This window comes from Gadus morhua, chromosome 22 (assembly GCF_902167405.1).
Source record: "Gadus morhua chromosome 22, gadMor3.0, whole genome shotgun sequence".
Taxonomy (NCBI): Eukaryota; Metazoa; Chordata; class Actinopteri; order Gadiformes; family Gadidae; genus Gadus; species Gadus morhua.
In genome coordinates this window covers 19,162,281-19,291,406 of record NC_044069.1, presented here as the reverse complement: position 1 = coordinate 19,291,406, position 129,126 = coordinate 19,162,281, and the positions used below count along the sequence as shown (strand labels likewise).

Below are 129,126 nucleotides of genomic sequence, written 5' to 3'. Positions count from 1 at the left end.
GGAACTAATATATGATTATTGAGCTCTGGTTTTCATTCAATTTCGTTTAAATAAATGTGTTTATTGTATAAATAGTAAAATAACAATTAAAATGTTCATGATATTAATAATTTCAATCAAATCAATAATAAGATATCACCAGAGTATATAATAATAATATATGTCATCAATAACCCCACACATAAAACAGTCAGACACCATTTCAACCTTCAAGTCACAACAACGTCTAACTGTTCACTGTTTTGATTTTTTTTATTTTTTTATTTCTTATTGCTTATGTTTATTTATTTATTTATTTATTTATTTTTTCCTCAATGTCTTGCTTTTTAAAAAATGTATGATGACTATATGCTCTGTAAGGTGACCTTGGGTGTCTTGAAAGGCGCCTCTAAATTAAATGTATTATTATTATTATTATAAATGCGTTTACTTGCTACTAATCCCCTGTGTTTGGTCCGCTTCCTCTGTCTCCAGTCTCACCCTTTAATCACATCAACCACATAAGGTTTACATCGTCCACAGCTCAGCATTGTTTGAGCAGTAGATTTGAGGAACATCCAAACAACAAACACTTGATATGGATCATTTGCTTGGCGAGTCTGACTTAAAAAATGTATTTGCACTCATTTAAAGTTTTTCAGTTACTGTTAAGACAGCATCCTCAGAATTAATGGATATTAACGGCAGGAGAGGAAGAATTGTTTTGGTCTATCCAGAGCCGAATAACAGAGTTCAGGTAAAGAAAGGTGTCACTTCTCTATGTAGGCCTACTCAAGAACAGAGAGTTCAGGTAAAGAAAGTGGTTTCAATCAGGTTGGTCTTCCTCTTTATAGTGCCATATAATGTGACTAATATTAATATAATGTTACATGACCAAGCCAAGTAAGTTCAACTGTTGCTTGTTCATGAATAACAAAAACTGACACTAATAAATCAAAAAGACCCTTCATGAAGATTGGGCAAACCAAACTGTCAAATGAGCTGTTCATTAGACAATTACTTCACATTATATTTTTTTTGCTTGGTTGACATTTTACTATTTTCTATAAATAGATAATATATACATTTTTACAAATGCTAGTTTCAACTATGTTGATCGAATATGGTCTAAATCAAACCTACCGAGTCAGCCCAGTGGATAACACTATCCAAGATCAAGTCTGAAATCCAACTTTTGGAAGAATTGCCACTCTCCACTATTGTTCTTTAGTTTTATTCTTTCTTTCTTCTTCTGTATTATTCTATACGTATATGTAGACACAGAATTTCGATATAATTTATACTTTTTTAAGAATCACAGTTAATTTCATACCGTATATTTCCAGTTGGTCTCAAGGACGTTGAGGCTCGAGCGTGAGCAGTTCTGGAGATGACAGCCAAGGTGACAGGGCGGCTAGTTAGCGATAGCCCATGGTGGCTATGAGAGCTAACCATTGCGGACGTCGTGGAGCCTAAAACAACGTCAACCTAGAAACATAATGTGAAGCTTAAACGGTTCTGTGTTTCGTGTTACACTTGCGATAAAATGATGAATTGATTGGAAATATGATTGTTAGAAATCTGCCGTTTGTCTGTGGAGAGCCCCGTTTATATTGCTAAAGGCTAGGCGCTTGCTACATATCCGGGTGTACGTCCACCGGTAGAAGATAAATGCTAAAATCAATGCTTGCCTGTCCAATAGTAATTAGGGGCGAGGGAGGGCTTTCAGACCTGTCACTCAAACCACCGCGCCAGTAGAGATTTGATTCGCGAAGCATTTGCGGCGCTGCCGGTGGCTGAACATTAGTTCTCCGGTTGATGTTCTTTAAGTTCTTGTAAGAATATTTCAAGTTCAATTTCTACATAAATGTAAGATCATTTTATGCGTGATTATTTTGAGGGTTGTTTTAATATTAGCTAATTTACCAAACATGTTAAATTAGCGTGTCCCTGCACACTGAGCGCGCGTGTGTGTTTGTGTGTAACGTAAAAGTTATTAGGTAAATTACGTCGCATTCAGGTGTTAATTTTGCTCACAATTTGACTTATATGTGCCTATTTTGTGCGTTGTGGATGTCATCGAAGACCCATTTTCTACTGCTATCAGAGTGTTCTTTACGCAGACCTTGTGAGTAGGCCTATGTGTGTGTGTGTGTGTGTGTGTGTGTGTGTGTGTGTGTGTGTGTGTGTGTGTGTGTGTGTGTGTGTGTGTGTGTGTGTGTGTGTGTGTGTGTGTGTGTGTGTTAGCGATGGATGAGAGGTCCCTTGTATACCACATAACGTCATAGATAATAAGGTTGCGTTTCGGTGTGTATTCGTGTGTTTGCCATTGCAGAAGTATACGATTTATCGGTTTTCTGGCAATATACGTTTTTAGCTGGTTTTTGGTTGATTGGGTGTTTTTTAGTCCATAATTGGGCTGGTAATTGCCAATCCGATCTGGCAACACATGCCTATATCTACACAAACGATACGCGATATAAAAGCTGAGACTCAAAGGAGACCAACGGGATCCTCATTTTGTGAGCTTATTTCGATTAACTAAATGTGAAGTAATAAGGTCAATGCTATATATTTTCCAAGTCTCAAACAAATACCCACAACGTACTCAAATATATTCAAACTCGGTCACATTAGCTCTTTTTTTAACCCACTTTATTTGTTTTCGAACCATTTGACAACACTATTTTCAAATCCTTTCGCTTGATTTAAAGCCATTTAACATTTCTTTACGTCTTAAACTATGTGGTTTTACTTATGAAACATGTTTTCAACCTCAGTTTGCACTACAGCACTCACCGCATTTTCTGCAGGAAATGCATTTTCTAGTTTCTAATTTGTTAAGATTATGTGGATAGACTTTGATTTAGCATGGCCTAACATGCTTGATGGACAGATATGGTTAGCAATAATTATACAATATGAAGCATAATAATAGCGATAGGCTAGCACCAATCAATTTTTATTCATTTTAAATGCTAAATGTGACGGGATGAGACGTAATGTGGACATCCATCACATTACCACATAAGGCTTGTTTTGAGAGGTAGGCCTACTTATATTGTAATTAGGTGAGTGCTGCATGCAGCTCTCAATTGTTGTTCTTCAGTTGTATTCCTTCTTCTTCATTATTCTATACAAACTTTTTAGAGACAGAATTTCATCAATCCCTTTTGATTAATTTTAAATGCTAAATGGGAGGGGATGAGACGCTGATGTTGACATCCATTACATTACCATATAAGGCTTGTTTTGAGAGGTTCTGAGATCCATGGTCTCCTTGACGACAGCATCACTGCCTCATTCAAGCGAGACGCCACGCGGACTGACTCACGCACGCTGCACGAAGTTGTCTTTGCTAGTTGTTGCTAATTGTTGCTAATTAATCGTGGGTTGATCATTATATCTACTTGACTGTACTTGTCGAAGAGGAAAGCAAACATGGGTGGCTGTTGCTCCAGACAGGTACAATTACATCTTAATCATGACTCTTAAATGTTACACCTTGCAATCTTTCCTTGAGGTTGCGATGGAAACCTTTCATCAAATTGTGAAACGTAATCAATATAATTATTGATCATGCATTTATGTAATAATCCCTATAAGTAACCCGATATTTACGGCCAACACTGAAACCTTATTTTAATAAATATTTTTTTAAAAACACATCTGGCCGCCAGCTTCTTATTTGTTGTTCTTTGAACACGTGTTAACGACCTGAACGTTCTGATGGCCGCAGGCTACATTGACCCGTTCTAATCGACCCCAAACTTTTCAACGGTAGTGTGTGTGTGTGTGTGTGTGTGTGTATATCTATCTATCTATCTATAGATAGATAGATATATCATACAGTACCGTTAAAAAGTCTAAATACATATATACATGTATGATAACTTCTTGTGTTTCTTTCATTCATTCATTTTTGATACAATCATTTATAATAAATTTTCCCATCATCATTTAAATATCGTAATATTATAACTAATTCTCACGCCCCTTTCTTCAAACAGCCTGCCATGGAGGAAGATGGAGGAGAACCTGACCACCGCCCGGCCCCTTCTGTGGTTGCATCGCTGCCTCAGAAGAAACCCTCTTTTTTCCCCACTTTCCCATCCCTCCCCTCTTCTCGTTTCAACCCCACTGCATCTCTACCCTCTTCTCGTTTCTCCCCCACTGCATGCCTCCCCTCTTCTTGTGTCTCCCCCACTACATCTCTCCTCTCTTCTCGTTTCTCCCCCACTACATCCCTCCCGTATTCTTGTGTCTCCACCACTACATGCCTTCCAACTTCTCGCGTCTCCCCGACTACATCTTCCCCCTCTTCTCGTTTCACCCCCACTACATGTCTCCCCTCTTCTTGTGTCTCCCCTAATACATGCCTCCCCTCTTCTTGTGTCTCCCCCGCTACATGTCTCCCCTCTTCTTGTGTCTCCCCCAATACATGCCTCCCCCCTTCTTGTGTCTCCCCCACTACATGCCTCCCCTCTTCTTGTGTCTCCCCAACTACATGTTTCCCCACTTCTTGTGTCTCCCCCACTACATCCATCTCCTCTTCTCGTGTCTCCCCCACTACATGTCTCCCCTCTTCTTGTGTCTCCCCCACTAAATGCCTCCCCTCTTCTTGTGTCTCCCCAACTACATGTTTCCCCACTTCTTGTGTCTCCCCCACTACATCCATCTCCTCTTCTCGTGTCTCCCCCACTACATGTCTCCCCTCTTCTTGTGTCTCCCCCACTACATGCCTCCCCTCTTCTTGTGTCTTCCCGACTACAGCTCTCCCCTATTCTTGTGTCTCCCCCACTACATCCCTCCCTGTTTCTCATCACCCCGCCTCTCTCTTCTCGTCCCCATCCTCCCCTGTTCCGTTCCTCACTGTTCTTCTGTCCTCTGGTATCTCCCCAATAACTGTGTCTCTTTCTCCCTCCCCCCCCTCCTCTCTCTCTCCAACAGGAATCCTGGACCTTCCAGATGTCATCACCCCCAGCAGCAGAGATGTCTCCTCCCCACCAGGACGGTCATCAGATGTCGGTGAGCAGAGCAGCAAAGGGACCTCAGAGGACACCACCCTGCCTGATGAGGATGTACTGGGGAATCAAATGTAGGTAACAAGTAGCATTAAGTTCACCGCCGGTGAAATTATGCCAAAAATGACTCATCCATGTTTCTAACTTTTCAATTTGCATTCCTGCTTTTTATTTGTCCTTAAAACATCAGCCCCCATCCTCAGTTGACCTTGATGAATGTGTGCGTTTCAGGGTACCTGCAGTAGCTGGGAGTGAGCTCAATGAGGTGGACCCCACTGGGCCTCCTGCCCAGACAACAGGTACTTTGAAGCAGTCCTCCATTGAGTAGACAGCATGTCCCACAGATCAACTATTATTGTCTTAACCGTGGTGGTGGTCGGTCCTCAGAGTTCTCCCGGCCTCGTCGCTTCTCATCTCTGCAGTGGTATGACAGCAGGAGCCAACCTTTGCTGATTGCATCAGGGAGATCCATCAGCACAGGATTGGACATCAGATAGAAATCGATGAATGAATGAGTCCGTTTTGCTTATACGTGACGTGACTATCCTCCTCATTGCTGTGTTTCCCTCTCTGTTCCCCTCGTCCCTGTGTGTTGCAGTCAGCCTCAGAGGGACGAGGTCAGCCGGCTGCGGGCCTCCTCTGGTAGGAGCAAGACCCAGCAACACCAGGAGGCCCTTGGGTAAGAGACAGGAAAGACATCTCTTGAGCTGGTTCTTTAGAGAATAAACATGAATACAACCAGCCTGTTTGGGGCCGCTGATGCCTTCACCCCCTTATAGTCCATAGTTTAAGGAGTTCTGGTTATATTTGTAGAGATTTACACTTTCCCAAACATTGGTTGTCTCTTCTTTAAAACCTAATCATCACGACTATATACTCCGGGCTGGTACATTGACTAATGATGTGTATGTGTTTTCTTCAGCTTGCCCAACATTGGAAACAGCTGCTTCCTGAACGCGTCCCTGCAGTGTCTCTACAGCCTGCCCTGCTTCTGCAGTGACATCACGGGGCAGGAGGACCTCTGGAGCCCCCGGAGAAGAACCAAGCTGAAGCTGCTGAGGTCCAGTAGAGATCCAGACCCTTAGCCCTCACACTAGAGAACCAGACCCTAAGCCCTCACACTAGAGGAGAACCAGACCCTTAGCCCTCACACCAGAGGAGAACCAGACCCTTAGCCCTCACACCAGAGGAGAACCAGACCCTTAGCCCTCACACTAGAGGAGAACCAGACCCTTAGCCCTCACACTAGAGGAGAACCAGAACCATAGCCCTCACAAACTACAGTACAGCTTGGACGATTTACTGACAAAGTGAATGCTCCACTGTACAATATTAAGTACAGTAGGTATACTAAATGCACTTGGTTTTTTTCTGATGCTGTTCTCCAGGTACTTGGGGGAGCTATATAAATCCCGGCAGGGTGAGGGCTCCTACAAAGGCAAGCGCCGGCTCCTTTGGTCCATCAAGAGCAGTCTGGCAGAGTTCAACGAGGAGTACGAGCATATCACTGAGCAGGTACAGCTGATGAGTCCTTATCTCTTGGCTTATGCGCTTGTTGAGGATTAAACACATGTCAACTGAACTTCTGGTTTCTGACAGGATGCTCATGAGTTCCTGCTCCTCCTCTTCATGAAGATGAAGATGGAAGGTGAGACACTGCAGGAGATCTCCACGTCACCCAGCTATATCTGCCCCGTCCAGAACTTTGAGTTCAGACTGCAGTGTGTACGCACCTGCACCAGGTAACGCTTGACTTCATCGAACGTATTATTGTTGTCGCATAATACTGCTATAGTTCCTCCATCATTGAATGATGGAAATCAGAGTCAATCAATGTTACGCCAACACTTTTGGCATCATGATCTGGTCTGCTGTGTTCAAATGGTGATTTTCTGTTCTCTGCCCGTCTTAAAAGCTGCGGTGACAAGGTCTTCCAGGAGGAGGAGCAGAACCACTTGTCCTTGGACCTCCACCCGTCGTTGATAGCTGGCCTCCAATTCTACTTCAAAGTCAGTACACCGTTGTGTTGGTGTGTCCGATTACGCTGGTCCACTGATACTCACAGAGCACTTTCCCTCAGCCTTCAGAGTTGGAGTGCACCTGCCGGCAGTGCTCTGGATGCCAGGCAACAGCGGTTCGGCATTTCCTCACTCTGCCCAGGTGAGCCATGAACTTGAGTCTGTTGTCTCCAATGTTGCCTTGAAGCAGACTTTTCATACGTACGGGCGCGTGTGTGCATGCAGCGATCGGACGATGAACCGTTTGTGTCCACAGAGTGTTACTCCTTCACATGAAGCGCTTCCACCACGACGGGGCACGGTTGAGGAAGGTGACCGATGCTGTCAGCGTTCCTCCATGGCTGTCTCTGGCCTCCCTCGTTGGAGAGCAGGGTGCTGCAGCTGGGATAGACCCACTGAGGTAAGAGATAAGGAAACAGACTACGACGGTAGGCAGTGCGTTGTGCTTCATGGAAACAGATTGGGCGGGTTGGGAGTGGTGGGCGTCATTGAAACAGAGTCAGATGAATCTAGATTGGTAATCCGGCCATAAGCTCCCCTGCCTCTTATAGAGGACCTCACGCAACCATTTTAGTGTTTAATTTACGATCCTCAATATGATTAATCATTATGTATGGAATGTGTTGTAGATCAAGTTATGGAGAGGGGGAAATCGCATCTGGAGCAAAACCAAGTGCAAACATGGGTAAGAAAAAAGTGATGGATTCCTATCTCATGCCCAACCGCTTGAGTTTTTCAGTTGTGTACAAAACAGGATTGTTGGTGTGTTTCTCAGCAGCAGTGGATCATCTTGACAGTGCAGGAGACAGGGACAGAGGTCTTCAGGAAGTTCATGGGGTGAGAGGGGCCAGGGAGAGAGCTGTAGTACACAGTGGGACAGAATATGGACAGATTCAAGTGATGATGCAACAGAGAAGCCCCAAGTGTTTTTTACACTGGCACTATGCCCGTCTTATTTGAAACTTTTTCCCGGCATTGGCGTTTTTGCACTTGTAAACAGTTAATGGGGTTTGTAGCCTACATTCAGACGCAGTCTACTCATTCTTGCGTGCGAGTGGCTTAAATAAAATTAAAACATTCCGAGTATGCAAATTATTCTAAAGATGTCTACGTGCGTAGCCCCGCCTGCTCCAATGAACAAGAAAGCCGGCTCTTTGAAGGCTTTACACAGGCAGGACAGTGAAACTAACATCTGCCAAGCAGCGACCGTACCTGCTTGGCAGTGTAAAAATGCTTAGGGTTAGGGTTAGGTTCTCTGACAAATGAATCCTGTTTCTCTACAGAAGGATCACAGCAACCAGAGCACCTACCGTCTGTCGGGGATGGTCTCTCACCTCGGGGAGAGCATCAACACCGGTAACTAAAGCTTTTATAGTAAAGAATGTACATCTGTACCTGACACACGCGTCAGACACTAGACCCGTCCCACGCTGGGGGACAGTAAGGTAATGGATGTCTTGTGTCCCCCAGGCCACTACGTCAGTGACGTAGCTCGAGAGGACGGCGCCGGATGGTTGACCCTCAACGACGCCCGTGTGACGCCCGCGGAGACGCCGGTCCTGAGGACCAGAGAGAAGACCGCCTACATGTTGTTTTACGTCCTAAGGTGATACTTTAAACGTTACTCTCTACAACAGCCAATGCTTCTTTTAGACTCAGACTGTTTTACTCACTGAACTTACTGAAACACTGACTCCTGCTCGTCTTCTTCCACCAGTGGAGCAGAAGAGGGAAGCCATGTCCCACTGGCTCAGAACCAGGAGCCATCTGGAGCTGAGAGGGACTGACACCTGTGAGGCCCAGGAGAGCGCTTGATTGGTGGCAGAGTTCCCGTTGTCCGGTAATTACCGGTCTTTGACCGGAAAAAAATGAGGAGGACCGAAAATCCTAAATGTCTCCGGTCAGAATGACCGATTGGAAATAAGGCCCCGTCCACACGGAGCCGAAACGGGCGAAAACGATCCGGTTTCGTTTTATGCTTAATGTTCAAGGTGCTGGTTCTCCACAGAAAAAAGTGGAGCGCATCAACCCTGCGCTCATACAGCATGGGCGCTGTATACAAACATTCAGTCACGAGGAGATTCAACCATTGAGCAGAACAAAATTGAGCAGGTCCTATGTTCCCGGTTTTCCCCAAAAAGGGTCCTATGTTCCCCTGTAGCCATACATACCGGGGAACATAGGACCCTTTTCCCAGAAAAGGGTCCTATGTTCCCCGCAATCTATCAATCTTTAAAAATATTTAAACTTTGACGCGGCATTCGCGTAATGACAGCCAATCGTCGTTCAACAGAGTGACATGTCTAACGTAACAGCCAATCAGCGTTCAACCGGCCAACTCAGTGCAGTGCAGTCCGGGGTGAACTGCAGCAAGGAGGAGAAAGTGATTGTTGCCGTTTGCGACTCCCGGAGCTCTTTATATAATAGTATATAATATAATTGTATAATAATATCACGGCCAAAAGCTCTGTGCGCCTCCGGATGGCCGTAACGCGGGAAGCTCTCGTGGGGATTGGGCTTCTCGGGGTTTGTTTACCGGCGTATGAATATACTGCGTCAGGTTCTCCGACGTCTCTCCCTCTTCCACAAAAGGTAAAGACATGCAATGGTAGTTATCTCGGCCGGAATTTGGCAGTAATGGTGGAAAAAGTAACAGACCGGGGAACATAGAACCCCTTTTTAAAAAAAGGGTCCTATGTTCCCCGGTCACATACATATCGGGGAACATAGGACCCTTTTTTGGGAAAAGCAGGGAACATAGGACCCTTTTTGAAAAAAAGGGTCCTATGTTCCCCAGTCTCATACAAAGAGGGGAACATAGGACTCGGGGAACATAGACACGCTCCCCTATAGACTACCGTAGGTTTATGAACTAAACGGCGGCAAGCTAGCAAAAGCCGGCGGCAAGCTTTGCGGAGTACCGGTATTTAACAACAATGGCGAATCAAAATATGATCACACACTTCTTCTTTATATAGCCTGCCTATCATTTTTTTTAAGTGCAATAAACACGGACAATATCCGACCGTTTTTTTCCCAATTTGACCGGTAAAATTAAACCTTCCCGGTCACATGACCGGCACCAATTTCTTCTAGCGGAAACACTGATTGGTGGTGCCTCTACAGCCCGCTCTGGGGGCCACACCCTGCAGCCCCCCTCTACAGCTGAGGCCCACCTTTAAACGCCCCCCTAGGGGCCACACCCTGAAGCCCCCCTCTACATCCCCCCCTAGGGGCCACACCCTGAAGCCCCCCTCTACATCCCCCCTAGGGGCCACACCCTGAAGCCCCCCTCTACATCCCCCCTAGGGGCCACACCCTGATGCCCCCCTCTAGGGGACCTGAGGCCCCTCTCTACACCCCCCTCTGGGGGCCACACCCTGCGTCCCCCTTCTACAGCCCCCTCTAGGGGCTAACCAACCCCCTCTACACCCCCCTCTCGGGGCCCTGCGGCCCACCTCTTTGGACTTTAAGGCTGATCATAATGAGGATCACTTTATTTTTATTTTGTATCATAATAATGAGGAGCATATTCATATTATGTATAATAATAATGCTGAGGATCATCTTATTATGAATAATAATGTCATTATGTGATCCTTTTTATTATTATGCATGTATAATAACAATAATGAGGATAACATTATTATGTACAATAATAATGCTGAGGATCAAATTATGTGTATAATAATAATATGATAATTATGTATAATATATAATATAATAGCACTATATATAATGTAACTATAAAAATAAGATCCCTGTGGAACTAATATATGATTATTGAGCTCTGGTTTTCATTCAATTTCGTTTAAATAAATGTGTTTATTGTATAAATAGTAAAATAACAATTAAAATGTTCATGATATTAATAATTTCAATCAAATCAATAATAAGATATCACCAGAGTATATAATAATAATATATGTCATCAATAACCCCACACATAAAACAGTCAGACACCATTTCAACCTTCAAGTCACAACAACGTCTAACTGTTCACTGTTTTGATTTTTTTTATTTTTTTATTTCTTATTGCTTATGTTTATTTATTTATTTATTTATTTATTTTTTCCACAATGTCTTGCTTTTTAAAAAATGTATGATGACTATATGCTCTGTAAGGTGACCTTGGGTGTCTTGAAAGGCGCCTCTAAATTAAATGTATTATTATTATTATTATAAATGCGTTTACTTGCTACTAATCCCCTGTGTTTGGTCCGCTTCCTCTGTCTCCAGTCTCACCCTTTAATCACATCAACCACATAAGGTTTACATCGTCCACAGCTCAGCATTGTTTGAGCAGTAGATTTGAGGAACATCCAAACAACAAACACTTGATATGGATCATTTGCTTGGCGAGTCTGACTTAAAAAATGTATTTGCACTCATTTAAAGTTTTTCAGTTACTGTTAAGACAGCATCCTCAGAATTAATGGATATTAACGGCAGGAGAGGAAGAATTGTTTTGGTCTATCCAGAGCCGAATAACAGAGTTCAGGTAAAGAAAGGTGTCACTTCTCTATGTAGTCCTACTCAAGAACAGAGAGTTCAGGTAAAGAAAGTGGTTTCAATCAGGTTGGTCTTCCTCTTTATAGTGCCATATAATGTGACTAATATTAATATAATGTTACATGACCAAGCCAAGTAAGTTCAACTGTTGCTTGTTCATGAATAACAAAAACTGACACTAATAAATCAAAAAGACCCTTCATGAAGATTGGGCAAACCAAACTGTCAAATGAGCTGTTCATTAGACAATTACTTCACATTATATTTTTTTTGCTTGGTTGACATTTTACTATTTTCTATAAATAGATAATATATACATTTTTACAAATGCTAGTTTCAACTATGTTGATCGAATATGGTCTAAATCAAACCTACCGAGTCAGCCCAGTGGATAACACTATCCAAGATCAAGTCTGAAATCCAACTTTTGGAAGAATTGCCACTCTCCACTATTGTTCTTTAGTTTTATTCTTTCTTTCTTCTTCTGTATTATTCTATACGTATATGTAGACACAGAATTTCGATATAATTTATACTTTTTTAAGAATCACAGTTAATTTCATACCGTATATTTCCAGTTGGTCTCAAGGACGTTGAGGCTCGAGCGTGAGCAGTTCTGGAGATGACAGCCAAGGTGACAGGGCGGCTAGTTAGCGATAGCCCATGGTGGCTATGAGAGCTAACCATTGCGGACGTCGTGGAGCCTAAAACAACGTCAACCTAGAAACATAATGTGAAGCTTAAACGGTTCTGTGTTTCGTGTTACACTTGCGATAAAATGATGAATCGATTGGAAATATGATTGTTAGAAATCTGCCGTTTGTCTGTGGAGAGCCCCGTTTATATTGCTAAAGGCTAGGCGCTTGCTACATATCCGGGTGTACGTCCACCGGTAGAAGATAAATGCTAAAATCAATGCTTGCCTGTCCAATAGTAATTAGGGGCGAGGGAGGGCTTTCAGACCTGTCACTCAAACCACCGCGCCAGTAGAGATTTGATTCGCGAAGCATTTGCGGCGCTGCCGGTGGCTGAACATTAGTTCTCCGGTTGATGTTCTTTAAGTTCTTGTAAGAATATTTCAAGTTCAATTTCTACATAAATGTAAGATCATTTTATGCGTGATTATTTTGAGGGTTGTTTTAATATTAGCTAATTTACCAAACATGTTAAATCAGCGTGTCCCTGCACACTGAGCGCGCGCCCGTGTGTGTGTTTGTGTGTAACGTAAAAGTTATTAGGTAAATTACGTCGCATTCAGGTGTTAATTTTGCTCACAATTTGACTTATATGTGCCTATTTTGTGCGTTGTGGATGTCATCGAAGACCCATTTTCTACTGCTATCAGTGTGTTCTTTACGCAGACCTTGTGAGTAGGCCTATATGTGTGTGTGTGTGTGTGTGTGTGTGTGTGTGTGTGTGTGTGTGTGTGTGTGTGTGTGCGCGCGCGCGCGCGTGTGTGTGTGTGTGTGTGTGTGTGTGTGTGTGTGTGTGTGTGTGTGTGTGTGTGTGTGTGTGTGTGTGTTAGCGATGGATGAGAGGTCCCTTGTATACCACATAACGTCATAGATAATAAGGTTGCGTTTCGGTGTGTATTCGTGTGTTTGCCATTGCAGAAGTATACGATTTATCGGTTTTCTGGCAATATACGTTTTTAGCTGGTTTTTGGTTGATGTGTTTTTTAGTCCATAATTGGGCTGGTAATTGCCAATCCGATCTGGCAACACATGCCTATATCTACACAAACGATACGCGATATAAAAGCTGAGACTCAAAGGAGACCAACGGGATCCTCATTTTGTGAGCTTATTTCGATTAACTAAATGTGAAGTAATAAGGTCAATAATATGTATTTTCCAAGTCTCAAACAAATAGGCCTACCCACAACGTACTCAAATATATTCAAACTCGGTCACATTAGCTCTTTTTTTAACCCACTTTATTTGTTTTCGAACCATTTGACAACACTATTTTCAAATCCTTTCGCTTGATTTAAAGCCATTTAACATTTCTTTACGTCTTAAACTAGGTGGTTTTACTTATGAAACATGTTTTCAACCTCAGTTTGCACTACAGCACTCACCGCATTTTCTGCAGGAAATGCATTTTCTAGTTTCTAATTTGTTAAGATTATGTGGATAGACTTTGATTTAGCATGGCCTAACATGCTTGATGGACAGATATGGTTAGCGATAATTATACAATATGAAGCATAATAATAGCGATAGGCTAGCACCAATCAATTTTTATTCATTTTAAATGCTAAATGTGACGGGATGAGACGGTAATGTGGACATCCATCACATTACCACATAAGGCTTGTTTTGAGAGGTAGGCCTACTTATATTGTAATTAGGTGAGTGCTGCATGCAGCTCTCAATTGTTGTTCTTCAGTTGTATTCCTTCTTCTTCATTATTCTATACAAACTTTTTAGAGACAGAATTTCATCAATCCCTTTTGATTAATTTTAAATGCTAAATGGGAGGGGATGAGACGCTGATGTTGACATCCATTACATTACCATATAAGGCTTGTTTGGAGAGGTTCTGAGATCCAAGGTCTCCTTGACGACAGCATCACTGCCTCATTCAAGCGAGACGCCACGCGGACTGACTCACGCACGCTGCACGAAGTTGTCTTTGCTAGTTGTTGCTAATTGTTGCTAATTAATCGTGGGTTGATCATTATATCTACTTGACTGTACTTGTCGAAGAGGAAAGCAAACATGGGTGGCTGTTGCTCCAGACAGGTACAATTACATCTTAATCATGACTCTTGAATGTTACACCTTGCAATCTTTCCTTGAGGTTGCGATGGAAACCTTTCATCAAATTGTGAAACGTAATCAATATAATTATTGATCATGCATTTATGTAATAATCCCTATAAGTAACCCGATATTTACGGCCAACACTGAAACCTTATTTTAATAAATATTTTTTTAAAAACACATCTGGCCGCCAGCTTCTTATTTGTTGTTCTTTGAACACGTGTTAGCGACCTGAACGTTCTGATGGCCGCAGGCTACATTGACCCGTTCTAATCGACCCCAAACTTTTCAACGGTAGTGTGTGTGTGTGTGTGTGTGTGTGTGTGTGTGTGTGTGTGTGTGTGTGTATATCTATCTATCTATATATATATATCATACAGTACCGTTAAAAAGTCTAAATACATATATACATGTATGATAACTTCTTGTGTTTCTTTCATTCATTCATTTTTGATACAATCATTTATAATACATTTTCCCATCATCATTTAAATATCGTAATATTATAATTAATTCTCACGCCCCTTTCTTCAAACAGCCTGCCATGGAGGAAGATGGAGGAGAACCTGACCACCGCCCGGCCCCTTCTGTGGTTGCATCGCTGCCTCAGAAGAAACCCTCTTTTTTCCCCACTTTCCCATCCCTCCCTTCTTCTCGTTTCAACCCCACTGCATCTCTACCCTCTTCTCGTTTCTCCCCCACTGCATGCCTCCCCTCTTCTTGTGTCTCCCCCACTACATCTCTCCTCTCTTCTCGTTTCTCCCCCACTGCATGCCTCCCCTCTTCTTGTGTCTCCCCCACTACATCTCTCCTCTCTTCTCGTTTCTCCCCCACTACATCCCTCCCGTATTCTTGTGTCTCCACCACTACATGCCTTCCAACTTCTCGTTTCACCCCCACTACATGTCTCCCCTCTTCTTGTGTCTCCCCTAATACATGCCTCCCCTCTTCTTGTGTCTCCCCCGCTACATGTCTCCCCTCTTCTAGTGTCTCCCCCAATACATGCCTCCCCTCTTCTTGTGTCTCCCCCACTACATGCCTCCCCTCTTCTTGTGTCTCCCCAACTACATGTTTCCCCACTTCTTGTGTCTCCCCCACTACATCCATCTCCTCTTCTCGTGTCTCCCCCACTACATGTCTCCCCTCTTCTTGTGTCTCCCCCACTAAATGCCTCCCCTCTTCTTGTGTCTCCCCAACTACATGTTTCCCCACTTCTTGTGTCTCCCCCACTACATCCATCTCCTCTTCTCGTGTCTCCCCCACTACATGTCTCCCCTCTTCTTGTGTGTCCCCCACTACATGCCTCCCCTCTTCTTGTGTCTTCCCGACTACAGCTCTCCCCTATTCTTGTGTCTCCCCCACTACATCCCTCCCTGTTTCTCATCACCCCGCCTCTCTCTTCTCGTCCCCATCCTCCCCTGTTCCGTTCCCTGTTCCTGTTCTTCTGTCCTCTGGTATCTCCCCAATAACTGTGTCTCTTTCTCCCTCCCCCCCCTCCTCTCTCTCTCCAACAGGAATCCTGGACCTTCCAGATGTCATCACCCCCAGCAGCAGAGATGTCTCCTCCCCACCAGGACGGTCATCAGATGTCGGTGAGCAGAGCAGCAAAGGGACCTCAGAGGACACCACCCTGCCTGATGAGGATGTACTGGGGAATCAAATGTAGGTAACAAGTAGCATTAAGTTCACCGCCGGTGAAATTATGCCAAAAATGACTCATCCATGTTTGTAACTTTTCAATTTGCATTCCTGCTTTTTATTTGTCCTTAAAACATCAGCCCCCATCCTCAGTTGACCTTGATGAATGTGTGCGTTTCAGGGTACCTGCAGTAGCTGGGAGTGAGCTCAATGAGGTGGACCCCACTGGGCCTCCTGCCCAGACAACAGGTAATTTGAAGCAGTCCTCCATTGAGTAGACAGCATGTCCCACCGATCAACTATTATTGTCTTAACCGTGGTGGTGGTCGGTCCTCAGAGTTCTCCCGGCCTCGTCGCTTCTCATCTCTGCAGTGGTATGACAGCAGGAGCCAACCTTTGCTGATTGCATCAGGGAGATCCATCAGCACAGGATTGGACATCATATAGAAATCGATGAATGAATGAGTCCGTTTTGCTTATACGTGACGTGACTATCCTCCTCATTGCTGTGTGTCCCTCTCTGTTCCCCTCGTCCCTGTGTGTTGCAGTCAGCCTCAGAGGGACGAGGTCAGCCGGCTGCGGGCCTCCTCTGGTAGGAGCAAGACCCAGCAACACCAGGAGGCCCTTGGGTAAGAGACAGGAAAGACATCTCTTGAGCTGGTTCTTTAGAGAATAAACATGAATACAAGCAGCCTGTTTGGGGCCGCTGATGCCTTCACCCCCTTATAGTCCATAGTTTAAGGAGTTTTGGTTATATTTGTAGAGATTTACACTTTCCCAAACATTGGTTGTCTCTTCTTTAAAACCTAATCATCACGACTATATACTCCGGGCTGGTACATTGACTAATGATGTGTATGTGTTTTCTTCAGCTTGCCCAACATTGGAAACAGCTGCTTCCTGAACGCGTCCCTGCAGTGTCTCTACAGCCTGCCCTGCTTCTGCAGTGACATCACGGGGCAGGAGGACCTCTGGAGCCCCCGGAGAAGAACCAAGCTGAAGCTGCTGAGGTCCAGTGGAGATCCAGACCCTTAGCCCTCAAACTAGAGGAGAACCAGACCCTAAGCCCTCACACTAGAGGAGAACCAGACCCTTAGCCCTCACACCAGAGGAGAACCAGACCCTTAGCCCTCACACCAGAGGAGAACCAGACCCTTAGCCCTCACACTAGAGGAGAACCAGACCCTTAGCCCTCACACTAGAGGAGAACCAGAACCATAGCCCTCACAAACTACAGTACAGCTTGGACGATTTACGGACAAAGTGAATGCTCCACTGTACAATATTAAGTACAGTAGGTATACTAAATGCACTTGGTTTTTTTCTGATGCTGTTCTCCAGGTACTTGGGGGAGCTATATAAATCCCGGCAGGGTGAGGGCTCCTACAAAGGCAAGCGCCGGCTCCTTTGGTCCATCAAGAGCAGTCTGGCAGAGTTCAACGAGGAGTACGAGCATATCACTGAGCAGGTACAGCTGATGAGTCCTTATCTCTTGGCTTATGCGCTTGTTGAGGATTAAACACATGTCAACTGAACTTCTGGTTTCTGACAGGATGCTCATGAGTTCCTGCTCCTCCTCTTCATGAAGATGAAGATGGAAGGTGAGACACTGCAGGAGATCTCCAAGTCACCCAGCTATATCTGCCCCGTCCAGAACTTTGAGTTCAGACTGCAGTGTGTACGCACCTGCACCAGGTAACGCTTGACTTCATCGAACGTATTATTGTTGTCGCATAATACTACTATATTTCCTCCATCATTGAATGATGGAAATCAGAGTCAATCAATGTTACGCCAACACTTTTGGCATCATGATCTGGTCTGCTGTGTTCAAATGGTGATTTTCTGTTCTCTGCCCGTCTTAAAAGCTGCGGTGACAAGGTCTTCCAGGAGGAGGAGCAGAACCACTTGTCCTTGGACCTCCACCCGTCGTTGATAGCTGGCCTCCAATTCTACTTCAAAGTCAGTACACCGTTGTGTTGGTGTGTCCGATTACGCTGGTCCACTGATACTCACAGAGCACTTTCCCTCAGCCTTCAGAGTTGGAGTGCACCTGCCGGCAGTGCTCTGGATGCCAGGCAACAGCGGTTCGGCATTTCCTCACTCTGCCCAGGTGAGCCATGAACTTGAGTCTGTTGTCTCCAATGTTGCCTTGAAGCAGCCTTTTCATACGTACGGGCGCGTGTGTGCATGCAGCGATCGGACGATGAACCGTTTGTGTCCACAGAGTGTTACTCCTTCACATGAAGCGCTTCCACCACGACGGGGCACGGTTGAGGAAGGTGACCGATGCTGTCAGCGTTCCTCCATGGCTGTCTCTGGCCTCCCTCGTTGGAGAGCAGGGTGCTGCAGCTAGGATAGACCCACTGAGGTAAGAGATAAGGAAACAGACTACGACGGTAGGCAGTGCGTTGTGCTTCATGGAAACAGATTGGGCGGGTTGGGAGTGGTGGGCGTCATTGAAACAGAGTCAGATGAATCTAGATTGGTAATCCGGCCATAAGCTCCCCTGCCTCTTATAGAGGACCTCACGCAACCATTTTAGTGTTTAATTTACGATCCTCAATATGATTAATCATTATGTATGGAATGTGTTGTAGATCAAGTTATGGAGAGGGGGACATCGCATCTGGAGCAAAACCAAGTGCAAACATGGGTAAGAAAAAAGTGATGGATTCCTATCTCATGCCCAACCGCTTGAGTTTTTCAGTTGTGTACAAAACAGGATTGTTGGTGTGTTTCTCAGCAGCAGTGGATCATCTTGACAGTGCAGGAGACAGGGACAGAGGTCTTCAGGAAGTTCATGGGGTGAGAGGGGCCAGGGAGAGAGCTGTAGTACACAGTCGGACAGAATATGGACAGATTCAAGTGATGATGCAACAGAGAAGCCCCAAGTGTTTTTTACACTGGCACTATGCCCGTCTTATTTGAAACTTTTTCCCGGCATTGGCGTTTTTGCACTTGTAAATAGTTAATGGGGTTTGTAGCCTACATTCAGACGCAGTCTACTCATTCTTGCGTGCGAGTGGCTTAAATAAAATTAAAACATTCCGAGTATGCAAATTATTCTAAAGATGTCTACGTGCGTAGCCCCGCCTGCTCCAATGAACAAGAAAGCCGGCTCTTTGAAGGCTTTACACAGGCAGGACAGTGAAACTGTAACATCTGCCAAGCAGCGACCGTACCTGCTTGGCAGTGTAAAAATGCTTAGGGTTAGGGTTAGGTTCTCTGACAAATGAATCCTGTTTCCCTACAGAAGGATCACAGCAACCAGAGCACCTACCGTCTGTCGGGGATGGTCTCTCACCTCGGGGAGAGCATCAACACCGGTAACTAAAGCTTTTATAGTAAAGAATGTACATCTGTACCTGACACACGCGTCAGACACTAGACCCGTCCCACGCTGGGGGACAGTAAGGTAATGGAAGTCTTGTGTCCCCCAGGCCACTACGTCAGTGACGTAGCTCGAGAGGACGGCGCCGGATGGTTGACCCTCAACGACGCCCGTGTGACGCCCGCGGAGACGCCGGTCCTGAGGACCAGAGAGAAGACCGCCTACATGTTGTTTTACGTCCTAAGGTGATACTTTAAACGTTACTCTCTACAACAGCCAATGCTTCTTTTAGACTCAGTCTGTTTTACTCACTGAACTTACTGAAACACTGACTCCTGCTCGTCTTCTTCCACCAGTGGAGCAGAAGAGGGAAGCCATGTCCCACTGGCTCAGAACCAGGAGCCATCTGGAGCTGAGAGGGACTGACACCTGTGAGGCCCAGGAGAGCGCTTGATTGGTGGTACCTCTACAGCCCGCTCTGGGGGCCACACCCTGCAGCCCCCCTCTACAGCTGAGGCCCACCTTTAAACGCCCCCCTAGGGGCCACACCCTGAAGCCCCCCTCTACATCCCCCCCTAGGGGCCACACCCTGAAGCCCCCCTCTACATCCCCCCTAGGGGCCACACCCTGAAGCCCCCCTCTACATCCCCCCTAGGGGCCACACCCTGATGCCCCCCTCTAGGGGACCTGAGGCCCCTCTCTACACCCCCCTCTGGGGGCCACACCCTGCGGCCCCCTTCTACAGCCCCCTCTAGGGGCTAACCAACCCCCTCTACACCCCCCTCTCGGGGCCCTGCGGCCCACCTCTTTGGACGTTAAGGCTGATCATAATGAGGATCACTTTATTTTTATTTTGTATCATAATAATGAGGAGCATATTCATATTATGTATAATAATAATGCTGAGGATCATCTTATTATGAATAATAATGTCATTATGTGATCCTTTTTATTATTATGCATGTATAATAATAATAATAATGAGGATAACATTATTATGTATAATAATAATGCTGAGGATCAAATTATGTATATAATAATAATATGATAATTATGTATAATATATAATGTGAATATATAATATAATAGCACTATATATAATGTAACTATAAAAATAAGATCCCCTGTGGAACTAATATATGATAATTGAGCTCTGGTTTTCATTCAATTTCGTTTAAATAAATGTGTTTATTGTATAAATAGTAAAATAACAATTAAAATGTTCATGATATTAATAATTTCAATCAAATCAATAATAAAATATCACCAGAGTATATAATAATAATATATGTCATCAATAACCCCACACATAAAACAGTCAGACACCATTTCAACCTTCAAGTCACAACTCAAAACTCACTTGTTCAAACTCGCACACAACGTCTAACTGATCACTGTTTTGATTGTTTCTTTGTTTTTTATTTCTTATTGCTTATGTTTGTTTATTTATTTATTTGTTTATTTATTTATTTATTTTTTCCACAATGTCTTGCTTTTTAAAAAATGTATGATGACTATATGCTCTGTAAGGTGACCTTGGGTGTCTTGAAAGGCGCCTCTAAATTAAATGTATTATTATTATTATTATAAATGCGTTTACTTGCTACCAATCTCCTGTGTTTGGTCCGCTTCCTCAGTCTCCAGTCTCACCCTTTAATCACATCAACCACATAAGGTTTACATCGTCCACAGCTCAGCATTGTTTGAGCAGTAGATTTGAGGAACATCCAAACAACAAACACTTGATATAGATCATTTGCTTGGCGAGTCTGACTTAAAAAATGTATTTGCACTCATTTAAAGTTTTTCAGTTACTGTTAAGACAGCATCCTCAGAATTAATGGATATTAACGGCAGGAGAGGAAGAATTGTTTTGGTCTATCCAGAGCCGAATAACAGAGTTCAGGTAAAGAAAGGTGTCACTTCTCTATGTAGGCCTACTCAAGAACAGAGAGTTCAGGTGAAGAAAGTGGTTTCAATCAGGTTGGTCTTCCTCTTTATAGTGCCATATAATGTGACTAATATTAATATAATGTTACATGACCAAGCCAAGTAAGTTCAACTGTTGCTTGTTCATGAATAACAAAAACTGACACTAATAAATCAAGAAGACCCTTCATGAAGATTGGGCAAACCAAACTGTCAAATGAGCTGTTCATTAGACAATTACTTCACATTATATTTTTTTTGCTTGGTTGACATTTTACTATTTTCTATAAATAGATAATATATACATTTTTACAAATGCTAGTTTCAACTACGTTGATCGAATATGGACTAAATCAAACCTACCGAGTCAGCCCAGTGGATAACACTATCCAAGATCAAGTCTGAAATCCAACTTTTGGAAGAATTGCCACTCTCCACTATTGTTCTTCTTTAGTTTTATTCTTTCTTTCTTCTTCTGTATTATTCTATACGTATATGTAGACACAGAATTTCGATATAATTTATACTTTTTTAAGAATCACAGTTAATTTCATCAAGTATATTTCCAGTTGGTCTCAAGGACGTTGAGGCTCGAGCGTGAGCAGTTCTGGAGATGACAGCCAAGGTGACAGGGCGGCTAGTTAGCGATAGCCCATGGTGGCTATGAGAGCTAACCATTGCGGACGTCGTGGAGCCTAAAACAACGTCAACCTAGAAACATAATGTGAAGCTTAAACGGTTCTGTGTTTCGTGTTACACTTGCGATAAAATGATGAATCGATTGGAAATATGATTGTTAGAAATCTGCCGTTTGTCTGTGGAGAGCCCCGTTTATATTGCTAAAGGCTAGGCGCTTGCTACATATCCGGGTGTACGTCCACCGGTAGAAGATAAATGCTAAAATCAATGCTTGCCTGTCCAATAGTAATTAGGGGCGAGGGAGGGCTTTCAGACCTGTCACTCAAACCACCGCGCCAGTAGAGATTTGATTCGCGAAGCATTTGCGGCGCTGCCGGTGGCTGAACATTAGTTCTCCGGTTGATGTTCTTTAAGTTCTTGTAAGAATATTTCAAGTTCAATTTCTACATAAATGTAAGATCATTTTATGCGTGATTATTTTGAGGGTTGTTTTAATATTAGCTAATTTACCAAACATGTTAAATTAGCGTGTCCCTGCACACTGAGCGCGCGCCCGTGTGTGTGTTTGTGTGTCACGTAAAAGTTATTAGGTAAATTACGTCGCATTCAGGTGTTAATTTTGCTCACAATTTGACTTTTATGTGCCTATTTTGTGCGTTGTGGACGTCATCGAAGACCCATTTTCTACTGCTATCAGTGTGTTCTTTACGCAGACCTTGTGAGTAGGCCTATGTGTGTGTGTGTGTGTGTGTGTGTGTGTGTGTGTGTGTGTGTGTGTGTGTGTGTGTGTGTGTGTGTGTGTGTGTGTGTGTGTGTGTGTGTGTGTGTGTGTGTGTGTGTGTGTGTGTGTGTGTGTGTGTGTGTTAGCGATGGACGAGAGGTCCCTTGTATACCACATAACGTCATAGATAATAAGGTTGCGTTTCGGTGTGTATTCGTGTGTTTGCCATTGCAGAAGTATACGATTTATCGGTTTTCTGGCAATATACGTTTTTAGCTGGTTTTTGGTTGATGTGTTTTTTAGGCCATAATTGGGCTGGTAATTGCCAATCCGATCTGGCAACACATGCCTATATCTACACAAACGATACGCGATATAAAAGCTGAGACTCAAAGGAGACCAACGGGATCCTCATTTTGTGAGCTTATTTCGATTAACTAAATGTGAAGTAATAAGGTCAATAATATTTATTTTCCGAGTCTCAAACAAATAGGCCTACCCACAACGTACTCAAATATATTCAAACTCGGTCACATTAGCTCTTTTTTTAACCCACTTTATTTGTTTTCGAACCATTTGACAACACTATTTTCAAATCCTTTCGCTTGATTTAAAGCCATTTAACATTTCTTTACGTCTTAAACTAGGTGGTTTTACTTATGAAACATGTTTTCAACCTCAGTTTGCACTACAGCACTCACCGCATTTTCTGCAGGAAATGCATTTTCTAGTTTCTAATTTGTTAAGATTATGTGGATAGACTTTGATTTAGCATGGCCTAACATGCTTGATGGACAGATATGGTTAGCGATAATTATACAATATGAAGCATAATAATAGCGATAGGCTAGCACCAATAAATTTTTATTCATTTTAAATGCTAAATGTGACGGGATGAGACGGTAATGTGGACATCCATCACATTACCACATAAGGCTTGTTTTGAGAGGTAGGCCTACTTATATTGTAATTAGGTGAGTGCTGCATGCAGCTCTCAATTGTTGTTCTTCAGTTGTATTCCTTCTTCTTCATTATTCTATACAAACTTTTTAGAGACAGAATTTCATCAATCCCTTTTGATTAATTTTAAATGCTAAATGGGAGGGGATGAGACGGTGATGTTGACATCCATTACATTACCATATAAGGCTTGTTTTGAGAGGTTCTGAGATCCATGGTCTCCTTGACGACAGCATCACTGCCTCATTCAAGCGAGACGCCACGCGGACTGACTCACGCACGCTGCACGAAGTTGTCTTTGCTAGTTGTTGCTAATTGTTGCTAATTAATCGTGGGTTGATCATTATATCTACTTGACTGTACTTGTCGAAGAGGAAAGCAAACATGGGTGGCTGTTGCTCCAGACAGGTACAAATACATCTTAATCATGACTCTTGAATGTTACACCTTGCAATCTTTCCTTGAGGTTGCGATGGAAACCTTTCATCAAATTGTGAAACGTAATCAATATAATTATTGATCATGCATTTATGTAATAATCCCTATAAGTAACCCGATATTTACGGCCAACACTGAAACCTTATTTTAATAAATATTTTTTTAAAAACACATCTGGCCGCCAGCTTCTTATTTGTTGTTCTTTGAACACGTGTTAGCGACCTGAACGTTCTGATGGCCGCAGGCTACATTGACCCTTTCTAATCGACCCCAAACTTTTCAACGGTAGTGTGTGTGTGTGTGTGTGTATATCTATCTATCTATATATATATATCATACAGTACCGTTAAAAAGTCTAAATACATATATACATGTATGATAACTTCTTGTGTTTCTTTCATTCATTCATTTTTGATACAATCATTTATAATACATTTTCCGATCATCATTTAAATATCGTAATATTATAATTAATTCTCACGCCCCTTTCTTCAAACAGCCTGCCATGGAGGAAGATGGAGGAGAACCTGACCACCGCCCGGCCCCTTCTGTGGTTGCATCGCTGCCTCAGAAGAAACCCTCTTTTTTCCCCACTTTCCCATCCCTCCCCTCTTCTCGTTTCAACCCCACTGCATCTCTACCCTCTTCTCGTTCCTCCCCCACTGCATGCCTCCCCTCTTCTTGTGTCTCCCCCACTACATCTCTCCTCTCTTCTCGTTTCTCCCCCACTACATCCCTCCCGTATTCTTGTGTCTCCACCACTACATGCCTTCCAACTTCTCGCGTCTCCCCGACTACATCTTCCCCCTCTTCTCGTTTCACCCCCACTACATGTCTCCCCTCTTCTTGTGTCTCCCCTAATACTTGCCTCCCCTCTTCTTGTGTCTCCCCCGCTACATGTCTCCCCTCTTCTTGTGTCTCCCCCAATACATGCCTCCCCTCTTCTTGTGTCTCCCCCACTACATGCCTCCCCTCTTCTTGTGTCTCCCCAACTACATGTTTCCCCACTTCTTGTGTCTCCCCCACTGCATCCATCTCCTCTTCTCGTGTCTCCCCCACTACATGTCTCCCCTCTTCTTGTGTCTCCCCCACTAAATGCCTCCCCTCTTCTTGTGTCTCCCCAACTACATGTTTCCCCACTTCTTGTGTCTCCCCCACTACATCCATCTCCTCTTCTCGTGTCTCCCCCACTACATGCCTCCCCTCTTCTTGTGTGTCCCCCACTACATGCCTCCCCTCTTCTTGTGTCTTCCCGACTACAGCTCTCCCCTATTCTTGTGTCTCCCCCACTACATCCCTCCCTGTTTCTCATCACCCCGCCTCTCTCTTCTCGTCCCCATCCTCCCCTGTTCCGTTCCCTGTTCCTGTTCTTCTGTCCTCTGGTATCTCCCCAATAACTGTGTCTCTTTCTCCCTCCCCCCCCTCCTCTCTCTCTCCAACAGGAATCCTGGACCTTCCAGATGTCATCACCCCCAGCAGCAGAGATGTCTCCTCCCCACCAGGACGGTCATCAGATGTCGGTGAGCAGAGCAGCAAAGGGACCTCAGAGGACACCACCCTGCCTGATGAGGATGTACTGGGGAATCAAATGTAGGTAACAAGTAGCATTAAGTTCACCGCCGGTGAAATTATGCCAAAAATGACTCATCCATGTTTGTAACTTTTCAATTTGCATTCCTGCTTTTTATTTGTCCTTAAAACATCAGCCCCCATCCTCAGTTGACCTTGATGAATGTGTGCGTTTCAGGGTACCTGCAGTAGCTGGGAGTGAGCTCAATGAGGTGGACCCCACTGGGCCTCCTGCCCAGACAACAGGTACTTTGAAGCAGTCCTCCATTGAGTAGACAGCATGTCCCACAGATCAACTATTATTGTCTTAACCGTGGTGGTGGTCGGTCCTCAGAGTTCTCCCGGCCTCGTCGCTTCTCATCTCTGCAGTGGTATGACAGCAGGAGCCAACCTTTGCTGATTGCATCAGGGAGATCCATCAGCACAGGATTGGACATCAGATAGAAATCGATGAATGAATGAGTCCGTTTTGCTTATACGTGACGTGACTATCCTCCTCATTGCTGTGTTTCCCTCTCTGTTCCCCTCGTCCCTGTGTGTTGCAGTCAGCCTCAGAGGGACGAGGTCAGCCGGCTGCGGGCCTCCTCTGGTAGGAGCAAGACCCAGCAACACCAGGAGGCCCTTGGGTAAGAGACAGGAAAGACATCTCTTGAGCTGGTTCTTTAGAGAATAAACATGAATACAAGCAGCCTGTTTGGGGCCGCTGATGCCTTCACCCCCTTATAGTCCATAGTTTAAGGAGTTCTGGTTATATTTGTAGAGATTTACACTTTCCCAAACATTGGTTGTCTCTTCTTTAAAACCTAATCATCACGACTATATACTCCGGGCTGGTACATTGACTAATGATGTGTATGTGTTTTCTTCAGCTTGCCCAACATTGGAAACAGCTGCTTCCTGAACGCGTCCCTGCAGTGTCTCTACAGCCTGCCCTGCTTCTGCAGTGACATCACGGGGCAGGAGGACCTCTGGAGCCCCCGGAGAAGAACCAAGCTGAAGCTGCTGAGGTCCAGTAGAGATCCAGACCCTTAGCCCTCACACTAGAGGAGAACCAGACCCTAAGCCCTCACACTAGAGGAGAACCAGACCCTTAGCCCTCACACCAGAGGAGAACCAGACCCTTAGCCCTCACACCAGAGGAGAACCAGACCCTTAGCCCTCACACTAGAGGAGAACCAGACCCTTAGCCCTCACACTAGAGGAGAACCAGAACCATAGCCCTCACAAACTACAGTACAGCTTGGACGATTTACTGACAAAGTGAATGCTCCACTGTACAATATTAAGTACAGTAGGTATACTAAATGCACTTGGTTTTTTTCTGATGCTGTTCTCCAGGTACTTGGGGGAGCTATATAAATCCCGGCAGGGTGAGGGCTCCTACAAAGGCAAGCGCCGGCTCCTTTGGTCCATCAAGAGCAGTCTGGCAGAGTTCAACGAGGAGTACGAGCATATCACTGAGCAGGTACAGCTGATGAGTCCTTATCTCTTGGCTTATGCGCTTGTTGAGGATTAAACACATGTCAACTGAACTTCTGGTTTCTGACAGGATGCTCATGAGTTCCTGCTCCTCCTCTTCATGAAGATGAAGATGGAAGGTGAGACACTGCAGGAGATCTCCACGTCACCCAGCTATATCTGCCCCGTCCAGAACTTTGAGTTCAGACTGCAGTGTGTACGCACCTGCACCAGGTAACGCTTGACTTCATCGAACGTATTATTGTTGTCGCATAATACTACTATAGTTCCTCCATCATTGAATGATGGAAATCAGAGTCAATCAATGTTACGCCAACACTTTTGGCATCATGATCTGGTCTGCTGTGTTCAAATGGTGATTTTCTGTTCTCTGCCCGTCTTAAAAGCTGCGGTGACAAGGTCTTCCAGGAGGAGGAGCAGAACCACTTGTCCTTGGACCTCCACCCGTCGTTGATAGCTGGCCTCCAATTCTACTTCAAAGTCAGTACACCGTTGTGTTGGTGTGTCCGATTACGCTGGTCCACTGATACTCACAGAGCACTTTCCCTCAGCCTTCAGAGTTGGAGTGCACCTGCCGGCAGTGCTCTGGATGTCAGACAACAGCGGTTCGGCATTTCCTCACTCTGCCCAGGTGAGCCATGAACTTGAGTCTGTTGTCTCCAATGTTGCCTTGAAGCAGCCTTTTCATACGTACGGGCGCGTGTGTGCATGCAGCGATCGGACGATGAACCGTTTGTGTCCACAGAGTGTTACTCCTTCACATGAAGCGCTTCCACCACGACGGGGCACGGTTGAGGAAGGTGACCGATGCTGTCAGCGTTCCTCCATGGCTGTCTCTGGCCTCCCTCGTTGGAGAGCAGGGTGCTGCAGCTGGGATAGACCCACTGAGGTAAGAGATAAGGAAACAGACTACGACGGTAGGCAGTGCGTTGTGCTTCATGGAAACAGATTGGGCGGGTTGGGAGTGGTGGGCGTCATTGAAACAGAGTCAGATGAATCTAGATTGGTAATCCGGCCATAAGCTCCCCTGCCTCTTATAGAGGACCTCACGCAACCATTTTAGTGTTTAATTTACGATCCTCAATATGATTAATCATTATGTATGGAATGTGTTGTAGATCAAGTTATGGAGAGGGGGAAATCGCATCTGGAGCAAAACCAAGTGCAAACATGGGTAAGAAAAAAGTGATGGATTCCTATCTCATGCCCAACCGCTTGAGTTTTTCAGTTGTGTACAAAACAGGATTGTTGGTGTGTTTCTCAGCAGCAGTGGATCATCTTGACAGTGCAGGAGACAGGGACAGAGGTCTTCAGGAAGTTCATGGGGTGAGAGGGGCCAGGGAGAGAGCTGTAGTACACAGTGGGACAGAATATGGACAGATTCAAGTGATGATGCAACAGAGAAGCCCCAAGTGTTTTTTACACTGGCACTATGCCCGTCTTATTTGAAACTTTTTCCCGGCATTGGCGTTTTTGCACTTGTAAATAGTTAATGGGGTTTGTAGCCTACATTCAGACGCAGTCTACTCATTCTTCCGTGCGAGTGGCTTAAATAAAATTAAAACATTCCGAGTATGCAAATTATTCTAAAGATGTCTACGTGCGTAGCCCCGCCTGCTCCAATGAACAAGAAAGCCGGCTCTTTGAAGGCTTTACACAGGCAGGACAATGAAACTGTAACATCTGCCAAGCAGCGACCGTACCTGCTTGGCAGTGTAAAAATGCTTAGGGTTAGGGTTAGGTTCTCTGACAAATGAATCCTGTTTCTCTACAGAAGGATCACAGCAACCAGAGCACCTACCGTCTGTCGGGGATGGTCTCTCACCTCGGGGAGAGCATCAACACCGGTAACTAAAGCTTTTATAGTAAAGAATGTACATCTGTACCTGACACACGCGTCAGACACTAGACCCGTCCCACGCTGGGGGACAGTAAGGTAATGGATGTCTTGTGTCCCCCAGGCCACTACGTCAGTGACGTAGCTCGAGAGGACGGCGCCGGATGGTTGACCCTCAACGACGCCCGTGTGACGCCCGCGGAGACGCCGGTCCTGAGGACCAGAGAGAAGACCGCCTACATGTTGTTTTACGTCCTAAGGTGATACTTTAAACGTTACTCTCTACAACAGCCAATGCTTCTTTTAGACTCAGACTGTTTTACTCACTGAACTTACTGAAACACTGACTCCTGCTCGTCTTCTTCCACCAGTGGAGCAGAAGAGGGAAGCCATGTCCCACTGGCTCAGAACCAGGAGCCATCTGGAGCTGAGAGGGACTGACACCTGTGAGGCCCAGGAGAGCGCTTGATTGGTGGTGCCTCTACAGCCCGCTCTGGGGGCCACACCCTGCAGCCCCCCTCTACAGCTGAGGCCCACCTTTAAACGCCCCCCTAGGGGCCACACCCTGAAGCCCCCCTCTACATCCCCCCCTAGGGGCCACACCCTGAAGCCCCCCTCTACATCCCCCCTAGGGGCCACACCCTGAAGCCCCCCTCTACATCCCCCCTAGGGGCCACACCCTGATGCCCCCCTCTAGGGGACCTGAGGCCCCTCTCTACACCCCCCTCTGGGGGCCACACCCTGCGTCCCCCTTCTACAGCCCCCTCTAGGGGCTAACCAACCCCCTCTACACCCCCCTCTCGGGGCCCTGCGGCCCACCTCTTTGGACGTTAAGGCTGATCATAATGAGGATCACTTTATTTTTATTTTGTATCATAATAATGAGGAGCATATTCATATTATGTATAATAATAATGCTGAGGATCATCTTATTATGAATAATAATGTCATTATGTGATCCTTTTTATTATTATGCATGTATAATAATAATAATAATGAGGATAACATTATTATGTACAATAATAATGCTGAGGATCAAATTATGTGTATAATAATAATATGATAATTATGTATAATATATAATGTGAATATATAATATAATAGCACTATATATAATGTAACTATAAAAATAAGATCCCTGTGGAACTAATATATGATTATTGAGCTCTGGTTTTCATTCAATTTCGTTTAAATAAATGTGTTTATTGTATAAATAGTAAAATAACAATTAAAATGTTCATGATATTAATAATTTCAATCAAATCAATAATAAGATATCACCAGAGTATATAATAATAATATATGTCATCAATAACCCCACACATAAAACAGTGAGACACCATTTCAACCTTCAAGTCACAACAACGTCTAACTGATCACTGTTTTGATTTTTTATTTTTTATTTTTTTTTTATTTCTTATTGCTTATTGTGAGGGACCGGCGTGGTCGCCCCACGTATCTGGGATACGGCCAACTGGGAATTCCGAGTGTGAGCAAAAAATGAGGGCAATGGACTGAGGACTAAGAAAAAGTGAAGTTTTAATGTCTCCAAAACATTCACAAAAAATAGAGCAACGTTTCAAATGAAAAGGAAATGACTGCATCCGTCAGCAAACATAAACTAAGAAAATATAACATAGCATAGCCTAACATGAATCTAGCATAGCGTTACTAGTACTGGCCTCACATCAAGCCAGCACCTACCCTCAGCCCCAAACACCAAATGAAAAGGCCCTTAAATAGGGAAATGGTAATTGGACCAATCACGGCCATATGGGCCAGACCATTAGCTGGGGGAACATTTACCTAAAGCTAACATTACTATACTGCCCCCTACCGGGACGGAAGACTAACTTCCACCAGCCCAATCTAATATATATACACACACACACACACACACACACACACACTATAATAATAATAATAATAATAATAAAAACTCTAATGCGAGACAGTGAGAAGGGGGAGGATTTCACCTTCTCACATTTCCCACCACCTCTGGAGTTTCGCCAACAGGATGGCGAGACAAAAAGTCTGCCTCAGTATTCTGCCTTCCCGCTCGGTACTGCACCCTGAAACGCAATGGTTGCAGTGCCAAGAACCAGCGGGTGATGCGAGCATTCGAGTCCTTCATGCTACCCAGCCACTGTGAGGCGCGGTGATCCACAACGAAGGGGTCACGCCCCCTGTCTCCCCCTTAGCAGCCTCTGTTACACAATCACAGAAAGGCCGCTTTACCAAGGGGATCAGTGGCATGACCCATGTTCATCGCCACATAGGCGCTGCGTGCTTTGCCGGCGAGGTAGGGTACTATAAAGACGGCCCAATCCTCTCTTGGCCAGCCAAAGCCATCGCTAACCTCTCGAATGTTATGAGGTACTGCTCAATGTCGTCATCCTCTTCCAGCCTGGGAACGGCCGCCCTGGGCCAGGTCACGGGCGCTGCTGGTGCAGGTGCTGGTGCAGGTGCTGGTGCAGGTGCTGGTGCAGGTGCTGGTGCTGGATCTTGTCCTTTTGGTGCAGATGAAGGCCTCCGGTCAGCCTCGACGTCCTCCCTGAGCTGGTTCAGCTGCATCTGGACACTCCTCCAGCGCTGCTCCTGCTTGGACGCCTCCCGCTCGAAGAGCCTACGCACTGCGGTAAGGTCCGACTCCTCAGGCGGGTCTCCGCCGGATGCCTGGTCCTCACCATGGCCGTCTTCCTCCTCCATCTCCAGCAGAACCCCTCTGGACAGCCTCTGCTCTATTCGTCGCCAGATTCGGCCTCGTCCTCGTCTTCCACCGCGTCCTCGTCTTCCCCCTCGTCCCTCCAGTTTCTCAGAAGCGTCGAAAAAAAAAGATCCCACCACTGCCACCAAATGTGAGGGACCGGCGTGGTCGCCCCACGTATCTGGGATACGGCCAACTGGGAATTCCGAGTGTGAGCAAAAAATGAGGGCAATGGACTGAGGACTAAGAAAAAGTGAAGTTTTAATGTCTCCAAAACATTCACAAAAAATAGAGCAACGTTTCAAATGAAAAGGAAATGACTGCATCCGTCAGCAAACATAAACTAAGAAAATATAACATAGCATAGCCTAACATGAATCTAGCATAGCGTTACTAGTACTGGCCTCACATCAAGCCAGCACCTACCCTCAGCCCAAACACCAAATGAAAAGGCCCTTAAATAGGGAAATGGTAATTGGACCAATCACGGCCATATGGGCCAGACCATTAGCTGGGGGAACATTTACCTAAAGCTAACATTACTATACTGCCCCCTACCGGGACGGAAGACTAACTTCCACCAGCCCAATCTAATATATATACACACACACACACACACACACACACACACACACACACACACACACACACACACACACACACACACACACACACACACACACACACACACACACACACACACACACACACACACACACACACACACACACACTATAATAATAATAATAACTAGAACTGCAAGCAGTTATGCAGGGGTCCAAGAAGTGTGCATTTCGCCGGCACAACGCGACAAGAAATGTGCATTTCGCCGGCACAACGCAAAGCAAGTATTCAAAACGCTACCGTGAACAACATGTGGATATAAAGGTTTTGACTGTGGGAGCTTCGGTGTGGGAGTTATAGCCCAAAACGCGTTTTCAGAACATTCCATTGGCGATTAGGAGATGTATTATTTCGTCGTTTTTTTGCGCCCTCTTGTGGCGAAATTTTCCAAAGACAATTTTCCTTTTCCAAATAACTCCCGCCCACATTAATAATTCTTGACCATAATTTTTATATAGACTCGGGTTTGCCCCGTGATGGTTCCCTCATAGTTTGAAGAACATTCCTTTGGCCAATTAGAAGATATACAATTTCCTCGTTTATGGCGCCCCCTAATGGCGAAATTTTCCGAATTTTTTATCGTACGACATTAAGGTTAGCACCAACATGTGTGTAAAATTTGGACTCGTTCCGATGTCTAATTTTGGATTTCTTTGGATTTTTGATTTTCCACGTCTAATTTAGCTCATAAACCAATATTCAAAACGCTACCATTTCGTCGTCGAGGGTCGGATCAAAAAAGTGTCTATCATTTCTTTGCGTGTGCGTCTGAAGATGCCGTGTGCAAAGTTTGGTGTTGATTGGTCAAGAAATATGGGAGGAGTAGCGAAAAAACAGTTTTGCGGTTTTCGCGATTTTGCGAAAAAAAATTATAGACGCAAATGGGCGTGGCCTATGCCAAAAGATGCAGCAGACTCCAGTGAATATGTGCGTACAAGTTTTTGACTGTGGGAGGTTCGGTGTGGGAGTTATAGCCCCAAACGCGTTTTCCCTTGGTATAGCGCCACCTAGTGGCCGGCGTGTCTGGATTTTGTCGTCTCCCGTCACCTCACGGACCTGGATCTAGTCATGCAATTGGCGTGTCGGCACCATTTACGGTCTGGGCTGTGGTACCACTTCTAGCCGGGAATAATAATAATAATAATAAGAAAAATCCTTACAAAAACAATAGGGATCCAACCTGTTGGCTTGGACCCCTAATAAAAACTCTAATGCGAGACAGTGAGAAGGGGGAGGATTTCACCTTCTCACACTTATGTTTATTTATTTATGTATTTATTTATTTTTTCCACAATGTCTTGCTTTTTAAAAAATGTATGATGACTATATGCTCTGTAAGGTGACCTTGGGTGTCTTGAAAGGCGCCTCTAAATTAAATGTATTATTATTATTATTATAAATGCGTTTACTTGCTACTAATCCCCTGTGTTTGGTCCGCTTCCTCAGTCTCCAGTCTCACCCTTTAATCACATCAACCACATAAGGTTTACATCGTCCACAGCTCAGCATTGTTTGAGCAGTAGATTTGAGGAACATCCAAACAACAAACACTTGATATAGATCATTTGCTTGGCGAGTCTGACTTAAAAAATGTATTTGCACTCATTTAAAGTTTTTCAGTTACTGTTAAGACAGCATCCTCAGAATTAAAGGATATTAACGGCAGGAGAGGAAGAATTGTTTTGGTCTATCCAGAGCCGAATAACAGAGTTCAGGTAAAGAAAGGTGTCACTTCTCTATGTAGGCCTACTCAAGAACAGAGAGTTCAGGTAAAGAAAGTGGTTTCAATCAGGTTGGTCTTCCTCTTTATAGTGCCATATAATGTGACTAATATTAATATAATGTTACATGACCAAGCCAAGTAAGTTCAACTGTTGCTTGTTCATGAATAACAAAAACTGACACTAATAAATCAAAAAGACCCTTCATGAAGATTGGGCAAACCAAACTGTCAAATGAGCTGTTCATTAGACAATTACTTCACATTATATTTTTTTTGCTTGGTTGACATTTTACTATTTTCTATAAATAGATAATATATACATTTTTACAAATGCTAGTTTCAACTATGTTGATCGAATATGGTCTAAATCAAACCTACCGAGTCAGCCCAGTGGATAACACTATCCAAGATCAAGTCTGAAATCCAACTTTTGGAAGAATTGCCACTCTCCACTATTGTTCTTTAGTTTTATTCTTTCTTTCTTCTTCTGTATTATTCTATACGTATATGTAGACACAGAATTTCGATATAATTTATACTTTTTTAAGAATCACAGTTAATTTCATACCGTATATTTCCAGTTGGTCTCAAGGACGTTGAGGCTCGAGCGTGAGCAGTTCTGGAGATGACAGCCAAGGTGACAGGGCGGCTAGTTAGCGATAGCCCATGGTGGCTATGAGAGCTAACCATTGCGGACGTCGTGGAGCCTAAAACAACGTCAACCTAGAAACATAATGTGAAGCTTAAACGGTTCTGTGTTTCGTGTTACACTTGCGATAAAATGATGAATCGATTGGAAATATGATTGTTAGAAATCTGCCGTTTGTCTGTGGAGAGCCCCGTTTATATTGCTAAAGGCTAGGCGCTTGCTACATATCCGTGTGTACGTCCACCGGTAAAAGATAAATGCTAAAATCAATGCTTGCCTGTCCAATAGTAATTAGGGGCGAGGGAGGGCTTTCAGACCTGTCACTCAAACCACCGCGCCAGTAGAGATTTGATTCGCGAAGCATTTGCGGCGCTGCCGGTGGCTGAACATTAGTTCTCCGGTTGATGTTCTTTAAGTTCTTGTAAGAATATTTCAAGTTCAATTTCTACATAAATGTAAGATCATTTTATGCGTGTTTATTTTGAGGGTTGTTTTAATATTAGCTAATTTACCCAACATGTTAAATTAGCGTGTCCCTGCACACTGAGCGCGCGTGTGTGTTTGTGTGTAACGTAAAAGTTATTAGGTAAATTACGTCGCATTCAGGTGTTAATTTTGCTCACAATTTGACTTATATGTGCCTATTTTGTGCGTTGTGGATGTCATCGAAGACCCATTTTCTACTGCTATCAGTGTGTTCTTTACGCAGACCTTGTGAGTAGGCCTATATGTGTGTGTGTGTGTGTGTGTGTGTGTGTGTGTGTGTGTGTGTGTGTGTGTGTGTGTGTGTGTGTGTGTGTGTGTGTGTGTGTGTGTGTGTGTGTGTGTGTGTGTGTGTGTGTGTGTGTGTTAGCGATGGATGAGAGGTCCCTTGTATACCACATAACGTCATAGATAATAAGGTTGCGTTTCGGTGTGTATTCGTGTGTTTGCCATTGCAGAAGTATACGATTTATCGGTTTTCTGGCAATATACGTTTTTAGCTGGTTTTTGGTTGATTGGGTGTTTTTTAGTCCATAATTGGGCTGGTAATTGCCAATCCGATCTGGCAACACATGCCTATATCTACACAAACGATACGCGATATAAAAGCTGAGACTCAAAGGAGACCAACGGGATCCTCATTTTGTGAGCTTATTTCGATTAACTAAATGTGAAGTAATAAGGTCAATAATATATATTTTCCAAGTCTCAAACAAATACCCACAACGTACTCAAATATATTCAAACTCGGTCACATTAGCTCTTTTTTTAACCCACTTTATTTGTTTTCGAACCATTTGACAACACTATTTTCAAATCCTTTCGCTTGATTTAAAGCCATTTAACATTTCTTTACGTCTTAAACTAGGTGGTTTTACTTATGAAACATGTTTTCAACCTCAGTTTGCACTACAGCACTCACCGCATTTTCTGCAGGAAATGCATTTTCTAGTTTCTAATTTGTTAAGATTATGTGGATAGACTTTGATTTAGCATGGCCTAACATGCTTGATGGACAGATATGGTTAGCGATAATTATACAATATGAAGCATAATAATAGCGATAGGCTAGCACCAATCAATTTTTATTCATTTTAAATGCTAAATGTGACGGGATGAGACGGTAATGTGGACATCCATCACATTACCACATAAGGCTTGTTTTGAGAGGTAGGCCTACTTATATTGTAATTAGAAGAGTGCTGCATGCAGCTCTCAATTGTTGTTCTTCAGTTGTATTCCTTCTTCTTCATTATTCTATACAAACTTTTTAGAGACAGAATTTCATCAATCCCTTTTGATTAATTTTAAATGCTAAATGGGAGGGGATGAGACGCTGATGTTGACATCCATTACATTACCATATAAGGCTTGTTTTGAGAGGTTCTGAGATCCATGGTCTCCTTGACGACAGCATCACTGCCTCATTCAAGCGAGACGCCACGCGGACTGACTCACGCACGCTGCACGAAGTTGTCTTTGCTAGTTGTTGCTAATTGTTGCTAATTAATCGTGGGTTGATCATTATATCTACTTGACTGTACTTGTCGAAGAGGAAAGCAAACATGGGTGGCTGTTGCTCCAGACAGGTACAAATACATCTTAATCATGACTCTTGAATGTTACACCTTGCAATCTTTCCTTGAGGTTGCGATGGAAACCTTTCATCAAATTGTGAAACGTAATCAATATAATTATTGATCATGCATTTATGTAATAATCCCTATAAGTAACCCGATATTTACGGCCAACACTGAAACCTTATTTTAATAAATATTTTTTTAAAAACACATCTGGCCGCCAGCTTCTTATTTGTTGTTCTTTGAACACGTGTTAGCGACCTGAACGTTCTGATGGCCGCAGGCTACATTGACCCGTTCTAATCGACCCCAAACTTTTCAACGGTAGTGTGTGTGTGTGTATATCTATCTATCTATCTATAGATAGATAGATATATCATACAGTACCGTTAAAAAGTCTAAATACATATATACATGTATGATAACTTCTTGTGTTTCTTTCATTCATTCATTTTTGATACAATCATTTATAATAAATTTTCCCATCATCATTTAAATATCGTAATATTATAATTAATTCTCACGCCCCTTTCTTCAAACAGCCTGCCATGGAGGAAGATGGAGGAGAACCTGACCACCGCCCGGCCCCTTCTGTGGTTGCATCGCTGCCTCAGAAGAAACCCTCTTTTTTCCCCACTTTCCCATCCCTCCCCTCTTCTCGTTTCAACCCCACTGCATCTCTACCCTCTTCTCGTTTCTCCCCCACTGCATGCCTCCCCTCTTCTTGTGTCTCCCCCACTACATCTCTCCTCTCTTCTCGTTTCTCCCCCACTACATCCCTCCCGTATTCTTGTGTCTCCACCACTACATGCCTTCCAACTTCTCGCGTCTCCCCGACTACATCTTCCCCCTCTTCTCGTTTCACCCCCACTACATGTCTCCCCTCTTCTTGTGTCTCCCCTAATACATGCCTCCCCTCTTCTTGTGTCTCCCCCGCTACATGTCTCCCCTCTTCTTGTGTCTCCCCCAATACATGCCTCCCCTCTTCTTGTGTCTCCCCCACTACATGCCTCCCCTCTTCTTGTGTCTCCCCAACTACATGTTTCCCCACTTCTTGTGTCTCCCCCACTACATCCATCTCCTCTTCTCGTGTCTCCCCCACTACATGTCTCCCCTCTTCTTGTGTCTCCCCCACTAAATGCCTCCCCTCTTCTTGTGTCTCCCCAACTACATGTTTCCCCACTTCTTGTGTCTCCCCCACTACATCCATCTCCTCTTCTCGTGTCTCCCCCACTACATGTCTCCCCTCTTCTTGTGTCTCCCCCACTACATGCCTCCCCTCTTCTTGTGTCTTCCCGACTACAGCTCTCCCCTATTCTTGTGTCTCCCCCACTACATCCCTCCCTGTTTCTCATCACCCCGCCTCTCTCTTCTCGTCCCCATCCTCCCCTGTTCCGTTCCCTGTTCCTGTTCTTCTGTCCTCTGGTATCTCCCCAATAACTGTGTCTCTTTCTCCCTCCCCCCCCTCCTCTCTCTCTCCAACAGGAATCCTGGACCTTCCAGATGTCATCACCCCCAGCAGCAGAGATGTCTCCTCCCCACCAGGACGGTCATCAGATGTCGGTGAGCAGAGCAGCAAAGGGACCTCAGAGGACACCACCCTGCCTGATGAGGATGTACTGGGGAATCAAATGTAGGTAACAAGTAGCATTAAGTTCACCGCCGGTGAAATTATGCCAAAAATGACTCATCCATGTTTCTAACTTTTCAATTTGCATTCCTGCTTTTTATTTGTCCTTAAAACATCAGCCCCCACCCTCAGTTGACCTTGATGAATGTGTGCGTTTCAGGGTACCTGCAGTAGCTGGGAGTGAGCTCAATGAGGTGGACCCCACTGGGCCTCCTGCCCAGACAACAGGTACTTTGAAGCAGTCCTCCATTGAGTAGACAGCATGTCCCACAGATCAACTATTATTGTCTTAACCGTGGTGGTGGTCGGTCCTCAGAGTTCTCCCGGCCTCGTCGCTTCTCATCTCTGCAGTGGTATGACAGCAGGAGCCAACCTTTGCTGATTGCATCAGGGAGATCCATCAGCACAGGATTGGACATCAGATAGAAATCGATGAATGAATGAGTCCGTTTTGCTTATACGTGACGTGACTATCCTCCTCATTGCTGTGTTTCCCTCTCTGTTCCCCTCGTCCCTGTGTGTTGCAGTCAGCCTCAGAGGGACGAGGTCAGCCGGCTGCGGGCCTCCTCTGGTAGGAGCAAGACCCAGCAACACCAGGAGGCCCTTGGGTAAGAGACAGGAAAGACATCTCTTGAGCTGGTTCTTTAGAGAATAAACATGAATACAAGCAGCCTGTTTGGGGCCGCTGATGCCTTCACCCCCTTATAGTCCATAGTTTAAGGAGTTCTGGTTATATTTGTAGAGATTTACACTTTCCCAAACATTGGTTGTCTCTTCTTTAAAACCTAATCATCACGACTATATACTCCGGGCTGGTACATTGACTAATGATGTGTATGTGTTTTCTTCAGCTTGCCCAACATTGGAAACAGCTGCTTCCTGAACGCGTCCCTGCAGTGTCTCTACAGCCTGCCCTGCTTCTGCAGTGACATCACGGGGCAGGAGGACCTCTGGAGCCCCCGGAGAAGAACCAAGCTGAAGCTGCTGAGGTCCAGTAGAGATCCAGACCCTTAGCCCTCACACTAGAGGAGAACCAGACCCTAAGCCCTCACACTAGAGGAGAACCAGACCCTTAGCCCTCACACCAGAGGAGAACCAGACCCTTAGCCCTCACACCAGAGGAGAACCAGACCCTTAGCCCTCACACTAGAGGAGAACCAGACCCTTAGCCCTCACACTAGAGGAGAACCAGAACCATAGCCCTCACAAACTACAGTACAGCTTGGACGATTTACTGACAAAGTGAATGCTCCACTGTACAATATTAAGTACAGTAGGTATACTAAATGCACTTGGTTTTTTTCTGATGCTGTTCTCCAGGTACTTGGGGGAGCTATATAAATCCCGGCAGGGTGAGGGCTCCTACAAAGGCAAGCGCCGGCTCCTTTGGTCCATCAAGAGCAGTCTGGCAGAGTTCAACGAGGAGTACGAGCATATCACTGCCCAGGTGAAAAAATATTATACTTCAACGACACTTTTGAAAGGATGTACTAAGTCCACTTTTAGTATGTAACTGTATTCTGTACTAATTTCGTCGCATTCAAGTATACCAAAGTGTACTAAGGTATACCTTAAGTACTACTATAGATATACTCCAGTATACTCCAAGTGTAAATAGTATGCTAAAATTGCACAACTTTTGACAACCTTTAAGTGTACTGAAGTACACTAGTGAAAAGTATGATTTCTAGCATTTGAAACACTCTTGCAGTACAATAGCATTATATTACCAGTGTGTTTGAAATATACTTAAAAAGGCAGTATGGTTCAATTGATAGTAGTATATAAGTATATTTTGAACACACTATTATCATACTTCTGTCATATTTCAAATTAAATTCAAATACACTTTCTGACTATATTTAGTACTTTTTAAGTCTGCCATTATGTTAATTAAAATGTATTTATAGTACATTTCTATCACAATTGCAGCATCAAAGGCATGCACTTTAAGTACAATGTTATTATACTCTAAAGAGGAGCAGAAGTGTATATTGAGTGTATTTTATCACTGCTTATACTACATAATAGAAGTGTATTTTTAACACACTATTATCATTCCTCTGTCATATTTCTAATTAAATTCAAGTACACTTTCTGACTATATTTAGTACTTTTAAAGTGTGCAATTATGTAACTAAAAATGCATTTATTATGTATTTATAGTCAATTTGTGTCACAATTTAAGCATCAAAGGCATGTACTTAAAGTATAGTTATTATACTATAATGTAAAGTGGAAGCGTATATTAAGGGTATTTTAAGTACAATACTGTTATACTACTAAGTACTTTATAAATACTACAGAAATATACTTACAATACATATTATACTTCACATGCACTTCTTTCTGGTACCATTTTAGTACACTCCATGGGTGCTATTTTGTTCCATGACAAAAAACACTTAAATTGTACAAACCAAAACTTTAATTTAAATATTAATACAAACATACATTCAATAACACCTAACTTTAAAACATCTGACATATATAACATATATAATAAAGCTACTGAGGAGCAACCTTGGTGTAGCCCTCATTATTGCATTTCCTCCGCAGCAGGGCCCGGATCTCACTAACCATGGTGTTGGGGAATTTCTCCCTCACCGTGTCTGTGAAAACAGGAAGGACGCATGTGATTTAAGACTTAAGATAAACAATAAATTACATTGACACAGACTAGTGCTTGTGCCCATTGGGAGCGTGCCCGTTCGGAGCGCGTGCCCAATCGGAGCGTGCCAAACGTAAAAAAAACGCAGCCCCCGGTACGCCACGTGCCCCCGCTACGCAACGTGGTCCAGCTACGCCACAGGCCCCCGCTATAAAACAACTCTTTCTATTAGGCTATCATCATTACCGTAACATTCCTACATTTTACAATACAAATACGACGCAAAGACGCTCTCAGGCGCAAACGTAGCCCCCGCTACGCCACAGGCCCCCACTACGCCAGTTGATCCAGTAACTTTACTTCGATTACTAAATTCAAGCATTATACTTCGATAAAAGCAACTCTTTCTATTAGGCTATCATCATTACCGTAACATTCCAACAGACTATAGCCAAAGTTAGCTGACGTTACAGAGTATTTCGGAATCATTTCACTACCGTTTTGGAACTGACTTACCTCCAAAGAAAAGCAATTTGGCTGCAATAGGCTTCGCCTCTTGTTGTCGCCGTTGTGTAGGCCAAATTACCTCTATCCAGCCCTGCTCCGACTCGAGGTCTTCCCTGCAGTTAACCGTTATTTTTTTATTTCTGTATGCATCACGTATGACGGATGTATTATCTGCTCTAACGGAGCCGTCTTGGAAATAAAACAAACCAAACACTGTCATTGTTTGACCCGGAGATATTAGGTGCTCACTGCTCAATTTCAAATGGAACACTAACCGTCCGCGCCAAGTGTATTTGAGTAAACCACCAATTGGCGACCTAAATACTACATTCTCATTGGACGTCGATTTGCAGCCGCACACTGATTGGATGGCCGTTATAAACTTGCTATTTTCAAATTTTGGTTATAGCCTTGGATTTTCTTTAATAGTTAGTCGTTGGAGCTAGTAAAAGTAGCCATTTCAGTATTATTTATCTGTATTTTTTTGATTAATTCAACACTTTGGTTGTGATGATGTATGAATATACTTAAATAAACTTCTAATGAAGTGAAATTAAAGTATACTAAAAATGAAGCATGTTAATAGTGTATTACTAAGTGTACTTTTCAGAATCACACTGAATGACAACTATAAGTTTTTGCAATTTAGTATACTTTTTCTAAGTGCACTGAAATACAGCTTAAAATTAACTTGCATTAAAGTGAACTGTAAGGAAGTATACTTAAATACACTACTAATAAAGGGAAATTTAAGTATACTTTGATAAAGCATTTTAATAGTGTATTACAAAGGACTTGAAATGAAGTGTACTTTTCAGAAGTACACTAAAGTACCACTTTAAGTATGTGCAACTTAGTATACTTTTTCTAAGTACACTGAAATACAGCTTAAAAAGTATTTGCATTAAAGTGCACTTCATGGAAGTACACTTAAATACACTTCTAATGAAGTGAAATTAAATTACACTCTAAAAAAGCATTTTAATAGTGTATTACAAAGGACTTGAAACAAAGTGTACTTTTCAGAAGTACACTAAAATACCACTTTAAGTATTTGAAACTTAGTATACTTTTGCTAAGTATACTGAAATACAGCTTAAAATTAACTTAAATTAAAGTGAACTTTACGGAAGTATACTTCAATACACTTCTAATGAAGTGAAATTAAATTACACTTTAAAAAAGTATTTTAATAGTGAATTCCAAAATACTTGAAAATGAGTGTACTTTTCAGAAGTACACTAAGGTACAAATTACAATACACTTACAATAAAGTACACTTTTTATAAATACACTAAATTACCACTATAAGTATTTGCAATTTAGTATACTTTTTCTAAGTACACTTATGTACAATTTAAATAAACTTAAAATAAAGTATACTTTTTAAAAGTACAAAGCAATACCGCTTTAAGTATTGCAGAATTAGTATACTTATTTTTAAGTACGTTAAAGTTGAATTTAATGACATTTATTGCGAAGTACACTTTTTAAAAGTATATGTTAAGTATACTTTAAATTAAGCACAAAAAGTAAAAGTATACTTATACTAACTTTTGTATAATTGATTTATACTTGTAATACACTAAAGTATACTACTTTTTCACCTGGGTGAGCAGGTACAGCTGATGAGTCCTTATCTCTTGGCTTATGCGCTTGTTGAGGATTAAACACATGTCAACTGAACTTCTGGTTTCTGACAGGATGCTCATGAGTTCCTGCTCCTCCTCTTCATGAAGATGAAGATGGAAGGTGAGACACTGCAGGAGATCTCCACGTCACCCAGCTATATCTGCCCCGTCCAGAACTTTGAGTTCAGACTGCAGTGTGTACGCACCTGCACCAGGTAACGCTTGACTTCATCGAACGTATTATTGTTGTCGCATAATACTACTATAGTTCCTCCATCATTGAATGATGGAAATCAGAGTCAATCAATGTTACGCCAACACTTTTGGCATCATGATCTGGTCTGCTGTGTTCAAATGGTGATTTTCTGTGCCCGTCTTAAAAGCTGCGGTGACAAGGTCTTCCAGGAGGAGGAGCAGAACCACTTGTCCTTGGACCTCCACCCGTCGTTGATAGCTGGCCTCCAATTCTACTTCAAAGTCAGTACACCGTTGTGTTGGTGTGTCCGATTACGCTGGTCCACTGATACTCACAGAGCACTTTCCCTCAGCCTTCAGAGTTGGAGTGCACCTGCCGGCAGTGCTCTGGATGCCAGGCAACAGCGGTTCGGCATTTCCTCACTCTGCCCAGGTGAGCCATGAACTTGAGTCAGTTGTCTCCAATGTTGCCTTGAAGCAGCCTTTTCATACGTACGGGCGCGTGTGTGCATGCAGCGATCGGACGATGAACCGTTTGTGTCCACAGAGTGTTACTCCTTCACATGAAGCGCTTCCACCACGACGGGGCACGGTTGAGGAAGGTGACCGATGCTGTCAGCGTTCCTCCATGGCTGTCTCTGGCCTCCCTCGTTGGAGAGCAGGGTGCTGCAGCTGGGATAGACCCACTGAGGTAAGAGATAAGGAAACAGACTACGACGGTAGGCAGTGCGTTGTGCTTCATGGAAACAGATTGGGCGGGTTGGGAGTGGTGGGCGTCATTGAAACAGAGTCAGATGAATCTAGATTGGTAATCCGGCCATAAGCTCCCCTGCCTCTTATAGAGGACCTCACGCAACCATTTTAGTGTTTAATTTACGATCCTCAATATGATTAATCATTATGTATGGAATGTGTTGTAGATCAAGTTATGGAGAGGGGGACATCGCATTTGGAGCAAAACCAAGTGCAAACATGGGTAAGAAAAAAGTGATGGATTCCTATCTCATGCCCAACCGCTTCAGTTTTTCAGTTGTGTACAAAACAGGATTGTTGGTGTGTTTCTCAGCAGCAGTGGATCATCTTGACAGTGCAGGAGACAGGGACAGAGGTCTTCAGGAAGTTCATGGGGTGAGAGGGGCCAGGGAGAGAGCTGTAGTACACAGTGGGACAGAATATGGACAGATTCAAGTGATGATGCAACAGAGAAGCTCAAAGCGTTTTTTACACTGGCAATATGCCCGTCTTATTTGAAACTTTTTCCCGGCATTGGCGTTTTTGCACTTGTAAATAGTTAATGGGGTTTGTAGCCTACATTCAGACGCAGTCTACTCATTCTTGCGTGCGAGTGGCTTGAATAAAATAAAAACATTCAGAGTATGCAAATTATTCTAAAGATGTCTACGTGCGTAGCCCCGCCTGCTCCAATGAACAAGAAAGCCGGCTCTTTGAGGGCTTTACACAGGCAGGACAGTGAAACTGTAACATCTGCCAAGCAGCGACCGTACCTGCTTGGCAGTGTAAAAATGCTTAGGGTTAGGGTTAGGTTCTCTGACAAATGAATCCTGTTTCTCTACAGAAGGATCACAGCAACAAGAGCACCTACCGTCTGTCGGGGATGGTCTCTCACCTCGGGGAGAGCATCAACACCGGTAACTAAAGCTTTTATAGTAAAGAATGTACATCTGTACCTGACACACGCGTCAGACACTAGACCCGTCCCACGCTGGGGGACAGTAAGGTAATGGATGTCTTGTGTCCCCCAGGCCACTACATCAGTGACGTCGCTGGAGAGGACTGCGCCGGATGGTTGACCCTCAACGACGCCCGTGTGACGCCCGCGGAGACGCCGGTCTTGAGGACCAGAGAGAAGACCGCCTACATGTTGTTTTACGTCCTAAGGTGATACTTTAAACGTTACTCTCTACAACAGCCAATGCTTCTTTTAGACTCAGTCTGTTTTACTCACTGAACTTACTGAAACACTGACTCCTGCTCGTCTTCTTCCACCAGTGGAGCAGAAGAGGGAAGCCATGTCCCACTGGCTCAGAACCAGGAGCCATCTGGAGCTGAGAGGGACTGACACCTGTGAGGCCCAGGAGAGCGCTTGATTGGTGGTGCCTCTACAGCCCACTCTGGGGGCCGCACCCTGCAGCCCCCCTCTACAGCTGAGGCCCACCTTTAAACGCCCCCCTAGGGGCCACACCCTGAAGCCCCCCTATACATCCCCCCCTAGGGGCCACACCCTGAAGCCCCCCTCTACATCCCCCCCTAGGGGCCACACCCTGAAGCCCCCCTCTACATCCCCCCCTAGGGGCCACACCCTGAAGCCCCCATCTACATCCCCCCCTAGGGGCCACACCCTGAAGCCCCCCTCTACATCCCCCTCTGGGGGCCACACCCTGAAGCCCCCCTCTAACCCCCCCTAGGGGCCACACCCTGAAGCCCCCCTCTACATCCCCCTCTGGGGGCCACACCCTGAAGCCCCCCTCTACATCCCCCCCTAGGGGCCACACCCTGAAGCCCCCCTCTACATCCCCCCCTAGGGGCCACACCCTGAAGCCCCCCTCTACATCCCCCCTAGGGGCCACACCCTGATGCCCCCCTCTAGGGGACCTGAGGCCCCTCTCTATACCCCCCTCTGGGGGCCACCCCCTGCGGCCCCCTTCTACAGCCCCCTCTAGGGGCTAACCAACCCCCTCTACAGCCCCCTCTAGGGGCCCTCCTCTTTGGACGTTAAGGCTGATCATAATGAGGATCACTTTATTTTTATTTTGTATCATAATAATAATGAGGAGCATATTCATATTATGTATAATAATAATGCTGAGGATCATCTTATTATGAATAATAATGTCATTATGTGATCCTTTTTATTATTATACATGTATAATAATAATAATAATAATGAGGATAACATTATTATGTATAATAATAATGCTTAGGATCATATTATGTGTATAATAATAACATGATAATTATGTATAATATATAATTTGAATATATAATATAATAGCACTGTATATGTAACTATAAAAATAAGATCACCTGTTGAACTTATCTATGATCATTAGGCTCTGGTTTTGATTTAATTCAATACTTTTTTTTAAATAATGTATTTAATGTATAAATAATAACAATACAATTGTTCATGATGGTAATAATGATATAAATCTAATAAAATCAATGATAATGATAAGATACCATCAGTTTATAATGATAATATATGTCATCAATAAATGTGTTCACTTACTACTAGTCTCCTGTGTTTGGTCCGCTTCCTCAGTCTCCAGTCTCACCCTTTAATCACATCAACCACATAACACAGGTTTACATCGTCCACAGCTCAGCATTGTTTGAGCAGTAGATTTGAGGAAAATCCAAACAACAAACACTTGATATAGATCATTTGCTTATTAATTACCAGGGCTTACAATGGCGCTCCCATGTAAAGGCCCTTAAAAAGGTGAAATGTCACTGGAGTCTGGGACTCTGACTTAAAAAATATATTTGCACTCATTTAAAGTTTTTCAGTTACTGTTAAGATAGCATCCTCAGCAATAATGGATATTAACGTTCAGGAGAGGAAGAATTGCTTCGGTCTATCCAGAGCCGACAACAGTTCAGAATAAAGAAAGGTGTCACTTCTCTATGTAGGCTTACTCAAGAACAGAGAGTTCAGGTAAAGGTGTCACTTCTCTATGTAAGCCTACTCAATAACAGAGTTCAGGTAAAGAAAGTGGTTTATAAAGCCACCCATGTAATGTGACTAATAACATAATGTAATATGAGCAAGCGAATTACGTTCCACTGCTGCTTGTTCATAAATAAAAATGTATGTGACAAAAATAACCGGACACTAATAAATCAAGAAGACCCTTAAAACAAGACAGGACAAACCATCGGTCATATGAGCTTTTTATTCAACAATTACCTCGCATTGTCTTTTTTACCTTGGGTGACATTTTAATCAATATTTTCTATAAATAGAAAATATATACATTTTTACAAATGCTAGTTTCAACTATGTTGATCGACTATGGTCTAAATCAAACCTACCAAGTCTATTATATCAGCCCAGTGGATAACACTCTCTATCCAAGGTCAAGTCTGAGATCCAATTTTGGGAAAAATGTATTGCTTAATAAATTACTGATATATTTTCATGTCTGCCAGAACATATCAAATCTAGCCAATAGTTGATATACTGGTGCTTGTATTGTAATATGATAATTGCTGTCATTATTGCATCATTGTTCAGTTACTTGCACATAGATAGAAAGACATGTTATCCAAGGACTTTGTGCTATTCTATAAATAATGCTACCATTATGCTTTTATTATTACTATAGTAATATAGGTCCACAGTTAGATGTATTTCCCTTTAGCCATAATCAAAAAGAGCAGGCATCAAACATCGTCAAAATGAAAAGCTAAGGTCAATAAGTGTTGCAAGAAAGGTATTTTAAGAAGTTTAGAGATATAAGCGTCAATGCAGTGGAAGGACTTTAAATTAAAAATCTGACGAGTTCCCTAAAGGAAATGTATCATTGAAGGTCACATCTAATACCGGATGGCATGACGGACATTAAAGAGTAAGTGAACACCGAGGCGAACACAGCCACAGAGCCAGCTCTGGCCAACACAACTTATTGCATTTAATCAAATTGGTGCAACAAATGGTATCCCCTGGCACTGCTTTGTATGTTGAGTGGTGATCACATACCATGTTGTCCTCAAGGCTTGGTTGCTCTTTAAACAGCAGAGAAATAAAACATCAAATTGTCACAGAGAATCACATTGTCCGGGATTCACATTACATCACGTGGATACAAATATGCAGCTCCTGGTATGAGTGCGGCTGGAAAGACATCTGATTTCATGTTGTGCTTTTTTGCTCTGTGTTATTATAGCTAGTAGAGAGTTTCATACAAGCTACAGATTTCTAAGCTGGTTGCATGCATATTGTGAAGTTGATATGTATCAAAATGAGACTTTCATGTTCCAACACCTCTGTTATTAGTCCTAAACCTTGTGCATACTGGTGATGCTGCTAGCAGCAGTAGGGGACTCCTGTCAAATAACAGTACATCGTTCTGCATTTGGTATAGCCCACAGAGAAACTTCCTTCTATGGGAATATTATTAGCAAATCTTAGTCTCTGCTCTCCCATTGGTTGTTCAATTGAACGTGCCTTCAGCAATACGAATAACACACTGCTATAAGATGTTGCACACAAAATGGAACTAAAGTAAAAGAGAAGTATGTTTTAAAAGTACGGAAGGAGGAATTTGGTGAAGCCAGTGTTCACGTGAACCTTGGTTGATGGGAGTGAACCTTATGATTTTTACGCCTGGGAGAAATGTGTTATTACAATAAAAGGGAAACGACAGATCAATGGTCCCTGACATTCATCATATGACATACTATATATTATTCAAGCTACAATTTCTTTCATTCTTCAACTTTAGTTGTGTGATATTTCCTCATGCCAATGACTTCAGACTATACAACTGAATTTAGACTATGGAACAAAATGGAGACGATTAAACTGAATTGTAACAGTACAATAGTGTATGAGAACAGTGTTAACGACCACAGGTTAAAGCATCAGCTAGGACCCCAGCTGGTGTCAGGAGATTATGCCTCGCGGCTGAAGCACGCAGCAGACTTGACACCTGGCTGATTTCACATTGTCCCAAGTCGAGTTCACCTCCTACATGATGAGGGATGGGAAGACTTTCTCTTTCTGTTGTGATAGCTGTGAACGTGCAGCTTGCGGGTGCTTAGGAACACATACTCACAGAATAATGTTTCCACTTCAGTAGGATGGTCAGCGAGGCTTCAGAAATCAGATACTGCTCATATTACTTAAATGTCCAACCTGTAGGACTGCAGGAACTGTTACTTTCTCTAGCTCTCCTTCTCTATGTCCTCGTATGAGCTGAACCATCCGATAGCTCACCTTGTATCAGGTGAACTATCCTATAGCTCACCTGTTATGAGGTCAACCATTCTGTTATTGAAAACATCAAAATATCCTAATATCATGATTTCATTCCATTAATGTTTGGTCACAGCATCATTTTCACAGCTTGCTAGTGAACTAATCGTTGATTAAGAGCTGTTAATCTTTCAGGTTGATCGGCAGAAGAGGTTCTCACACTCAAATAGGATAACTGAAAGGCAATCGGTGTAAAAGCAAGTAGGTTATACTCAAACAATGCATGGAGTTAAAGGTGGAGCGCAATCAAGCAATGAGTGACGGCGCTAGCCATACGACCATCTCCCGCCCCGCTGAGACGTGGGGCTGACACACAGGGCAGCAGCAACGCAAGAGACCAACCCACGCCACGTGTCTCTGGCGCCTGGCGGATGTTGAACAGGGCAATGTGTGCCACCCAGATCCAGCGTATAAATAAAGCCCATCTCGGCAGACTACTCGTCCTTGTGGGCCGCGGCGGGCCGGCGGTCCTGCTGGGGAGCGGCTCGCTGCAGCACCAGGAGGCCCGAGAAGGTCAGGGAGATGCCCACCCACCACAGTGTGATCTGGGCCTCGCCGAAGATCAGCTGGCCCAGGAAGGCCTGCGGGGAAACAGGAAGACTCCTCCTAAATACAGCCCTTAACCCTGCACTGTGCAGGGTGTACCCTTAACCCTGCACTTAAGCCTCACATAAGATGAATAGAAGTAAAGAAACAACAAAACTTAAAACTTAAAGCACATTTATGTGTAGGAGATCTGCCAAGGCTTTATCTTGTATTACACAACAAACCAACACTTTATCTTACCACACAACCAACTAACACTATCTAATATTACACAACAAATTAACACGTTATCTAATCTCACAACCGACTAACACTATCTAATACTACACAACAAACTAACACTATCTTGTACCCCACAACAAACTAACACTATCGTTAACCACACAACAAACTAACACCATCGTGTACCACCTATCATGCAAACAGTAAACGGCAGCAGATTGAGGTAAATCGGTGTGTGGACGTTTGCCCAGCAGAAGAACAATCGACTTTCCTGTCTTAATGTTGGAACGCATCCAGCTGGCAAGCTTCAGCAAAAAGGCCGTTATTAACTTTGTATTGATCCTTTCCAAAAAAAGTTATCGTAGATACACAAAAAACAATGGACTGCTCATTGATTATTAACCCTACCGGTCATGGTACCTGGGCTGATTGGGCGGTATCGTATTACAGGCCCATTGGATGATTGGTTGATCTGAGCCGCTACTCACGGAGGAGATGAAGTTGGAGGCGGTGGTGGTCACAGTGGTCTGGGTGCAGGAGGAGGACGAGCGCAGGGCTTTGGCCAGGAAGGTCCACATCACAGCGTTACACGTGAACAGCAGCCCCCCGCACAGCAGCCGCAGAGGGATGTGGAGCTGGGGGGAGCAACACACACACAGGACAGAGAGAGCTGGTCAACACACACACACACACAGGACAGAGAGAGCTGGTCAACACACACACACACAGGACAGAGAGAGCTGGTCAACACACACACACACACACACACACAGGACAGAGAGAGCTGGTCAACACACACACACACACACACACACACACACAGGACAGAGAGAGCTGGTCAACACACACACAGGACAGAGAGAGCTGGTGTGTGTGTGTGTGTGTGTGTGTGTGTGTGTGTGTGTGTGTGTGTGGTGTGTGTGTGTGTGTGTGTGTGTGTGTGTGTGTGTGTGTGTGTGTGTGTGTGTGTGTGTGTTAACCAGCTCACTCTGTCCTGTGTGTGTGTGTCACACACACAGGACAGAGAGAGCTGGTTAACACACACACGGGACGCATAGTCAACATAAACACACACACGCATGGGACAATTGGAGCTGGTCAACACACACACACACACACACACACACACACACACACACACACACACACACACACACATACACACACACACACACACACACACACACACACACACACACACACACACACACACACACACACACACACACACACACACGGCACGCATGGAGCTGGTCAACACACACAGGCCCATCGCTCTCATTGGGAACTACAGGACACCACTGGCGACATGAACCCCGGGGCTGCAGTCATCATGCAGCGGCTCATACGGCCGGTCGACTGTGCCAACTCTTTCAGACCCGATAGAAGCACTGGAGTTCGTGCTGTTCGCTGAAGGGTGGGCTCTCAAACGCTCATGGTGATTAAAAACGTCAAGTACATGGGAGGGTTGGATGATATTAGAGGAGGACCTCGAACCATCTTTGATCCTATTTTAACAATGTTACATGGCAGCACGTGCTGCTTGTCGGTCTGAAGGTCACTCAGAAAAACATCCTCCGCCTCATCATCCTCATGAATTCCTCCACATTTTTATTTAAAAAATAGTTCTTACAGACTTGCACTAAAGCACATCGACATAACCAACACTAATCATTATAAAGAAGATAAAGAAGATAAACGTTTTCGTGTTTCGTGTTAAAGGAGGAACACAATAAAACGATGACGCACGAGCTCGAATGTCCGCATGCAAATCGCCGCGCGCGCGGTGGCAGCGTGCTGCTGGACGGCGCTACTGGTGCAGCTGGTGCTACTGGACGGCGCTACTGGTGCTGCTGGTGCTACTGGACGGTGCTACTGGTGCTGCTGGTGCTACTGGTGGACAGAGCTCACCAGTAGGCAGGCGCGTTGCTATCATCGTATCATAGTTGCAAAAGACTGGCGACACACAGCAGTCCTTCCAGTCGACTCCTCACCAATAGAGTAGGCTACAGTACTCGTCTCCCAGTCACATTAGAATCATCACCGATAGTGCAAACAGTATAGGCCTACCACCTTTATACTGGACACTATATACATACTGTATGTGTAAACTGTATACCAGTATAGTATATATCAGAGCAGCAGGCCTCACCCAGTCACAGGCGGTGGTCTCATCAGGCTGTCTGAAGCGCCGCTGCTCTCCCCAGGTCCGGAGCCCGGTCTCACAAACCCCCTTCAGGTAGTCCGCTCCAAGGGACAGCTTGGCCGAAGACGATGCCACGGCTCCCAAGAAGCCGGCCAGCAATGCATAGATCACTCCGGGAAACATTTTGAAGGCAAGCAAATATCATTATTTGTTCAGTCTATCGTCACATTTCTGCATCCTAGCCGCCGCGTCCTAGTGCGCCCGTGTGCTGCACTTCCGACCAGCAGCCGCCAGGGGGCAGTCCAACGCATCATGGATAACCTCCCACAGTGCACTGTAATATAATATAATAACATCCAACCGTGGACTGTAGAATAATTTAATAACCTCAAACCGTGGACTGTAGAATAATATAATAACCTCCAACCGTGGACTGTAAAATAATATAAAAACCTCCAACCTCGGACTGTAAACGAATGTAATAACCTTATGGAATGATTGAAAATATATTTACAAAAGGGCTATGTTTTAATAATAATAAAATAATAATACATTTAATTTAGAGGCGCCTTTCAAGACACCCAAGGTCACCTAAGATACACTTTAAGATACAAGCAGGTATTCTATTAAGGTATTATTATTATTATAATTATTTATTTGATTCTTAATCATATCCATGCTGCTATATTAGATTTTATTTGGAATTAGATTATATCTTGCTGCAAAGTGCCATTGAGTATTTTAAGCAGCGCTCTACAAAATGAATGTATTATTATTAGTAGTAATATTGTCACTACCAGCCTATTCCTTTGAAACATCAGGACAAAAAGATGATGGATGTTCAGGAAATAGATTTGGTAAAACATCAGTGACTGCTGACACAGGAAAGTGCATTTAGAAAACATTTGAAGAACTATGTGCCTTGGATGGATTAAATATGATGCAGGCCTAGTAAAAACATCTCTCAAATGTCAAAGACAATTATACGCTACAGAAAATGAACATTCTGACCGGTAAGATCGGTAAGACTGGTAAAGCATCCATGTTCCAGTCTGGTCCCTCTGGTCTCCAAACGGGGGACCCTGCTGTCCAGTTTCCTCCCATAGGCCCTACTGCTGAACCAGTATCCTGCAAAAGATAATTCGGGGTGTATATGTTTTGTGAATGAAATGCTGTAACTTTTAGGCTAAGTAATAATTTCAATGGAAACATTATATTATCTTGGCTGTAAATAATTATAATAAAATAAAGATTCAAGCAATATCCTTTATCTAGGCCTATCTTATAAACTTGATCTTCTTGTCTTAATATTTTAAGTTAAATCATACGCTGGGAATAAGTTTTAAATAAGCAGGCCATCATGCAAATAAATTCATCTACTTGATGTTTACGTCCTCAATTGGGAGAGACCTTTGTTATTAATGTTCACCTTAACTTTGTCTAATTGTGTCAGTGGGTCACATTGACGCCCCGCTGGGCGTCGGAGAGGAGGAGCCGAGGACAGGCTGGTCACATGGTGCATAGGGCTCTCCAGTCAGATCGACGCTGAGAGAGGATCCTGAATTGTATTGCATCCTGGTCCACCGCCAAGCAATTTCCGGTCTGTATGAGCAGTGCACGCCAGTGTGAACAGTCCCGAAGCGAGACGAATTAGAACAAGAATAACATCGAGAACGACGATGAGAATGAATATGGAGTTTTGACCAACATATGACCAAATTATGCCCGAAACATGTAACGACAACAAATATTCATATACCGGAAGTCCCGCCCTCTCTATCCCCGGTAACGCGGATTTGGTCAATCATGTCCCAGACGGTCCGAGAGGAAAACGCTGCGAACGAGGTTAGTCAGAGCCAGCAGGTCTTCTTCGGCGGTGGAGTCGCAGGGATACTTTTTCACCTTTGCAAGCAACTGATGCTATTATCGCTTGGAGTTTACTAACGTGTTATTAATGGGAACATTTGGATGCCGTTAAAGACGAAGTCTGAATAACTAATCTCGCAGTATTTCCATCGCTGCAGACGAACCGCCAGCCTCTCCTCTGTGAGGTGAGATGGTTCCTCAAAACACAGATCTACTGTACCGGGAACAGTGGCCTGCTCTCTGAGCTCATCTACCGGTGGATCGACGGGATCTATTCACAGTGATTTCATATTGTTCACGGTGTAGCGTCACCATCAGGAGATCCTGATCAGTAACCAGCAGAACCACTCGGAGGTCGAGGAAGCGACAGGATAACCAGGAGGAGATGGAGCCATGCAAAGCTGGTGAGAAATGGTTTCACCCGATACAGTCATCAATGGGTCGCAAAGGGCTGCATTCCTTTTATTTGTAATACATTACAACCCTTATACACCCAGATAGGCCTAACCGTACTGTTGATTTACATTACATTGTTAAGGTCACTCTCTTGGTTTGACATCTTGAATAAGGGGTTGTAATTCATGGAGATCAATGTGTTGTTGGTTTCATCGAACTGTGTGGGCAGCAGCAGCACTGGGAATGGCCCAGTATAACCAGAGCCTGCAGCTCCTCCTCACATGGTCCGCTCCTCCTGGCCATGTGCCCTGTGTTTACGCTCTGCCTGCGTCCTCTCTGATTGGTCCAGGGTGGTTGTGTCGTCGCATTGCATAAAGCCGTGGAAACACGTGAGACGTCACCGAGGACGTGATGACCCACTTAGTGCGTCCCGTACCGAGAGGAGCGCTCCGGGGGGCCTGTCAATCACCGAGTTATTAACATTATTAATTATTATTATTAACATCGCTACGGGATTTTCTGGAAACCACCTGGTAGATCTTAGAGCAATGGATCTCTCTCTCTCTCTCTCTCTCTCTCTCTCTCTCTCTCTCTCTCTCTCTCTCTCTCTCTCTCTCTCTCTCTCTCTCTCTCTCTCTCTCTCTGTGTCTCTCTCTCTCTCTCTCTCTCTCTCTCTCTCTCTCTCTCTCTCTCTCTCTCTCTCTCTCTCTCTCTCTCTCTCTCTCTCTCTCTACTGTATCATCTAATCCTAATGGGAAATAGGATCATGCTCAAATGTTCTGTAGGCATATTTGATGTCAACATAATTGGATGACAATGATGATGATAAAGTTAATGGAATCCAGGTCATTTCAAATTGTACTTTAATATGAATTGTATAACATTAAACCGAGACAGCTTTTGGATCAGATGATACATTTCTTTCTTTATGGGCCGACAAAAAGGTGGCTTTTAGAAAAAGGTCTTCCATTTGTTTCTGTGAGGAGCCTGTTGCCAGGCAGAATGTAGGGTCCATAAGTTAGTGTGTGCGTTGAAAAGGCTTCCTGTGTACCATCACACTGCTGATGCATGCATGATGTCAATGTGTTATCTAACTGAGAATGTGGTGAACATTGAACCAGGTCAGCGTGTGAGAAACAAATGAAATACCTGATGCTGGTCTCCATTCAGGCCCTTAACTCACAGCCATGGTCTCCAGTCAGGCCCTTAACTCACAGCCATGGTCTCCAGTCAGGCCCTTAACTCACAGCCATGGTCTCCAGTCAGGCCCTTAACTCACAGCCATGGTCTCCAGTCAGGCCCTTAACTCACAGCCATGGTCTCCAGTCAGGCCCTTAACTCACAGCCATGGTCTCCAGTCAGGCCCTTAACTCACAGCCATGGTCTCCAGTCAGGCCCTTAACTCACAGCCATGGTCTCCAGTCAGGCCCTTAACTCACAGCCATGGTGTGGTTTCCCGTCTCCCATAAGGGACGATATGTGTAGGTGGCGGTGCTGATGCAAAGGTGTCCTAATGCCAGTATTAACCGGGTCAGCCAGGTTTACAGCCCTCCACGTGTTTTTGACTGAATGGCAATATTGTGCGGTGATTCTAAATAGTAGGGACCAAACCTTTCTTTGTATATGGCTGTCTCTCATCACTGTGTCATTCTGCCCTTGTGCATCAGGGGGGGTGATCGCCTTCATCAGCTCGGCCTCCAGCCCAGAGTCCTGCCACAGCGACCCACCCGGCCGCCCGTCTCTGTCGGTGCCCCCCCGTGGCGCCCCTCCCCCTGCCGTCGGACCGCCCCCACCGGCCGCACCCCAGAAATCTGGCCGCGCTTCCAACATCACTCCCAAAGGAAGCATCACAAGTAAGACGAGAAAACTCACTCAGTCAGAATTTAGTGGCATCTAACGAAGACTTGGCAGAAATGGAACATAACATTCATTGGTATGTTTTCAATAGTGTAAAATCCCCTGAAAACCAGAATCCTGTGTTGTCGTTACGTTGGTTTGAGCCTTTATAGCTACATGGGGAGCGGGTCTTCTCCCACGAGACCACCAAGATGCACCTTCATTGCTCTACTGTAGCCCAGACAAGCAGCTAAAGAGAGCGTATCTTTAGGGAGATGTTGTAGGAAGAATCGGGGTGTGCTATTGCCATGGCTACCACCTATTTTTGAATATCTGTACCATTGTTGAGTAGGAGCTCACTCTTTCGGATAAATTTGCTATCCAAAACAAAACTAGTGCACAGCGTCATTCAGTGCCAGTAAACACTGGATTGCAGCACTGACTGCTATCAAGATGAATGCTCAATGCATGTAAGAGATAGAAATAAGGATAGGTCGATGTGTCAATGTAGTTTATCGCTCCGGATGCAATAAGACGACTGTGTGGAAGAGACACAGATGGCTGTAACCTGGCCATGTCCTACAACACTTACAGGGTCCATGGGGACAATGACACCCCACTTTGAATGGTTAAACTGATTTATTAACCCCTCTATTTATATTGAAAAATAAACAATCGCTTTCAATGTAAAATATCCTTTACCTGTAGGCTTTGACCTCATGTGACCTATGAATTCATAAATCAATCAAAGAAACTCATCGACACTTGGCTACTGGATGGGGTCGTAGCCTTTCAGAATACAGGCCAGTACAGGACACCTGACACAATACAGGCCAGTACAGGACACCTGCCACAACACAGGCCAGTACAGGACACCTGCCACAACACAGGCCAGTACAGGACACCTGCCACAACACAGGCCAGTACAGGACACCTGCCACAACACAGGCCAGTACAGGACACCTTACATACAGGCCAGTACAGGACACCTGACACAACAGGCCAGTACAGGACACCTGCCACAACACAGGCCAGTACAGGACACACAGTACGGGGGGGGGGGGGTTAAACACGGTGTAACGGGACGCTGTGGTCCTCCTCAGAGCTCAGCGGGCTGGTGCTGCTGTGTAAGGTGTGCGGCGACGTGGCCTCAGGGTTCCACTACGGGGTCCATGCCTGCGAGGGTTGCAAGGTGAGACTTAGAAAGGCCCTTCATGATCTTCGACGCAGTTTAATGTCCACCCAAGCCCCTCCCCCTTTTCTACTCCCTCCCCCTGTCCTCCTCCCCCTCCCTCTGTTTCTCTCCCCCTGCCCCCTCCCCCTAGTGGATCGAGGCTCACCCCTCCCTCTTCACCTGCAGGGCTTCTTCCGCCGCAGCATCCAGCAGAACATCCTCTACAAGAAGTGCCTGAAGGATGATGGCTGCCCCATCATGCGCATTAACCGCAACCGCTGCCAGCAGTGCCGCTTCAAGAAGTGTCTGCTGGTCGGGATGTCCCGGGACTGTGAGTACCCCCTAGAGCGGGGGTCTGTGTGCCCCCCAACAGCCGGGGTCTGTACCCCCCACAATCTTTCCAGTTTGGACCCTGATATTATCTTGGTTTGGGATCGTTAGATCTTCTCTGATGACTAAGACTCATATTTTCTCTCTTTCTCTCTGTCTGTCTGTCTCTCTCTGTCTCTCTGTCTGTCTGTCTGTCTCTGTCTCTCTGTCCCTCTGTCTCTCTCTTTCTGTCTCTCTGTCTCTCTCTCTGTCTCTCTGTCTGTCTCTCTGTCCCCCTGTCTCTCTGTCTGTCTGTCTGTCTGTCTCTCTGTCTGTCTCTCCTTCTGTCTGTCTCTCCTTCTGTCTCTCTCTCTCTGTCTCTCTCTCTCTCTCTCTGTGTCTCTCTCTCTCTCCCCCCCAGCTGTGCGTTTTGGTCGCATCCCGAAGCGTGAGAAGCAGCGCATGCTGCTGGAGATGCAGAGCGCCATGAACAACATGATGACCAACGGCGACCTCCACGCCAACCAGCAGCTCGCCATCGCGGCAGTAGCCCCCCCAGCCCCCCCCGCCGACCCCGTGGAGCCGGACCCGGTGCCGGCGGTCGCCATGGACACGGGCCCCAGCTCCGCCTCCGACAGCGGGGAGGAGGAGGTGATCGGCTCGGTGACGCGGGCCCACCGCGAGGACTTCATGTACAACCAGGAGCAGGGGCGCGGCCTCTCCTCCGGCGGGACCCCCCCCTCCCCCTCGGACCTCCAGGACGGCGGCGTGGGCGTCGCTGATGGCATCAAGGTGTCTTCCTATAGGACGCCGGGCACGGAGGAGCGGCAGGAGGCCTGGACCAACCTCCACAACAACCTGTGCACTGTCGCCGCCCAGGGCCCCCCGACCGCAGGCGGCTCTGGCCCTCAGGGGCCTGAGGCCCTCAGCCCGGGGGACCGCTGCCCCTACAGACTGCCTTACATCTCCCCCGGGGGCCAGTGCCCGGCCAACCACCACGGCTCCTTCAAGGGCCCCCCCCACCACGCCGTCGGCGGGGGCAACAGAATGCACCTGGTGAGAGAATTCTATCTCGTGTCCCCTTTTCTCCTTTTAGAGCCACCCTCTTAACTTTGAGGTTTTGTCCTTTGCCCTGTGCCCCTCCCCTCCCCCCGTCAGGTGTGTCCCATGAACCTGTCCCCCCACGTTGACCCCCACAAGTCGGGCCAGGGCGTGTGGGCCGAGTTCTCCCAGAGCTTCACCCCTGCGGTGCGGGAGGTGGTGGAGTTTGCCAAGAAGATCCCGGGCTTCAGGGACCTGTCGCAGCACGACCAGGTCAGCCTGCTGAAGGCTGGCACCTTCGAGGTACGTTCCCCCCATCCCCCGTCTGCTAACCCCCCCTTAGTGACCACAGCCCCCCCCCTCTCTCTCTCTCTCTCTCTCTCTCTCTCTCCCTCTCTCTCTGCTGGTGGAGCCTAGACCTCCACAGGAGGGGTCTGTGTTGAACCCCCGACTGACGGAGACAGTGCTGCTGCTGTGAATTTTGGCAGGTGTTAGTGGTGCGCTTTGCGTCGCTGTTCGACGTTAAGGATCGCACCGTGACCTTCCTGGGCGGCAGGAAGTACGGCGTGGAGGCGCTGCGGGCCATGGGCGCCGGAGATCTGCTCGCCTCGATGTTGGACTTCAGCCAGAAGCTCAGCAGCCTGGGCCTGAGCGAGGAGGAGATGAGCCTGTTCACGGCCGTGGTTCTGGTGTCCGCAGGTGTTGATCTGTTCAGTTGATTCTTTTTCTATCATATTTCTATTATGATTTGACATTAGAAGAGTGTTTGCAGGATAAGACTCGGTGTTGGGGCTTTGAACAAAAACATCAGTCAGCAAGCACTTCCAAAGGACAGTAATTGACCCCCCCTCTCTGTCTCTGTCTGTCTGTGTCTCTCTCTGTCTGTCTGTCTTTCTGTCTTTCTCCTTCCCACTCTCTAAATCCCTCTCTTTCCTTTCTAACTCCCTCCCTCCCTCTCACTTCCCTTACTCCCTCTCTTCTCTAACTCTCTCCCTCTGTCACTCTCTCTCTCTCTTCTCTAACTCTCTCCCTCTGTCACTCTCTCTCTCTCTTCTCTAACTCTCTCCCTCTGTCACTCCCTCTCTCTCTTCTTTCCCTTTCTCTCCCTCTCTCCCTCCCTCTCTCTCTCTCTCTTCTGTAACTCTCTCTTCTCTAACTCTCCCTCTCTCCCTCCCTCTCTCTCTTCTGTAACTCTCTCTTCTGTAACTCTCCCTCTCTCCCTCCCTCTCTCTCTTCTCTCCCTCTCTCTCCCGGTGTGCAGACCGCTCGGGCATCGAGAACGTGAACTCGGTGGAGGCTCTGCAGGAGACTCTGATCCGGGCGCTGCGCAGCCTGATCTCCAAGAACCACCCGCCCAGCGACACGGCCGTGTTCACCAAGCTGCTGCTCAAGCTGCCCGACCTGCACACCCTCAACAACATGCACTCTGAGCAGCTGCTGGCCTTCAAGGTCCACTCCTGAACCACCCCCGGGTGCTGAGCCGCCCGGCGTGGTGGTAGGACACCGCCACACCCATCAGCAGCTCGCAGGAACCTGCAATCACACCTCCGTTTCATTGGACCTCTGACCTCCTTTGACACCGCCACTAGCGCAGCTAGCTAGCGCCATGTCCCCCAGAGGCCTGGAGGACAGGGAGCTGGACTGAAGAGGCCCCCACGTATGACCTGGGGCCCGGGCTGCTGCAGACCGTGAAACGTCATTATACTGTAGGGCTGAAAGGCCTTTGTTGTGGGGACACAGACCAACGAAGGCACTGACTCCATGTTATATATGTTATATATATTTAGTTTCTCCTTGTGTTAGGTGTGCGAGTGTATAGCAAATGAAAAAAAATATTTTTGCAGATGTTAGGAGTGTCTGCTTTGTATAGTGTAGACTTGGTTGGCATTAATAGTGCAATATGTGACTGCTTCTGGCTGTTTCCTCCTGCTCCAGGAGTTGCCGGTGGCCTGGAGGCAGAAGTAAGACAGAAGAGACAATAAAGGAGATGAAATGATTGGAATGAACTGAGCAGCCACCAGATTGGCTGAAATAATAAAACGACCAAGAATGTCTTTGTTAGACAACGGCTCGGTGCGTCTGAATATAATTGGAGTACGAAAAAGAGTGGAACCTAATATGATCTTTGTTTTATAGGTAATTCTTTGATTCAATTTCTGTTTTTAATAGAATAACTTATCTCTCTGTTCCTCGCTCCACAACCTCATTCAGGAATTGTGGCAAAAACAATGATGACATTCCACAGAAAACCACCTTATCATTAGAACACTTATACCTTATGTGGTTGGGCAAAGATCTTCCCTCTAGTTTTTATTTCTTTGTTGTTTTCCGAACAATGTAGAACCAGGTCTCTGGACCTGGATTTATCAGGGTTTAAGGAGGAAAAAACTTTTAAATCTTCTGCACCTCCGCATTTTGAAACAAACGTTGCATGTAATTCGCTGTTAGCTCGGTGCTGCTCACCTGTTAGCACGGTGCTGCTCGCCTGTTAGCTCGGTGCTGCTCGCCTGGTAGCTCGGTGCTGCTCGCCTGTTAGCTCGGTGCTGCTCGCCTGTTAGCTCGGTGCTGCTCACCTGTTAGCTCGGTGCTGCTCACCTGTTAGCTCGGTGCTGCTCACCTGTTAGCTCGTTGCTGCTAACCTCTTAGCTTGCTGCTGCTCACCTGTTAGCTCTGTGCTGCTCACCTGTTAACTGGCCCCCTGGTGGGCCCTCTGGTGCCCCCCTAGCCTTCTGGGGGGCCCCAAACTTACTCAACAGCGTGTGAGGGTGCACGAGGATGAGGAGATGGTCTTTTGTGGAGGACTAACCTGCGGAGGGCTAAGGGCTGCTGTCGGACATTACAGTTCAGCTGAAGCTGTTTTGGTATTTTTGAAATTGTCAGTTTGTTTGTTTGGCCTTTTGAATGCTGATACTTATATAGCTTATGTCTTTGTGATGTGTAGGTGTAATTACAATTTACTGTGAAAGGAATGCAGTACTTCTATAAATAGATATTATATATTATATATACATAGTGCATAAATATACAGATGAATATATCTATATAAATACATTTTATAAGTGCAAAAGGGTAGTATTTATTTCTGGTTAAGTTTGTGTTGAGCGTCTTTGGTTCATCCTCTCTATGTAGAACGCTCTTCTGCCTGGCTCTTATGGGAAGACCCATTTACTTCAGAAAATACAATGAAGTTGTTGTTAACGACTTATTAGAGTCTAGAGATTAAAATCTCTGTGCATCACTAAATTAATGATATGGATAGGAAATAAATCTTGCTTATATAGCCCCCCATAGCTCAGAGATCCCCCCCCCCCCCCACCCGTGTTTGTCAGTGAGTGTGTGTGTGATGTGTGTTAGGTAGGTACCAACTATGTAGAAACAACCAGCTCCCTCCAGAACAATTCATGTAACTAAGGCGTTACTCCTTACGAATTTAGGTGTTATAACACAGAAAACGACATAGATCTAGTCTCCTACACGCTGTTTTAAAAACGCAATTTGTCAAGGTCGTAATATAATTATATATACTGGGAGGGACCCCCAAATATAGGCTCATTATCAAAGGCCTGCCAGCACTAGGACCCAGCGGAAACAGTGACGCTGCAGCTCCAGCCTGTCCCTCCCATCTCCTCTCCCCCCTCTCCTCGCCACCCTCCCTTCTCTCCTCACCCCCTCTTCCTCCTCGAGCTCGCCTCGAACTGACATCTTAGCGGACATGTTGAACACACATGTCGGAGGCGGCATTTCTTTCTTTAAAATAGAAAGTGTGACTGATGTCTTCTATCTACCAAGTTATTACAGGCACAAATATTTATTCATATTGAGATCACGTTGGAATATCCCAATAACTGCCAAACGTTTCAGCAGTTGCGCCGTTAGGCTAGTTAGCTAGCAGGCCTGAGTCAGAGTCCGTGCTATCGCGAGAATATGACCTGGGCGTCGACCTCGTTGTTGTTCGAACCTGATTGGCTGTTTGGCGGGGCTCAGTTGAATATGAGGTCTCGTCCAGGCGATGAACTTCGAGTAATAAAAGCTTGTGTGGTGTCAGTGTTGGCGATGTACATATTTGGGTCCACGCTACATGATCACTCTGTAAATGTCTTCGTGTGAGCTCTCTCTTTCCTGTTGTCAAGGGGACATGCACTGCTAAACTATTTAAAATGTAAACATAAATCAATCATGAGGGATATAAAGTTGAAAGTGTCTTTTGGAGATCATTCGTTGTGTCTGTAACTGAGCAGGAACAGCCGTGCCCCCTACAGGTGAGGAAGGGGCTGAATGGAAAGAGGATTAAAGAATGAAGTAATGATGTACAAGAAGCCATGGCATATCGCCATTATGCCATATCGCCATTATGCCATGGTGAATTGTTTTGTTGCTGAGAGGAGGGAGGAAACATGATTGAATTCAAATTAAAGCATGCTAAAAAAAATACATACTTTGATATGTCTCTGGTTTTCCATCAGCATTGTTCTATAGCCTGTTTGTGTCAACTGCTTTCGTATCATATCGTATTGGTTACCGTAGTCCCAACTTCTCAAACCTTGACCTTGACATCTAGCTGAGAGAGAGGCAGAGCCAGAGGTCAGGGGTGGAGAGAGCTCTGGCTCGGTCAGAAAGGGATTAGATGGTTTACAATTATTTGAGATGCAGAGCATATGCTCAGAATTACATTGAAATGTTTTTGAAGTGCATAAAATCTTACACAGGGTGATTGTCGGTTAAAAAATGATTGGCCTATTACTTGCTACCAGTCAGATATAAGTATAGAGTAGTACAAGAGACAAGTCAATGTTTCTTTACATAATAATCTATCATTTCAGATCAGAAATGGTTAGTAATCCATTCCTGAACATCATGGCAAGAAAAAACCCTTGTTTATGGATAATGTTTCTCTGATGTTCACTATGGTGCGGTCAGAGTTAAGACAGAGAGGGAGAGAGACCATTAGGGGTGAGAGATCATGAGGGGGGGAGAGAGAGCTAAGGGAGAGAGTGTGAGGGAAAGAGCTTGAGGGAGAGAGTGTGTGAGGGAGAGTGTGTGAGTGAGAGAGTGGGAGGGAAAGTGAGCATCCTTCTAATAATGAAGTCTTCAGGTGCCTCAACGTTTCCACAAGGTGGCGCAAATTGCTCCATATAAACATATATCCTTTACAAACGGGCACAACATTGCTAAATATAGATTTAGAAAGCCAACAGACACACATACTGTGGTTAAATAGACAATGCGCACACACAGAGACCCGTAGAGTAGCTTTCTTAAGTACAGGGGTACAAGCTTAATATTCCCTAACTGGTGAACCTTGACCTTATTCGAGGGAGCTTCTTAAGAGCAGGCCAATGTGAAGCCTACTCAAAAGGTATACAGAAACATCACCACAATCTGAAAATGTAGACTTAGTTCACACGAAGCCGAAACGGGTGAACAAGACGAAGCCGACCGAAACCGGGTAGATCTGTAGAAACGCTGTAGAACACATTCCAGGCCCATAAGGGGCGCTGCTTCTGGTCCAGAAGAAATGAAATAAGAAGAAGAGGCGAGCATGCGCATAAAGGCTGCCCTTATGCGCATGCTCGCATGTGATTTCGACTCCGCGGGCTTAAGAGCCATTGGCTAGGAGGTCGAGGGGTGGGGCGATGACGTCATGGTTTTCGGTTTCAGGCGTACACGAATCCAAAACGAAACCTGTTAGATTTGAAACAGAAGTCTGCGGTTTCAGTCAGCGGATTCGCCGACTTCCTGTGGACGGAAGGCCGAACTGTACAAGACCTTTGCGGTTTCGCCATGAAATCGGCTTCGTGTGAACGGGGCCTTATATAGCCAAGAGAAACTACATACAGAGGAGACAAACATCATCACCACGTCCTTAAAACAATCTTTATTCTCTCAAGGGCCAATTCACAGGAAGTGAAAACATCATTAACCGTGAGCATCAAATGGTCTTTAAGTGCAACTGCTCCGTACCCCCCGGGCTTCCCCCCACACACACCTTTATAATACTCCCTTTCTCTCCATGAACAATCAGCTCATCCACAACAAACGTTCCAAATGTCTTAGTTTTTTTGATATTGTGTGTTTGACGCTCATTTGACCTTAGATTGTTAGCTTGTTTCCTTTTCTTGGTTTCCTGATGCTGGTAATGAGATGACGGTTGGCTTTACGTTCTTGTTTCATTATCTTCCTTTAACACTTATCTGACTGTCAGACTGAAGTCCAAGTGCGGTCTCTCAGGTAGTTGTGTATTGTAGAAGTGAATGTCGCACAAAGTCTTATCCTTGTTTACATTATGCTTTGCACAGCAACTCGGATGCTATGCAAAACACAAAACAATGTCCATGTTATGCTCCAACGACACCTGTACAAAACAATGCTGTCCGAAAATATAGATCCTTTTCCTTTGTACTTGTAAAATAGCATTTTATTTTCTTCTTTATTCATTTATTTTAGTTTCTTGTCCTACTGTGTAACCTTTTGTTATTGTTTTGTAACGGAGTAAACATGAAAGGAGAGATGGCCGAGCTGGGTTTTCCTAGAGTCCACTATGTCCAGAGCAAAGAAGGTTCAAAACTACGTGATCCCCTATTGGATCAGCTCTGGCTGCGCTCCCCCAGCCTCAACAGCCCCACTCTGGGCCGGTTGGCTCCAGTGTGCCCTGCCTGCACTCCTCTCTCCGTCTCTCTCCGTCTCTCTCCTCTCTCTCTCTCTTTCTGTCTCTCCAATGATTGTCTGTGCATTTCTGACTTTTTGCGTATTTTAGTTTGGTGAGGTGTTTTGTGGATGTGTGAGAGGTATCTAAAAACACTGTAACTGAGTCTATTGCTAGGTGAAGAGTAATCGACTTAGAGGACAAAGATAGAACGCAAAAGGTTTGCTTTTGAGGAGTAGAGTGTGGCGAGGGCCAGCGTCATTTACAAAGCGTTAGAAACCTCCTCCCCCCATGGCAAACAACCATGACAGAGAGGCTATTGCAAAAGCAAAACATACAAATTATAATGACTAAATTATCCGGCTTTTTTTTTTGTCCAACAATTCCATGCTTGCGGAGCCTATACCCAGGGCCCCCCCCCCCCCCGCTCGGAAGACCTGTCCAGGGCGCAAGTGGATGTCGAGTCGCCTAGGGCGCCGAAACGGCCAGCGCCGACTCTGCCTGTACCCGCCGGGAGAGGGGCCGGTTCTCTCTGAAGCCCACCTGCCGGCCCCTCGGTGAGGAGGAGCCCTTCACCAGCAGCCAGGCACACCTTGCACCCCTGTTTCTTGGCATTACGTCAGGGTCCTTAGGGGGACACAGGGCCCTAGAAACTCAATGATTCAAAATGGTTTCCTCACGTCCACAGACAAAACCTCATAGTGTTACCGTTCATAAACAAGCGCCCCTACTGTGGGAGGGTGGAACTAATCCCAATGTTCAGTGGGTATATATATCTATAAATATCTATCTATATATATATAGACATATATACACACACACACACTGAACCTTTTGCATAGCATCTTTTTATCAGTCTCATTCATTTCTATTAATTTTTGTATGTATGGTATTAAGAGGTAACTTGTCCAGCTGTAAAAGACAACGTTTACTGTGGAGTTGTTTTGTTAAAAGATGAGTTGTTTGAGCCGTGCATGGGAGCTGGGGTCAGTGGAGCCAGCCGCCATGCAGCCGTCGCTGAACCCTCCAACACACTCCTTGACCCCTCCGACTCACTTGGTTGTGTATTTTGGCACAGTGTGCGTGGCATGGCTACTCCAGGTTGTGATTTCCTGATGTCTGTAAGTCTTGTGGGCTTTGGTCGGAGAACTCTCAAAGAGGAGCGGGTGGCTCCGCAGGGCTGTGCGACTCGGGGTCCAGAATGCCCCCTCCCTCATACAGAGACTGCATGGCTAACCACTACCCGAGAACTGATCCACTTCACTGAGAAGGCAAAGTCTGTTGAGGGAGAGAGAGACAGTGTCTCTCATCCAGCAGCCAGTTTATCTGCCGATAGTCCAAATCATAAGTCATCCACAAAAACAGACGCAAAGATATTGTAAAAAAAAAAAAAAAAAAGAAGAAGCCATACCAGCCGTTAAGGTGAACACCGACAACAGAAATACAAATAAAAAAATGATATTATATATTCAGTACCCGCATCGTAAAGGAATGGTTCCGTCCAGTACTCGGCTGAGCGCTACTCCTACGCTACGGAATGAAACGACGGTCAGTAGTGCTAGGAACGTCCCCGGCCTCCCCGGGCCTCCGGACCCCCGCCGCCTTCATCCCCTGCTGACTGCGCCCGTGCACCGCAGCACTGAGTCGCATACAGACTCTCTCTCTCACACACACACACACATGCACGGCGGCCCTGAACTATCCAGGCCTTACCCGGTGGAGCTGTGAGGACTGACCGTTTGACTGGCCGTTAAACTGACTTTCCCTGCCTGCTTCGTGTTCCAATGTCCTTGTAACGTCCCATTGAGCCCACATGTGACCGGAGCACTGTGAGGATTCCCAGGACTAGATCCTGTCGCACCTCTCCGGTACAGGGGGGATTCCCAGGACTAGACCCGGTCTTACCTCTCCGGTACAGGGGGGATTCCCAGGACTAGACCCGGTCTCACCTCTCCGGTACAGGGGGGATTCCCAGGACTAGACCCGGTCTCACCTCTCCGGTACAGTAGGTGGCGCTAAATCCAAAGAAGAAGAAGAATTCACAGCAAGCGTCGATGACCTTGCTACCCCGCTACCGGCGCCAAACCAAGTCATAATACATGTAGTCTGGATATCGAAGCAAAAACATCGACGTCATCATCACCGATTAGTCGGCGATCCGGTCCGCCATCTTGGATGTGCTGTGGACCAATCCCTGCGGTTTGCGTGGTGTACTTTTTGTGTCAGGTCCTGCCTCCTGCACGCCCACCCAGGCCCGCCCCTCGCCTGAACCCCACGCAGCACTCCCAGTGGGAGAACGCCGCCGACTGGACGACCTCCTGCTGTGTGCTACACGGCTGGAAGGCTCTGGACAAGCTCCGGAGTTCAGCTCTGAAAGCAGATCTACCGCTCATTCTCTAACACACACACATACACCCACACACACACACACACATTCTTTACAACAGACACACACAGCAGCAGCAGCAGGAGGAGGAGGAAGAGGAGGAGCCGGTTCACGGTGTGAGCGGTGTTCCGGCAGTGTTCAGGGCTGTGGTCCGGGCGGTGGACCCAGAAGACGTCTACGGTGGTGGCGGTCTGGGCGGTGGCGGTCTGAAGGCTCAGTCCTCGAACACCTCCAGGAAGAGCGGGGGGAAGAGCTCGTTGGGGCACTCCACCTTCATGTGCAGGAAGCGGCTGGCGTGGCACGCCCCAATCATGCGCAGGTCCGTCACCTTCATCAACAGCTTGGGCCAGAAGTGGGCCAGCTTGTGCTTGCGGTAGTTGATGTAATGTTCAAAGGCCAGCAGGAACACCTCCTGGCAACGCTCGATGCGCTCCACGCTGCTCAGCCCCGGCCGGTCTGGGGGGAGGGGCACGCACGCAAACACACACACACACACACACAGGCACACAGGCACGCACGCACACCCACACAGAGATTATTGTAGTGAACTATGATGAAAAGGACGATTTGTAACACACACACATATTTAATATGCATGCGCACACATACACATGTTTGGTCTCTCACAGTAACACATAACTAGTATTAATTATGTGAGCCCCCCCCCATTTTAGGGGGGGCTCACACACACACACACACACAACTCCCTCCACAACACGGGGTCAGGCTGGTGAGCTGAGCCCCTCCAGCACCATCACAAGCCAGCGGATTTACAACGACGCCCCCATCGACCCTGAACGGATAAATACGCCAATATACACAATCTGTGCCTGAGAGGACCTTCCAATACAGGGGGGGGGGGGGGAGTATTGATCACCACAGCTGTTGGGGTCAATGCATCCCTCCTATCTTTGAGGTACTGCTCCTTCTGGGATTTTAATAAACCCTCATAATCCCAAATAAACCATTGGTTTAGAAGTGCAGGAACAATGGCAATGGGACACCGGTCGACAGGTCTCAGAGAGAGCGGTCTACAGGTCCCAGGGAGACAAGTCAACACGGTCCAGAGAGACCGGTCTACAGGTCCCAGGGAGACCGGTATACACGGCCCAGGGAGACCGGTATACACGGCCCAGGGAGGCGGGTCTATGCGGCCCAGGGAGGCGGGTCTATGCGGCCCAGGGAGGCGGGTCTACGGGCCCAGGAAGGTGGGTCTACACGGCCCAGGGAGGCGGGTTTACGGGGCCAGGGAGGCGGGTCTATGCGGCCCAGGGAGGCGGGTCTATAGGCCCAGGAAGGCGGGTCTATGCGGCCCAGGGAGGCTTGTCCTAGACCTAGGGGCCCAGGGAGGCGGGTCTATGCGGCCCAGGGAGGTGGATCTACGCAGTACCGGAAGGGGAAACCCCCCCCCCCCCGTACACAATGGCCCCAGAGCCCGCCTAGGACCAGACTTCCTTAGGACAGCCTGTCGGTTCACAGAGGGAAATAACAGCGCTATTTTGCTGCTACATATGCAGTCATATGCATATGACTTGCAAGAGGAAACAACTTAAGAGCAATGAATCAAAGACCTATATGCCAATGGCCTTCATGTGAACACCAATATACATTACAAGGCATTCATGTCAAAGTTGGTGATGACACACAAAGACAATGAACATGCACTTTAACCAAACTTTGATTGAACAATTATCCTCCTCAACTCTGTGTGTGCGTCTGTCCGTGTGTCCGTATGTATTTGTCAGATATTTGTAAAGCGTAAGACTGGAGAGTCAATGACCTTCGAAACAACCTTGACCTTGAGTGTGAGATAGGGGCTGAAATCAATGAAGTTAATATCAGTGATGTTAAAGGGAGGTAGAGCCGGACAGGGGACTAAAACAACAGCATAGGGGGGGTCGGGGGGGGGGCCTACCGGAGGACAGCAGCACCACGGCCTGCAGCAGGGCCACCTCCGAGTCGTCCAGGTTGAAGGAAGACAGCGACACGCCCAGGTCGAAGATGGCGTCCGACACCACGCCCAGCCCGCCGTTCTTCAGCTGGCCCCGCGTCACCGCCATCTCCCCGTTCAGCGTCAGCGTCTCGCTCTCGGGGTCGTAGCGCACGGCGGCGCGCAGCGACATGATCTCCATGCAGCAGCCCTTCAGCAGGATGATCTGGTCCTCGCAGGGCAGCTGGGGAGGGGGGCACAACGCTTAGCGTCAGCTAGCATGAGGAGGTTAGCACGCTTAGTGTCAGCTAGCATGAGGGGGTTAGCACAATGCTTAACGTCAGCTAGCATGAGGAGGTAAGCACGCTTAGCGTCAGCTAGCATGAGGAGGTTAGCACAATGCCTAGCATCAGCTAGCAAGAGGAGATTAGCACAACGCTTAGCGTCAGCTAGCATGAGGAGGTTAGCACAATGCTTAGCATCAGCTAGCATGAGGAGGTAAGCACAACGCTTAGCATCCGCTAGCATGAGTAGGTTAGCAAAACACTTAGCCTTTGAAAGCATAAGGGGGTTAGCACCATGCTTAGCATCAGCTAGCATTAGGAGGTTATGAACATGCATGCAGCTGTATGATTAAAACATCATAATGCAAAAGTACAAACTCTGACATTTAATCCACCCCCCCCCCCCTCAATTATTGTGTCATTGGAACCACGGAGAAACGGTCCAATCCACCCATGGTTCAGGCGGTAGCAAACGGCACCCAGGCTTACCTCACAGAACATGGGCAGTTTTTTGGCAAAGTCCACCACGCGGGTGATGGCCGGGGTGATGATCTTTGTAAACTGACTGAAGGCCTCTATGTCCACCTTGCTTCCCTCGGGGGCGCTGACCATGGGCACTGGGCCGATGTCTTCAGGCTGGATTGGGGGGGGGGGGACACAGACTACAGCATGAAAACACTCCCCAAATCAGAGGCCATAAGAAACATCATCAGGAAGAAGAGACACATACACACACACCCACACACACTTCATACACAGCAAATAGAGATTAGTTAGCAAGGCTCAACCTGGGTAATCCACTGAAGTGTAGTGGTCACTAAATAAATGTGATCAAGAGTGTTGTGTGTAGGTAAACGGGTGAATGGGGGAATGTTCTCAGGAATGATCAGCCTCTTACCTTATCTTCCTTCACCCCCACTCCACTCTGGTCAGAGGTATAGAATAAAGGCCATGTTATTTCATTTAGGAGCATTGCTTCCTGGCCTTCCTGTTGGATAATCAACAGGGATTGTGCCGTTTGTGGAGGAGGGGCTCACCAGGAACTTGCGCTTCTGCTTCCAGTGGTTCCCCTGGGCGTTGGTGGCCACGTGGGCCTCCATCACCATGCGGATCAGCTCCCACTCCTCCTGGGTGGGCTCCGGCCGCTCCCCCGTCGGCTTCAGGACCCCCTCCTTACGCCGCCGCTGGCGGTTCTCCTCGATCAGCTTCCTCTTGGCCAGACGCTTGCTGTCGTCCAGCACCACTGGAGAGGGGGAGGAGGAGGAGGGGGAGGGGGAGGGGGAGGAGGAGGGGGAGGAGGAGGAGGGGGAGGAGAGGGAGGGGGAGGAGGAGGGGGAGAGGGATGAGGAGGAGGAGAGGGAGAGGGATGAGGAGGAGGAGAGGGAGAAGGAGGAGAAAGAAAAGAAGGAGAGGGAGGGGGAGGAGGTGGAGGGGGAGGGGGAGGAAGGTGAAGAGGATGAGGAGGGGGAGGGGAAAGAGGAAGAGGAGGAGGAAGAAGAGGTGGAAGAGGAGGAGGAAGAAAAGGAGGAGGGGGAGAAGGATGAGGAGGAGGTAGAGGAGGAGGGGAAAGAGGAAGAGGAGGAGGAAGAAGAGGTGGAAGAGGAGGACAAAGAAAAGGAGGAGGGGGAGGAGGAGGAGGAGGAGGAGGAGAGGGAGAGGGAGAAGGAGGAGGTCGAAAAGGAGGAGAAAGAAAAGGAGGAGAGGGAGGGGGATGAGGAGGAGGAAGAGGAGGAGGGGGGAGGGGAGGAGGAGGGAGGGATATTTGATTAAGTGATAAATCTCAAGTTCAACAAGGATGTGTTGCAGGACGTTTTGCAGGTCGACCAGGCAAATAAAAACTTACGATCTGTTGCCATGCCGACCACGATGCACTTCTTGAAGCGACATTCCTGGCACACGTTGCGTGTGACCTTGTCGATGACACACTTGGCCTCAAACTTACAGGCGTACGAGGGGCTCAGGTTCTTCTGGATGGTCCGCCGGAAGAACCCCTGCAAAGGGTCACACGGGTGCACAGAGGCGATCAAAGACCACTCTCCTGCAGTAAGGCTGGGTGCTCAGGACACTAAACACAGGGGCACTCCTTTAGCCTGGAAGGGAGCATGTTACCTTGCAGCCCTCACAGGTGATGCAGCGGTAGTGGTAGCCGGTGGCTTTGTCCCCGCACACGACGCACAGCTCGTCTTTGTCGAGGTAACTCGGGACGTACCCTGGGGACACAAAGAAGAACAAGCATCAACTACGAGTGTAAATGAAATTATTTCAATTGAAACGGGCAAAACACAGACACATGTTTAAAGAACTCACTACTTGTGGAACAGGCTATTTATCTGCGTCATTGCAACTCAAATCTGCACAAAAGGCATTGACAAAATATTTCCTGAGCATCTGTGGTGATAGTTTACGGTTAGGGTTTTGTTACGGCGGCTGGGATCGATTATTAGTTCATGTTTCTCCACAATGGGGCCTCAATAAGTGACATGTGTGTCTTTAAAGGTCAATAAGGGTTTTACATTTTCTGGCAGATTAAATAGTTCAATATAAATCAATAAAGTCAGAAGCTAGCTTGCAAGCAAATCAATTATGGGAGCAAGGCATACTAAACTAATTGATCCACGTTTTGTAGATTTTTGTCCGTCCTCTGGTTGAATAGAAATCCAACTCTTATATTGCTTAGTTTCTTCACTTTTGAGTCCCTTTTGCAAAACGGGTTTGTATATTTTGTCTTAGTCAAAAAGTGAATAGCAAGTAGCTTTGCTTTATCTGAAGTATTAATCGTAAATAGTGGTGTGTGTTTAATTCTATTATTGCAACACTTTGTCAAATTTCTCAGTTTCTGCAACTGAAAATGAAAGTAGAAGATGAACAAAAAAGTAATTCTAATCCCAAACCAGGGGAAGTAGGGGGTTGACTCCAGCATGAAAGAAGTGGGAATCATCTTGAATAAATGCAGCTCTGCTCCTGGTTTCTGGCGAGCCCACTGGGGTCGGGCCCATAGAGGCAGACCCCCAGCTCTTTACTGGCGAGCCCACTGGGGTGGAGATTAAATTGGGCAGACCACCAGAAGACCGGGTCAGTGGAGGACCAGTGATCAATAAGGGTCTGCCTTCTGTTCTCTGTTCAGGTCCCCGGTTACAACACAATCAATAACCCCCCCACTCGCCAATTTTACCAAATGCCAAATAAATGTAAAACCAGACGCCATAAACGCAGAAAGGTGCATCTAGGCGGAGCAGCGAAGCCCCAGTGCAGAGCTCTTTATCAGGAGGCTCCCAGGGCCGTACCTCTCTGCCGCTCTCCCTGCCTCCAGCGCAGGGCGGCAGGGCAGGGCTGCCAGGGCTGCCAGGCCTCTGCCCCAGTGACCTCTCTCTGGGACAGACTACGGCCCGCCGCCCCCTGGTAGTCACGGCAGTCCCTGAGAGACGTCTCCGAGCCGCGGAGTTCGCCGGTGAAGCCGGGCGTGTAGGAGGAGCTGAGCGGCGCTGCCCAGGCCGGCTCCGTGCACGGAGGACGGAGCGGGCCCGGGGGCTCCCAGGGGCCCTGGGCGGGGTACATGCAGTACTCCCCGCCCCCGGGGACCAGGTACCCCCCCGTGCTGGCGTGCAGCCCCCCGTACAGCTCTGCCAGGCAGGAGTTCATCACAGACATCCTCGAGGCGGAGTCAAAGAGTCAAAAATTAAAGTCCATCCGGTGGGGGAAAAAGTACCCAAAGATTCTGGAACCTGACTAGAAGATTACATTAACGTAGCAGGTGTGTTAAGGTTACACACTTATGGTTGCCCAAACATACGACAACAGATGAGTGTGCTCCTACGAAGGGTGTCCTCTCTGAGGAACCTTTTATCCACTCAATCCCGTCTGAATTAGGAAGCAGATTTATGACCGCACCAGCCTCTAATCTGATCTCCACCAATCAGGGAGGGCCCCACAGGGGGAGGAGTCTGCGATTAGTGAGAGACGCAGCACTGCTGATGCTGTCCAGGAACCACAAACTCAGGAATACAGGAACTGGTTTCTCGGTGTCCTGTTGGTCACATGATAGTTCCACTATATTTAACAGTGCTGCTGTTTACCTTTCTCATCGATTATCGAATATCTCAAATATTTTGAGTTCCGTGATTATTTAGACAAAAGCGTTAATTACATAAGATTTTCTGAAAGACTGGAAAGACGGATTCATTCAAATTGATTTGACAGTTACACAATATCTTTTTGAAATACGCGTTTCTGAATATTTCAGTTTGATATTGAATACACAAAAGATTTGATATAGGATGTCATGATGACACTTCAGTTTGTTAAGTTAGATTCTTACCTAACCTGCGTGAGGCCCTTAACACATAGAAGTCACTCCTGAACCCAGCTAATGACTGAACCCCATCAGACACGTCCCATAGGACAACCCCGTCATCCTTCATCATAGTCTCAGACCTCCACTGAACTCCTGGGTTGGACTCTGGCTCCACTCCAGAGGAGAGAGGCTCACATGAGGGGCCGACCAGCTAGCCGAGCCCCAGGGGGACCCTCCACTCATAGTGACACTGGATGTGTATCACTCTATACAACTCAGGATACATTGTGGACGGGTTCAAATGTATAATGTCACAAACACCTGCTATATATGTATAACATATGTTCCAAAATGCTTTATTCCCATTAAGGATTAAGATGTCCAATTCAATCATAGCCATCAATCAATGGATTAAAAATTAATGAAATGACCAAAAACAATAGATGATTCATTTCCAGCAGATCAATGTAACTTTGAGATCAATATGCTTTAGCTTTTGAGGGATGGGCAGTTGGAGGTCAATCGACTTGCCTAGAGGGGTTGATACTTTAATGAAGCAGTGATGTTGTCTTATCTTTGAATTTGTTAATGGATTTAGTATGAAGCATTTATATTATCTGTCAACGCTTTAATCTGTTTTATGCTCAGGAACCGTATGCCACTGTACTAACAGGGGTGCAGGAACTTGGAATGCCTCAAACATTTACTCGTTTGGTAAATGTACCAGATTCTACTATAATAAAAACTACTAAAATAGATTCATTTCCCACTCTAAATCCATTTATCTGGGAAAGAAATCGTTTTTGAAATCCAGCGGTGCCAAAAAGACAAGGTTTCAAAACAAACAAACCCAGGGTCACAAAGTCAAGACTCTTTCCTTTCCTAATGGCAGCTTTATACACAGCTTGAGCCTTGACTACAAATCTCAAAGCCATGTTTACAAATCCAAGTGTGTAACTTCAACAAGAGTCGCCCAGATCAACAGTGACAATACTCCTTGAGGAAGCTGTGGATGTGCAGCTTCTGACTTTGAAAGATGCTGAATACCTTTTCCATTCATTCAATACTTAAGCTCCTCTGAAGGAGCTCTGATGAGAAAGACGCTCAGTGACATGATGTGTTAAGAAGTGTTCAACTGCAAGCTATTAGTTAAAAATGCATAAAATAAAGACAAAAGAAAACACACAGACACATTGCACACACACAACACAGTTCACGACACACACATTTTTTTGTTTTGTTGAATCAGCCAATTTACAAAGTCCCTTCAAGCACAATAACAAAATGGCTGAATGAATATTCTACAAGCGTTGACACTCTAAATAATAATTCCAGCCTACTCTACTCTGGAGAGGGCACGGCATGAAATTAAATGTGCACGATGTTCTGCTGCACTTCCTGCTCTTCCGTACATAAATGGACCTCTGCCACTTCCCTCACAGCAGTCTGTTGAACCAATACCACCCCTCACGCATCGACTGTTTGGTGCTGGGCTTTAGGAACCGTTTGTGGATACAAGGACCACAGAGGCCCTGAACACTGGACTGGAGCCGGTGGGCCCCAAGGGTACCGTAGGAGGACATGTCCCCAGAACACCTCCTCCCCAGCTCAGAGTACAACAGCACGCTCCATAGGATGAAGACGGGCAGTAGTGTCGACTGTCCCCTGAATGAGGTGCTCTGATGCAGGGTCAGACCTTTGTTGTGCTACGAGCAGGACCTCTGACTGAAGCGCCTTCATGGCCTGCTGCTCTTCTTCTAACACTACTGACGGTGTGGGAGAGAAGGCGCAGTGTGAAGGCCGTCATGTTTTTAATAAACATCCGCTTAACTCATCATACTTACCCCTTGACCCCTTGACTAGACCCCCTAATCCTGTTGGTCCTTAGCTTGCGGGGCGGCCATGGCCATCCCCAGAGGGGGTCGATGGCCAGGCCAGGCCGGCCCCGTCCGGGTCAGGAAGGGGACTGGCCAGGGGGAGATGGCTCAGGCGGAGCCACAGGGCCCTCCATGAAGTGATGGCTGCCCTGAGGCTGTGGTGTCTGGGGGGCGGGGGGCCTGGTTTAAGGACCTGGGACTGGTTTTGGTTTGGGGACCTGGGAGGGACTGGTTTTGGTTTGGGGACCTGGGACTGGTTTTGGTTTGGGCGCCTGGGATTGGTTTTGGTTTGGGCGCCTCGGACTTGTTTTGGTTTGGGGACCTTTGTTTTCTGGTCCTTGTTCTCATGATGTTCTGTTTCTAACAATACTGGTTTATCGTCTTGTCCAATAACACCGAAGCCGTGTTCAATTCATAAACATAAAGGCTCTATGGCATTATGTTGAGGTTCTAATGTGCGCAGGACAAGTCATAATGCATCAAATACATAGATCTCTATTAAAATTCTCCCGAGCTAAATGAGTAGACAGCAGAACCACCAGCTCTGAAACATCAGCTGAAGAAGAAGGCGAGGGGAAAAGAATGTGTGTGTGATGCATAAAAACGGATCCCGTCAGATTTCCACAAGGGGCGAGCCCTGTAATCATGTGACCTTCTCCCCCCCCCCCCCCCCCCCTCCCACACACATGAGACCCAGACCCCAAGCAAGGGGAGACATTACCGTTCTGAATGGCCTCATCGGTCCAGCAGGGGGAACTTTTGTCTCCTGGCTCTGAAATATAGAAGCACTTATAAATAATGCAGAACAACAACAGAGCAGATCAGGAGAAAGACGCAGACTGCTTTTCTCTGCTGGTACTCCGTTTTAACTCAAATTGAACCAAAGCTAAATTACTATTCAGAACATCATCAGTGTTGTTCTGTGTGTGTTCCTGGTGTGGGCCTACTGTTGAGCTAAGGTGGGAGCCATCAAAGGGGATATTAAAGGCCAAAACACAAAATCTACAGCTGAAATACATACTGTTCAGCACTGCTAGTGCTGCAATCAAATCTAATCCAATTCATTTTATAGAAATTTGATCATTCAGAAAAAAACTGAAAAAGATTTCAAGCATCTTTGACTTTATAGTTTTCTTTCTTGAATCATAATTTCCTTCTTTTGAATTGAGGTGAATCGTAATTTCAGTACACAACTGGAAACCATAATGTAATACAAATGAATACAATTGTTTGTATGCATGATGATTCTTATTCTCTTAGTAATGTGTGTGTGTGTGTGTGTGTGTGTGTGTGTGTGTGTGTGTGTGTGTGTGTGTGTGGGTGGGTGGGGGGGGGGGTACTACCAAAGGTAACCCTGATGGGGGGCTGACGGAGAAAGATGTGGGAGACCCCTGTTCTAAATGGTCAATGTCATGTGTGTGTGTTCCCTCCGAATGTAGACAATTAGTCAATATTACTCTGCTTGTGTTTCACGTGGCCTGCTGCTGTTGTGATCACCTGACATGCTGCTGGGCTTCAGGGCAAAACCTTCATCCTCAGAGCGGCCACAGACATCTGGATCGCTGCCTGAGGACAGACGGACACAGACGGACGGATCAATGAGAGTTAACACCATCATTGTGGTTCCATGGGTAGTTACATCTGTCATGCGTGCATTTAAATATCCAAACAGGTAGGCTACCATTAATTGTGATGTAATTTTTTTTTTCCACATACAAAGGCTGTTTACACTTACGGCGATATGCAATCCCCACTTTATTGTTATTGTTTTTATCCCAGCGAAGACTGTCACGTTGAATATCTTTTAGGTTTGAAGGTTTCCAGATCGTGTTGTCCTCATTTGCCCCCGTCTCCTTTTCCCTTTTGGGGCTGCGCCATCTAGTGGTCGCACGTTGTTCTTCACTCCACATACGGGGCTTTAGCAGTCCAAATCGACATCTCCAAGACGACTGAGGCTGGGGATATATATTTAAAAGCCTGCATCCGTTTTTTTTTTTTTTCCCATAAATTCTCTTGTTAAACTCAGTCATGATAATTGCGTCCAAATATTCAAGCTTGTAGCTTAACATCCGTCTGCTTCTCGTCTCTCCCCGAGGTGTTCAGTTACAGAGCGCATTCTGAACCAATGATTCACTATTGGAGGGGGATCTACAGAAGGTAGCAAGATGTAAAGTTGTCTTTACCCAGCAACAAGTTGCACATGCGTGTGCATGTGTGTGCATGCGTGTGCATGTTTGTGTGCGTGTGCATGCACGTGCATGTGTGTGCACATGCACGCGTACGCGTGCGTGCGTGCGTATGTGTCCGTGTGTTTGTGTGTGTGTGAGAGCATTCCTACAGCCCTGCATCAACACAACAGCTCGGTTCACGCTGTGAATAGTGATCCAGTGGGAAAGAATGCTGGAGCACAGCTGGACTCAGCACATTTACTGTCCAGAGAAACGGAGGATAAGTCAACATATCAAGTCCTCAGCAGTATGTCGTACAAGAGGACAGCATGTTCCTGCTTTATGGGAGGGCTGCAAAACGTGCTGTTGGGCAGAGAAATATTACAGAGAGGAGAAGAAAGAACAACATGTGTGTGTCTCTGTTAGTGCGTGAGTGTATGTACGTGTGTACGTGCGTGCGATTGTGGACGCGCGTGTAAGTGCCTGTGCAGGTGTGTATTTGCGTGAGTATGGGCGTGGGAGTCTATATGCGTGGGAGTGTGCGTGCGTGTGAGTGAGGTTTGTCTGAGTATGAGTGTATGTGCGTGCGAGTAGATGTGAGTGTGAGTATGTATATGCGTACGAGCGTGTGTATGGGCGTGTGAGTGTGTATGTGCGTGTGCCTGCAAGTGTGTAGATGTTTGTGAGTGTGTATGTGCATGTGCGTGTGAGTGTGTATGTGGTGAGCTGCACATTATCCTCGTGTACTCAAACCCAGCCCCCGACTCCTCCCCAGCTCTCTGCCGCTCCTCAGCCCATGTTGTGTGTCAACCCCGTGTAGCGGGGCTGGCCCGAGGCCTGCGTCGCCCCCCACGGCGCAGAGCATGAGTAATGAGCAATACCTGACGGCAAACACACACACTGCCTCTGATCACCACCCAGGTGTGTGTGGGGCGGGGGGAGGGCACAACCTCAAAGCCATCGCAGAACCTTCTATGGCAGCTCACCCCTGGAGAGCACTCTGTGTTCCCGATAAGCAGCCGGGGCGACCCTGGCCCTGGCCTCGTACTGACGGCCTTCAACACGCAGACAGGCCCTGGTTCCATCTGTGAGGACAGACAGACCTGCGCCCGCGTTAGCTGTGCTGGATGAACCCCTTCCCAGGGCAGCCCAACCAGTGGGGTCCACTGGTCCAAACCAACAGTAAGCCAAGTGAGCGGCTCGTCTCAAACGCTGGATCGTCACCGCTGATGAGACACGTTCACTCAGAAGGGGCAGAGCACCGCACCGCCTCAAGCAGAGCGGCAAGGCACGCAGTCCTACTGCTAGTACTGTGTGTGTGCGTGCGTGCGAGCGTGCGTGCGCTACTGGCAGAGGGACAATCATGTCCGATTAGTCTTCATAATCACATGCACATAACACCATTTACAAATGTGTCACGATGGGAGCTCTGACACCCAGAGGCAACGCATTCAGAAGCAGATAAGATAAGATAAGATAAGATAAGCAACATCAAGCAAGACTGAGGCAGAAGGCGCAAAACCAGCAGGCTAAAACAGGCAGCCCACTAAGGCCCCGTCCACACGAAGCCGATTTCATGGCGAAACCGCAAAGGTCTTGTACGGTTCGGCCTTCCGTCCACACGAAGCCGGCGAATCCGCTGACCGAAACCGCAAACTTCTGAAACCACCCTCTGAGGTGGTTTCAAATCTATCCGGTTTCGTTTTGGTTTCGTGTGGACGCCTGAAACCGACTGAAACCGCAAACCATGACGTCATCGCCCCACCCCTCGACCTCCTAGCCAATGGCTCTTAAGCCCGCGGAGTCTCAGAAATCACAACAAAAAAGATGATGGCGGACTACAAGCTTGTAATCGTTCTGCAGCATATCATGTCCCTTGTTGGGTTGCTAAGCCATTATTTATTGAGAATCTAGTTCGCCATCGTAGAAGAGCTGTTTGTTTGTTTTGTTAGTGGTTCGGGGGGCAGCTGTTATGCGCATGCTCGCCTCTTCTTCTTCTGGATTTGTGTACCAGAAGCAGCGCCCCATATGGGCCTGGAATGTTTACTACAGCGTTTCTACAGATCTATCCGTTTTCGCTTGGCTTCGTCTTTACGGAGATACTTCGAAACCGGATAGATCGAAACCGTAACGGTTTCGCCCGTTTCGGCTTCGTGTGGACGGGGCCTTAGAAAAAGCATCACAGTGCATACCTGCTGACCGAAATACGAGTCTACAAACCACGCTTGACCAGGAGGGGAGGGTTTACACACATATTCAGCAGTGCGGACACATTATAAATAACCACCTATCACCTATTGTCACATTTTAAATAAATTGCAAAACAAGCCACACACATATTACTTAAATAGCAGCAAGACAACTACAATATTGTGAACGTGTGCGCACACACACACACGCACACGCACACACACACACACACACACACACACACACACACGTGCTTGAAAAGTACGCACACTGTACTGTGTGTGTACTTTGTCACATTATGCTCTCTTTCTTTGATCTTTCTTCTGTTTGGGTCTCAACGATGAACATATGTGCTTCATCATTATTATATGTGATGTAGATATATATTTGGGCAGGATATTTGAGGAGGATATATTACATGGATGTCAAAGGCCTTTGCCCTTGCACAGTCATGCCATGTTGTTGAGCCTGTGTGAAACCGGGTCCTTGGCCAGCGTCTAGCGGCCGCCTCTAGGAGGAGAACCACCTCGTCTCAGCCACGGCTAGACATTATGGCTGCCCACCCGGAACGCCTGGACATCTAGTCTGAGAGGGACGTGTAGAGCGGCCTGGAGCGGAGAGGGACGAGTAGAGCGGCCTGGAGCTGAGAGGGGCGTGTAGAGCAGCTTAGCCTGCTGTGGTGTGCACTAAATAATCACACAATCATCTAAATTGCAGCTTATGTAGTTTGTCCCTGTGTGTAGCGGGGGTCACCTGCCCAGGAGACTCCTCTATAGAGCCGATGGTCGGTCAGTATTTCTACACAAAAGGCTGCTAGTGCTAACCCTAAACCCCAGCCCAACAAAAGCCTAATCCACCTGGATACATCGGGCTCAATCCTTTCCCCAGGGACATAACACCAGCCTGTTCATAAATGACTGGAGAGCACGCCCGTGTGCGCCCCAGAGACATGGGTGTACCGCACTCACACTGGAGAATTAAGAGATTAACACTGACTTGCTTAATTGGGGGTAAGTATCGCAGACATTTCTTTGGGCAACTTAGTGCAAACAAACGGGTAGTCGCTGAGCTTTGCACTGTGTATTCGTTGATCTTTTTGGGAGACGTCTTGCAGTAGTAACCGCGTTTCCTTAGCACTCCTCCAAGCGGGCTGGCTGAGGTGAGACTGAAGAGTAAAACGATGCCCCCTTACTTCAATAACCGCATCCTGCTTGACAAAGCTCGACACAGAAACCCACGTGCATGCATCCAGGTCAACGTGTATCCATACTTTTTTTTTTGTCTTCATTTACTCTACCCTCTACTCTGATGCATTGTAGCTTTTGAGAATTATTATTTTTATCCTTTACAGATTCAAATTGCCAAGTCAGTGCGAGGTGAAGTTAATCGTTTTCCAGTGTTTTCATGACCTGCTCAACATTATCTTCGGCGGTGCAGATGCACACAATAAAAAAGGTTTACCAAACTGCAGCGGAGAAAAAAAACACCACTTCACAAGCACACCAATAGTTTGTTCACCCATTGTGTGACAGAAAGGTGTGCCTCTGCATAATTGAGCTTTAACCATGGATTTAAGTTAAGGTAAGGTGTAAATAAATGTTCTCACCAGAGTTTCATGGTTTGCGGTGGTAGCCAACTCATGACTCGTGACTTAATGATTCAATATAATATGAATATTTGGACGCAATTATCATGACTGAGTTTAACAAAAGAATTTATGGATGATAAAAAAAACGGATGCAGTGACTGCACTGATTAAGAGCTAGTTCTGGAAGCCACAGACACATCATATATGTAATGTTACCCAGCATTGGCCAACGATGTAAATAACGCGTGGGTCTGCATCCACTACCACTCAGTCGTGGAGCTAAGGGCCAACGTGTCTCATAGAGATTTGCTATGCAAAGCTAACCCAAGGAGCAGATCCTGGCTGGTTGTTTAGCACGGACAGTGCCCGGTTCACAAAAAACACGCAGGTACGCACACGCACCGCACATGGACGCACACGCACACCCACACACAGGTACGGAAGAACACGCACGCAAGCGCACAAACACACACGCACGGCGCAAGGACGCACACCCACACAGAAGGCTCTGGATTAGAAGGCATTGCTCAAAGGTTTTGGAGATGTATTTGTATCCTCTAGGGGTCTCCCTGCCTGCTCTCCATGTACTGCGGCCTTGAGAGGCGCAACTGAAACACGGCCTGCAGTCTGCAAGGGAGCTGCCTTTGAAAACACCCAAAAGGTTTGTGAGATTACAGAAACTATAAGGCATTGTAACTGAATGCTTCGGCGCAACTTGAAAGATGGCAGGGCATCAAACCGATGGCGAGACATGAAACGAAACTGGCTGAATGAAACTTATTCAATTCCATTGATTTCGTTGAAACACTTGAGGGAAATGAAGGTCCACATCTTCAGGGATAATATGATGGGAAACAAAATATGCATATTATATCATCTATAGAAAGGATCTTACTTTCATACTAATGAACGTTACAATATTTAATGGAGCATCATTTATGTAATGTGACAGTTTGGCCTTTCCCATTAAAGCCCCCTAATATTGAATTCAGGCCCTCAGCCATCTATATCGTTTGAAGTGTTGCAGCTAACTTTAACAGCTATTGCTTGAGTATAATTTCAGCTAGTCAGCTAGTGGTGAGAACATCTGTTCTTTGTTCATTGTGCCTTTGCATGTGCCAAAGTGGAGTCGTGTCCTATCCCTGCTCTCTTCTGCCCCATCAGAGCATCTCTTCCCTCATTGGTCCATCATGTCTGTCTATCCCAGGTGTGTGTTTCACACATCCCATCTTACCTACAGCAGCCTGTGTCCTCATGATCCCATTCTGTCATCACAACAGTTTTGGGGTGATAGAAGGGAAACAGATTTTGCATTGCACATCAGAAAAGAGGCGTAGACAGGCACGCACAAGCACAGACATAGCACAGAGCATATGGCCCACAGACTGATCTCATGACAACGTAGGCCGCATTCCTTTTCAAGGACACAAACCTCATTGTGTGAAACATCCGAGACTAATTGACCATAATTGGAATAATAATGTTTCAAGAGTTCTCGAAAAATTACTAATAATTCCCTGGCAAACTTCCTCTTTCAAACTCAGGATTCAACCATAAGAGATGACAAAAGGTTTGGAGAACATTTATAAAAAAGTTTCAGAACAAGGCAAGAAAAGGTCTTACTTTTGGCCAAGAGAGGCTGGACTTCACCCTCCACCAGAGAGGAGAGGAGAGGCTGAACCTCACCCTCCACCAGAGAGGAGAGGCTGAACCTCACCCTCCACCAGAGAGGATAGGCTGAACCTCACCCTCCACCAGAGAGGAGAGGAGAGGCTGAACCTCACCCTCCACCAGAGAGGAGAGGAGAGGCTGAACCTCACCCTCCACCAGAGGAGAGGAGAGGCTGAACCTCACCCTCCACCAGAGAGGAGAGGAGAGGCTGAACCTCACCCTCCACCAGAGAGGAGAGGAGAGGCTGAACCTCACCCTCCACCAGAGAGGAGGAGAGGCTAAACCTCACCCTCCACCAGAGAGGAGAGGAGGCTGAACCTCACCCTCCACCAGAGAGGAGAGGAGAGGCTGAACCTCACCCTCCACCAGAGAGGAGAGGCTGAACCTCACCCTCCACCAGAGAGGAGAGGCTGAACCTCACCCTCCACCAGAGAGGAGAGGCTGAACCTCACCCTCCACCAGAGAGGAGAAGCTGAACCTCACCCTCCACCAGAGAGGAGAAGCTGAACCTCACCCTCCACCAGAGAGGAGAGGCTGAACCTCACCCTCCACCAGACAGGAGGCCGTGAGCGGTGCTGCTCTGCTAGGCCAAGACCAGTTACTTTGACAAGGAACCAGTCTACAAAGTCTTCCCTGCCCCCCCCCCAGTCAGAGGAAGCAGCCCCACATGCTACTCAGGCCCCGTCCACACGAAGCCGAAACCGTTACGGTTTCGATCTATCCGGTTTCGCAGTATCTCCGTAAAGACGGAGTCAAGCGAAACCGGGTAGATCTGTAGAAACGCTGTAGTACACATTCAAGGCCCATAAGGGGCGCTGCTTCTGCTACAGAAATCCTTGTTGTTGTGAGTTCTGAGACTCCGCGGGCTTAACAGTCATTGGCTAGAGGGTCGAGGGGTGGGGCGATGACGTCATGGTTTACGGTTTCAGTCGGTTTCAGGCGTCCACACGAATCCAAAACGAAACCGCGTAGATTTGAAACCACCTCCGAGGGTGGTTTCAGAAGTTTGCGGTTTCGGTCAGCGGATTCGCCGGCTTTGTGTGGACGGAAGGCCGAACCGTACAAGACCTTGCGGTTTCGCCATGAAATCGGCTTTGTGTGGACGGGGCCTCAGTCTCCTGATTGGTTATTCAATCAAACAACCAATCTTTTTTCACCTATTATTTACTTTCCGGATAGGGTTATTTTGATGTAACTACTGCATTAGCTTGCCTCGAAAGGAGGGATTCTTACCGGTTTTCTCTATGTTTATATATTTTCCCACTGGGACAAATAGACTTTGCTTCTTTGAGAGAGAGGATGTCATCAAAGGGGGCCAATGAGACCCATCAGAACCTTCTGGAGCTTGTGTTGTTGTTGTGTGAATCCTACTTCAGTAGAGACCTGCTCATTACTGCCCCCAAAGTGTCAGCCATCGTTTGAATCATTAACGCCTGACCTTTTTATTTGAGATTGGTTTGTACCCTCTTCCCAGGTTATCCCCATTCGCCAGATGGACCACTGGGAACTGGGAACGGTTGGGAATCTGTCGGAACATTCCATATCCATCACGGATCCTGGCAAAGGGCTGTTATGTCTGTCATCCATAACTTGGCTCTTAAAGGGAGCATTGGTCCTGCTCCTAATCTGGATTTAAAGGAGCAAAGCTTCGAACAGTGCTTCGCAAGATAAGATGCAAATACAAATACAAATAGCCCTATAGTGGTCAAACGCATGCCACGACCTGGCTGCTATTGGCCGTTCTGAGTTTCCTGAGCCCATGACTTGTAGTGAAGCCTGGACATCCATACAGCCCTGTTTCTGAACACTTCACAGCACCAAGATAGTGGACAGGTTTTCTTTCCATTAAAGTTAGGATACTTTCCATCTTAGACATGCAAGTGTCTGCCAAATTCAGATCTTTTTTCAGACTTGGATCTTCGATCTAGTGTCATATACGGCAGTGTAATGCTCTTGCGCCTATTCTGGGTAATGTACGGTAACAAAGTGGAGATGTAGGGGGCTACGATCAGCGATTTAATCACAGATACGGACTGACATGACCAGATCGCACCAAAGGTGAGTTATTTTTGAATAAATCAGTCACATTGCATGTGACTGTCAGAGGGGGAATGCAGGCCACACATGCCAGTGGAAACACGGAAGGGAGGGACGAGCTGGCTCTGTCTGTTTGGGATCTCGCTTCAAATACCAACAGAAGTGACGTCTACCAACATCGTTGATACAACCTTTAAGTGGTAGTGGTGGTGACCGTCCCTTTAAGACAGGGTTAGCAGCCTTCAGTGGTGGTGGTGGTGGTGGTTGGGACCGTCCCTTTAAGACAGGATTAGCAGCCTTTCCTTTCCTTGATCAACATCATTACGTAACAGAATTGGGGAAAAGGCCTATTCTGAGGATAAAAGATCCAAGCTGTATCAAAACAGTCCTTGAATCCATCCCATGTCAACAGGCCCTTATCAACAGATACTTTAGACAAGGTGTGCCTGAACTAAATACTTTGAACTGTTTATAGATATTTGCCAGCTGGTCTCTCCAGTTTCTCTCTCTCTGTGTGTGTGACTCTGTGTGTGTGTGTGTGTCTGTGTGTCTGTGTGTGTGTGTGTGTGTGTGTGTGTGTGTGTGTGTGTGTGTCTCTGTGTGTGTGTGTGTCTGTGTGTGTGTGTGTGTGTGTGTGTGTCTATGTGTGTGTGTGTGTGTGTGTCTCTGTGTGTGTGTGTCTGTGTGTCTGTGTGTGTGTGTGTGTGTGTGTCTATGTGTGTGTGTGTGTGTGTGTGTGTGGGGGGGGGGGGGGGGGGGGGGTCTTTGAGTGGTGGAGCTGTCTGGATGGTCCCCGGCTCTTTACAGCAGAAAGCTGAGAGCCTGGAAGCATCTGAGTGAACCTGATGCGGACGCGGGCCGCTGTGCCGCGATGCAGAGGAACGCAGAGAGCTCCTCAAACACACGGGCGCTGATGAGCCCCACTTAGTGCCGCTTCACAGCAGCAGCCCTAGCTGCGCAGCTATTTGGAGATGTTGTGGTGACTCTGCCTTTACAGCCGACGCCAGCATGACGTCTGTCATTTCCAACCTGGCGGCTCCTCGTGTAACTACAGGCCGCTACAGGATACAGGGGGGGGCTATTCAGAGCCATGGTCTGTGGGCCGTCTCTGAGGGGCAGGGCCCCGTCTAGGACAACCCTGAAGCCTCCCCAGTCCCACCGCTGTGTGGCTGCTATGTATGCATGTATGTATGTATGTATGTATGTATGTATGTATGTATGTATGTATGTATGTATGTATGTATATATATATACAGTATATATATTAGAGCTGTCAGTTAAACGCGTTATTAACGACGTTAACGCAAACCAAATAACGCAAACCAAATTTAACGGCGTTAATTTTTTTATCGCGCGATTAACGCAATTATTTTATACAAAAAAAAAAAAAAAATTTTTTTTTTGGCTCAAAACAAAGAAGCAGTAGCCTGACTGCTATGTTCAAATGACATTTGTTCAAAGCAGTCGTTTAATTGCACTATAGGCTCTTTTTTTGTATCGTCCTGTTTTGATCAGTGTATACGCCAATGTTGTTATCAATAAAAAATCATTTGCACAAGGCAAGCCGATGCACTTCACCATGTTGATAAGATAATTAAAATTATAAGAATTATGGGACAAAAAAATCAAGGGATATTTAGCATAGAAAAATAATTTGTGATTAATCGCGATTAATTAGAGTTAACTGTGACATTAATGCGATTAATCACGATTAAATATTTTAATCGCTTGACAGCTCTAGCGATTAAAATATTTAATCACGATTAAATATTTTATCACGATTAATCACGATTAAATATTTTAATCGCTTGACAGCTCTAATATATATATATATATATATATATATTAGAGCTGTCAAGCGATTAAAATATTTAATCGTGATTAATCGTTAAAATATTTAATCGTGATTAATCGCATTAATGTCATAGTTAACTCTAATTAATCGCGATTAATCGCAAATTATTTTTCTATGCTAAATATCCCTTGATTTTTTTGTCCCATAATTCTTATAATTTTAATTATCTTATCAACATGGTGAAGTGCATCGGCTTGCCTTGTGCAAATGATTTTTTATTGATAACAACATTGGCGTATACACTGATCAAAACAGGACGATACAAAAAAAGAGCCTATAGTGCAATTAAACGACTGCTTTGAACAAATGTCATTTGAACATAGCAGTCAGGCTACTGCTTCTTTGTTTTGAGCCAAAAAAAAAATTTTTTTTTTTTTTTTGTATAAAATAATTGCGTTAATCGCGCGATAAAAAAATTAACGCCGTTAAATTTGGTTTGCGTTAACGCCGTTAATAACGCGTTTAACTGACAGCTCTAATATATATATATATATATATTCCCCTGAATCCAAGGCAACAATGAAGCAGTAGCTTCATTGTTGCCTTCAGTTCTGCTCTGGGGTCTGTGGGTCTGCTGGGAGACCAGAGCCACACACAGAAGAGTCCAAGATGAGACGCTGACTGGATGATCCTGCAGGATTTATGCAAGATTGGCAGCAAACAACAAAAACATGAGGAACTGGGTGACCTGTTGGGATGTAGCAGCTGCTTATTTAGTTTGAATGTGTTAGCACTTTGTGTGCGCACGTGCGTGCCTACATGTGCCCAACCTTTGGAGCACTACTAAAGTACAACTAATAGAAGTAGACCTTTATATGTTGGCCTTCACTCCTTGTTTTGACAAATGTTAACCTGGTTTTATCGATCGTCTGCCCACCAGCAGCTGGTTGCACCAGCAGAACGTAAGGTCCCACTTAGGCTACGTTGAACGTAAATCACCCAAACGTTCGACTTTACACTCTACTAAAAAAATAGCAGCTGCACCAAGCAAATAGTTTCAACGTAACACTAAGTTATAACTTATCTTTTACACCTCCCCTCTAGCTGGTTTAAGTTCCATACTAACGATAAAGAACCGTTAAAAGAAAAAAACGTAAAATGATTTCAACACTAAGGCAGGGTAAAGATGGCTATTCGTTTTGAGCAATGGGAAGAGGAGTTTCAACGCTGTTTGCACCAGGAACGGATTGTCCGTGACCGTATCGATCCATTTCTTTATTATGATGATGTTGAATTATATGCGCGATTTCGGTTTTGCCGGGCGGAATATTTTATATATTTATTTATAATAAAATCCGCCATCAAATAGCTTAACCTCACGCCTATACCGTCCAAGCAAATTTTAGAGAATTTTTGTTTGCCCTCTCATTTGGGTGCCAACGCGTCTTCCAGAGGTGGGGGTAAGTCATTCATGTGCAAGTCACAAGCAAGTCTCAAGTCATAACCTTCAAGTCTCAAGTAAGTCCCAAGTCACTGTGGTGAGAATCAAGCAAGTCACAAGTCAAGTCATTGCTCAGGTCAAGCAAGTCACAAGTCAAGTCATACAAAAATCTGATGATCTAACCCAGTTTCCACATTTAAAAATCGGTAAAGAGAGTGTTTCATTTTATTTCAACATTAACAATAACAATGTCTTAACAATACCTCAAACTATTCAAAACATTCCAAAACCATTATGTGCATAGTTTGAAAATGTTTTTTATGATCATTACCTCCAACCTATGAACAGAATCAAATATAACCTCTAGGTAGCTGTATACGACAACAGTTCAAGTCATCACTCAATCTCCCTACCTGTTGTAGAATATTATTTGCAACACATGGCATCAGACATGAAAAAAAAGAATATTTCAAAAGTAATATCACATACACATACTGTAGGAAGGGGAAATAGTAATACACAAGCCTGAAAGCTGGTAGCAATCTTGCTGCCTCGCAACATACATCGACTTACAATGCATTGCATTTGCAAAAAAAAATATTTGACAGTACTTTGTCACTGAGTTCTGTGGTCACATTATCACCCCACCATGGCTGAACACACGTTCAACAGGTGCACTTGATGCAGGGACTGCTATAACTCGTACCTCCACCTTGAACAAAAATACACTTAAAACCACTGAGTTAGAAGTAGCCTACTGACATGAAAATTAAACAAGTTAATCATCTGTGGAACGGGCAGGGCTCGAAAAACTCCAGCCAATGATTTTCAGAAACACAGAGTGGCATTGGACAGTAAGTACGTCAATTAAACGGTCGTACTGCACTCCCCCTCCCCCCGCGCGTGACCTCTTCGTGCATGTGCACGTACTCAAAGCTCGTGACCCAGAGCAAGCTTCTGTTTGTTGTTATCCTGCGGTAGCTACTGGAGCTAGTTTACTAGCTAATCCACATTTGGACCTAGCGCTAGAATACAACCCTAAACTCCAACCTAGCTAGCATGCCCTGGCCCACTCTCGCGCATCTGTGTTCGCGCTCTTGTGTGATTGCGCGTCCATGTACTTGGAATGGGTGGAGTCAGAGTCAGCGTTGAAGGAGAGGGGGTAGGACCATTTGAGTTGCGTCTTTTCAAAATCTGCTGGCGTATCGCAAATCACATATCAAACCTATAATCTATAACTTTAGAAAAGTCATTTCGAGTCATCTGTCTCAAGTCTAAGTCAAGTCTCAAGTCATGAAGCCCAAGTCAAAGTCAAGTCGAGTCTTTTATCAGTGTTAGTCAAGCAAGTCTCAAGTCCTCAAATTTGCGACTCGAGTCTGACTCGAGTCAAGTCATGTGACTCGAGTCCCCCATGTCTGGCGTCTTCACTCGGATAAGGTGGAAACTTGCTGGTATTTCCTGTTTACATTGTTAGCTGTCAATGATTGGCTTGAAGTTATTGGTGTTAAAAGCGACACTGGTACAATTTATGCACTACTAGTAACGTTACAACTTAAGTTATGGTGGTGCAACCAAAATTTAGAACACCTTTAGTTTGACACTAGCTACGTCGAGCGTAGGATTAAGGCGGACTTTACACCCGAACTTATGATCGGCTTTACGTTCTGCTGGTGCAACCGACAGGCCTCGACTGCACTCCAAGCTAACCCCAGACCAGGGGCTTCCTCAGGACTCTTCATTTGGAGCCATTAACATATTTCCTCGAGTGTGTGTGTGTGTGTGTGTGTGTGTGTGTGTGTGTGTGTGTGTGTGTGTGTGTGTGTGTGTGTGTGTGTGTGTGTGTGTGTGTGTGTGTGTGTTAAGGCTGGCTGGGCTCTCCAGCAGAAAATCTAAACAATTAGCAAAGTTCTGCTCCCTATCAGCAGTGGTAGGCAGCCTGGCAGTGTGGCGCAGGAGATTTTTTTTGTACCCTTGAACAATGACTTATCTTATCTCTGAAATATTTGAATCTTGTCTCTTGTAATGTGATTGGTGGATTCAAATAAAGAATTAAATGCGTGTGTGTGTGTGTGTGTGTGTGTGTGCGCCTTACCAGAGGAAGTGGTGAAGTCTGACAGCGTTGTGGAGCCGCAGAGCTCGCAGGGAGAGGCACCTAGGAAACACACAGAGCCCAGAGTGAACACAGCGAGCCATAGACCTCCACTGGGGCTCAGTGATAGACCTCCACTGGGGCTTAGTGATACACCTCCACTGGGGCTCAGTGATAGACCTCCAATGGGGCTTAGTGATACACCTCCACTGGGGCTCAGTGATAGTCCTCCACTGGGGCTTAGTGATAGTCCTCCACTGGGGCTCAGTGATAGACCTCCACTGGGGCTTAGTGATAGACCTCCACTGGGGCTCAGTGATAGACCTCCACTGGGGCTTAGTGATAGACCTCCACTGGGGCTCAGTGATAGACCCTAGAATTGGGGCTTCTGGATCTCCTTGTAAAATGGTTTGAGGGGAAAGCTAAACGTCCGCCCAACAACAACAACAACGAGAGGGAGGGGCAAGCAGGAAGTGCACCACATGCTCCAGCAGCCTTAAGGTGGGCTGACATTAAAAGGGGCCCACACACCGCCAAGACTCAAACAAACGCACAACTGCCTTCAACCGACCACGCCGTTGACTCTCGTCTGACCCATTCGGCAGAGAAGCTGCATTGAAACACACCGCAAAGACTATTGCCAACTACACAGTAGTGTACAAGTTCTGCGCTAGCGTGAGATGCAATAAGTCTCCTTAAAATCGGGTGGTGCTAGTCTCGTGCCAGTAATCCAAAACAGGAAAAAAAGGAAATGACGGAACGGAGTGCAGACCACAGATTATCTTCCAACACTGCAATAAACTGTTCCTCACTTTTTTAAGCCCATGCAGCCATGGCTTCGAGACATTTGTAGAAATATCCCAAAAATGTAGTTTTTAACTCTGCCATCACTGTTTCAGTGGTTTGTTTACCATCGTCACTTCCGGCCCTCCCACACACCGCGATGATTCGCCACTACACAATCAGAGTATCCAATGGCTCCAATCCTCAAACCGTCAACGCTTTCAGACTCTGTAAGTTGAATTGGACTAGACACCGTCCGCACGGTTCCAATAGCTTCCATCACAGCTAAACACACCAAGCAGATTTGTTCCCGAACTCGTCCGAGTCTCCCTAATGTTACAGATGGCCAACGGTTGGGCCCGTGTGTTCCAGGCTTAATGTGGGCCGACCCAGAAGCAGCCCCTGTTCAGCCATATTCAGGAAACGGTTTCCAGGAGGGTTCTGGAATAAATTACCAACCACCTTCTGACCGACATCCAAGAGCTAGTGCTGCCAAACGTAGAGAAATAAATAAAGCCGCAGATCGACTGAAGTCATGTCAAGGTCAAACAAATGAGTGCAGAGCCCAGGCTTAAAGAAGTGAGCACAAACACCAGCCCCCCAAACGGCTCACTGGCCCAGTACCAGGAGAGCGCTAGGCTTGTGAATGACCCAGTGGCAGGCCGGGCCCTCTGTCTCACTACTGGGAACAATGGGCGCTCTAATGGCCCGTTGTCCTGTCCCCGGGCTTAAGTCTCTTTGAATCCATCCTTTGCATAATAAGCTGAGACCATCACCCTTCAATGACCATTTCTGTCAAAATCTAAATTTCGGTTGAAGAATGCAAAAAGGCCATTCCCTTTATAAATATACATACATACAATGCATATAGAGATGTCCGATATTATCGGCCCACCGATATTATCGGCCCGATATTAGCATAAAAATGTAATATCTGTCAATATCGGTATCGGATTTTTTTTGCCTTAAAACCGATTTTTTTTTTTTATTATTATTATTATTTTTTTATTTATAGCTCAAATAAATGTTTTCAAAATTGTGCAGTACAGTGCACATTGTAATTGACTCATATTTGTGCATTTATTCAATTAAGGTTATTGAGTTTTAGTTAAAGAAACATACTGCTATGTTGCACATAGTTGTTAAGGTACAATGTTTTATCATTTGTGAAGTCAAGTTTGCCCTATTTGTTGTGGGCATTGTCAAGATTATCTCAGGGAGAGTGTAATCCAAACTGTTGTCTGAGACCATTAAAAAAATAAAAATAAACATGGCACTTTTCCCTTAAATTAAGTTGAAGTATTTTTCTTATTTTGCACAGACAATGTTAACATTTGGAAAGCCTTGTTGCATTCAAGAATGCATCCAGTGGGGCATCACAATAACATTAAGCATGTTGTGTTAATTCCACAACAGGAGATATGTAATGTTACCTAAATTAGGTTTGAGGAAAAATAACCCAAATATCGACATCGGTATCGGCTGATATCGAAATCGAACATTTAGAGTTGGACAATATCGCATATCGGATATCGGCAAAAAAGCCAATATCGGACATCCCTAAATGCATACAATACAAAGAGACAGACAGACAGACACAGAGACACACGCACACACACAAACACACACACACACACACACACACACACACACACACACACACACACACACACAGTGGAGACTGTGTGTGTGTCTCCGAAGGGAGAAAGTTAGGTTAAGAAGATGCATACAAATATATATAACAGCTATTATTTAGTTTCCATGGTAACAGATTACTCATAGCTAAACTAGTAGGTTATTCTTGGCCCTCTTTAAAGTCTTTGGGTGGGCCAGCACCTAATATTGACCAATAACACCACATGAGCGGTGTTGTGGTGTCAAGGGTTTAACACCACCCCAATGGTGGTGCTCATGTGGTGTTATGGGTTTAACTCCACCCTCACGGTGGTGCTCGGGTGGTGTTATTAAAGAAACAGCCTTCAGTCTTTATGGTTCTGATCGACTAACTAAAAGTAGGAACCCTGACCAGAGGACTTTGAGAAGGTAGATGTTGCTGTTGAGGCTATATGGTTAACAAATACCTTTTTGTTGCTTAAAGATCCCATGGTGTGGAAATGTCCCTTTTTTTTTTTTACATTAATATGAGTTCCCCTAGCCTGCCTATGCTCCCCCAGTAGCTAGAAATTCCATTGGATGTAAAAACGAGCACTAGGCATTCTGCTCTGCCTTTGAAAAAACGAAGCTCAGATGCGCCGTTTTGGAATTTTCCCCGTATATCGTCATAAGGGGAGATGCCACCTCCCCTTTCTCTGCCTTGCCAGCCAAGAGAATTTGGCCCCAAAATGAGACAATGAGCTACGACCATGCGAGCACCACAAGGATCTATATTAGCACAACACATTTATTCACAGATAGGCCAATGGAATTGAAATAAAATGCATTTCACATTCATTAACAACTGGTTAATTTTGAGAGTTGAGTGAATACATTTTTACATCTAAACACCTGAACCAACTCACCACACTAAACAAACTCCAGTGGGAGCTATGAAGAAAGCTATCATACTGCCTTGAAAATGTAAATGTGCACATATAAATAAAATAAACAAACAAAGTTATAGCACTGCATGAGCAATGAGATTAGGCTACATCAGATAAAACTGTTTTGTAGGCTACTGAAGCTGAGTATGATATACTGCACAATATTCATTGTCTTTTAACATGAAACCTGAGTAAACTTATGTTCAAAGATCTGTATTCATCAGAGTGCAAACATTTCTGAAAGAGCATCACAAGAATTAGGCCCAGGCCTACTTGCTGATTAACTTTTTTTTCTCACTGCAGTCTATTTGCTGCTGCTGGCTCCTGAAATTTGGAATCTTTTAGCCTTTACGAGTGCATCGATATCAGGTGCCAAATCCTGAGTAGCAGCACATTTCACAATGTCATTCAAGTGTGTGTTGGTTAACCTTGAGCGGTGCTTTGTTTTATTTAGGTTCATTACAGAGAACACCTGTGCACAAAGATAGGTAGTCCCAAACATGGATAAAACCTTTGCAGCCAGGGATGTTAATTTGTGGTACCCTGGCAAGAGATATTGTCAAAATGTTTCCAAGTCCACCGACGCAAATTTGTCCTTCGTATTGGTATCGCACTGAACGTCAATCATCTCGAGTTTGATGTCAGCTGGCATGTCAGAAGGCTTGACTGTAAATGGCGAGCGAAAAACTGCAAATTCCTTCTCTAGTTCACTGAAGACCTGAAGCCTCCGCTCGAACTCCTGCAGCAATCCTGTTATCTTGTCTTTGTATTGATCCATATCAGCATTACGTCCGGTCGCACGCACAGCTGTTAGACATGGGAAATGAGCAGTGTCACCGCTAGATAGCTGCGTCTCCGAGAGTGACAGTTTTAACTTGAATCTTTATTTATTTTTTGCGGCCCTGCAACATTTTGGTAAGATTATTCAGGTGCTGTGTAATATCCACCATAAAGGCAAGATCCTGCACCCACTGCGGACATTTAAGTTCCTTCACTGGGCTACCCTTTTTCTCCATGAACTGTCCAATTACCTCTCGTAGCTCAAAGAAACGTTAGAGCACGGCACCTCGGCTTAACCACCGTACTTCAGTGTGGTATGGTAGGCCAGCCTGAATGTCATCATCTCTGAGAAAAGTGTCAAACTGACGGTGATTCAGACCTCGCGCTCTGATGAAATGTACAGTTTTTAAAACCACACTCATAACATGATCCCTTTTTAGTGTTTTGCAACACAACGCTTCTTGATGCAAAATACAGTGAAATGCCCAAAAATCTTGTGTCCCATTTGCGGTCTGTACTTTCTCTCGCAATTTTGTCGCAACGCCTGCCTTTCTCCCGACCATTGATGGTGCACCATCTGTAGCCAGGCTGACGGCTACTGATGGCGGACCAGTCCACTCCGACCTTGTCCAGCGCTCCAACGAGAGAGCTGAATATGTCATTCGCTGTTGTAGTGTCCTTCATAGGCACCAACTCAAGGAACTCCTTGGTGATTGTCAAAGTCTCATCAGTACCTAGAAGAAATATGGCCAGTTGAGCAATATCTGTTACATCAGTTCTCTCATCAATTGCAACCGAAAAAGCAATAAATTACTTGATTTTGTCATTCTTGTGGCTACCCAAGTCTCCTGAGAGCTTTGTTACCCTATCTGCGACAGTGTTCCTCGACAATTTGGCAAAGGCAGATTGCTTTTCAGAGAACACAACTTCTGCAGCCTTCAGCATGCATGTTTCCACGAACACACCATCAGAAAATTACTTGGATGCTCGCACTATCTCGTGAGCAATAACGCAGCTGGCTTTCAATGCTGCATCACTGACCTTGCGGCTGAAAGTAAAAGTAGACTGCTGTTTCTTCAGACCAGCTAAAAAATTGTCTATCTCCTCTTTCCCTAGTTGTCCTTTCAAATGGTGATATTTTTCTTTATGAAGAGTCTCATAGTGGCGCTGAATACTATATTCTTTGAGCACTGATACTTGCTGATTACATACCAAGCACACTGCTTTTGTATTCACCTCTGTGTATAAATAATTCTCAGGCAATTTCTCCTGGAAAACTGCACTCTCCACTTCTCTTCTTTTTGACAAAGACACTTTGGTAATGGGGATTCCACCCTTGATAACTTCTTAATTGTGGTGAAACAAGGACAAGTGTGTAATTCCTTCCTTTTTTATTTTGGCTGACCAGCATTTTGGTTATTTCCTTAAAAAAATCCTAACTCATCACAGGAATGTGCTATCAAATCATCTCCGGCCCGCGGGCCGTATGTTTGACACCCCTGATGTATAATATGATATTATTTAGATATAGAGTTCCAGGACTCCCGCCGGAGCACCCAGAGTGTTCTAGAATATTGACAGAACACGGCTAAAGGCTGTGTGTGCCTCGCCATTGCGATACATCCACTGTAAACAGAGCGCATGGTACCGTGGCCGCTGCTCAGGGCCACACCCCCAAAACAAATACTAAAATATTAACGGTAAGGTCTACATGATGTAAGATATTGTAATATTCCCTATGTTCCTATAACTTCAAATGATATTACATTTATCAGAATTATTCTATAAATATATATAGAGAGATAGAGAAAATAATATAGAGAAAGAGAGAGACAGAGACACTGAGAGGAGTGCGACAGAGACAGACAGACCATGAGACAGAGACCAGAGAGACAGAGAGACAGATAATTGATTGGAAACACTATTTGTCTGGTAGCAGATGTACAAAGGTCAGAGTAGGAAAGGTGTCCCGTGCAGGAGGAGCTCGGACTGTAGCTCTGACAGACGACCAATGGCAGGAGCCAGAGCAGACGCATTCATACGATAATAACGGCAGCCCAAATGACATAAATGTCCCTCAATCATGTGAGCTGGCCGGACTGAGGCGATGACCCAGCGACCAGCATCACCCTACCCTCAGAGCCAGACGTGTGCCAGGCTTGTACCTTGGATCAGCTCCTGATGAACGCTGGTGGTCTCAGCTTGGTTAACCATCGTTTTAGGAAGGAGTCAGTCTTTCAAATGCCGGGGAAACATTAAAGGTTCTCCTTCTCTCCAACCAGGGCTCAATGAGGCTCCGCCCCCTCAACGCTCTGCTCACGTTGAGGGCGGAGAGAGCCCGGAGCTCAGAATGCAGGGGGGACGGGTCAGGCTTGGTGGGGCCTTCCCTGGTCATAGTGTTGGGTTACGCTCACAGAGTCGTGGACACCTCCGCCCAGCAAACACACCGCAGTAACACACACTGAGGGGGGGGAGAGAGAGAGAAAGGGAGAGAGAGAGAGAGAGAGAGAGAGAGAGAGAGAGAGAGAGAGAGAGAGAGAGAGAGAGAGAGAGAGAGAGAGAGAGAGAGAGAGAGAGAGAGAGAGAGAGAGAGAGAGAGAGAGGGAGAGGGAGAGCGAGAGCGAGAGCGAGAGCGAGAGAGAGCAAGGGAGAGAGAGAGAGAGAAAGGGAGAGAGAGAGAGAGAGAGGGAGAGAGAGAGCAAGGGAGGGAGAGAGAGAGAAAGGGAGAGAGAGAGAGAGAAAGGGAGAGAGCGAGTCCCGCTTTGGCAATGTGAATGTTTATTTCTCATGCCAATAAAGCTTTTTTAATTGCATTCAGAGAAAGCGAGACAGACACAGAGAGCGAGAGCGAGCGAGCGAGAGAGAGAGAGAGATCATAAGAGGACACATAAAAGAAAGGGAGGCTGTCTGAGGGAAAGCGAGCAACTGTTGGAATGCCAGAGACGTTACAGAAGTAAACAGCGGTGGCAAAGTGCCAGAAAATCCATAAGCCCCTCCTTCCATGAGTGTGTGCAGCAAACCACACACACGCCCCTCCCTCTTACCCATTTGGCAGCAGTGCTGTTGTGTGGCTGAAGGGTTCAGATCAGGACAGCCTCGCTCGGCTCCACCTTCGAGTCTCTCTCTCTCTCTCTCCCCCTCTCTCTCTCTCCCCCTCTCTCCCTCTCTCTCTCTCTCTCTCTCTCTCTCTCATGGGTGGAAACGGAGGGTTGTGGAGCGAGCGAGGGCTTTTGATGCAGAGGGGGGCGTCGTCAGCTCAGGGAAGGGAAAAAACATTGGCGTGTTTGTGAGGAGAAGAACTACAAATGTAGCGCAGGCACACGCACAGTGTGTGTACCACTGGTGAGCAGACAGAGCTCTGGGTCAGAGTCCTCCTGGAGAGAGAGGGGGGCCAGCCCAGGACACAGGCAGGGGCTTTAAGGATACTGCAGTACTCTTTTAAATATACAAGGAGACGGGCAAATAAGAGGGGAAAAATAAATAGACCCATCCAAACGAATTCAACCCCGATTCTTTAGAGTCAAAGTAGGGGAATACATGTCGACATCGTGCATGTGCGTGCACGTGTGTGTACGTGTGTGTGTTTATACGTGTGTGTGTGTGTGTGTTTGTACGTGTGTGTGTGTGTGTTTGTACGTGTGTGTGTGTGTGTGTGAACGTGTGTGTGTGCGTGCGTGTAGGTTTGTGTGTGCGTGTGCGTGCGTGTAGGTTTGTGTGTGCGTGTGCGTGCGTGTGTGTGTGCGCTTACGTGCACTCAACAATATTCAGCTATTTCACTGGGAGCACTTCACATCTCATCAAGTCTGCGACAATACGGGGCAGATAAGGACAGAGCCGACCACATTACCCATTGGAGCCAGAGGATGCTCCACGAAGACGCCCAGCAAGGAAACAGAACCCTGGCAGCAGGCTGGGAGGTGGCTACCGTCAACTGCCATCATAATAATATCTATCCATCTATCTATATTTATATCTAAATAGTTACTGATCCTCTGGTTATGGGGGACGTAATGGCAGAGTTTCCCTTCAGGGCCACCATGTGGGCGCAGTGTTGCCCTGGGGCCAACTTGGTCTCAGCGGTCTGCGTCTGGCCGGCCTCAGTGGACCTGCACTGATCTTACACTCACCTCTCGTAGGAGACACAAAGTGTTGACTGATGTAGCCTGGGATTACATCGGCAGGCCGCTACAACTGAGAGACGATAGAGTATAGAGAGTACAGACCAGACCAGGATGAATACTTACTCTTCTGTCAACTGCTTCAACTTCTCCTTTTTATGTCCTCTCAACTGAAGGGTATACTTTGTAAGGTAGAAACACGCCCACCAGCCAGTGATTTAGTAGATCCTTGAACCACACATACACACACCTTCCTTTAGGTGGAGTTCCCCCCCCCCCCACCCACACAGCCTTCCTTTAGGTGGAACACACACGAACACAAGCACCCCCAAACACACACACACACACACACACACACACACACACACACACACACACACACACACACACACACACACACACACACACACACACACACACACACTTTCTTTAAGTGTAGTACCACCACACACACCTTTCTTTAGGTTAAGTCAGCCCTTTTCATGGTGCTGACCTGTTGCTCATCGAGGCTCTAGTCCAGTGATTCTGAAATGGGGGTACTTTGGATTTCTGCAGGGGGTACTCAGAAATTCTAAAAAGAAAAAGCTATACTTATTTTTCACCCTGACAAAGTAGCAATTCTGAAAGCTAGACAATAGAAAATTGATGGGATAGTGGTTTAAACGTAAATCTGAAAACAAGGAGAAAGGAAAAAGGTGAGAAGGAAAGCTCATCCAGAAATCCCATAATGTCGTCAGTATTAGGAAGAATATATTTGAATTGGATTAACACTTCACGCTCTGACCCTGCCCTGGTGTCGTACTTCTTTTGTGTAGAGAAATCAGCAAACAGTTGCATGAAGCACAGGCCCATGTTTCTCACTAAATTGTGAGAGATTTGCAACCTTTAAATTTAAATGTTTACACTTCCAAAAGGAATGCACAATACATTATTTATGGTCATTTTATTTATTTCTCTCAATATAATGGGGGTACTCGGCTGAAAATATATATCTTAGAGGGGGCACACTATGAGAAAAGGTTTGAGCAGCAGTGCTCTAGCCGGTCTCAGTCCGAGTACCAAGGAGTACCTTCCTCCCTCTTCATAACCCCTGGTAGTGACTGAATAGGGGCCAGGCACAAGGGGATCTCAAACGGCCAACTTACCAACAACCAAACCTCATCTTTGGAAAAATCTGTGCTGATGCCTAATTTATTCCATATACACGGAAAACCACCCAACTTTTGTTATTCTCCACCCTGCAACATCGGGTGCTTTAAAACAAAACGGACAAATAAAAAAGTATCCTTTGAACAACATCAAAGACCCTGCCCTCCTACTGACCCGACTGTGTTAAAGTGGGTAATTAAGTTTTGAGATGGAAAGTAAATGGTTGAGGGTGTTTGAGCCCTATTAGGAGTAGTCAAGTGAGGACCTGAATGGAGCCACATCCTGCTGGTACTCTTAAATAAGCAGAACTCAAGCCATTAGCCTTTTCATTAGGCATACCGATAGGCCAGTGTCATTTAAGTTGGATATAACAGTGTACCGGTTGGGTTTTTAATTCAAGTTTTATATTTGCTGTGTTTTAATAGAAGTAAGCCGCATCATAGGTCAGGTGAATGACCTGATATCCCTCACCCCTACGAGGTCTACGACTCAAACCCTGTGAAGACCAACCCTGTAGCAACCTACAGTAGGCTCACTATTAATGGAAGAGAGCAAAGACTGAATTGGCCTAGCAACATGGGAAGGGCTGGGTAAAAGTATCGATTCATCAATGCACTGCAATTTATTTTTCCTCGATTCAATTTCAATTTAGATTTTTTTTTTTTAAATTGATTATATCCATAAAAAAAAGAAAAAAAAAAGAATAGCTTACTCACTCATTGTAATCTAGAAGCGAGTATGCCTCAATTTACATGCCCTTTTACATTTGTCCATGTTATGATTATTACTTTTATGCTGCAAGTTTAGCTCAGGAACAATACTATACAATGGTATTCCCTTTTTGCTAGTTAAAGCACAATGAAATGGTTAATTCTAAATAATATTTAGGTATTTTTGTCATCTGCACGCATTATTGAATCGATATCGAAGCAATTGGATCAATATCAAATCGAAATCGAATCGAATCAAGACCTAAAGAATCAAATTTAATTTAATTGTGAGGTACCTGGCAATACCCAGCCCTATGGGAAAGTACACGAAGGAAGAGCAGTTGATAGCTAGCTTGTGCCCCTCTATTACCTTGAGTGTAAAGCCTTTGTGTGAGTATTGTCCTGTGAAAGGTCGTTTTTGAAAATGCCCAGCTCCAGATAAAAGGACAATCATCCTCTCACGTTGGAGTTAGATGACTGAGCATTGGTCCAACGTATGGGAACCGTATCAAGCAAATGTACTGTACTGAGAAAAACAAAAGAAAATTACTTTGTCCAAAAACACGCCCCAATCCGTACATCCCCCTTTGAAATAGCCGTTCAAGGGGGAAGGCGAGTTTTTCACTGGGTGTTATGGTTCACTATTCTGAGAATTACCAAGGTTAACCAAATATAAAACTAATTAGCGAACAAACACAGTGTGCTTTAGCCATGGAAGCAAGCAAACCAACTGGATCCACTTAGATTAGTAGATTGTGCAGTCATAAAGCTCTTGGCCCTTCGTTGAGCTAGCACTCAGAAGGCACCACACTCCCATTAAGACATGCTTGCTAAATAAAGTTCCCTCACATAGATGAAAAAATAACTCCATTAACTTGCCATCTCTGGGCCTAAAAAAAAAAAAAGTTTGGTTCCTGTTGGTTGTCAGTTGAGGTCATGGGTAGGTAGGGAATTTATTTTATTTTTTTATTTTATTTTTTCCAGCGGCAGCGAATGATAGGTAGGTTGTTTTCATTTAAAAACGAGAAAATTCGCTCATCATTGTACAGAATGAAGAGGTGCTGTACCAAAACGTAATTATAGAGGTGCTGTACCAAAACGTAATTACATTAATTTTTATTTTATTTTTTATTTATTTATTTTTTTTATAAAACTCATAAAATAATTTGGGTCGCACATAATTTGACGGGGTCGGTTGGAAACCGGAACCAAACAAAATTTTTTTTTAGGCCCTATACTTCTCACGTTAAGTTCATAGCAGGCTCAGCAATGCGCTATATGGAGACGCAGTGCTTCTAAATCTGGTCAGTTTTTAACAACTGGAGGACTGGCCGTGGTTTTCAACACTCTGAGCAGGCAGAGTTTACTGGAAGAAGAAAGGTAGACGAAGAGCTGCCAGTGCGCCTCAGATACCTCAGGGATGGAGAGCGACGTCTTGGCTTCAGACATCGAAGACTAAACCAAACAACTCCTGAAGCTGAAACCAATGATGCCGAGAGGAGATTTATAACTGAGTGCAAATGAGGACATCGCAAAGGGAGAGCAGTCAGTGAGCTTTCCTGAACTAGCGCCATCTCTCCAGACACAGTGTAGTCAAGCTGATTCAACTTATTTATACACTACTCAAGAACATTTTAAAGATGTGTAGAACCCTCCAAAAATACACTGATATCTCACCCCATTTTCTCTGAAATTGACTACGCAGAAGACTCAAACAACTGATAGACAACAACACACGCATATCACCGTATTGTTCGAGAATGAAGTTGTGGCCTGTGTCCCGATTATACCGACCAAAATTATTTTCCGGAGCAGCTTATAGGTCGTAATAGCTGACCGACCAATAGCTGACCAGATAGCTGCTGAGAGCAAATATATCAGGGGGTCCTGTCGCGAAGTTGGTTTTGGAATCAGGGGTCCATGCATATACGTTTATACATATTTGCGAACCACAGGTAGAAGGTTGGGTCACATTTGGACTGAATATCCGAGTGATACCCCAGGGTTCGAATAAACATCTCTTTAGGGAGGGGAGGCAGCCCTGAGAACAGCCCACCATGGATGACTGGAGGAGGCCCTGGACTGTTTTTGGACACTAGAATCCTACTAACCTTCACCTCCGCTAGCCCTCTGACATCAGTGGGAGAATCTGCAAGACCCACAGAGACAGACGGGTTCAACTAACCTGGTTGTAATAATTTAGTTTAGCTCTATTTCTCCATGGTGGCACTCCCAGTACGTACCCAACAGCACCAGTTTGTTTTCCATTGGGTGGAACAGCCCCAATCCCGAAGCCCAAATTCATCTAAACTTTGCTCGATGTTCCAACCTTCTCCCCTGCCTGTGTTCTCGTGGAAGCGGTGTGTGTTCAGGTACTTTGAGGTTCCCTGGCGCTCTGCTGTACCTCAGTGGGACTCTGAGTAGTGAGGGTGAGAGCTTCCCCGTCCACGCAGACGTCCTACCTGCTGATGTGGTTCAACCGTTCAGCTCTTTGCATTATTAAAATAATTTACAAATGCGATAAACAATCAACTGATGAACCTGATTCTGATTCACGTAGGGAAAGATATGCAGTGCCAGCTTACATTCTCTCCACATCCAAATATTTAAATATTCGTTTTGAGAACCCAACGAATATTCAAAGCTGTGATGGCACACGCAGGCAAGTGCTGCTGACGCCTCATTCACCCCCTCCAAGACACTCCCTAACACCAGCGTACCTGGACTAGCATGTTGCTCTATGCGCCTTAAGCTTAACAAATCCAAATCAAACTGGATTACAGTAATCATAAGTGGCTGAAAAGCTTAATGCCACACTTGAACTCCAGAAACATTCTCTTCCTTGATGGGTGTGGAGGAACATTGGAATAGATCATGCTGGTTTGATTATGAGTCAAACTAGTGCAGTGCCGCTCCAAACGGCCTGGTGCCAACAAGCCATCGCTGGGCCCCCCTGCGGCTGCAGCTTGATCCAGAAACCCTCGTTCATCTTCACACTGGACCCTACCCTCCCTCGGGTCCTCAGCTGTCCCCCCGCCAGCGAGTTCTCTTCGGGGCCTGTTGGGAACGGACGTTGTAGCAGCGTTCCCTGGAACTGCTCCTCTGAACAACTACGCACTCAACGCTGCACTTAAGTTCAGAGCCTCCCCTGACCAGAGTAACTCTAGTGTACCCAGAGACTCCCCTGACTATAGTGAGAGTAACTCTAGTGTACCCAGAGCCTCCCCTGACCAGAGTAACTCTAGTGTACCCAGAGCCTCCCCTGACTATAGTGAGAGTAACTCTAGTGTACCCAGAGCCTCCCCTGACTATAGTGAGAGTAACTCTAGTGTACCCAGAGCCTCCCTTCTATAGTGACACTAGTGTGTACACACACACACACACACACACACACACACACACACACACACACACACACACACACACACACACACACACACACACACACACACAGTGAGTACAGGATACTGGCTTCACTTCAGTGGCCTATAAGCAAACAAGTCTTTAATGGTCTCTGAAGACTCAGACCACACCCACCGCCTTCCTCCACCGTCCAGTCGCCCCCCACAGAGAGGGGAGATAATAGCCCAATAACAAAGTATCACTTGGACCAATACACAAACCCCAGCACCACCACCAAAGTCAGCCGTCAGCCTAACTGTGATCAGTATACTGGCTCGCTGGGTAAAGCCTAAACTGTTTCTCATAGTCTTTTCTAACCAGCAAACAAATCTAATAAAAACAAACTCTGGCCTCCCATTCTCATGAAACCGAAGTTAACAGAATGATATAATTACACTGATGAATTGTTTTAGAGTCTACGAGCAGATCAGTGTAACAGGCCTGCGATGTGAATCAACAGGGCTGAGATTATGTATGGACATAAAAAAGAATCTTCACACAATATCCCAAACCCATAATATGGTTAGATTCATTTCAACAGTGAAATGGCGTCCACAGCGTAATGTATGATGCTCATGTAGAACACAGATATATGGGTAGGACAGAATATACAACAGATGTGGTTTGATGCTGGAGGATTCCACTGCATTTACATTCAACAGTGAGTCCCCAATGGCTTGGTGCAAAACAAACCACTCAATTTAATAGAACCAAGTTGTTCAGCTCCACTTTGATCCCAGTGGTCCAGTGGTGGAGGCAGGGCACTGGGAGAAGACCAGTGGTGGTGGGAACGCACTGGGAGAAGACCAGCGTTGGAAAAAGGGCACTGAGAGAAGAGGAAAGGACCAGGCAACCAATGTGTTTGGTATGGGGAAACACAGAGCCTTCTACTGTACAACAATCACGCCCTTATTTAAGAAAGATCAGGGGATCAGCTCTGAAACATTTTACAAATGCCATCCCAGTCCCGTCAACCGGGAGCCGGCGGCTCGTGGCCCGGGGTTCAGGGTCCTGTCTGCAGCAGCAATGCTGAGACTAAAATCTTTTGTAAGATCCCCTGATCTTGCAAAAGAATGATGACTGATATCAATTTCTTCCATTCTCAAACAAGCGTTCGTTTCATTATCATTCTCTTGACTGCAAACAAGCCAGGGGCTGGGACGAAGAGATACTGATAGATGCACAAGAGTGTTAATGCCTGAGGAGTAAAGCTGAGAAGAAGCTCTCAGCTGGCTGAAAACGCGGGTATGTAGCTAAAGCTAAATCAGAAAAAAACATACCCCGTCTATTTCTCATAGCTCTCATAGCCCAAATGTTGGGGTTCACTTTGAATACTAGTCTCTCCTGGTTGAAATTAAGATATATCAGTACACAGCTCTTTGAAGCAGGTTTCTTTTTCAATCTCTCTAGCATTGTATTTAGTTATTTAGTTACTATGCAACAAACAGCTGGAATAAACTCCCTGAGGATTGGGACTTCTCCCAACTCTGACCAATTTTAAAACAAGATTGAAGGCTTTTATCTTTGCTTTAAATTTCTGCTAAACCTTAAATAGATTGCTTTTTTTTTAAACTATGCCTCTTGTATGAAAGTGCTTTATAAATAAAGTTGCCTAGCCTATTAAGACGTTTACTGGCTACGTCTCAAAGGATGTTTGTCTTATGTCCATTTGTCCCATGTGTAAATAGACTTTGCCTTGTTAATCTCAGCCTTGTTCGAAAAAGTTGAAGTCGTGACCTGTAATGTTGATATCTTAATAAATCTTCGGATCCGCGTGATCTATGGTCATCAACAGTCTGGGTTTACTGCAGGGATCGACCGATATTATCGGCCGATATTCGCGTTTTTTACGTGTATCGGTATCGGCCGATTCGCGGCTGATTTTCGCCGATATTTTTCCGCTTTTTTTTTTTTTTTTTTACTTGTTCTACCTCACCTGTTTTTAATATTTGTTAAATATTGCTCATCTAATTTTTCTTACTTGTATTACCTCAACTGTTTTTACTATTTGTTAAATATTGTTTTTTCATATTGAAGTTCAATAAATGTTCCTTTTTTTAAATTGAGACTTGTAACATTTGTTATCAGTGTAATTTTTATGATTGAGGGAGCAAAAGCAGTATCGGCTCTAAATATCGGCTCTAAATATCGGTATCGGCGTATCGGAGTATCGGCTAAGGCTGATGAAAAAATATCGGTATCGTATCGGCCCTAAAAAATCTGTATCGGTCGATCCCTAGTTTACTGGTCTACCGCCGATAACACAGAGACTGCAGCACCAACCTCCTCGCCTCTCCTCCCCTCCCCTCTCCTGCCTCACACGAGCGGTGTTCACACGGTCAGCACTAAGCCAGGAGGAGGCGGGCTGGTGGCTATCTACAGGGGAACACCTGCTACGCCTTCATAGCATACTCCAAACCTATAACTTGTAAACATTTAACCCATGGGAGCCGTTACCACAGTGAACCTCCCTGAGAAACTAGAACCAGAGGCAATAGTGGGCAGAACGGGATCTGGTGCTGCCATTATCATTTGTGGTTCACATTTGGTGAATGCCGTTCAGGGAGCTAATCCCCGTTCTAATCATGAAGAGTTATAGGTCACAGCAGAACCTAGGGTTGTATTCCTTTGACACTGAATAGTGCTCAACACATCCTAGCCTCCTTCAAAGACTACGGGTGGTCTTGGAATGAACCCATAGTTGGGGTTCAATTAAAACAAGAAGAACATTCTGAAAGTCGGTTACCTCAGAGTGCTGTATAATTTGAGAGCGGATTGAATCAGGGAGGAAACCGAAAGCGGGATTTCGGTTGGCAAGAAGGAGTCTGACAGATGGAAACATGGCGGGGGGGTCAGAGAGGGAGAGGTGGGGAGATACAGAGGAAAGGCCAACACATGAATTAACAAATGGAGAGTGGCCTTGGCGTAGGGCATGAGGGGCCACACTGGGAGCAGTGTGTTGGCACTGGGACGGGGCAGGGGCCACACTGGGAGCAGTGTGTTGGCACTGGGACGGGGCAGGGGCCACACTGGGAGCAGTGTGTTGGCACTGGGACGGGGCAGGGGCCACACTGGGAGCAGTGTGTTGGCACTGGGACGGGGCAGGGGCCACACTGGGTGCAGTGTGTTGGCACTGGGACGGGGAAGGGGCCACACTGGGAGCAGGGCAGCCCTGGCCATATAATAAGGGCCCTGCTGTTGGAAGGCCCCCAGCGGTCCTCACAGGTGAAGGGCCCCTGACCCACCCACCCATTCAGCACCATCCATCCCCATCCACATAACAGGAGAGGGCACAAAGTACAAGGTAGATCCTTGGAGTTATCTACAACAAGAAAAAACCCATGGGAACAATCATCTATGTCCACCTGATAACGACTTAGCTGAACAACCCCAGCATCGGTGGACAAGGCAACCATGAACCATCAGGGTACAAACCTTCAACTCAAACCTCACGCCCCTTTGCCCAGGATCTGGCATTCCCTTACTTGGAAACGCAATTCTAACAGGCCACCATTCCCTGCAATTATCTTTTCCTCCCCACCTCCACTTCGCTCCAAGTGTCTAGGACTGCCCGCTAAACGCGTGGTGCTTTATTTTAACCGAGCCCTTCAGCACATTCAGCTGATGTCCACTCTCTCTGTGTTCTGCAGTCTTCTCAGTGTGGCCACGCAGGCAGCAGTCACATCCCATGAATGAGTAGCTCATTGCAAAGTTCATCATCTTGCCCTTTGGTAACGCAAATAGGGCTTTTTTCCGAACATATAAACAGATCTCCTGAGGTTGTTGTTCAGCCTGAAAGGGGAAAAGTCTAAAATGAGCCAAACACTTTTGGTATACGAGTTTTGTGCCTTCACCTCTAACTTACTTTATCTTGGGTCAGAGCAGAACAGGCTCCCTTAACTCATACCGCAGGACATGAGTCTGCTGAACACACACACATTGGGCCCACAGGCGGGCTCTCTGTGTGTGTGTGTGTGTGTGTGTGTGTGTGTGTGTGTGTGTGTGTGTGTGTGTGTGTGTGTGTGTGTGTGTGTGTGTGTGTGTGTGTGTGTGTGTGTGTGTGTGTGTGTGTGTGTGTGTGTGTGTGCGTGCGTGCGTGCGTGCGTGCGTGCGTGCGTGCGTGCGTGCGTGCGCAGGTTCTCAATGGACTCAAAGATGGAAGTGGACAGCGCATTGTTAAATACTTTCCAGTCAGCATAACCAGCCAAATACACTGAATGCGTATCTTCAAATCTGTCAGAAACAAAAACTGCGTATTTTGCCAATCCCCAAAATGGCGTGTAACCAACGTTTTCATCGAAAAGCTCACCCTTTCAGTGCTGCAAACCATTTAGCAAAAAGCAGATTGAGCACCCACTCTGAGCTCCGCTGCCTCCCCACTGTGCATGCTTGGGCCTGTGGACGTGCACATGAAAGTGTGTGTGTGTGTGTGTGTGTGTGTGTGTGTGTGTGTGTGTGTGTGTGTGTGTGTGTGTGTGTGTGTGTGTGTGTGTGTGTGTGTGTGTGTGCGTGTGTGTGTGTGTGTGAGAGAGAGACACTATGCAGCCGAACAAGGGGCGCTGCATAGCGGCAGAAGCCTAATGCACAGCTGGAGCAGCAGAAGAGAGCCTTTGTGTGTCCGTCCGTGGAGAACACTCGTACGCCCTCAAGAAACAACCAGCCCAGAGTGTATCGGCTGGACTGAGACCGTGGTACATTTCACCACGGGGGGGGGGGGGGGGCGGGCTGAGAACATGACTCGCTCCACTTGTATTGCTCAAAGAAAAATAAACCTGTACACACACTCCGTCTAGTTCTGTCTCTTGGTAGTTGCAGCCATCCGCCCCTGGTCGCGTTGATCCTCCTCCTCCTCCTCCTCCTCCTCCTCCCCCGACCGACCAGCCCGGCTTCACATCACAGCCCCGCAGCCCCATCAAGGTCAACCATTATGAACGCTGGGACCGGCTCCAGCACAGCAGAACCACGCCAAACGTTTTGAAGAGAGACTTTCCATTCCAACAAGTTTTTCGACGTCTTGGCCATTTAACCGTTGTACTGTTTGTTGTCGGCTGAAAAGAAGCAGCCTCATTACAAAATAACACCGAAAAAATGGTCTTTCTTTACTCGACTTCAACACACTCTAACTGCCTCCTCTTACGCAACCGAGCGCCAATGCCAGTGGACGCTGTCCTGAAAGGGAGGGTCCCCTGGAGAGGGAGGGGGGGGAGCGAGAGGGAGAGGGAACGTTTTAGGACAGAAAGGCTGAAAAGCCAGCGAGACAGACAGTTACCTCAGAGGACCATAGAATATGAGGGAGCAGATTGAGTCCGGGACGAAACTGAAAGCAGGTTTTCTGTTGGCAAGAAAGAGCCAGACAGATGGAAGCATGGGGGGGGGGGGGGAGTCACTGAGGGAGAGAGGGGGAGATACAGAGGAAAGGCCTCGGGGGGGGGGGGTGGTCACAAAGTGAGAGAGGGGGAGATACAGAGGAAAGGCCTCGGGGGGGGGGGGGGGGGGGGGTGGTCACAAAGTGAGAGAGGGGGAGATACAGAGGAAAGGCCTCGGGGGGGGGGTCACACAGTGAGAGAGGGGGAAAGGAAAGGACAAGAAATTGATATACAAAATCAACAGCCGTCCGTAAATGTGAAGGGTCGCTAACCCCCTCACCCACCACACACACACACTTAATGTGAAGGTCCCAAAGGGGTCTCGTGGGGGTCACACAGTGGAGGGGTCCACAAAGGGTCACGCAGAGGTCACACTGTGAGGGGGGTCACACATTAAGCGGGGTCATACAGTGAAGGGTTCACACAGGGGTCACACAGTGAAGGGGTCACACAAGGGTCCTACAGTGAAAAGGTCACACAGAGGTCACATAGTGAAGGGGTCACGCTCACAGGGGTCAAAAATTAAGGGGTCACACAGTGTGGGGGTCATACAGTGTAGGGGTCACACAGTGAAGGGGTCACACAGTGAAGGGGTCATACAGTGAAGGGGTCATACAGTGAAGGGGTCATACAGTGAAGGGGTCACACAGTGTGGGGGTCACACAGTGTGGGGGTCACACAGTGTGGGGGTCACACAGTGAAGGGGTCACACAGTGAAGGGGTCACACAGTGAAGGGGTCATACAGTGAAGGGGTCACACAGTGAAGGGGTCACACAGTGAAGGGGTCATAGAGGGAAGGGTCATACAGTAAAGGGCGGGGTGCTGAGATAGCATCGCATCAGAACATGATGTCCTTGGCACGGGAGGCCGTGGGGGAATGTGGGCGTGTCTTCCGAGCGTGTTGGCTCTGGGACAGGGGCGACACTTGGCCTCGCTGCTGGAAAACCACCAGCCGTCCTCAAAGGTGAAGCCCCCGAGCCCCCCCCCCCCCCCACCCACACACACAGCCGGGAGCTCCCACAGTGGGGGGGCGGAGCGCCACGACATGACGAGCAGCCATTGTGTGGACAGTGGGAGGGGCGTGGGCTCATCTAGCTGTGGGCTGGGTACAGTTGATGGACTGTCCCTCTCCTAGAGACTATGACGCAACAGCGTACAACTTCTGCCTCCAATGCCCCCCCCCCCCCCCCCCCCCCCCCCCCCCCCCCCCCCCCACGCACAGATTCACACATGGTGCACTGACCGCCGCTGTTGGCAGAAGGAATAAGGCTTCTACATTATTTGCATGCCTATAACCCAGTGACCATCCACACACATACAAATGCATACATGAACACACACACACACACACACACACACACACACACACACACACACACACACACACACACACACACACACACAAGCACGTTCAAACAGACAAGGCCTGGCAAGGTGTTTCATCATGTAGGCGTGGGGTAATTATTTTGTTTCTTTCAAGGAATATGTAACAAAAGAATGCATGCCAGAAACCTGCCAGTCAACATGTTGAAGCCAAACTATGTTACAATCCTAAAATGGAAACATTACGCAGGGCTATTCAACGTCCTTATCAAGTGGGCCGAAAAGGAAAACCACTGTGGGTTCATGGGCCACACAGAGTAAAACTATGTGAATGAATAGCTACAAATAAATCGTACTTAAAGTAGTGTTAACTTAATACATATACTACTACTACATGGAATAAACTTGTCAGACGCATTCCTTCCTTCTTCACTTTATATCGTATCATTATAAAAGATTATGTTCGCACATATTTTGGACACGTATTTAGAATTAAACAATGTTGTTTGAATCATCACAAAACAGAACTACTGTACATATGAGACATTTTGAGCCAGTGAGTCAGTGAGAAAGATTGCACTGCCTTGTTTGCCTCATCCTGAGACACTCATGCAGCTTCTCATAGGTCATGGAGCAACGTGCCCTTGTTCTGATGGCATTCATATGAGGAAAGCTAGACTCAAACGTATCGGTTGAGCCAAACATTGTCAGAATAAGAGATGCCAGTTCCTGATTGTGGGGTACTGATACTGGCTAGTATCACCGGCTACACACAGAAACCTGATTTGCATTCAACTATGTTTCTCCTTTATTTTATTTATTTTTTGCGTGGAACCTCTTGCGGGCCAGAAAAAAATTAAGAGGGGCCGCATTTGGCCCACGGGCCGCTAGTTCAATAGGCCTGCATTACGGTTTAGCGGGCAACTTTATCCAAAACAACTTACACACATTAATCACACATTCACGGCGGAGTCAACAGGGACACCTCGCACGAAGCAGTAGTAACCTCGAGCGGGTTATTACACGTCAACCCGCTCTACCTCAGAGCTAAGCCGACCCCATCATCAATGCACTGAACAGGCCACCAAAGTGTATTTGCCAAACATCTACACGAATGAACTATGTTCGGTTCAGCCATTAAAAAAACAATGGCCGACACACGTGCAGAACCCAAATCCCAGAACCACACACACACCACATTGCACTAAATAAATGTTAATGTCTAATGGCAATGTCTATTAGGAGGTACATTGGACCCTTTCCATTCCCTTGTGATCAGCATATCACCATTGAACCATCGCAATACCAATCACGCAATAGCTTTACAATAGCTTTAGATGCCAGCACCAGAAACATAGGAACACACAGGCTGTTTACCTCCAGATATGAAGAGCCCACTGCTCTGATCAGGGCCCACAACACAGCAGACTGCTCACCAGCCACGCCATCTATTAAAGATCCCATATAATGCTTTATTAGGGTTAGTAATTGCATATGGAGGTAATACTTGAATAGGGTTAAAAATAAAAAAAAGCGCTTGTATGTTAAAAATACCCCTTATTATTCTAACACTGTTCTTTTCTGCAAAACCAATTTCAGCTTGTTTCGTATAATGTCGCATTAAGCCCCGCTCCCGAGTAGCCCAGTCTGCTGTGATTGGTCAGCACGCACACCTGCTCTGTTAGGATTGGTTGAACACTTTGTGCTTGTGTCGAGAAATCACCGCCCCGAGAAGTTGTAAACACTGTGGGTAGCTGGGAGGCGTTACTTCTGTACTTCAGCAAGGCCCACTGTACAGTCTGACGTTTGATCACAAACAAGCTGTTTCTAGCACTTATTGAGGGGCGTTCTCAGTGGGCGTGAATACTCCCCTTGGCTCAGTCTTAGATTTCTCTAGCTAAGCAGACGTAAAAAATGTTTGCATACAAATAACGGTCATATAGCGGCCTAAAGCAAAGGGAAAAGTTGATAAAGCAGGATATCACTCCTTTAACAACACAATCCAATTCCAAATTGTTACCTACCGATATCCCCATTTAACTGGAAACCTGTCATATTAATACATTTATAGAAAGATGGCGGTCCGTTTGAAATGAACGAGACATTCTGCAGTGTGCTGCCTGGGAGATACCTGCTGACATGAGCAACGACATGCGGCCACTGATGTTGACGCAAAAAATAAGTAAATAGATGACAAGACAGCCTCTCTCTCCCTCTCTCTCGCGATAAATGAATAATTCAATCCTTTCCGAGCTTGAAAGTGTTTCCCCTCCTAAGCTAAAAAAAACTGACTGGTGTAAGAAAACGTAAAAAGTGTTAACAGAACATTTGATGAAAGCACTAGAGTCCTTGGCTCTACTGCTGCTGCTGCTGCCTTCACCCTGAAGCAAGATGAACAAAAGTGCTAAGGGCTAAAACAAAATCATAGATTCATTGATTGATTGATTGAAAATGTATCCATTACATTTAGCTTACAGGTTATATTTAGCTTAACACCCTAGGTTAATTGTTGAAGTTGTCTATGTGGAGATGTAAATCATTCATGGTTTCTTTGGAAACTCACCCGCTCTTGTAGTAAGCGTCGTTCTGAGAGTTGTCAGTTGAAGAGCCCTTTCCATCCATTCTATCCAAACAAGTGTTAGCAGCCTCTGCATCTCCTTTTGTCCAACACAAGTCATTCCGTATGAATGGCCCTGGATAGCAGGTGTTCTCAGACAGCGCCCACAAACACAAATCTGTGTTTGTGGGCACTGCGCATGCTCTCAGCAAGATAGCCACACGCTGCATTTCAGCTTGTTACATTTGCTGGTAATAGCTTTGAGCCACAAGTTGCAATGGACAGGGTCAGTGGGGAAGAGGGAGCATGTGTGTTCAGCTGTCTCGATCTACAGCCATTCATACGACCAGTACCAGAGCACTTCCTTTGGATTCAGAAGTGAATGCTTAAGCTGCATTCAAACCAGTTTTCAACAGCCCCCCCTTCACTTAAAGCTTGCCCTCCAACCTTCATACATATGGTTTGTTATCAATATAGACCAATCAGACTGTATGGAATGTGTCCCTCATGGGTTCCAACGTTACCGTATTATAGTTCTAGCTAAACGTCTGTACTGGGTTTTCTATACGACTCATGGGTTGAGCAGGAGATGTCCTGATCTTGAGAGGTGGAAGGCCAGAGCCCGTTCTGCTGACACAGTGCCTGGACTGCTGTGTAGAACGATGCAGCAGTCAGGAGAGGATCCAGGTGCCAGAGGAGCCACGAAGGTCCACCATCCCCACGTCGTGTTCCTCTCCCCCCAGCGTCCTTCTCATTGGTATGCTTTCCCAGTAAGCCGGCCTCCCACGGCCCCTCACCACCACAACCTAGCGAGCTCGGTGGATACAAACACACTTCAGAGATACTTCTAGTATCCAAAACATTTTAGCGGCCACACGCAAGAACAAAATCCTTCTGTGATAAATAATTGAAAGAGGTTCTAACAACGGGATGGACAGTGGAGTCCAAAGCTTCTAGGACCAAACCTTCTGGAACACAAACTGTATTTGATCTCCTGTGAACGGTATGATGCCAAGGTAAATGCTTCATATGTTGGAGGGTCTTGGCCCCCTACAGAACTCCCTCTCCATTCAGATGTGACCCCACAACAAGCACAAGGCTCTCATCATGACAGGGATGCACCGCTGGATCAGAGGGCATACTAAGGGTTTATCCCATGGCTAATATTACCTTGGTTCTTTAGTGCTTTGTATGCATTTGATTTCATAAACAACAAAATGTCCTATTCAGGACTTAAGAATACTTTTTTAATGGCGAGTCCAGGTCTGAATGTCCGGTCTTTCCTCAGCAAGAAGTAGGGAAAAGACAAAGAACTGAACTTATCCTCCACAAAGCACAACATATCTACTCTATAGTAGGGATGGGTCAGAATATTAGATTATTCAATTATTTGTTCCCCAGGGGTCAAAGCCGATTTCTAACATTTGGACTGTTAAAATGTTTTCCCACCTCGAAGGGCATTATCCCACTTATACAATGGTCACTTGAACAAAATAAATAAATTAAGACCATTCATTTAGATTTTCATGCGTTTTACAATCCAAATATAAAGTTCTTCACAAGCCATACCTTTGTTTCCCTGGTAACGCCTGAGGGTTTGACTAATACCTGGAACAATCATTACCCTCCCGTAAGGTTCTAATGCAATGGAAACGTTGTTCACTCCTCCAGTAAATAGGAAGGATCTTAGCTACGACATGGCAACGGGAGGTATTCTCTAGTCCGCTCAGCTGTGAGCCAGAGAGCAAACGTTATGCACTTTCAACATAAAGTGTACACATTTATAATTAGAAATTCGTCCCAGCCTTTATACCACAGATACACTAGGGTCTATAGCATATAACCGCGTTGTCTGATTACAGTTTAATTAATTTTTCACAATTTATCAGCTCACAATTTTTTGCGTTAAAGAGATTAAGTGATTTCTTGCCGATGATCCATGGCTGCTTTTGTGAATGTCGGCACACATCGAATAATCGATTATTCGTTCATACCACCCACTGATTATTCGACCATGGCAATTTTGAGTTATTCACATCCCTACTCTATAGCAGTTCCTCAGTGCCAGGATCAATCACTTGATAATGCCGACCACCGCAAATCTGATAAGCTCAACAGGGCTTTCCTGAAAGCCCCACTTTTTAAAAAGAACATGACCAGGATTTCCCCTTTGAAAGCCTCTAAAAAATTTAATGGCTGAACAAAGGTGACCTGTGTGCGGTAAACAGCTGTGGTTCACTCCTTCATACGGCAGCCACCATGGTGAGTAAACAAATTTCCAAACCGACACCGAGCTACCCGCCAATCAGGTTTCTGAACATACACTTTACATAGGCTGAATGACCTCCAGAGGGCCGCTTGTATTTAGAAAGCCGAGGTAGCTATTGAGATCATTAATAGGTATTTGGATTAGCCATTGATAACTTGTTGGGCTAGCTATTAATGGGAAAACACCAGTTGAGTTGATGGTTAACCGTCACTATTTCCAAAGTGTACACAAAGTGTACGATGGGTGGAGTGAATGGGACATTGGTAATGCCACAGGAGCTTGATCCTATATGACCGACAAACAAACACAGACACACATACACAGGATTGTATCTTCCCAGACGGGCAGATACAATCTGGCAGCCATAATCTCAGGACATCCAGCTTTCCCCTTCCCTCGCTAATGTTTCACTTCCTCTCGACTAAAGGAAACCGCTGGCTAGCTAATGGCTGGCAGGGTGACAACCTGCATAAAGGAGGACGAGTGTAGGCAAACATCTGGGAAGTCTGCAACAGCTGGGCTACCAGGACTAAACCCACCATTGTTAGCTCGTTGTCCGTACTCTACAGCCAGGAGTTCAAGTCTGAAGGGGAAGGGAAAAGAGATGGAGGGCAGTGGTATTGGTCCAAAAATATAAATACTATTACCTCCCAATAATTAAAATCTAAGACATACAACTCATGTTGAAATATATTGATTAGACATAGAAAATATCGAAATGATTGTTACAGGGAAACATTTCCCCTCAAAACCTCTTTTTGGAGCCGTCCTGCAGAAACAAAAGTAGGTTAAGAAATGAAAGCAGCAGGAAATGGCTCTAGCAGCACAGGCTCTGGCTCTAGAAACACAGGCTCTGTCTCTAGAAACACAGGCTCTGGCTCTAGAAACACAGGCTCTGTCTCTAGAAACACAGGCTCTGGCTCTAGAAACACAGGCTCTGGCTCTAGAAACACAGGCTCTGTCTCTAGAAACACAGGCTCTGGCTCTAGAAACACAGGCTCTGTCTCTAGAAACACAGGCTCTGTCTCTAGAAACACAGGCTCTGTCTCTAGAAACAAAGGCTCTGACTCTAGAAACACAGGCTCTGTCTCTAGAAACAAAGGCTCTGACTCTAGCAGCACAGGCTCTGTCTCTAGAAACACAGGATCTGGCTCTAGAAACACAGGCTATGGCTCTAGAAACACAGGCTCTGTCTCTAGAAACACAGGCTATGGCTCTAGAAACACAGGATCTGGCTCTAGAAACACAGGCTATGGCTCTAGAAACACAGGCTCTGTCTCTAGCAGCACAGGCTCTGGCTCTAGAAACACAGACTCCGTCTCTAGAAACAGTCGCTCTGGCTCTAGAAACACAGGCTCTGTCTCTAGAAACAGTCGCTCTGGCTCTAGAAACACAGTCACTTCTTGTGAGCACCTGTCCAGGGAGCACTGGGTGGTTGAAGCGATGAGCAGTGTTTCATGCAAGAGAAATACTGCTGTCAAACCGAACATTGGACAGTCAATTATTGAAAGTCTTTTACTGTTTTGTGATTTAAGAAGATGTTTGACAGCTTCAGGCATACCTACCAGCATGCCAACCACAATGAAAGCCCATGTATCTGGTTGGCCAATGATTCCATGTAACTGCTCTAACGTTCAGTAAAAGTCTCCACTAAGCGTGGCCTTCTGCCAAAAGCTTTGAGAACAATGCAATCTACAAAATAGCTATACCTTTCAAGATATTGTTGAGATACCCTCCCTGCTCTGTCTCTCTCTGTGTCTGTGTCTGTGTCTGTGTCTGTGTCTGTGTGTATGTGTGTGACAGGCAAAATGGATTCCCAAGGTCAATCAAGGAAGACATCCCATGATTGCCATTGAGACTGGAGGTTGAGAGAGCTTGGCATAAATCAACCATAACAGATATTTTCACAGAGCGTTTTGTTCATGGATAGCCGACTGTGCCCTTTATAAGATTTCACTCTGAACATAGCTTTAAAATCGTACGTACAGCACCTTTAAATTACCCAGATGTTTTGTAGTGTTTTTCACCAACAAGCAGAAGCCCTTCTAACCCAGGCTGAATGGGACTGGGTCCTTGGTATTGGTTTCGTATAGCGCTATATATCAATGTCACACATCACAAACCCTGAAACCAACTATTTGAATTTAATTCCGATGTTTCAACATTTGTAAAACTCTTGGCTCAATTTAAGTGCAAACCTTTCTAACTGATTCAAACAGATAACTTTCTAATTGTGTTTTTGATTAATGCCATACACTTACATTTCTTTGTGATCATGACTTGCAAATATAAACTGAAAAGTACCGTCCATGCATAACCAATTTCTTATACGAAAATACAAGGGCAGAGGAGGCCCAAAGTGGACACTGCTAAATCGTCATGATGATTGACTCAGATTAAGAGACTCAAAGGATTACTGTGATCAAGGAGATAAAGAGTTACGCTTTCCAACCCCACGGGCCACTTGATAAAGGAGACACCAGAGCCTTCTGAATGAGACTGGGTGGTTAGGTGCTGGCTAAGGGAAACACTCCTGTAGGGACATGATAATCATCTGCACAATCCTGTTTAACTGCCTCATTCACAATAGAGCAACAATGGGGACATGTTAGAGCCACGCTGGGTAGCCTGACCCATGGTGGTCTGAGAGGAGGGCTCTAGAGAAGGTGTAGTACTATGTTACGTTAAGTTCGGCTATCCTTTTTCGTCTCTTTTTGGGGGAAATTGTTTTCTCTTTTGACCCATGCAGAGCAGTGGGCAGCTGCCGCGGGGTTTCAGGTGGGGGTTTCAGGTGCCTTGCTCGAGGACACCTCAATTTGGGTGCCCTAGTTGAACTACTACTACTACTCCCCCCCCCCCCATCCACATTTTTTGTGTACCCGTCGGGACCAAACCGGCCGCCGACCGGTAACGGTTACCGGTCCAACTCCTTAACCAGTAGGCCACGGATGCCCTCTGTATGCCTGGTCCATGGCTGAGGTGAGGGCTTGGAGCAGGTATATTACTATAGGGACTTTCCCAATCAGTTAGCGTGACCCATAGTACACATATGAACACTTCCTCAATAACAATTCCAACGTCTTTGACTGTCAACTAAACTATGTTTTCAAAGATGAGAATGTTTGGCTTCACATCAAATGTGGCAACAATAACATTTGTGGATGTATTTTGTGAAGACAAATATATAGGGAATTTCGCGGAGTTTGTTCTACATTGTCTATTGCCTGCAATTTCTTGTACAAATTGCTCTCAGACCATACGGCTTTACTGAAATATGTGTATTTCATTACAATTTAACAGCGTAGGTACCAAAGTACGTACCTTATTGAAGTACACCGGCAACTTCTCCAATAAATAATTGAAGAATGCAAATTAAAGGTTTGCCTCAGCTCCCTGTGAAAGCGAAGCCAAGAGCAATGAGGTTTACTTCAAGTGAATAGCTCACATTTATGAACTACAGACAGCTATTGTCTTCTGTTTGAGTCATTAATGACCTAATGTTGCCAATACCATTTGACAAAGGAACTCAATGCTAAAAAAGGAAATTGAAAATAAAGCATTATGAAACAAATTACCCCTTAACCAACTATTAGTCACCTGATATAAAATAAAATGTAGTAGATAGAGTATAGAGTAGAATGCTACACCCTGGTTATAGGGTTCATAGAGTAGAAAACTACATCCTGGCAATGAGGTGAATCGAGTAGAATATTACATCCTGGCTATAAAAGGTACATAGAGTAGAATACTGCATCCTGGCAATGAGGTGAATAGAGTATAATACATAATCCTGGCACCATAGTCAACCATGAGCCAGTGACTGATCCAATACAGGCAGTTGTGTTGTGATGGAAAATGAAATGGGCCCTGGGCTCCTGAGAACCAACCCTTATCTCCCAAGTCACTGTTTAGTTATTCTGCTGCAGCTGGAGTGGTGAGCCACCTGTTATAGAGGGACCCTAAAGCTAGCTTCCTGGTGCTCCTCCCTAAAGATGGCGGCACCACCCCGCACAACGCAAGACTTCACACAGCATGCTGGGAAAACATTGGTTATCATAAGCGGTGATCAATTACGCCGATGCAAAACAACGATCAAGTGCACGTGAATGACAGAGACAAATACAAGGGACCTCAAAACACAAGGTGAATACCCGGAAAAAATGTTACATACATTCGGCAGCACTGGTTCCATTACTAGTTCAAAACATTCACAAATTAACTACAAATATGTGTAGAAAAAATAACCGTTTTGACGGAATGTCAAATTGATCTATGTAATGTGTATGTAATGTGATGCAGAGATATTTCTTTAAGCTAGCAGCTAGCCTAGCCAGCATCGTTACGCCTCCTAATACTACTTTGTACCTCAAAAGGCCAGTCCGCCCAGTCCGACGTGAGAGGAAAAGAGTTACACTGTCCAGCGGACCGTGTTCCAACCTCTGGTCAATGATACAAGAGAAGGTAAATGATACAAATAGAAGCAAAACAAGAGTTCACGTTGGGCGTTGCCTACGACTGCTAGAGATGGCTCTTGGCGAGTTAATGAATGAAGTCTGATGCTGAACTTGAAACGTTTCTTCTAGACGTGTAAGTCGATAGTAGTTAACACTACAGTGTTTTTGTATAGCATATCGTATAGCTGTGTTGATGGCTGCTGGTCCAATGTTACTGACACTTCATGTTCACTAAGTTGACCATGTGTTGCTGCTATGCGGTTCAGATTGTGGGGTCAGGGTTAGGGTTCGGGTCAGGGCCAGGGTCAGGGTTAACCCCCTGGTTCAGCATTGATATGTGGCCCCCTATTTGTATGGATTCTGATTCGGCTAAATCATATACGTTACACTTTTAAAGAATTGTTCTGTTGTGTTACATTTAGGATATAACATAATATTTAGTGATAATAACGGTCAACAATGAATGTCCCTAACAACGAATAAAGAACCAAAAAGGGAATTTTTAATGATTTAAAAGTTTACATAGCCAATATACAGATTTTGCCTAATGCTACACAGGCTAGTATAGGTTTATTATATTATCAGGAGATTACATAATCATAATGCAACATAGTAGAACTGAACAGAGTATGGTGTTGCAGGAAACAGGATACAGATATTACACAAAAGGTTAGCTGATCAGGGCTCAAACACAACCTCTAGTGTAGGACTGCGTAGTTGAGACATAAAGTCAAATGAAATCTGAGGTCCTGGTGTCATTCACCAGCTAGTCTTAATGCCATACTATTAATGGTGAAACCATAAACGTGAAATGTCACACGAGGCATGTTTCCAGAAAGAAAGCACAGACTTTGGAATCAAATTCCATCACCAGCACCAGCAAGACGGGATATGTATTTCAGACGGTAGACTAGGAGAGGAAATATGACATGTGTGGGTGTGGGACTGACTGTAGGGTACAAAGGGTGCTGCAACAAGTTTCAACAGATTCATTAGAGGTGCTTTTGAACTGGATCCAATTAATCAATCTACAATCGTGGCGTCCCGCCGAGCAGCGGCGTGAGAGAGGCAGCCCCCCCCCCCCTTGCTGATTGAGCTCCCCTCCGGGACTCTCGTCCCTCTCCATGCTGACCTGAGCTCCCCTGTCGGACTGTGTCCCTCCCCGGTTCGACTTGAGCTTGCCTGCTGGACTATGGCCCCACCGGGCTGACCTGAGCTCCCCTGGTTGACTATCGCCCCGCCGGGCTGACCTGAGATCCCCTGCTGGACTGGATCGTCCGTGTCCTCAAGTGCCGTCTACGGCGAGTCTAAGCAGACAACCAAGTCCAACAGACAACGCGAAGCGCAATATAAGCTGATCCACGACCGATAACGTTGTTGTTCGCTTTACATAGTCAATGCATTTTCCAACAGCCTCAATCAGCTACCGCTGCTAAACCCTACAGCCCGTGTGGACACATCACATTAAACCACTTGAGTTGGACTTCAGCTGGTATATCACAGTCGTGTTATGAACTAATCACAATTGAACAAACTCTTCCTACAGACATGTTATTCTTCCGGTCTGTGTTGCTCATGTCAAGTGATCTTATGTAACGTGTTAAGTGATCATACATAACGCTTTGAGTGATTTTATATAAGAGAGGAATGAAAATAATGATCTAAAGTTGGAGAAATGCACCAGAGCTCATCAGCCTCCATTAACTGGTGAACACGACGCTGCCAGCCACGCAACAACTTGGGCCCATAAATCAACTCGCTTAACTAATCCTGAATATACTAATATAATGCAATAAGATCATACGCTATTCAAAGTAAAAGGCGATGTGTGCACACGGTCGTCACTCTGTTTAGGGAACCGAGACTAGTGAAGAAACAAGAGCAAACAACATACCGCATAATGCAGAACCAGCTGGTGGCCAGAGAGGATCTGCGGTCGCGCCGCCCGTGAATCCGTCCGGTCGTTCGGCCGTGTGGAGGTCTCCGCTACCGAGAGAACCGACCGGCCGTGTGGAGGTCCACGCTACCGGCAGGACCGACCGGGAGGAGGTCCACGGTACCTGGAGGACCAACCGGGATGAGATCCCCGCTTCCTCAGAGGACCGACCGGGAGGAGATCCACGCTACCTGGAGGACTAACCGGGTGGAGGTCTTCGCTACCTGGCAGGACTCGTCCTGGAGTGACCTGTGGCGTGGAGGTGCTGAGAGCTCCTTATCTAAGAGTGGAAACTTGAACATGGAGCCCAGAACCAGTGCAGTACGCGACGCAGCTCGGCGCTACGCGGATCAGAGCTGATCTCAAGAGCCAACAAGCCTCGCCCTTCAACCGTGGAGCCGTCTCTCTTGCCGTGACATGTCTAGAACTTGTTACATGCATGCATCTGAAGCCTTGGTTGATGTTTTACTTTTTAATGTTTAGGCATTATCTGGATTTTTTTTTTCAATGAGAGAAAGAGAAATATAAAATCAGCTTTATTTTTTGACTTGATAATAAAAACAAGTCAATACCACATTGTCAATGGCAGTGGGTAACCATATAGGCCTAGCATCTGTCATGAAGGGTTCCCACTACGCATGCAGAATAAACCACATGTTAATTATAATATATAATACAGGTTGGACATCGAAACTATAACATCCAACCCATTTCATTATATCGGTCCGTGGATTTCTTTGCTACAGTGCTCAGCTAGCCTGTTGTCAGACAGGTCAGCTGGGCCTCACTCAGACCCACTGAGGGGCAGGCTCCCCACCGCCAGGGAGAGGCTCCTTTGGAGCAGGTCCACCTCGTCTGCTACTGCCGGATGGAATGCCCGGAGCATCTTGCCAGTATTTCCTGGTAACATGTACAGCGTTTCAATGCTTCTTTCTCCCCATTGAGCCCTCAGTAACACCTTGAACACTTCCAGGATTCCATCTCCTCAACAGCCTAACCGGAAGTTCTGAAAAGCTGTCAGGACTTCCGGTTCGTCCAATGAGCCTAATCAGGAGCCCTTTGACTCGAGTAAATATATTTAGGATTGGGATCTGATTATGGGTCAATCTCAAATACAACTTGTGCTGGCGCCTCTCATTAAGTTTTAATTGAGAACATACTTAGTGTACATACTTAGTGAAGTGTCAAGACCATTGCTTTGCCCGTGCTCCGTCATGCACACGCTCAATAGTGATGTCATCATGAACGCATCAGTCTCGTTGCAGCAAACCCTTTAGTGCAGCCATAACCACAACCGCCAGGAAACGCGAAAACAGGTGCAACATGTCAATCGATTTCATTAGGAGGTGCATTGGTGCCCGTATACAATTTCTTCCACTTTTGAACAACAATTTATACACTTTTGTAAATAATATGCATTGCCCTTATTTTATATAGAAGCCTAATTCGTTGTGCTTGCATGTTTTAATAAACACAGAATGCATAACGGTCTTTCATATTTCTTCATTCATCTGGAATGCAGAAAAGTCATGTAGGCCTACTTCTAGCAACCATTTAGAATAAACAAACAAAATACACCTACCAAAACCATCGCGGGGGGGTTGGCTGGTTGAAAATGATTCAGGGTAACATTGTATAAAAAAACGGGGGGTGGGGATGAGAACAAACGGCCAGCTGTTGTCTTGAATGGCAAAACCTCAGAACCTTTAGATGAGACGGCCACGTACCCCAAGATCATCTTCTAGACACTGCTGACCCCCATCTAGGAGGAGGAGGGAGCGATGGACAATAGACTGGGTCTGGACCGGACTGGTCTAGACCACCATGCTGGCACCTGAACTGGGCTGCCTGGACTAAACCATATTCAGTATCTTTGCATTCAGTTTAATGTGCTACTACTAATGTAGGGGTTATATTCATGCAATCAAAACATGTATGAACAGGACATCCATATGTGTCTGATGCAGCCCCCAGAGAGCTGAAGGGAGGGGGGGGGGGGGGGGGGGGTCTCTGGTGAGCGGCTGAACCTCACCTCTGCTCCATCCCCTCCACCCATAAATAAAGGATCTCGGAGCGCTAGAGTGCGCCTTCCCTGCGGCAACCGGGGTATTTGGTTCTGTGAGCTGTCAGCCAGTGTTAGAATCAACCGAGCCCCGGACAGGGGCTCTCACACACTGACACCGGGTCGCGGCAGCAGGTAAGTGCAGGTCCACCGCAGCACTGAGAGCTCCATGACCTGCTCCTAAGGGGCGACGGAGCGGAGGGGTCATGAACGTACACACATTTATTATCAATGAATGCATGTCCTGTTAGCATTAGCCTTGTAGGTTCTCCATGGGTGTATAAAGAAAGTGAATGAATAAGGATCAGGGATACACTGAAGAACAACATCACCTTATCGGGATGGAAAATCTGGATTGAATGTGTAACGTATCATGGAGATTTGTAACATGAGTTACATTTTGATATATGCTGCAGTCTAGTTTTATAAACTGCATCCTTAAAATAACACAAAACAGCACTGGTTTCCGTGGACTCTCTGTCAGGCTCACAGTGTGTGCGTTTCATCAAAAGGTAAGGATATCTTACTCTTGAGTCTAGGGATGCCACGGCTGCACTCTATGTCAGGGCCACAAAGTGAAGAAAATATTACTAACTTTAGGTTTGGTTGTAGGTAAATAAATATATGATATTTAAGGCAAGGCAACTTTATTTATGGAGCACTTTTCATTCACGAGGCAGACTCAAAGTGCTTCACATAGTTTCATTGTCATACAATAAAATAAAATAATAGTTAAGTAAAAGAAAACAAAGGCAAAGATAAAAATTAGTAATAAAAAAAAGAAAATCCAATGTGATTTGGCAGGAAGCTTAACCAAACACAAAAGTCTTCAGTCTTGTCATAAACGTGGACAGAGTTGGGGCAAGTCTTAAATCATTGTTGCAATATTTGTTGCTAAATCCTGCTTTCCCATGTTTCGTGTTTACTCTGGGGATAATTTACAGATTGGTCTCAGAAGATCTTAATAGTCTAGAAGGTTTATGTAGTGGAAGCATATCAGTTCAATACTTTGGCCCTAAACCATGTAGGGATTTATAGGTTAGCAACATGATATTCAAATAAATTCTCTGACACACAGGGAGCCAATGTAACAATTTACAGCTAACAAGCTGTAGTAGCCTTAAAGTTTTTTTTAGGAGACCTGTTAGGAGACCATTGCAGTTATCAAGCTTACTAGTGATAAAGGCATGTACAAATTGTGGAAGTCTTTGGTGGACATGAGCCCTCTAAGTCTTGCTACGTTTTTCAGGTGATAATAGACAGGATTTTGTAACTGATTTGATGTGACTGATGAAATGTAAATCTAAATCCATGATAACCCCTAGATTTCTTGCTCTGGTTGAGGTTTTCAGGGATAGAGATTGAAGGTGTTAGGTTACTTTAAGCCTTTCCATTTTAGCACCAAAATACAAATATCTCAGTTTTGGCTTCATTTAGTTGAAGGAAGTGTTTGCACATCCGGTCTTTGACTTGCTCAATGCACTGGCACAACAGATCTATGGGCCGGTAGTCATTTGTTGATAGCGATACATAGATTTGCGTGTCATCAGCATAGCAATGATGGTCAATATTGTTATTTGGCCCTGATTTGCCCTATAGTGGGAGCACGTAGATGTTGAATAAAGAGGGTCCTAAAGATGAACCTTGTGGGACTCCACGTCATTAACAATATTTCATCGATACATTCCCTTTCAATCAACTCATTAGTAATTGACTAAAGTATCTGCAGTACAATCACTATAGCAACCTTTGAAACCCATACCATAGTCCAGTAACTATGATTATCAATAGAAAAACACTGCTGACATCTTTTATTTGCAAACCATAGCCATAATATTAAATTCAATTCAAAAGTAGTCAAGGACAACTGTTCCAACATGTCTGCTTCCTGCTCAGTTGGGCACGGATACATGGGACCCGAGTTGATGAAACATGACCTCCTTTCCATGCTCCAATCAACAGCGGGAGGACATCGAAGTGGAAGTCTAGTCCCCCTCTCAGAACCACAGCCTGGGCAGGGCACATGGACGCTCCCGTCTGGGAACTATGCATATGCAACAGGGTTAATATCTGTTTAATTATCATTTAAGGTCATTGGTTAACCTTTAGCTTGAATGCTGCATTTTCTGCCTTTATCCTTTGCATTGTCCCAATATGTGAAAGAAATCTTGAATGATCATAATAATAATAATAATGATAATAATAATGTAATTAAATTGGAATGCAGTTATAGCAGCAGTTTCATTTATTAAAGAAACCTATGAGTCATTATGCTGAATATGCACTTTAATGTGTGTGTCATAAGGTCTGTCCAATACCTGGCCATGAGGTTTGTTTGTCATCCACACTAAGAGCCCAGATGCCCAGATCCCCCCAGGCAGCATCATGCCTGCTATCAGGTTACTGAAGAAAGCAGAGGGAGGGAGGTCCATGGTCCCTTTAAACCTTCCCCTGTGTGGCCACAAACGTAGAGAGGCTGAGAAATGACATCCTTTGCCAGCACCGACTACACCAAATAAATATGTTGGAAACTGTCCACCAATTCATCAACTGTAAAGACAACAATTTGATTTTTAAAATTTACATTTATGAGCCAAGGTAGTTCAAGTCAGTTGCCAATACAATTGTATTACATTGACTAGACCATTATGTATTGGTTTATGATAACATATATGGAATTAAAACGTTTCAGAGGACGACATGCAGAATGTGGGTGGTTCATCTGTACATTTGTTTGTTCCATCACATATTTTGTAGGCGAAATATATTGCAGTGGTCTATAATGATCTTTAATTTGTTTTAACAGCCAACAGAAAATGGTTGTAATTCAGAAAACAACATATGCTGCCACCTAGCGATCATTTGGCCAGAAACTGCTTACACTTGGTTTGGTCATTTGCCAAATACGTTTGAAAGAATAACATATATATAATAAATATATAATTAAAAATATATAAATTTAATCAAATTCAATCCAACTAAAGTGTCAAAATGTTGTGTGTGTGTGTGTGTGTGTGTGTGTGTGTGTGTGTGTGTGTGTGTGTGTGTGTGTGTGTGTGTGTGTGTGTGTGTGTGTGTGTGTGTGTGTGTGTGTGTGTGTGTGTGTGTGCGTCTGCGTGTTGTTTTTGTGCCACAGTCCAACGTTCAAACACTAGGGGGAGTGCTTGTTACTCAAATGCCTTTGCCATGATATCATCTTCCATAATCCACGCATAATCCGTGTGCTCGTGACAGCCATGTCCTTGTTGCCACGCTGTAACGGGAGATTGGGGTTGTAGCTTTAGCGGAGTGTTCCTCTAGCGATATGTAAACATGTGTCCTCCCCACCGGATGAGACTTTAATGTAACGGGTCAAACACGTGACACCTCAGCCTGGTAACTGTCCAATTATAGAATTGAACCCCATATTATTAAATAGCCTACCTTAAATACCAAGTGTCAAAGAATGATTATAATGAACAAAGTACACAAAGAAGACTACGAAGCTAATACAATGAAAGTAGAAAACTATCAAAACGTATCGTACCTGACTGAGTCACACGGAGCGATGTCAACTCGCTCTGGTTTAATCAGCTAGGTCTTTATTGTATTGTAACACCTAGGTCTTTATTGCAATACCTAGGTATTGTAGCCCCTATAGGGTTTTATTTTATTTTAACATCTAGGTCTTTATCGAAGTCTCACACCTCTGTCTCTATTGTGTTGTAACACCTAGGTCTTTATTATGTAATAACACCAAGGTCTTTATTATGTTGAAACTCCTAGGTCCTTATTATAATGCTGCAGAATAGCTGAAGTGTGTGTGCTTTCTTTCCCTGTGCTGCTGAACACAGTAAAAACATACAAGTTCATGGGGACCTATACCTTTTTTTATGTATTAAAAGCGTTATTACGTTATTACTTTTCTCAACCATTTCAATGACTCGTTTATGTATTAATAAAACATCATATTATAATATATTTTTTAATCCTTGTCATGGTTGTTTACCCCACATAGATCAACTCTTGATTTATAACCGAAAATTGGTTGAGACATGTTTTGGTTATAGTGCTTTTATCCAGACTAACCGCAGCTCCACTGTTTACTTGTATAATGTGTACAGGCCAGTCTCTGCGCTTTCCAAAATAGCGTAATAATGTGGCATCTCTATGTCTACCAACTGCTTGCGAGATAAATTATGCACAATGGGGTTACGCACATATTTATGCCTGGTGGGTCTTCCGCAGATAAAATATTTGCAATGTTTTTTTTAAATGTTTTTGTCTGATTGCTTGCAATTTAGGTTAATAGCTACAAACAAGAACATATTTATAGGCCAATGTATTTCTTTTAGTTTTAGGTTCACAGTTTTATGATTAGTTTCGACTGCTTAACTATTAATAGCGCTGGATATTTTTTTGTTTTTCGGTTCCACTTGCAATTGATCTACACCAGCATTTTTGGAAATGTATTTTAAAAGACAGAACGTTAGTAATAACAGAATGCAGCTTCCAGTAGCATTATGAGTATTATTAGCAGTACCCCTTTAGCCTACTTGCATTTGATATGTTAAGACCATATGGC

General features: G+C 45.5%; 7 protein-coding genes and 2 long non-coding RNA genes across 17 annotated transcripts; 5 read left to right on the top strand and 4 right to left on the bottom strand.

Annotated features, from left to right (window-relative positions):
- The first annotated feature begins 4,859 nt into the window (after positions 1–4,859).
- Positions 4,860–10,579, top strand: LOC115536257 (ubiquitin carboxyl-terminal hydrolase 37). Its single transcript, XM_030348026.1, has 16 exons — positions 4,860–5,077; positions 5,235–5,302; positions 5,391–5,427; positions 5,602–5,682; positions 5,926–6,063; positions 6,392–6,518; positions 6,603–6,745; positions 6,919–7,012; positions 7,084–7,163; positions 7,278–7,421; positions 7,651–7,706; positions 7,797–7,858; positions 8,305–8,377; positions 8,492–8,627; positions 8,739–8,861; positions 10,118–10,579. Coding segments are annotated over exons 1-15 (1,311 nt in total). The 5' UTR covers positions 4,860–5,075; the 3' UTR covers positions 8,809–8,861; positions 10,118–10,579.
- A 4,972-nt stretch (positions 10,580–15,551) lies between these two features.
- On the top strand, positions 15,552–18,515 carry LOC115536258 (ubiquitin carboxyl-terminal hydrolase 37-like). The gene is made up of 10 exons (XM_030348027.1): positions 15,552–15,963; positions 16,121–16,188; positions 16,277–16,313; positions 16,488–16,568; positions 16,812–16,949; positions 17,281–17,407; positions 17,492–17,634; positions 17,808–17,901; positions 17,973–18,052; positions 18,167–18,515. Coding segments are annotated over exons 1-10 (918 nt in total). The 5' UTR covers positions 15,552–15,961; the 3' UTR covers positions 18,315–18,515.
- A 6,651-nt stretch (positions 18,516–25,166) lies between these two features.
- Positions 25,167–29,762, top strand: LOC115536149 (ubiquitin carboxyl-terminal hydrolase 37-like). 4 transcript variants are annotated; one of them, XM_030347839.1, is made up of 15 exons: positions 25,167–25,550; positions 25,708–25,775; positions 25,864–25,900; positions 26,075–26,155; positions 26,399–26,536; positions 26,868–26,994; positions 27,079–27,221; positions 27,395–27,488; positions 27,560–27,639; positions 27,754–27,897; positions 28,127–28,182; positions 28,276–28,334; positions 28,783–28,855; positions 28,970–29,105; positions 29,217–29,762. In XM_030347839.1, coding segments are annotated over exons 1-15 (1,308 nt in total). In that variant the 5' UTR covers positions 25,167–25,548; the 3' UTR covers positions 29,287–29,762. The 4 variants fall into 4 exon arrangements, with proteins under 4 accessions (XP_030203699.1, XP_030203698.1, XP_030203697.1 ...); XM_030347838.1 differs by having other exon boundaries at positions 28,273–28,334; XM_030347837.1 differs by having other exon boundaries at positions 28,127–28,334.
- Positions 28,237–34,766, bottom strand: LOC115536151 (uncharacterized). The gene is made up of 4 exons (XR_003974612.1): positions 34,468–34,766; positions 29,182–29,289; positions 28,895–29,058; positions 28,237–28,356 (listed from the first exon to the last, which is right to left on the bottom strand). It is a non-coding gene; the product is annotated as an uncharacterized LOC115536151 (long non-coding RNA).
- Positions 34,767–37,829: 3,063 nt separating this feature from the next.
- On the top strand, positions 37,830–39,804 carry LOC115536086 (ubiquitin carboxyl-terminal hydrolase 37-like). The gene is made up of 7 exons (XM_030347738.1): positions 37,830–38,244; positions 38,402–38,469; positions 38,558–38,594; positions 38,769–38,849; positions 39,093–39,230; positions 39,562–39,688; positions 39,787–39,804. Coding segments are annotated over exons 1-7 (471 nt in total). The 5' UTR covers positions 37,830–38,242.
- An 827-nt stretch (positions 39,805–40,631) lies between these two features.
- On the bottom strand, positions 40,632–42,972 carry LOC115536150 (uncharacterized). Its single transcript, XR_003974611.1, has 2 exons — positions 41,369–42,972; positions 40,632–40,853 (listed from the first exon to the last, which is right to left on the bottom strand). It is a non-coding gene; the product is annotated as an uncharacterized LOC115536150 (long non-coding RNA).
- Positions 42,973–47,084: 4,112 nt separating this feature from the next.
- On the bottom strand, positions 47,085–52,713 carry tmem42b (transmembrane protein 42b). Its single transcript, XM_030347939.1, has 3 exons — positions 52,107–52,713; positions 50,443–50,589; positions 47,085–49,767 (listed from the first exon to the last, which is right to left on the bottom strand). The coding sequence occupies exons 1-3, from the start codon at positions 52,281–52,283 to the stop codon at positions 49,621–49,623; spliced, it is 471 nt and encodes a 156-aa protein (XP_030203799.1). The 5' UTR covers positions 52,284–52,713; the 3' UTR covers positions 47,085–49,620.
- A 993-nt stretch (positions 52,714–53,706) lies between these two features.
- Positions 53,707–61,789, top strand: nr1d2b (nuclear receptor subfamily 1, group D, member 2b). 2 transcript variants are annotated; one of them, XM_030347293.1, is made up of 9 exons: positions 53,709–54,151; positions 54,273–54,370; positions 56,030–56,215; positions 57,302–57,390; positions 57,559–57,703; positions 58,103–58,737; positions 58,840–59,025; positions 59,211–59,421; positions 59,984–61,789. In XM_030347293.1, exons 2-9 carry the CDS (start codon positions 54,352–54,354, stop codon positions 60,181–60,183), a joined length of 1,671 nt encoding a protein of 556 aa, XP_030203153.1. In that variant the 5' UTR covers positions 53,709–54,151; positions 54,273–54,351; the 3' UTR covers positions 60,184–61,789. The 2 variants fall into 2 exon arrangements, with proteins under 2 accessions (XP_030203154.1, XP_030203153.1); XM_030347294.1 differs by having other exon boundaries at positions 53,707–54,370; positions 59,279–59,421.
- A 2,792-nt stretch (positions 61,790–64,581) lies between these two features.
- On the bottom strand, positions 64,582–123,968 carry thrb (thyroid hormone receptor beta). Of its 5 annotated transcripts, XR_003974558.1 has the most exons (12): positions 97,381–97,613; positions 91,116–91,175; positions 77,631–77,699; positions 76,855–76,905; positions 72,075–72,175; positions 71,809–71,956; positions 71,003–71,208; positions 70,864–70,890; positions 70,455–70,601; positions 69,667–69,925; positions 67,359–68,207; positions 64,582–67,314 (listed from the first exon to the last, which is right to left on the bottom strand). XR_003974558.1 is itself a non-coding variant. In XM_030347297.1 (11 exons), exons 3-11 carry the CDS (start codon positions 77,635–77,637, stop codon positions 67,966–67,968), a joined length of 1,188 nt encoding a protein of 395 aa, XP_030203157.1. In that variant the 5' UTR covers positions 77,638–77,699; positions 91,116–91,175; positions 122,459–123,968; the 3' UTR covers positions 64,582–67,965. The 5 variants fall into 5 exon arrangements, 4 of the variants coding, with proteins under 4 accessions (XP_030203157.1, XP_030203156.1, XP_030203155.1 ...); XM_030347297.1 differs by lacking the exon at positions 97,381–97,613 and adding an exon at positions 122,459–123,968 and having other exon boundaries at positions 64,582–68,207; XM_030347296.1 differs by lacking the exon at positions 97,381–97,613 and adding an exon at positions 98,260–98,324 and having other exon boundaries at positions 64,582–68,207.
- Positions 123,969–129,126: the final 5,158 nt, after the last annotated feature.

Bases quoted from the DNA above. Each gene is read 5' to 3' on its own strand.
- LOC115536257 (XM_030348026.1), top strand. The intron at 5,303-5,390 runs GTACTTTGAAGC...GTCGGTCCTCAG, and splicing joins GCCTCCTGCCCAGACAACAG to AGTTCTCCCGGCCTCGTCGC. The intron at 7,164-7,277 runs GTGAGCCATGAA...TTGTGTCCACAG, and splicing joins CATTTCCTCACTCTGCCCAG to AGTGTTACTCCTTCACATGA.
- LOC115536258 (XM_030348027.1), top strand. The intron at 17,408-17,491 runs GTACAGCTGATG...GGTTTCTGACAG, and splicing joins ACGAGCATATCACTGAGCAG to GATGCTCATGAGTTCCTGCT. The intron at 17,902-17,972 runs GTCAGTACACCG...ACTTTCCCTCAG, and splicing joins GCCTCCAATTCTACTTCAAA to CCTTCAGAGTTGGAGTGCAC.
- LOC115536149 (XM_030347837.1), top strand. The intron at 27,489-27,559 runs GTCAGTACACCG...ACTTTCCCTCAG, and splicing joins GCCTCCAATTCTACTTCAAA to CCTTCAGAGTTGGAGTGCAC. The intron at 27,640-27,753 runs GTGAGCCATGAA...TTGTGTCCACAG, and splicing joins CATTTCCTCACTCTGCCCAG to AGTGTTACTCCTTCACATGA.
- LOC115536086 (XM_030347738.1), top strand. The intron at 38,470-38,557 runs GTACTTTGAAGC...GTCGGTCCTCAG, and splicing joins GCCTCCTGCCCAGACAACAG to AGTTCTCCCGGCCTCGTCGC. The intron at 39,231-39,561 runs GTCCAGTAGAGA...GCTGTTCTCCAG, and splicing joins ACCAAGCTGAAGCTGCTGAG to GTACTTGGGGGAGCTATATA.
- tmem42b (XM_030347939.1), bottom strand. From the start codon at position 52,283: ATGTTTCCCGGAGTGATCTATGCATTGCTGGCCGGCTTCTTGGGAGCC. The intron at 50,590-52,106 runs GTGAGGCCTGCT...TGCTCCCCCCAG, and splicing joins AGACCACCGCCTGTGACTGG to CTCCACATCCCTCTGCGGCT. The intron at 49,768-50,442 runs GTGAGTAGCGGC...GTTTCCCCGCAG, and splicing joins CCTCCAACTTCATCTCCTCC to GCCTTCCTGGGCCAGCTGAT.
- nr1d2b (XM_030347293.1), top strand. The intron at 56,216-57,301 runs GTAAGACGAGAA...GGTCCTCCTCAG, and splicing joins TCCCAAAGGAAGCATCACAA to AGCTCAGCGGGCTGGTGCTG. The intron at 58,738-58,839 runs GTGAGAGAATTC...TCCCCCCGTCAG, and splicing joins GGGGCAACAGAATGCACCTG to GTGTGTCCCATGAACCTGTC.
- thrb (XM_030347295.1), bottom strand. From the start codon at position 97,429: ATGGTTAACCAAGCTGAGACCACCAGCGTTCATCAGGAGCTGATCCAA. The intron at 76,906-77,630 runs GTGATCACAACA...TCTATATTTCAG, and splicing joins GAAGCCCAGCAGCATGTCAG to AGCCAGGAGACAAAAGTTCC. The intron at 72,176-76,854 runs GTAATGTCTCCC...TTGTGTCCCCAG, and splicing joins CGATGAGGCCATTCAGAACG to GGTACGTCCCGAGTTACCTC.